The 144,179-nt window shown below is 33.7% G+C and overlaps 3 protein-coding genes and 1 pseudogene across 6 annotated transcripts; 2 read left to right on the top strand and 2 right to left on the bottom strand.

Moving 5' to 3' along the window:
• Positions 1–38,788: 38,788 nt before the first annotated feature.
• LOC8283478 lies at positions 38,789–52,031 on the top strand. 2 transcript variants are annotated; one of them, XM_015722841.3, is made up of 16 exons: positions 38,789–38,976; positions 39,740–40,226; positions 40,421–40,664; positions 41,606–41,883; positions 43,553–43,723; positions 43,907–44,689; positions 44,790–44,881; positions 46,142–46,204; positions 46,281–46,369; positions 46,499–46,564; positions 47,905–48,564; positions 49,253–49,327; positions 49,550–49,620; positions 49,726–49,783; positions 50,478–50,745; positions 51,108–52,031. In XM_015722841.3, the coding sequence occupies exons 2-16, from the start codon at positions 39,817–39,819 to the stop codon at positions 51,788–51,790; spliced, it is 4,011 nt and encodes a 1,336-aa protein (XP_015578327.1). In that variant the 5' UTR covers positions 38,789–38,976; positions 39,740–39,816; the 3' UTR covers positions 51,791–52,031. The 2 variants fall into 2 exon arrangements, with proteins under 2 accessions (XP_015578327.1, XP_015578326.1); XM_015722840.3 differs by having other exon boundaries at positions 38,790–38,976; positions 39,655–40,226.
• Positions 52,032–52,519: 488 nt separating this feature from the next.
• On the bottom strand, positions 52,520–57,743 carry LOC8264735 (L-aminoadipate-semialdehyde dehydrogenase-phosphopantetheinyl transferase). Of its 2 annotated transcripts, none has more exons than XM_048375235.1 (6): positions 57,291–57,743; positions 56,616–56,748; positions 55,515–55,759; positions 54,504–54,675; positions 53,934–54,044; positions 52,520–52,954 (listed from the first exon to the last, which is right to left on the bottom strand). In XM_048375235.1, the coding sequence occupies exons 1-6, from the start codon at positions 57,404–57,406 to the stop codon at positions 52,871–52,873; spliced, it is 861 nt and encodes a 286-aa protein (XP_048231192.1). In that variant the 5' UTR covers positions 57,407–57,743; the 3' UTR covers positions 52,520–52,870. The 2 variants fall into 2 exon arrangements, with proteins under 2 accessions (XP_048231192.1, XP_015578332.1); XM_015722846.3 differs by having other exon boundaries at positions 53,851–54,044; positions 57,291–57,730.
• Positions 57,744–71,307: 13,564 nt separating this feature from the next.
• On the top strand, positions 71,308–96,351 carry LOC125370339 (annotated as a pseudogene).
• A 14,919-nt stretch (positions 96,352–111,270) lies between these two features.
• LOC8285662 (probable sodium/metabolite cotransporter BASS4, chloroplastic) lies at positions 111,271–123,437 on the bottom strand. 2 transcript variants are annotated; one of them, XM_002524950.4, is made up of 14 exons: positions 123,137–123,432; positions 122,956–123,037; positions 122,763–122,870; positions 122,611–122,678; positions 121,479–121,557; positions 119,934–119,992; positions 119,757–119,825; positions 118,137–118,250; positions 115,747–115,768; positions 114,851–114,918; positions 112,912–112,997; positions 111,909–112,038; positions 111,621–111,722; positions 111,271–111,541 (listed from the first exon to the last, which is right to left on the bottom strand). In XM_002524950.4, the coding sequence occupies exons 1-14, from the start codon at positions 123,302–123,304 to the stop codon at positions 111,425–111,427; spliced, it is 1,272 nt and encodes a 423-aa protein (XP_002524996.1). In that variant the 5' UTR covers positions 123,305–123,432; the 3' UTR covers positions 111,271–111,424. The 2 variants fall into 2 exon arrangements, with proteins under 2 accessions (XP_002524996.1, XP_048231819.1); XM_048375862.1 differs by lacking the exons at positions 111,271–111,541; positions 111,621–111,722; positions 111,909–112,038 and adding exons at positions 116,315–116,469; positions 117,489–117,532 and having other exon boundaries at positions 112,859–112,997; positions 123,137–123,437.
• Positions 123,438–144,179: the final 20,742 nt, after the last annotated feature.

Below are 144,179 nucleotides of genomic sequence, written 5' to 3'. Positions count from 1 at the left end.
AACCCTGTAAGAGGGGTATATTTTTCAGTATTAGAAAATAATCCCGTAAGAGGGGTATATTTGTCATTATTAGAAAACAACCCCGTACGTAGGGTATATCTTTCAAAATGAGAAAACCACCCCAAAAAAGTGGTATATTTTTTAATATGAGAAAATAACCACGTAAGAGAGGTATATTGATCAATAAGAGAAAACAACCCCGTAACAAGGGTATATTTGTCAATATTAGAAAACAACCTTGTAAGAGGGATATATCTTTTAAAATTAGAAAACAAACACAAAAAATTGGTATATTTTTTAATACAAGAATAGAACCCCGTAAGACGGGTTTATTTGTCAATATGAGAAAACAACCCCGTAGGACGAGTTTATTTGTTAATATTAGAAAACAACTATGTAAAAGGGGTATATTTATCAACATCAGAAAACAACCCCGTAATACAGGTATATTTGTCAAAATTAGAAAACAACCACGTAAGAGGTGTATATCTTTCAAAATGAGAAAACAACCCCAAAAAAGTGGTATGTTTTTTATATATGAAAAAACAACCCCAAAAAAGTGGTATGTTTTTTATATATGAAAAAACAACCCCGTAACAGGGGTATATTTATCAATATTAGAAAACAACCACGTCAGAGGGGTATATTTATCAATATTAGAGAACAACCCCGTAAAAGTGGTATATTTCTCAATATTAGAAAACAACCCCGTAAATGGGGTATATCTTTCAAAAATGAGAAAACAACCCCGTAATAAGGGTATATTTGTCAATATTATAAAACAACCCCGTAAGAGGGGTGTATGTTTCAAATTAACAAAATAACCCCAAAAAAGTGATATATTTTTTAATATGAGAAAACAACCCCGTAAGAGGGGTAAATTTGTTAGTTTTAAGAAACAACCCCGTAAGAGTGGTATATTTGTCAATATTAGAAAACAACACTGTAAAAACGGTATATTTGTCAATATTACAAAACAATCCTGTAAGCGCGATATATTTGTAAATTTGAGAAGACAACCACGTAAGAGTGGTATATTTGTCAATTTTAGAAAATAACCCCGTAAGAGTAGTATATTTATCAATATAAGAATATAACCCCGTAAGAGGGGTATATTTGTCAATGTGAGAAAACAACCCCGTAAGAGGGGTATATTTTTCTATATTAGAAAACAACCCCGTAAGAGTGGTATATCTTTCAAACTAAAAAAGTAACCCCAAAAAAGTGGTATATTTTTTAATATAAGAAGACAACCCCGTAAAATGGGTATATTTGTCAATATTAGAAAATAACCCCGTACGATGGGTGTATTTCTCAAAATGAGAAAACAACCCCAAAAAAGTGGTATATTTCTTAACATCAGAAAACAACCCCGTAAGAGGGGTATATTTGTCAATATTAGAAAATATCCCCGTAAGAGGGATATATTTTTCAAAACGAGAACACAAACCCAAAAAAGTGGTATATTTTTTTATATGAAAAAATAACCCCGTAAGAGTGGTATATTTGTCAATATTAGAAAACAACCCCGTAAGAGGGTTATATTTGTCAATATTAAAATATAACCCCGTAACAGGGGTGTATTTATCACCATTAGAAAACAACCCCGTACGAGAGGTATATCATTCAAAATGAGAAAACAACCCCGTAAGAGACGTATATTTATCAATAAGAGAAAACAACCCCGTAACAGGGGTATATTTGTCAAAATTAGAAAACAACCCCGTAAGAAGGATATGTCGTTCGAAATTAGAAAACAACCACGTAAGAGGGGTATATTTGTTAGTACTAGAAAACAACCCCGTAAGAGGGGCATATTTGTCAATATTTGAAAATAACACCGTAAGAGCCTATAAGCGCGGTATATTTGTAAATTTGAGAAAACAACCCCGTAAGAAGGGCATATTTGTCAATATTAGAAAACAACCCCGTAAGAGGGGTTATTTATCAATATTAGAAAACAACCCCGTAGAAGGGGTATATTTGTCAATATTAGAAAACAACCCTGTAGGAGGGGTATATTTGTCAATGTGAGAAAATAACCCCGTAAGAGGGGTATATTTTTCAATATTAGGAAACAACTCCGTAAGAGGGGCATATCTTTTAAAATGAGGAAACAATCCCAAAAAAGTGGTATATTTTTTAATATGAGAAAATAACCCCGTAAGAGGGTTATATTTGTCAACATGAGAAAATAATCCCGTAAGAGGGGTATATTTGTCAGTATTAGAAAATAATCCTGCAAGAGGGGTATATTAGTCAATATTATAAAACAACCCCATAAGAGAGGTATATCTTTCAAAATGAGAAAACAACCACAAAATTGCGGTATATTTTTTAATATAATAAAACAAACCCGTTAGAGGGGTATATTTGTCAATATTAGAAACAACCCCGCAAAGGGGTATATTTATCAATACTAGAAAATAACCCCGTAAGAGGGGTATATCTTTCAAAATTAGAAAGCAACCCCAAAAAAATCTGTATATTTTTTAATATGAGAAAACAACCCCGTAAGAGGGGTATGTTTATCAATATGGGATAACAACCCCGAAAGAGGGGTATATTTATCAATATAAGAAAATAACCCCGTAAGAGGGGTATATATGTCATTAGAAGACAACCCCGTACGAGGGGTATATCTTTCAAAATGAGAAAATATTCCCAAAAAATGGTATATTTTTTAATATGAAAAACAACCCCGTAAGAGAGGTGTATTTATTAATTCGAGGAAACAACCCCGTAACAAGATTATACTTGTAAATATTTGAAAATAACCCCGTAAGAGGGGTATATTTGTCATTACTAGAAGACAACCCCGTACGAGGGGTATATCTTACAAAATGAGAAAATAACCCCAAAAAATGGTATATTTTTTAATATGTGAAAACAACCCCAAAAAGGGGTACATTTGTCAATATTAGAAAACAACCCCGTAACAAGGGTATATTTGTCAATATTAGAAAACAACCCCGTAAGAGGGGTATATTTGTCAATATTATAAAACAACCCCGTAAGTGGGGCATATGTTTCAAAATGAGAAAATAACCACAAAAAGTAGTATATTTTTTAATATGAGAAAACAACCCCTTAAGAGGGGTATATTTGTCAATATTAGAAAACAACCCCGTAGGAGGGGTATATTTGTCAATGTGAGAAAATAACCCCGTAAGAGGGGTGTATTTTTCAATACTAGGAAACAACCCCGTAAGAGGGGTATATCTTTCAAAATGAGGAAACAATCCCAAAAAATGGTATATTTTTTAATATGAGAAAATAACGCCGTAAGAGGGTTATATTTGTCAATATGAGAAAACAACCCCGTAAGAGGGGTATATTTGTCAGTATTAGAAAATAATCTCTTAAGAGGGGTATTTTTGTCAATATTATAAAATAACCACGTAAGAGGGGTATATCTTCCAAATGAGAAAACAACCATAAAATTGTGGTATATTTTTTAATATAATAAAATAAACCCGTTAGAGGGGTATATTTGTCAATATTAGAAACAACCCCAAGAAGGGTATATTTATCAATACTAGAAAACAACACCGTAAGAAGGGTATATCTTTCAAAATTTGAAAGCAACCCCAAAAAAATTTGTATATTTTTTAAAATGATAAAACAACCCCGTAAGAGGGGTATGTTTATCAATATGGGATAACAACCCCGTAAGAGGGGTATATTTATTAATATAAGAAAATAACCCCGTAAGAGGGGTATATTTGTTAATACTAGAAAACAACCCCATAAGACTGGTGTATTTGCCACTATTAGAAAACAATCCCGTACGAGGGGTATATCTTCCAAAATAAGAAAATAACCCCAAAAAAGTGGTATATTTTTCAATATGAGAAAATAACTCGTAGAGGGTATATTTATCAATAAGAGAAATAAACTCGTAAAGAATGTGTATTATTTGTCAATATTAGAGAAATAATATTATACCTTCGTAAGAGTGTGTATCAATATTAAAATAACATGTAAGAGGTGGTATATTTTTCAATATTAGAGACAACCCCGTAAAGAGGGGTAAGCATCTTTCAAAATGAGGAAACAATCTCAAAAAGTGGTATATTTTTTAATATGAGAAATACCAGAGGTTGCATATTTGTCAATGAAAACAACCTCTTCGTAAAGAAGGGTATATTTGTCAATTTATTAAAATAATCCCGTAAGATAGGTATATTATCATTATAAACAAACCCGTAGGAAGGAGGGGTATATCTTTCAAAATGAGAAAATCAACCACAAAATTGCGGTATATTTTTAATAATAATAAAACAACGTTTATATTTTTCAATAGAAACAACCAAGAGGGTATATTTATCAATACTAGAAAATAACCCCGTAAGAGGGGTATATCTTTCAAAATTAGAAAGCAACCCCAAAAAAATCTGTATATTTTTTAATATGAAAAAACAACCCCGTAAGAGGGGTATGTTTATCAATATGGGATAACAACCCCGTAAGAGGGGTATATTTATCAATATAAGAAAACAACCCCGTAAGAGGGGTATATTTGTCAATATTAGAAAACAACCCCGCAAGAGGGTTATATTTGTCAATATTAAAAAATAACCCCGTAACAGGGTTGTATTTATCACTACTAGAAAACAACCCCGTACGAGGGGTATATCATTCAAAATGAGAAAACAACTGTAAAAAAGTGGTATATTTTCTAATATGAGAAAACAACCCCGTAAGAGACGTATAACAATACGAGAAAACAACCCCGTAACAGGGGTATATTTGTCAATATTAGAAAATAACCCCGTAAGAAGGATATGTCATTCAAAGCTAGAAAACAACCACGTAAGAGGGGTATATTTGTTAGTACTAGAAAACAACCCCATAAGAGGGGTATATTTGTTAGTACTAGAAAATAACCCCGTAAGAGGGGCATATTTGTCAATATTAGAAAATAACACCGTAAGAGCGGTATATTTCTCGATATGACAAACAACGCTGTAAGCACGGTATATTTGTAAATTTGAGTAAACAACCCCGTAAGAGGGGCATATTTGTCAATATTAGAAAACAACCCCGTAAGAGGGGTTATTTATCAATATTAGAAAACAACCCCGTAGAAGGGGTATATTTGTCAATATTAGAAAACAACCCCGTAGGAGGGGTATATTTGTTAATGTGAGAAAATAACCCCGTAAGAGGGGTATATTTTCAATATTAGGAAACAACCCCGTAAAAGGGGAATATCTTTCAAAATGAGGAAACAATCCCAAAAAAGTGGTATAGTTTTTAATAGGAGAAAATAACCCCGTAAGAGGGTTATATTTGTCAATATGAGAAAGCAACCTCGTAAGAGGGGTATATTTGTCAGTATTAGAAAATAATCCTGTAAGAGGGGTATATTTGTCAATATTATAAAACAACCCCATAAGAGGGGTATATCTTTCAAAATGAGAAAACAACCACAAAATTGTGGTATATTTTTTAATATATTAAAACAAACCCATTAGAGGGGTATATTTGTCAATATTAGAAACAACCCCGCAAGAGGGGTATATTTATCAATACTAAAAAATAACCCCGTAAGAGGGGTATATCTTTCAAAATTAGAAAATAACGCCAAAAAAATTTGTATATTTTTTTATATGAAAAAACAACCCCGTAAGAGGGGTATGTTTATCAATATGGGATAACAACCCCGTAAGAGGGGTATATTTATCAATATAAGAAAAATAACCCCATAAGAGACGTATATTTATCAATAAGAGAAAACAACGCCGTAACAGGGGTATATTTGTCAATATTAGAAAACAACCCCGTAAGAAAGATATGTCATTCGAAATTAGAAAACAACCACGTAAGAGGGGTATATTTGTTAGTACTAGAAAACAACCCCGTAAGAGGGGCATATTTGTCAATATTAGAAAACAACACCGTAAGGGCGGTATATTTGGCGATCTGACAAAACAACGCTATAAGCGCAGTATATTTGTAAATTTGAGAAAACAACCCCGTAAGAGGGGTATATTTGTCAATATTAGAAAACAACCCCGTAAGAGGGGTTATTTATCAATATTAGAAAACAACCCCGTAGAAGGGGTATATTTGTCAATATTAGTAAACAACCCCGTAGGAGGCGTATATTTGTCAATGTGAGAAAATAACCCCGTAAGAGGGCTATATTTTTCAATATTAGGAAACAACCCCGTAAGAGGGGCATATCTTTCAAAATGAGGAAACAATCCAAAAAAAGTGGTATATTTTTTAATATGAGAAAATAACCTCGTAAGAGGGTTATATTTGTCAATATTAGAAAATAACCCCGTAAGAGGGGTATATTTGTCAATATTAGAAACAACCCCGCAAGAGGGGTATATTTATCAATACTAAAAACAACCCCGTAAGAGGGGTATATCTTTCAAAATTAGAAAATAACCCCAAAAAAATTTGTATATTTTTTAATATGAAAAAATAACCCCGTAAGAGGGGTATGTTTATCAATATGGGATAACAACCCCGTAAGAGGGGTATATTTATTAATACTAGAAAACAAACCCATAAGACTGGTGTATTTGCCACTATTAGAAAACAACCCTGTACGAGGGGTATATCTTTCAAAATGAGAAAATAACCCCAAAAAGTGGTATATTTTTTAATATGAGAAAACAACCCCGTAAGAGGGGTGTATTTATCCATAAGAGAAAACAACCCCATAACAGGGGTATATTTGTCAATATTATAAAACAACCCCGTAAGAGGGGTATATTTGTCAATATTATAAAACAACCCCATAAGAGGGGTATATGTTTCAAAATAACAAAATAACCCCAAAAAAGTGATATATTTTTTAATATGAGAAAACAAACCCGTAAGAGGTGTATATTTGTCAATATGAGAAAACAACCCCGTAAGAGTATTATATCTTTCAAAATGAACAGACAACCACAAAAAAGGTTTAGTTTTTAACATGAGAAAACAACCCTGTATGAGGGGTATATTTGTCAATATAAGAAAATAACCCCGTAATAGGGGGTATATTTGTCATTATTAGAAAACAACCACTTAAGAGGTGTATATCTTTTAAAATGAGAAAACAACCCCAAAAAAGTGGTATATTTTATAATATAAGAAAACAACCCCGTAAGAGGGGTATATTTGTCAATATTAGAAAAAAATCCAGTAAGAGCGGTATATTTATCAATATTAGAGAATAACCCTGTAAGATGGGTATATTTGTCAATATTAGAAAATAACCCCGTACGATGGGTGTATTTCTCAAAATGAGAAAACAACCCCAAAAAAGTGGTATATTTCTTAACATCAGAAAACAACCCCGTAAGAGGGGTATATTTGTCAATATTAGAAAATATCCCCGTAAGAGGGGTATATTTTTCAAAACGAGAACACAACCCCAAAAATGTGGTATATCTTTTTATATGAGAAAACAACCCCGTAAGAGTGGTATATTTGTCAATATTAGAAAACAACCCCGTAAGAGGGTTATAATTGTTAATATTATAACACAACCCCGTAACAGGGGTGTATTTATCACCATTAGAAAATAACCCCGTACGAGGGGTATATCATTCAAAATGAGAAAACAGCCCCAAAAATGTGGTATATTTTTTAATATGAGAAAACAACCACGTAAGAGATGTATATTTATCAATAAGAGAAAACAACCCCGTAACAGGGGTATATTTGTCAATATTAGAAAACAACCCCGTAAGAAGGATATGTCATTCGAAATTAGAAAACAACCACGTAAGAGGGATATATTTGTTAGTACTAGAAAACAACCCCGTAAGAGGAGCATATTTGTGAATATTAGAAAACAACACCGTAAGAGCGGTATATTTGTCGATCTAAAAAAACAACGCTATAAGCGCAGTATATTTGTAAATTTGAGAAAACAACCTCGTAAGAGGGGTATATTTGTCAATATTAGAAAATAACCCCATAAGAGGGGTTATTTATCAATATTAGAAAATAACCCCGTAGAAGGGGTATATTTGTCAATATTAGAAAATAACCCCGTAGGAGTGGTATATTTGTCAATGTGAGAATACAACCCCGTAAGAGGGGTATATTTTTCAATATTAGGAAACAACCCCGTAAGAGGGGCATATCTTTCAAAATGAGGAAACAATCCCAAAAATGTGGTATATTTTTTAATATGAGAAGATAACCCCGTAAGAGGGTTATATTTGTTAAAATGAGAAAACAACCCCGTAAGTGGGGTATATTTTTCAGTATTAGAAAATAATCCCGTAAGAAGGGTATATTTGTCAATATTATAAAACAACTCCATAAGAGGGGTATATCTTTCAAAATGAGAAAACAACCACAAAATTGTGGTATATTTTTTAATTTAATAAAATAAACCCGTAAGAGGGGTTTATTTATCAATACTAGAAAATAACCCCGTACTAGAAAACAACCCCGTAAGAGGGGTATATCTTTCAAAATTAGAAAGCAACCCCAAAAAAATTTGTATATTTTTTAATATGAAAGAAAACCCTGTAAGAGGGGTATGTTTATCAATATGGGATAACAACCCCGTAAGAGGGGTATATTTATCAATATAAGAAAATAACCCCGTAAGAGGGGTATATTTATCAATATAAGAAAATAACCCCGTAAGAGGGGTATATTTATCAGTATTAGAAAACAACACTGTAAGAGGGATATATTTATCAATATTATAAAATAACCCCTTAAGAGGGGTATATCTTTCAAAATGAGAAAACAACCCAAAGAAGTGGTATATCTTTTAACATGAGAAAACAACCCCGTAACAGGGGTATATCTTTCAAAATGAGAGAACTGCAAAAAAGTGGTATATTTTTTAATATGATAAAACAACCCTGCAAGAGGGGTATATTTGTCCATATTAGAGAACAACCCCGCAAGAGGGGTATATCTTACAAAATGAGAAAATAAGCCCAAAAAAGTGGTATATTTTTTAATATGAGAAAACAACACCGTAATAGGGGTATATTTGTTAATATTAGAAAACAAACCCGTAAGAGGGGTATATCTTTCAAAATGAGAAAACAACCTCAAAAAAGTGGAATATTTTTTAATATGAGAAAACAACACCGTAAGAGGGGTATATTTATTAATATTAGAAAACAACACTATAAGAGGGGTATATTTGTCGATACTAGAAGACCACCCCGTACGAGAGGTATATCTTTCAAAATGCGAAAACAACCACAAAAAAGTGATATATTTTTTAATATGAGAAAACAACCCTGTAAAAGGGGTATATTTGTTAGTATTAGAAAACAACCCCGTAAGAGGGGTATATTTATCAATATTAGAAAAAACACTGTAAGAGCGGTATATTTGTTAATATTACAAAACAACGCTGTAAGCGCGGTATATTTGTAAATTTGAGAAAACAACCTCGTAAAAGGGTATATTTGTCAATATTAGAAAACAACCATGTAACAGAGGTAAATTTATCAATAATAGAAAACAACCCCATAGAAAGGGTATATTTGTTAATATTCAAAAACAACCCCGTAAGAGGGGTATATTTGTCAATGTGAGAAAACAACCCCGTAAAAGGGGGTATATTTTTCAATATTAGGGAACAACCGCGTTAGAGGGGTATATCTTTCAAAATTAAAATAATCCCAAAAAAGTGGTATATTTTTTAATATAAGAAGACAACCCCGTAAGAAAACAACCCTGAAAGAGGGGTATATCTTTCAAAATGAGAAAACAACCTAAAAAAGTGGTATATTTTTCAATATGAGAAAACAACCCCATAAGAGAGGTATATTTTTCAATATGAGAAAACAACCCCGTAAGAGGGGTATATTTGTCAGTATTAGAAAAGAATCCCCTAAGAAGGGTATATTTGTCAATATTATAAAATAACTCCGGAAGAGGGGTATATCTTTCAAAATGAGAAAACAACCCCAAAATTGTGGTATATTTTTTAATATAAGAAAACAACCCCGTAAGAGGTGTATATTTGTCAATATTAGAAAATAACCCCGTAAGACGGGTATATTTGTCAATACTACAAAACAACCTCGTAAGAGCGGTATATCTTTCAAAATTAGAAAAAATCCCAAAGAAATTGGTATATTTTTAATATGAAAAAAGAATCCCGTAAGAGGGGTTTGTTTATCAATATGAGATAACAATCCCATAAGAGGGTTATATTTGTCAATAATAGAAAACGACCCGTAAAAGGGGTATATCTTTCAAAATGAGAAAACAACCTCAAAAAAGTGAAATATGATTTAAAATTAGAAAACATCCTCGTAAGAGGGGTATATTTGTCAATATTAGAAAACAACCCCATAAGAGGGTTATATCTTTCAATATGAGAAAACGACCCTAAAATTGTGGTATATTTTTTAATATTAGAAGAAAACCTCGTAAGAGGGGTATATTTGTCAATATTAGAAAATGACCCCGTAAGAGGGGTATATTTGTCAATATTAGAAAACAACCCCGTAAGAGGGGTTATTTATGAATATTAGAAAACAACCCCGTAGGAGGGGTATATTTGTCAATGTGAGAAAATAACCCTATAAGAGGGGTATATTTTTCAATATCAGGGAACAACCCCGTAAGAGGGGTATATCTTTCAAAATGAGAAAAGAATCCCAAAAAAGTGGTATATTTTTTAATATAAGAAGACAACCCCGTAAGAAAACAACCCTGTAAGAGGGGTATGTATTTCAAAATGAGAAAACAACCCAAAAAAGTGGAATATTTTTTAATATAAGAAAACAACCCTGTAAGAGAGGTATATTTTTCAATATGAGAAAACAACCCCGTAAGAGGGGTATATTTGTCAGTATTAGAAAAAAATCCCGTAAGAGGGGTATATTTGTCAATATTATAAAACAACCCCGGAAGAGGGGTATATCTTTCAAAATGAGAAAATAACCCCAAAATTGTGGTATATTTTTTAATATACGAAAACAACACCGTAAGAGGTGTATATTTGTCAATATTAGAAAATAACACCGTAAGACGGGTATATTTGTCAATACTAGAAAATAACCCCGTAAGAGCGGCATATCTTTCAAAATTAGAAAAAACCCCAAAAAAATTGGTATATTTTTTAATATGAAAAAACAATCCCGTAAGAGGGGTTTGTTTATCAATATGAGATAACAACCCCATAAGAGGGGTATATTTGTCAATAATAGAAAACGACCCGTAACAGGGGTATATCTTTCAAAATGAGAAAACAACCTCAAAAAAGTGGAATATGATTTAAAATGAGAAAACCGCCCCGTAACAGGGGTATATTTGTCAATATTAGAAAACAACCCCATCAGAGGGGTATATCTTTCAATATGAGAAAACGACCATAAAATTGTGGTATATTTTTTAATATTAGAAAAAAACCTCGTAAGAGGGGTATATCTTCCAAAACGAGAAAACAACCTCAAAATAGTGGAATATGATTTAAAATGAGAAAACAGCCTCGTAAGAGGGGTATATTTGTCAATATTAGAAAACAACCCCGTCAGAGGGGTATATCTTTCAATATGAGAAAACGACCCTAAAATTGTGGTATATTTGTTAATATTAGAAAAAAACCTCGTAAGAGGGGGTATATCTTTCAAAATGAGAAAAGAATCCCAAAAAAGTGGTATATTTTTTAATATAAGAAGACAACCCCGTAAGAAAACAACCCTGTAAGAGGGGTATATCTTTCAAAATGAGAAAACAACCCAAAAAAGTGGTATATTTTTTAATATGAGGAAACAACCCGTAAGAGAGGTATATTTTTCAATATGAGAAAACAACCCCGTAAGCGGGGTATATTTGTCGGTATTAGAAAAAAATCCCGTAAAAGGGGTATATTTGTCAATATTATAAAACAACCCCGGAAGAGGGGTATATCTTTCAAAATGAGAAAACAACCCCAAAATTGTGGTATATTTTTTAATATAAGAAAATAACCCCAGAAGAGGTGTATATTTGTCAATATTAGAAAATAACCCGTAAGACGGGTATATTTGTCAATACTAGAAAACAACCCCGTAAGAGCGGCATATCTTTCAAAATTAGAAAAAACTCCAAAAAATTGATATATTTTTTAATATGAAAAAATAATCCCGTAAGAGGGGTTTGTTTATAAATATGAGATAACAACCCCATAAGAGGGGTATATTTGTCAATAATAGAAAACGACCCGTAAGAGGGTTATATCTTTCAAAATGAGAAAACAACCTCAAAAAAGTGGAATATGATTTAAAATGAGAAAACAGCCCCGTAAGAGGGGTATATTTGTCAATATTAGAAAATAACCCCATCAGAGGGGTATATCTTTCAATATGAGAAAACGACCCTAAAATTGTGGTATATTTTTTAATATTAGAAAAAAACCTCGTAAGAGGGGTATATCTTTCAAAATGAGAAAACAACCTCAAAAAAGTGGAATATGATTTAAAATGAGAAAACAGCCCCGTAAGAGGGGTATATTTGTCAATATTAGAAAACAACCCCATAAGAGGGGTATATTTATCGATCCTAGAAGACAACCCCATAAGAAAATAACTCTATAAGAGGGGTACATCTTTCAAAATGAGAAAATAACCCAAAAAAGTGGTATATTTTCTAATATAAGAAAACAACCCCGTAAGAGGAATATATTTATCAACATGAGAAAATAACCCCACAAGAGGGGTATATTTGTCAGTATTACAAAAGAATCCCGTAAGAGGGGTATATTTGTCAATATTATAAAACAACATTATAAGAGGGGTATATCTTTCAATATGAGAAAACGACCCCAAAATTGTGGTATATTTTTTAATATTAGAAAAAAACCTCGTAAGAGGTGTATATTTGTCAATATTAGAAAACAACCCCGTAAGAGGGGTATATTTGTCAATACTAGAAAATAGCTCTCGTAAGATGGGTATATCTTTCAAAATTATCAAACAACCACAAAAAAATGGATATATTTTTTAATAAGAAAAAACAACCCCGTAAGAGGGGTATGTTTTTCAATATGAGATAACAACCCCGTAAGAGAGGTATATTTGTCAATATTTTAAAACAACCCCGTAAGAGGGGTATATCTTTCAAAATGGGAAAACAACCTCGAAAAAGTGTTGTATTTTTTAATATGAGAAAACAACCCCATAAGAGGGGTATATTTGTCAATATTAGAAAATGACCCCGTAAGTGTCGTATATTTGTGAATATTAAAAAACAACCCCGTAAAAGGGGTATATCTTTCAAAATGGGAAAACAACCTCGAAAAAGTGTTGTATTTTTTAATATGAGAAAACAACCCCATAAGAGGGGTATATTTGTCAATATTAGAAAATGACCCCGTAAGTGTCGTATATTTGTGAATATTAGAAAACAACCCCGTAAGAGGGGTATATCTTTCAAAATGAGAAAACAACCCTAAAAAACTGGTATATTTTTAAATATGAGAAAATAACCCCGTAAGTGAGGTATATTTGTCAAAATCAGAAGACAACCCCGTAAGAGCGGTATATTTGTCAATATTACAAAAGAACCACGTAAAAGGGATATAAGTGTCAATATTAGAAAACAATCCCGTAAGAGGGGTATATTTGTCAGTATTAAAAAACCAACCCGTAAGACTAGTATTTCTTTCAAAATGAAAAAATAATCCCAAAAAAGTGGTTTATTTTTTAATATGAGAAAACGACCCCGTAAGAGGGGTATATTTGTCAATATTAGAAAACAACCCCATAAGAGGGGTATATTTGTCGATCCTAGAAGACAACCCTGTAAGAAAATAGCCCTGTAAGAGGGGTATATCTTTCAAAATTAGAAAACAACCTAAAAAAGTGGTATGTTTCTTAATATGAGAAAACAACCCCGTAAGAGGGGTATATTTATCAATATGAGAAAATAACCCCGTAAGAGGGGTATATTTGTCCGTATTAGAAAACAATCCCGTAAGAGGGGTATATTTGTCAATATTATAAAACAACCCCACAAGAGGGGTATATCTTTCAAAATGAGAAGACGACCCCAAAATTGTGGTATATTTCTTAATATTAGAAAAGAACCCCGTAAGAGGGGTATATTTGTCAATATTAGAAAACAACCCCGTAAGAGGGGTGTATTTATCAATACTAGAAAACAACCCCGTAAGAGGGGTATATCTTTCAAAATTAGCAAACAACCACAAAAAAATTGGTATATTTTTTAATAAGAAAAAATAACCCTGTAAGAGGGGTATGTTTTTCAATATGAGATAACAACCCCGTAAGTGGGGTATATTTGTGAATATTAGGAAATAACCTCTTAAGAGTGGTATATCTTTCAAAATGGGAAAACAACCCCAAAAAAGTATTATATTTTTTAATATGAGAAAACAACCCCATAAGAGGGGTATATTTGTCAATATTAGAAAATGACCCCGTAAGTGGTATATTTGTCAATATTAGAAAAAACCCCGTAAGAGGCGTATATCTTTCAAAATGAGAAAACAACCCTAAAAAACTTGTATATTTTTTAATATGAGAAAACAACCCCATAAGTGAGGTATATTTGTCAATATCAGAAAACAACCCCGTAAGAGCGGTATATTTGTCAATATTACAAAGAACCATGTAAGAGGGATATATTTATCAATATTAGAAAACAACCCCGTAAGCGGGGTATATTTGTCAGTATTAGAGAACAACCCCGTAAGTGGGGTATATGTTTCAATATTATAAAACAATCCCGTAAGACTGCTATATCTTTCAAAATGAGAAAACAACCCCAAAAAAGTGGTTTATTTTTTAATATGAGAAAATAACCCCCTAAGAGGGTATATTTGTCAATATTAGAAAACAACCCCTTAAGAGGGGTATATCTTTCAAAATGAGAAAACATTCCCAAAAAAGTAGTATATTTTTTAATATAAGAAAACAACCCCGTAAGTGGGGTATATTTGTCAATATTAGAAAATAACCCCGTAAGAGCGGTATATTTGTCAATATTAGAAAACAACCCCATAAGGAGGATATATCTTTCAATATTAGAAAACAACCCCGTAAGAGGGGTATATTCGTCAATATGAGAAAACAACCCCGTAAGAGGGGTATATTTGTCGATATTAGAAAAAAAAACCCCGTAAAAGGTGTATATCTTTCAAAATGAGAAAACAACCCCAAAAAAGTGGTATATTTTTTAATTTGAGAAAATAACCCCATAAGAGGAGTATATTTATCAATAGTAGAAAAAATCCTGTAAGAGCGGTGTATTTGTCAATATTAGAAAACAACCCTGTAAGAGCGATATATTTGTCAATATTACAAAACAACCCCGTATGAGGGGGTACATTTGTCAATATTAGAAAACAACCCCGTAAGAGGGGTATATTTGTTAATATAAGAAAATAATCCCGTAAGAGGGGTATATTTGTCAATATAAGAAAACAACCCCGTAAGAGTGGTATATTTGTCAATATGAGAAAACAACCCCATAAAAGGGGTATATTTGTCAGTATTAGAAAACAATCCCGTAAGATGGCTATATTTGTCAATATTATAAAACAACCCCGTAACAGGATTATATTTTTCAAAATGAGAAAACAACCCCAAAATTGTGATATACCTTTTAATATAAGAAAACAACCCCGTAGAGGGGTATATTTGTCAATATTAGAAAACAACCCCGTAAGAGGGGTATATTTGTCAATACTAGAAAATAACTCCGTAAGAGGGGTATATCTTTCAAAATTAGAAAACAACCACACAAAAATTGGTATATTTTTTAATAAGTAAAAAAACCCCGTAAGAGGGGTATGTTTTTCAATATGAGATAACAACCCCGTAAGAGGGGTATATTTATCAATATTAGAAAACAACCCCGTAAGAGGGGTATATCTTTCAAAATGGAAAAACAACCCCAAAAAGGTGTTGTATTTTTTAATATGAGAAAACAACCCTATAAGAGGGGTATATTTGTCAATATTAGAAAATGACCCCGTAAGTGTGGTATATTTGTCAATATTAGAAAACAACGCCGTAAGAGGGGTATATCTTTCAAAATAAGAAAATAATCCCAAAAAACTGGTATATTTTTTAATATGAGAAAACAACCCCGTAAGAGAGTTATATTTGTCAATATCAGAAAACAACCCCGTAAGAGGAGTATATTTGTCAATATTACAAAATACCCCGTAAGAGCATTATATTTGTCAATATTACAAAATAACCCCGTAAGAGGAGTATATTTGTCAATATGAGAGAACAACCCCCTAAGATGGGTATATTTGTCAATATTAGAAAATAACCCCGTAAGAGGAGTATATTTGTCAACATTAGAAAACAACCCCGTAGGAGGGGTATATTTGTCAATATTAGAAAACAACCCAATACGATTGGTGTATTTGTCAATATGAGAAAATAACCCCGTAAGAGGGGTATATTTTTCAATATTAGAAAACAATCCCGTAAGAGAGGTATATCTTTCAAAATGAGAAAACAACCCCAAAAAAGTGGTATATTTTTTAATATAAGAAAACAACTCCGTAAGAGGGGTATATTTGTCAGTATTAGAAAACAACCCCGTGAGAGGGATATATGTTTTAATATTATAAAACAATCCCGCAAGACTGGTATATCTTTCAAAATGAGAAAACAACCCCAAAAAAGTGGTTTATTTTTTAATATGAGAAAACAACCCCGTAAGAGGGGTATATTTGTCAATATTAGAAGACAACCCCTTAAGGGGGGTATATCTTTCAAAATGAGAAAATAACTGCAAAAAAGTGGTATATTTTTTAATATAAGAAAACAATCCCGTAAGTGGGGTATATTTGTCAATATTAGAAAACAACCCCGTAAGAGCGGTATATTTGTCAATATTCAAAACAACCCCGTAAGGGTGGTATATATGTCAATAATAGAAAACAACCCCGTAATGAGGGTATATGTTTCAATATTAGAAAACAACCCCGTAAGAGGGATATATTTGTCAATATGAAAAAACAACCCCGTAGGAGGGGTATATTTATCAGTATTAGAAAACAACCCTGTAAGAGGTGTATATCTTTCAAAATGAGAAAACAACCCCAAAAAAGTGGTATATTTTTTAATTTGAGAAAACAACCTCGTAAGAGGGGTATATTTATCAATATTAGAAAAAACCCCGTAATAGGGGTATATTTGTCAATATTAGAAAACAACCCTGTAAGAGCGATATATTTGTCAATATTACAAAACAACCCCGTAAGAGGGGTACATTTGTCAATATTAGAAAATAACCCCGTAAGAGGGGTATATTTGTCAATATGAGAAAACAATCCCGTAAGAGGGGTATAATTGTCAATATGAGAAAATAACCCCATGAGATGTTAGAAGGCAAGGTAGATTCCTTGCCATTTCTACAAGTGATTAGTGCATATCAGCCTTAGAGGTTAAAGCATATAAGGTTGAGTTTTATGGTTTTAATAAGAATAAGAAAAGTTGTTGGTGTGTATCTTTCGAGTGCTTGGAATCTAGAGAAGCTTAAGCGAACATTGCTTATTTTTATAAATAAAATAGAAGTGTTTCAAAATACAATATTAATGCCCAGTCCTGCAAAGAAATTCATTATGGTATTTAACTATTGGACATACAAATGAAATACTGAGTCTAGTATACTATAAGCACCATAACTCATTTTTAGGACATGCATCATATACCATACATTTTATGTTAATGCATATTGCATGAAAATCATGCATTGCAACCCTTTGGTAATGATGGGTAACATCACCCTAGTGCGCTATATTGCAAGATTTGATGGACAGAAAATGACTAAAGATTTTATGATTTTTTAAAAGTGTTTTCTTAAAAAAATATATATTATTAATAATTATAAATGAATAAATAAATAAATAATTCTTTCAAGTAAGTTGTATTAGCTTGAGGCTCTCTGGATGACAAGCAAAGTTGCTATAGAGATGGATTTGTGGCTCAGTATGCACCGCTTTGGATTGTAGAGAAAAAGGAAGAGACTTTCAAGATTCCAATCGAGGTGGAGTTCTTTTTTAGAATGGCAGGATCTCAACACCCATATGAGCTTATATCAGTTATCACAACCAAACAGATGCTACGATGTGGATGTCAGGGCTATCTAGTACGTGTTAGGGGCACGTTAACAAAGAAGAGTATAGTGGAGAATGTTCATATTGTTTATGTACCTTATTCTCTTTCCAAAAGAATTTTCAATATTATCACCCGACCGGGAGATTAAGTTTTGATCAATACTGTACCCAGTACAATTCCCATTTCTCTACCATCTTGCAGGATGGCACTAATAGAGTTAAAGGAGCTTAAGGAGCAGTTGTTGGATCTTTTGGATAAGGGTCTCATCAGACCTAGTAAATCTCCTTGGGGCACTCAAGTTTTGTTTATGAAGAAGAATGATGGTTCCTTGCACCTTTGTATTGATTCTATGCAGGTAAATAAAGTGACTATTCGTATCAAGTGTTTGTTTCCCTACATAAATGATTTGTATAATTAGCTTCAAGGTGCGACGTGTTTCCCTTAAGATTGATTTTAGTCCAGGTATCAACAGTTAAAGATGCGTGGTGGGGATGTGCCCCAGGGTAGCGTTTAGGATTCAGTATACCGTTATGAGTCATTAATAATGTCATTTGGACTTATTAATGGGCCTTTAACCCTTATGGATTTGGTGAGCAGGGTGTTTAAGCCATTCTTGGACTGTTTTGTAATTATGTTTATTGATGTTATATTAATGCATTTTAGAAGTGAAGATAAGCATGCACGAGATTTGAGTTTAGTTTTGCAGACTTTGGGAGAGCATCAATATACGCTAAATTCTCCAAGTGCGTGTTTTGGTTGGAAACTGTAGCTTTTCTAAAACACATGGTGTCTAGAAAGGGTATTCAAGTGGATCCTAAGAAAGTGAAGGCAATAACTGATTGGCAGAGACCAACTACAGTGACAAGTTCATAACTTTCTAGGTTTGGCAGGCTACTATCGCCGATTCGTGCAAGACTTCTAAGGGCTAGCAGTGCCTTTAACTAGGCTGAATTAGAAGAACGTCAGATTTTAGTGGACTGACACATGTGAAAGAAGTTTTCAGAGGCTGAAAGACTATTTGACTTCAGCTTCAGTGTTGACTTGACCTTTTAGGACTGGTGGATTCACGCTGTATTGTGACGCTTCTAAAGTGGGTTTAGGTTGCATTCTGATTTAGCATGGTAAGGTAATGACATATGGATCCAGGCAATTAAAGAGGCATGAACAGAATTACCCTACTCATAATTTAGAGATGGCAGCAGTAATCTTTGCCCTTAAAATCTGGAGGTACTATCTCTATGGAGAGACGTGCGAGATATATACGGACCATAAGAGTTTGAAGTATATTTGTGAGTAGAAAGAATTGAATCTGAGGTAGAAGAGATGGTTGGAACTTCTTAAAGCTTATTATATTGTTCTTTACCATCCAGGTAAAGCGAATATCATTGCAAATGCCTCGAGTAGAAAGTCAGCAAGTAGTCTTGCTCATATCAGTGCGGAGAAGAGACCTCTGACCAAAGAGTTACACGAGTTGTACAACCAAGGGTTGTAGATGGAAGTATTAGAATCGGGAGCATTGTTGGCACATTTCAGGATTAGGTATGTGCTTGTTGACAGAATCAAGTTAGCTTAGCATCGGGACCCATAGTTAAGGAAAATCTTGGAAGAAATGTAGCAGGGTCAAGCTAATGATTTTGTTATAGATGATGACGGTACTCTCAGGATGGGCACTAAGCTATGTGTTTCTGATGTGGATAATCTCAAGAAGGTTTTTTTGCGCTAGGCTCACTATACAGCTTACAACGTACACCCAGGTTCTACCAAGATGTATCACGATTTGAAAGGTAATTATTGATAGAATGGAATGAAAAAGGATATGGCAGAGTTTGTCTCCAAGTGTCTGATGTGTCAACAGGTTAAATGGAGCATCAAAAGCCATCAGGGTTATTACAACCGCTTCCTATACTATAGTGGAAATGGAAAAGTATTACTATGGATTTTGTATTGGGTTTATCTAAGACTTCAGCTGATTATGACTCTATCTAGATAATTGTGGACCGATTGACTAAGTCAGTGCACTTTCTTCCCTTGAAGACTACTTATCTGTGGCTAAGTATCCATGAGTGTATCTGGAGAGAACTGTTAGTCTTCACAGCATTCCTATTTCTATAGTGTCTGATAGGGAACCGCAGTTCACTTTGAGGTTTTTGAGAAAGCTATGAGAGGAGCTCGATACTAGGTTGGACTTCAGCACAGCTTTTCACCCCAGACTGAAGGATGGACAGAGAGGATAATTCAGATCTTGGAAGATATGCTTCGGATGTGCGTGATAGACTTCGGTGGTCAGTGGGATTGGCACCTACCATTGATTGAGTTCTCTTATAACAACAGCTACCATGCAAGCATCAAGATGGCCCCTTATGAGGCATTGTATGGCCGGAAGTGCAGATCTCCTATGTGTTGGAAAGAAGTTGGTGAATGGAAGTTAGCAGGACCAAAGTTAGTTCAGATCACTTCAGAGAAGATTCCTATTATCCGCGAGTGATTGAAGACAGCTTTCAATAGGCAAAAGAGTTATGCAGACTCAAAATGAAAGCACGTGGAGTTCAGTATTGGGGAGTATGTGTTCTTGAAGGTGTCCCCTATGCATGGTGTGATGCGGTTTGGCAAGAAAAGCAAGTTGGCCTCTTGTTATGTGGGACCCTTTGAGATTATTGACAGGATTGGAGAGGTATCATACAAGTTGGACTTGCCATCGAATTTCTCGCATGTGTAGGTATTTCATATATCCATGTTGATGAAGTACATTTCGGATCCTTCGCACATATTATAACCTCAATATGTGCAAGTAAGCGATGACTTGACTTATGAAAAGCAGCCATTTATGATCGTGGATACTCAAGTTCGCCAACTACACTCTAAGTTTATACCGATGGTTAAGGTGTTGTGGCGGAACCATTCGACCGAGGAGTGTACCTGAGGAACCAAGCAGGAGATGAGAGACCTCTATCCTAATTTGTTTCAATCTTCAGGTAAGCCTTGCTTTTTTAAAAATTCGAGGATGAATTTTCTTAAAGGGGGGGGGGAGAATATAATACTCATAATTTTTTTAATTTTAATTTCATTAATTATCTGGGGTAATTTAGTAAATTAATATAAACTGATGATGTTTTTATAGCATAAATTAAAGTGAGAAACTGAAAGAAATTTTACAAAAAAAAAAGAGAGAAAAAAAGTCGGGACATATGCAGTCCCCCCTCTTCTTCTCCTTTCTCCGCTGCACACACTCTCCTACCACCAATTTCTCCCTTCACCACCATAGCCACCAGCTCTCCCCCTTTCCCTTCCTTTTCTTCCAACCTTAGCCACCATTCCTCCACCGGAAAATACTGGAACAGGAGGAGGAGGTGTCAATCTTCGACTGCCACCCCTAGAACAGCCTCTTGCCAAACTTATTTTGCAAATCTAACTTCTGAAACAGACTCTTCACTACCGGAAACCTTAAGAACAACCCTTCTCTCTATTTTTCTATCACCGGAAGCTTTTGTCTAAGACTCACCGGAGCCGAAGCTTTCCGGCAAAGATGTTTACATACATGGACTCCATAGATATTAATATTCGCGTAGGCACCTCCGGATTTGAATTCCGACACTGTTGACTGTACTAGATTTCGGACCTTGGTGTTTTTCAGAAGCGTAGAATTTTAGATTTTTAACTCGGTAAAATTCTTAAAACTTATTTAAAAATTATTAGAAATTAATAACTCCATTAATTGTTAATTATAAATAACTAATTAATTTAATTTAATTAATTGATAGTTTAATTATAAATATTATGAATTAATTAGTGTGATTAATTATTATTCGATTTTGTGATAATTGCAGTTGTGAATGGTTAATTAAATACCAGGAAATTATTTGTCGGTTGGTTATGGAATAAATATTAATGACAAACTGTCTATTATTAATTGTGATCTGTGGTGTGTTGCGGAGTTGAAAAAATAATGCAGTTATGGGTGACTCAACTCTTGATAAATATGTAGTAAATATTAAAGTGTTTTTAGCAAGTTTTGGACCTGTTTCTACGAGTGGTAAACATCCATATTTTAGGGGAGGTTATGCCAAATTTTCGGTAGAATTTCCGGGTCGAAATTTGTTAGGCAATCTAATCTAGGAGTCTAGGCCTAGGAAAAATAATAAGTATCTTATTGATTAAGTTATTTTTGTGAATAGATAATCCATCACTCCAGCCAGCTCCACCTGAGGCGTAAGAATAGATTGCGGAGCGCAGCAGAACTGTGAGTTAAAGTCATATAATCAACTGCACTTATGTTATGTTTAAATTCAGTGCAATATTAATTGATTAATAATTATTATGATTATTATTAGCATTATTATTATTAATTTTATTTGATTAATAATTATTATGAATATTATTAGCATCATCATTATTAATTTTATTTTTTTTATTATCGATATCATTATTATTATTATTATTTTTGCTATCATATTTATTGTTATTTATTATTATTATTATTCTTATTCTTATTATTATTATTATTTTATTATTATTATTACATATAATTTTCATGTTTGCTATACTCGAGTATTCAACTTTAATTCTTAATATGTTATTGAATAATTTATGTTTGCTTGTGATTTACGCTATTTTTAATTATTATTAATGCTAGATTGTAACTTCGGAATGAGGCTGCAGTAGAACATGCCAACTGATGGGTTGCATCAGGACCGTGTGCGTACGGTATCAGTCAGAGACAAGTAGTAAAATATTATTTTTACAATTTGCCCTTGGGCTGTGAGAATTTGACTGTCGGAGGAAAAGTCCCTGGTAGAACATTGCTCTCTGGGTGCCAGCTTTATTGCGAATTAAGTGACCAGGCTGGATTTAAGGATCCTAGTTGACCTTTGCTGTCTAGGCGTCAGTCCTATCGGAATAAGAGAGTCGAAAGGCTACTAATATTGGGGTTGGGATTCTGTTGAGGTACTTGTCCATAACGTTTAAATTGTATTTTTCTGAATCATAGCATGAGATGCATTTTAACATGATATAATATGTTCTTTTGGTTAAATAAATATTTTATTGAGATGGTTGTATTTATTTTTAGATTATATGATTTTTATTCACGAGACTGACAATCTCAAATTTTATTTTTCAGGTGTCTGTTAGGTTTCCCATAATTTTTCTCCTTTGGCAGCCCGACTTCCTTCATCTTCGGGTTTAATGTAGCTAATTTTATTTGTATGTTTGATTATTAGAATTTTAGTTTCTCTGCAGTAGTGATTCTAAAACTTATTACTTTGTTTTGGCATGTCAAACCAACCGAGGGGGTATTACCTAATTGTGCTGACAAACTAATTTAAATATGTAGTATTTGGGTGGTTGAAAATTAGTAATGAAATAGTGGTATAATGGATAAAATTATAATTTGATTGAGTTAGTGATTAATCAGGATTGCTACGGGTTTCGGTGGCCTTATGCCTACCCATTCCCTAGCTGCCGATCACAGGCTTACAGATCAGGTCGTGACATCACTAATGGTCATTGGCTCAATTTAAGAGATAAAAGCAAGATTTTTGTTTAAATATTTAAATTGAGATCTAGTACTTTAAATTTTTGAGAGTTCACCTATGATTAGCTCTTTGGGATGCTCTTTGGGTTCCCTTTATTCTTTTGGTAACTCTTGAGGTGCTTCCTCTTAAAGTGGTGAAGGGGGCTCAACGCTTTGGAGTATTTTGAGATATCTCTTCCACTTGGGGACCATCATTATTGATGTCAAGTTGTTCAAAATAGCCTACAAAATTGTCAAAAGAACCTTTCACAAGATCAAGTGTACTAGACTCATAAAAAAACAACATTTACAGACTCATTAACTACCATAGACCTTTTGTTAAACACTCTATAAGCTTTGCTAGAGGAGGAGTAACCTAGAAATATACCTTCATCCATTTTGAATGAGAATTTCCTAAGATTATTCCTTGGTGTTTAAAATATAACATTTATATATGAAATCTTATACTTTATTCTATTCCATAGCTCATAAAAGGTTTTACTAAAAATAAGTTTTTTAAAAACTCTATTTATTACATAGAGAGATGTATTGACAGCTTGGCTAAAAGTAAGTGGACAAATTATACTCATTGGGCATTGTTCTAGCCATCTCTATAAGACTTCTATTTTTTTCTCTATAACACCATTTTGTTGTGGTGTTCTAAGGGATAAAAAATTATGTGAAATGCAATTTTCATCATAATAAGATTCAAATAAAATATTTTTAAATTCTTTGCCATGACCACTTCTAATTTTGGAAATACAAAAATATTTTTTTCATTTTCAACTTTCTTTGTAAAACTTTTAAAAGCTTTAAAAGCGTCATTCTTATAAACTAAGAAACTCATCCAAGTAAATCTAAAGTAGTCATCAACTAGGATATATGCATAATATTTTTCTCCTAGACTAGCAACTCTAGTAGGGCCAAATAAATCCATATGAATTAGTTGGGCCTAAATGTACTTACTACATTTTTTGATTTGAAGAAGGCTTTATATTGCTTTTCCATTTGGCAAGGTCCACAAGTCTTGTCCTTTGTGAACTTTACCTTAGGTAGTCCAACCACTAACTCATCCTTATTTAGGCTATGAAGGAGTTTCATGCTTACATGTCCAAGCCTTGTATGTCATATCCAAGATTCCTCAACAATTGACATAAGACACTCAAATGAATCATTAGCAATTTTGTGTAAGTTAATTATGTAGGTATTGTCAAACCTTTCTCCCCTAAATATTTCTTTGTCATTTTATAAGAAAGTGTCTTGTCAACCCTTAGAGTCAAAGGTAACTCTGTTATCCTTGTTACACAATTGACTTACACTCATTAGGTTGTGCTTCAAACCATCAATAAGAACTTCATCAATAAGATGAGAGTCTTTCTTACCAATGGAGCCAATGTTTACAACCTACCCCTGGCATTATTCCTAAATGACCCCTTTCCTCTTTTAATTTTCTTCAAGTGAGAAAATAGGTTGGCGTTTCCGGTCATGTCCCTTAAGCTTTTTCCTTCCTTTTGGGAGGTGGAGCTTTCTTGTATGCCTTGGCCTTCTTGTCAATCCTCAATTGATGAGGCTTGTGGTGTTGAGGCCTTAACAAATATAGATAAGAAAGAAGATGATGTAGATGATGATGCACCATTGAAGCCTAATCCATGTTTGATTAAAGGAGGCCTTCGAGATACAACTAAGGTATCCAAAGCTTTCTTTCCCTTATGAAATCTTAAAAATGAGCTTCTCAACTTCTCAACCTCCACTTTTAAAGAATCATTTTCTTTTGAAAAAAATTTCAAGGAGGTGGTTTGAGATAAGAGCTCATTTAAAGTTTTCTTTAAATTGTCACTTGAAGTAGTTAACAAGGAAATTTGACTTTGAAGATCTTTTAAATCTTACTCAAACTTGGAGCATTTTTTATAAACCTTTATTTTCATATGATATTTTTTACTTTCAAATTCATGACTTTAAATAATTTATCATCATCCATGCAATGCAAGCCATTATCATAATCAAGATCATCATAAGAGTGAGATGTGGAACATACCTTATTTGGTTCATCCTCTTATGCCATGAAGTATAGATTGGCCACTTCTTCATCTTCATCTTCACTTGAAGAAGAGTCATCCCATGTGGTTTTGAAGGCCTTCCTTTTCTCCTTTTCCTTCTTAAATTTTTTCTTGTTTTTATTTTTGAAGCAATCAGCCTTAATATACCCTTGTTTCCCACATGCATAGTAAGTGAGATCATTTTTCTTCTCCTTGCTTTTCTTGAAGCTTGAATTGATGTCAAAGTTGGAAGATGACTTCTTGAAGGGCCTCTTCTCTTTTCTTCTATTCTTCATGATCTCCTTGACTCTCTTGAAGAGCGTTGTTAGCTCTTTATCCTCATTTTCACTAGATTCGAATCTATTAGAGCTTTTACTTTCTTGTTATCTAGTTGAGCTCTTAAGAGCCAAGGGCTTCCTTCTTGATTCTTTTCTTTTTCTTGCTCCTCTTCTTTTCTAAGAACCATCTTATAGGTAAGGAGCTTTCAATTAGCTCATCCGTTGAGACCTTCCCCAAGTCCGCATTGACTTTCTTTATACTTGCCACTCTTAAACCATAGTCTTTAAGTGGTAGAGCCTTGAGAATCTTATTATTGATGTCAACAAGCTCTTAATGCTTACCTAATTTCTGAAGGTTGTTGATGATGGTGAGAAGTCAGTTGGTCATATCAGTGATGCTCTCAATAGCTTCATTTTGAAGAGCTCGTACTCTATTACTAAGAGTTGGATCTTCTTGAATTTTACTTGCTTTGTACCCTCATAGTGGTTCTCCAAGGTTTTCCAAATCTTATAGGCGGTTGGAGGTGTTGAACTCTCTCATATTCCTATTTAGAGAGTTAACTAAAGAGGATGATCATTGCTCTTTTATTCTTCTCATTGGCTTTCAATGAGCAACTAGATATTCATCTCTATCGAATGGAAAGTCTACACCATCTTTTTGCTTGGTGGGCAATCTCCATTCCTTTCTCATATAATCCCATATGTCCACTGTGTCACTATCTAAATATATCTCTATCTTGTACTTCCAATGGGCATAATTAGACCCATCAAAGTAATACCTCCATTGGTCATCTTAAATCTTTAACTCACGCATTTAAGCTTGAATTATGAGTACAAAGCTCTGATACCACTTGTTTACCCTTATAAACTAAGAAGGAAGGTTGAATTGGTGAACTGAGAATGGTTGCCAATTAGAATTTTTGGTAAGAAGAGAAGGAAAGATAAGGTAATGAAAGAATCACAACATAAGAATCACAGTGGTTCAGGTGTTAACTAACCCTACATTCACTTTTCGACCTCCAATTGGGAATTTCACTATCACTATACGTAATTATAATAGAGTTTTCCAAGCTCGCTCCACTCCCAACTTAGTATTTAGAGCTTACAGCAAATCTTTACAACTTGTGTTCTGATGGCTAACACACAACCCTCACAAGTGTTTTACCTAAGCTAACTTTCAAACCTAATCCTAAGTGTTTAGGCTCACACTCAAACCTTCATAAGACCATACAAGCTCTTACAACAATCTTTACAAGGTTCATTACTCATAAAATTAGTAAGAAAAAGGTAAATGAAGAAGCAATGAATTTGGCACTTAGGAAGGTTGTTGATCAACCATAAACATTTTATAGAGGGGTAATTATACCCTATAACAACCAAAGAGACATTACATATAGGTTCATAGGCCTTTTCTTACTTTTAGCTTTAGATAGTGTGTTAAATGCATTGTCAAAGCACAGTCGCAGTCGCAACTAGCTTTGGCGGTCGAGATGCTTCTGTCACGGTCGCGAAACCTAAAATGGCAATGGTTGTAATCCACGTGGCACTTCGTGGTTTGTCATGTCAAAAGTAACCATTGGTGGTTTTCTTTGAGGTTTATGTACATCGCGTTCGCGAAACTTGTGGCACAGTTGCGATCCTTATTATCTTCTTAAAAAACTTAATTTCTTAGGCATGATCCATTTGCTCATTGTCGTGAAACCTACTGCCTTCTGAAATCTTAGTTTTGCGGGCGCTATCTCATGCTCGCGGTCAATGATCTGTCCATTTACTTTAAAGGTCAAGTTGAATATAAAGCTCGCGTTTACAACATGCTTGTGGTGATTGCAATTTACAAGGCAGTTTTAGAATCTTGACTTCATTGAACCATAATAAAGAACCTCTACAAAGAACACTTAAAGCCAAAGTTAAATATACTCAATTTAATTGTCAAGGTCAAAATTAAGGGTACCTAGTCATGAAAGGACTTAGGCTAACATTGGTATTTATCAAAAAGAGAGATTTTGTTATATTTAAATTTATTTATTTATTTGCATAAATACAAATTATATTTAATCTATCAAGTCATCCATTAAAATGGATTTAATCATACGCGTTACAAATAGTTGCATCTACATAAAAACTATCTTTTTTATTTTACTTTACTTTTTTATACGAGACCCATTAAAAAATTATTTATCAAGACAAATATAGATGTATCAGAAATTTCAATAAAATCATTATTTGATTATAAAAGTCATTATTTTACATTTATCTGTTTATTAATTTACTCTAAATATTTATTATTATTATTATTTTATTGCATGTTCTTGATCCATTTTGGGCTGATAATATGGCCCTTATCATATAATTAGTATATTTTTAGAGTTTTATTCTGGTGGGCCTGAGGTGATGCCTATTAAGAGAAAAGGATCAAACCTCCGAGTTAGACTTCCTCTTAACCTTTGCTCGATGTACATACAATATAGGCCCAAAATATAAATAAAATCCAAAGCCTGATCTGAAATTACCCCCTTTTATCCTTTGGGATCACATCATATGGTAACTCACAAATGACCTAGGAGCCTTTTATCTCCCCTATAAATAGGAGGCCAACCTTTCTTACCAAGGATTGGAAAGTTCATTTTCCAAAGTTACCTAAGTTGAGAGTCCATCTCTCTACTTTATCTCATTAGAAATTGGTCATTGAATCTTACATTTGAGGCAAGTCCTACCTTATCATTTGTTGTAAATCGTATCCCTACATTTGCCATAAATCCTAACCTTCTATTTACCATAAATCAATACCCTCTTTGATTACTGTAAATTGGGCCTATTGAAATCCATACACCAACACCTACGAGGATATACTCCATATCCTTCCTTAGTTGTTGAGCCTCCCTGATTCAAGGGTCGACGATTATATACATGTCATTGAGCATCGCTAATCTCTCATTCCACGTGTCGATTTTGTGTTATCCCTACCTTTTTGACTTGATTAGTTGAACTAGTGACGCTTGCCCTCACCCTTCTAAAGAAATTATGAAAAGAACTTTGCCCATCTACAGCCTTAAAAATATCAAGTTGTTAGGTGAGCTTGCAAAAACCCAAGGTTGTAATCAAGAACTGATTAAAGTAAATTCTAAAGTATGACCTTAAGGAGTGGATGTAAGGAGGATTGTTTCTGAACCACTATAAATCATATGTGTCATTCTCTTTATCCCTTCTACTTCCTACTTTTTTATTCTTTTTGAATCTTGTGTTTGTGATCCACTGTTATTTTTAGTAATTTGAAGTTAACAATTCAATCCTCTTTCTTGGTTCCAACAGACAACATCTTTTGTCCATTTTGCATTCACATTTGGCACATGATGGGCGATTATACATACTTTGTACCTTGAATGCAGTATGTTAATATTAATGATATTGTCTTCATTTTTCGATTTTGTGTTACTTTCTTTTCTTTTTTTTTATATCTTTAATTTATTACCTACCTCTCTTTTGCATATTAATAAAGGGGAGACAAAAGCAAAATGAAAACTCAATATCTCTAAGTTAAAGTTTGCTAAACATTGAAAATGAGTCGTATGTTGAGGAGGAGCTTATGCTTTTACCCTTATGGAGTTGAGTAACATTCAATTTCAAATTTTAGCACTTAATTTTCTTTCATTTTGTTAAACCACATAAGATTTGAACCTGCATCATGTCTAAGAAAGAGTATGTGATTGGCTTATAGCGATCGCAATCCTCAAATAGCGATTGCAATTTATGACTAAGTCAACAAACCAATAGATTACTTCGTATACTAATAACCCTAGAGCTAAAGCCATGTGTAACTAGTCGTTAAACCCAATCAAATTTCATGAATGTAAAAAGCTTATCTCAATTGCAATTTACCAATCTTGATTGTGATCTTGACTTCTCGATTACTACTAAGCTTTAATAGTGCATTTAATGCAGATTTTATAGTTGTTAGAAAAGATTTGGCCTAATCACCTTTTGTAATTCCCATAGGAGGGCAGACATTATAAATACCCCTCCAAAGGTCATTTCTAATAGATGAACAATCGCATTTAAGGCAAAAACTCTTGCAAATTCATTATTCGACTTTTTAATTCAACTTCGTTTTATATTTTGAGCTGTTATAAAGCATTAATTTCTATTTTAAGGTCTCAGTGCAAAAATAAACACTTGGTATTGATTTGAAAGTTAGCTTAGGTTTATCAAAACTCTTATATGGCTTTATTTAAGCTTTAAACACAATTGTAAATGATTTGGTGTAAGCCTAAAAATATTAAATTTGAGAGTAAACTTGAAAAAAAAAAATATTTATAAGTGAAATTGTATTAGTGAAGTCCCAATTGGATATTAGGAGTGGAAATAGGATTTGTTAATACCCAAACCACTATAAAAGTCATATGTGTGAGCTTTTGTATCTAGTCTTCATTTTCTTTAATCCCTTATAAAATAAAATTTTTATTTACCTACCAATTCAATCCCTCCCCCCTTTTTAGTCGTTAGGGACAACAAGCGAGAATATCTTGCATATACTCTTCTAGTATAAATCTTATAACTATTCCATTTGAACAATGATTATAAAGCAATGGTTCCTCCAAAATAATCACCAAATAATTAATAAAATTCAAGTTTGGGAGGAAGGATAATACTCACCAAATAATTAACAAAATTCTCATACAAAAATATAGTGTAGAATATTACCAATAATTATTCATCCGAAAAATTTATATTGCCAAGGTTGGTAAGAAGTTCAAGGCTAGAAACGTCTACTATTATTAACTAGTAAGCAACTTATGTTCTAGTATTTACCATGAGTTATATCTAAATTTCCATCGAAGTGTGTGAGAACATCAATTGGCTTTTGGAAAATTTTTAATGGGGATTGATTAATAATGAAAAAAAGGATGCACGAATTTCTTAGTTCAAAAACTTGTAGGTTTTAATTTGGCTCTTTAAGCTCAACAACTGTAGTGTATATTTACCCAACAAGATCCACTATTAGCTGAAGTTCTTAAGGGCAAAGATTTTGCTACTAGTTCTGTTCTTAATTTTATTAGGTCTAATCCTTCTTGGACTTATCGTAGTTTAATGGTTGGCAAGGTTTTACTCTCTCATTATCTCAAGTGGAAAGTTGGAAATGAGAAGAAGGTATCAGTTGTACATAATGCTTGGATTCCTACAGTTTATCCTTTTTTAGCTCAATTTTCCTTTTCTACATCGATAATTGATAATCTAGTAGTCCACTACATTAAGCCCTTGTTTAAATCCTAGAAGATTTCTCTAATGCAATATAACACCCCATCCCACATTGGAAAATGATTATAGGTTAGATGTGCTTATAAGAGTTTAAATGAGTTACTACTAATATGAATTACTAATTTACTAACCCAACAACCAAAGGCGAGATTGGGCCTATCCACATAGTCTAAAAGTTAACTACTACATGTTAATAGTAGCTCATTTAAATTGTTATAAGCACATCAAACCACAATCACTTTCCAACGTAGGATGGAGTGTTACAAACTCCCCTACTCAAAGCTCTGATGCCAACGTCATAGTTATACCATAATCCAAAAACCTAGAATCATAACCTACCAAGCAAGTCATGGATTTGAGTGGTGGCTCATAGAAATTCTAAAGGTGGCTCCCACCAAATTTCTATGATTTATTATTGATAACTAAGTAAAATATACATTGAGCATACAAGAATAGGCTGAACATACAAGAGTAGGCTGAACATGAAAGAATAGGCGAGCATATAAGAGTAAGTCGAGCATGAAAGAGTAGGCCGACCATGAGAGAATAGGTCAAGTAGACAAGAGTAGGCCGAGCCTAGCAAACAAGAGTAGGTCGAGCATCTAATGATGACCAAATATTATATGTCGACTTGTCATAGCCGAAATACACAAGGTTGACTAAGTCCAAATCCAAGTACAACAAGAAGTCTTGAAGACCAAGTCATAGTCGAACTCTAGTTGAGAAATCTGACCCAACCCAGGGTTTTGTTTATGACCAAAAAGACTAATCCTAATAAAATTGGAAGACTTTACATTCATAAAGTCCTACTCTTTGTAGAACTAGGAGACCTTCAGTTTATATATAAAAGACTGTGATACAACATGTCAAGTACATTGATTCTTCTACAATCAATATACACTTATCTTTATAATATTATTACTGAATTAGCCATCAGAGTGAGTGGCCAAAAACTCCATTTGGTGCTTTCTAACCATTAGTACAGGTACTTCGGAGCTCGAGTTAGATTTAAAGATACTTGTTAATAGCTGATCTTTTTTACCAGGTTATCAAATGGTGCCATTTATATGGAAAGAATTGAAAGTATTTTTCTATAAATCAAATCATAAGCTAATGATGACAAATATCGCAATATAATACAATAAAGAGGATCAAAATAAGGAAGATGAGCATGTGGGCACACGAGGCACCAATCTAAATAAGAAAAGAGAGGATCTAAAGATGATAATAACAATAAAAGAATTTTAAAGGTTGATTTTAAAAGCTCATGAGAGAGCACCAAGGCATAATGACAAAGTGTTGATCTCTAAAGCTTATAAGAGAGCACTAAAGCATATGACAAAGTGCTAGTCTCTAAAGCTTATGAGAGAGCACCAAGGCACATAACAAAGTATCAATCTCTAAAGCTCATGAGAGAACACTAAGTCACATGACAAAGTGTCAATCTCTAAAGTTCATGAGAGAGCACCAAGGTACATAACAAAAGTGTTGATCTCCAAAGCTCATAAGAGAGCAGTAAGGCAAATAACAAAATGTCGATCTCCAAAGTTCATGAGAAAGCACTAACACATATGATAAAGTATCAATCTCCAAAGCTTATGAGAAAGCACCAAAGCATATCACAAAGTGTCAATCTCCAAAGCTCATGAGAGAGCACCAAGAAATATAACAAAGTGTCAATCTTCAAAGCTCATGAGAGAGCACTAATGCACATGACAAAGTGTTGATCTCTAAAGCTCATGAAAGAGCACCAAGGCACATCATAAAGTGATGATCTTCAAAGCTCATAAGAGAGTAAGGCACATAACAAAATATCAATCTCCAAAGCTCATGATAGAGCACCAATGCACATGACAAAATATTGATCTTTAAAGCTCATGAGAGAGCACCAAGGCACATCTTACAGTGTTGATCTCCTAAGCTCATGAGAGCACCAAAGCACATAACAGAAGTATCAATCTTTAAAGCTCATGAGAGAGTATCAAGGCACATAATAAAGTGTGGATGTCCAAAGCTCATGAGATACAATCGATGCATATAAAAAGTGTTGGACTCAAGCTCATCATAAGTGTTGATCATAAAATAATCGATCTAAGCACACTGTGAGTATATGAGCTCATCGTGGAGTAAAAAAATACATTAGCTCAGTGGAGAATAATAAATAATAAACTCATAAGCTTATTAATGAGCAAAAGTACATGAGCTCATTAGAAGCAACAATACACGAGCTCATTAGAGAGTAGAAGGCTAGTTCATCCAAATATGTAAAAAAGCTCTAAGAACTGCATAGCACTAGTTCATCCAAAGTAATTAATGAATTCTAAGGAATGCATCTCGATGAACAACATCCTCTCGAGCTCATTGACCAATATCCTTAATATCAAGATCATTCAAGAAGTTATCAATTATCGAGTATAAATACTCTCTCATTAGAAGGTGAGGCTAATGATAACTGAACAAAATATAGATTGAGCATACAATAATAGGCCGAACATATAAGAGTAGGTCGAGCATGAAATAATAGACCGAACATGAAAGAATAGGCCGAGCATGAAAGAATAAGTCGAGTATTATCATAGAAATTTAAAAACTAAAGTTACATAAAGCCCGATTATAAGAAGGTTTAGTTGGCTATGAATCAAAAAATGAAAAGAAGTCGTGATCTAAAATAAACCTAGGGAAATTTCCCCAAAGCAAAAAAAAGAAAAGGAAAATACTAAAAGATATGAGTCTTAAGCTTAATTTCGAGCAGTTCCAAGCTAACCCCGCGCGCGTTCAACCTGAACTCGCGTGAGTTGACCTAGATACCGTATGATTTATAGCCTCGTGCGTGTCCCGAATGCGCTCGTGTGCATTCGATTTGAACCCGTGCGCTAGGAGAATCGTTGAACTAGAGAGAACCGCCCATGCACCTTTCCTCACGCATATTCAATCTAAGCCTGCGTGTCTAAGCTAAGCTTACGCGAGGAGCCCCTCTGACCTTGTGCGAGCTCCGTCTGAACAAATGACAGGCTAGAGGTGATGTCGATTATTCATTGGCTAAGAATTTAGGCAGGGTTTTTCCCTTCAATGGGGAAGAGACATAGATGCAGCCTCTATAAAAATCAACCTTTTTCACTTAGTCTAAGGTTGGTAGTTTGTGGGATTGAAGGGACAAAAATTAAATATTTTAAGCTAAGAAGAGAGAGTTTTTTAGAGAGAAAAAAAATAAAAGAGAACTTTTATGGGGCAATTATTCTAGTCTTTTTTAAATAAGGTCGTGCTACTTTTTATTTTTCAGGTTCATAAAAAAATTCTTCATTATTCTTTTGATTTTGAATCGTTAAGGTAGTTGTGTGAGGGCCAAAATTTATTTTTGATTTCATTTTCTTGCATCCATTTCTTCTATTATTATTGCATCCCCCATGATTTAATTTTGTTTATTCCCCTACTATATTTCTAGGTTTTATCTCACTTATTGTGAATTTTTTTTAAAATTATTTTTACATCCTTTTTTACTGTTTTGAATGTGTTGAACATCCCCAGGTTGGTTGACCTTATGCTAGTTGACCCTATACTCACGTGGGGTCAACCCGTTCCCTCATAAGCTTCTATTATTTTGAGCGCCAAATTTTGTGTTTCGCATTAAAATGGTGTCGGTCAAGCCACTAGGACCTAAGCCATTAAGCCCACGCAAGGTTAGCCTCTATGCACGCGAGGTTAGGGAGCCCAAGGCTAATCGATGTCATTTTGCTTAAAGCACCGCATTTGGCAAGTTCCATACCTTGAGACCCTAAGCTCGCGCGAGGTCACTCTCTCTATGCCCGGGTCTAGGCACCATATGAACCGAAATAGTGCCATTTTACACAAAACAACACCATGTGGTATCTGTAGCCCTCATTAGAGCTGAGATTCACGCAACTTACCTTTATGCTCGTGCGAGCTCAGTCTCTCTCCTCTAGTAGTTAGGGGTTAGTGTCCAAACAACACCATGAACCCTTTGCCCTGAGAGGAGTAACCTCCCGCAGGTTCACCTTGTGTTCGCACGAGGTTAGCCTCTGTGATGGTAAAAATCTTATTTGTTTTCTTTATCATTCCTTTTATACACTTTCTTACTTAAATCTGTAAGCATTTTTTTTACTTAATTTATTATGTTTGCATCATTATTTAATTTGTTATATTTACATCTACTATTATTTACTTCCTATCACGTGACTAATCCGAGGTGCAGAATGGGTAATTCCTAGAGATTCACCCTAAGGAAAAGCCAATGCAATTTTATTTTATTTTACTTTATTTCATTCATCAGATATTAATTTGTATTAAGGCCGCTAAGGTCATTCGCATGCATAGTTGTCCCTAATTGATCCCCAATTTCATTAATCCTATTGTGGGTTTATTCTTCTCCCTCTTTCTACATATGTTTAATTAAAGTTTAGGACATCATCTCACATGCTAAAATAGATAAAATTGGACTTAGCACTACTTTGATCACCTCACATGCAAAAATAACAAAATTAAATGCTTACCAAAGTAAGCTCCCATGCTTGGCATTTACTCACCTCAAATGTTAAAGGCTAAAGTAAATCCAACACCTAGGCTTGGGTAATAAAACTGGATTCTAATTTAATCACCTTTCACATGTGAAGATAATAAAACCTAAAGGACCAAAGTACCTCCTTCTTATGTTAGTCTTTTATTTTCTCAGCTCACATGCTAAGGAAGATAAAAAAGGCTGATGTGTAAAAAATGAGTATAAGATAATTGGGCTAAGACAATGTTATGAGGATAGGCAAAGGCTCATCTGTTCTAGTGGATGCTATGCTTCATCGCTTAAGCAGATAGGGGTGCTTTTGTAAATATTCCCTATCCATACCTAACTTTTCGAACCTAGAATCTCTGATTTTAGGAAGGGAGAAATTTAGGCTTTCCGTTAGGGATACAAAGCAATTATCCTCACTTCTAAAACTGTATTGGTCTCATCAGGTGGCGACTCCTTCTTTGATTAGTTTTAAGGCCACTTCGTAATCTCTTAGGGCCCTTAACCAAACCGCTCATTTTGAAATAGCCTAGCACGGAAAGTGGACCCCAAACCTGTAATGGATCTCGGTTGCTCATACCGAGCAGATAAGAGTAGACTAAGCATAAAAGAATAGGGCTAATAAACAAGAGTAAGTTGAGCATCTAATAATAAACGAACATTACATGTTGAGTTGTCATAACTGAGAAACATGGGTTATCTAAGTCCAAATCCAAGTACAAAAAGAAGTCTTGAAGACCAAGACATAGTCAGACTCTAATTGAGAAATTTGACTCGATCTAGGGTTTTATTGTATGACTAAGAAGACTAATCTTAATAAGACTGGGAGAATTTACATTCATAAAGTCCTATTCCTTATAGAACTGTGAGGCATTTACTCTCTATATAAAGGACTGTGACACAACATATTAGGTACATTAATTCTTCTATAATCAATATACACTTGTCTTCATAATACTATTACTGACTTAGCCATCAAAGTGAGTGGTCAGACAACTCCATTCGGTGCTTTCTAACCATTATTATAGGCACTCTAGAGCTAGGGTGAGATTTAAAGATACTTGTTGATAGCTGATCTTTTTGACCAAGTTATCAAGTACTTAGTTCCGCACTATACTTAGTTCCATACTCAAACTAGAAGGTTGTTTTGGTACCATTTACAATGCTTGAGCTTGTATGAACTATTGACTCAACAACTAAATGCAGGGTTGGGCATGTCCATATGGCCCAAAAGTTAACTCTTAGGTGTTAATAGTAACACATTTAGACTCTTATAAGCACATAAAACCTAAAACACTTTTCACTATGGGTTATAGTGTTACAAACTCTCCTACTCAAAGCTTTGACATTCTCGTAAGAGTTAGACTATAAACCAATACCATGGGACAGCCTGGCCTAGAGAAGTAGTCCAATAAGAGCGAGAAAAGGACATCAGGGACAAGGAAAGAATGTGTAGATAAGGAGCGACTTCTAGCAGATTTATAAGATGGCAATAAGGTACGAGGGTGCTGAATAAAGCAAATTTCATAAGGGAATAACCGATACTGTGTGTGTATATATATAAGTTGAAAGTAATCATATGAGACACCTTTTAGTTGTTTAACTATGGAGTTATAGGAACTCTAAAGTTAAATGAGCTAGATTCGAAGAAATTTTTAAGATAGGTGACCTCTTGGAAAGTTCTTAAATCCACCAAATATAAAAACCCACGAGGGGGCCAAAGCAATATGGTTATGGATCTTTACATGCAACGTTCATTTACAGTCAACAAGCTGAAGCCATTCTTCAAATGCCCATTCCTTTTTACGAACTAAACGCTTTTCTATAGAAGATTTTATCCAATACATTTCCTTTTAGATCAATTCTCTTCCATTGATTGGGAAAAGGTGCTTCTTGTCCAAAATGTGGGGCTTTCGAAATCCATATGTATTTTTTTTCTTCCACTCCTTTACTCAATAAACTTAGCATATTTCTCCTCTATGTCTTTTGTAGTGCAACTAGCTTTTGCTTATTTTTCGGATTATTGGAAGCGCCTTGTTTTGGATTTGGAAAGGCTGGATAGATTTTGTGCCTCACTTTGTGGTGCCTTTGCAAACTCCCTATGATCTTTTTTCTAACCAACAATGGTAGTCAGAAAAGAAAGTTATTTCTCAGGCCATCATGATTATAGCGAGGATTCTTGAGCATATACTAATAAATCCTTATATTTTTATGTTGCTCCTTTTGCTCCCTCTATTCAAGAGCATCCAGTTTCACCAGGATGGATTAAAATCAACTTTAATGTTGCTAGTGAATGCTTCTTCTTCCAATGGAGTGTGGTTTTTAGCTCGTAATAACAATAATATTAGTTTTGACTATCAGTATAAACTGTATGCAAGTATAAAGATTCCTTTCATCTTAGAAAAACTTAGCATTGTGAGATAGCGTGTTATGGGCATCTCAAATTGGTTCGGACAAAGTTCATTTTGAGACTAATGCTCTAGGTGTTATCTAATATGCATGGAGTTCAACTTTGATACACTCAGTTGCACCTGCTTTTTTTTTTTTGATATAGCTCATCTTCATTCCTTTTTAATTTGTTCTTAAAGCTCTAAATAGTTTTGCTCAAAATATTACTAGTTTTTTTTTTTTATTTCTCCTATGTAATTTTTATTATATCTGTAATAAAAACTAACCACAAGATATGTATTATCATAAATATATATATATTTGATCTAATTTTTTTAACATTTTTTTAAACAAATTCCTTTTAACGTTTCAAAAATATAAATATATGTAATTAGATAAGGTTAACTATTATTATTTTCCTTTTCATCACACAGGTATAATTAACTTTTGAAGAATCATATTCCTTACTAAAATGGTACCCCTCCGCATGGGGCATTTCTATAAAATCTATTAGTCAAACTAAGTCAAACTTTACATGAAAATCAAATACGTTAATCAATCACATAGCCTTTAACTCAAAAGAAAAGAAAAAACCATTTACCAAAACACTTTTAAGAAATTTAATTATTTGCTCATATTAAAACCTTACGCAGCTGAAAAAAATGCTAACAATATAGACATGGATAATATATTCCTCACGGTCAACTAAGTCCTGTACGACTACTTGACTATAAAAGTTCTTTTCCCTCTCTAAATCAGGGCGACCATCAAAATCAACAAAAACCTGATCGACGGCCCTGATTTCATTGCCACTCTCTCTCTCTCTTTCCCTAAATTTTATGCGGGACCCCCTTTTTCTGTCTTTCTTTTGTACTTCTCTTTCCTAAAAAAAAAAAGGCAAAAGAAAGAAAAGAAAACTCTTTTCACAATTCGATCTTCTACGTAATCCGATCCTTCAATGCCGGTACGTCTCAATTGCGTTTTGGTTGTCTGATGCTGTTTGATATTTGAATTTCGCTTTTTTTCTTTTGAAAATATTTCGGTTCCAATTACCTGGGTTTTGTTTTCTACTTTTCCATGCAAATATTTTTTAGAAAACCCTAACTTTTTTGCTCGAATTTGGGTTTTAAAGTGCTTGGAATTTGTATTGTAGTTTTCTTGAACTTAATGAGTAATTTACTTGAATTGGGTCATCGTGTAATTTGCCTTTGTAAGTGTGATTTTGATTTTGATTTTCCTTTTAAAGCTTTGAATTTTGATTGAATGTTTATCGTTTCTACTTGCCTAAATACTGTTTAGAAGTTGAATTGTTAGTTGGGTGTTGATTTTAGAGAAGTTATTGAGCTTAATTTTGGGTATAGTGGGTTGTTGTGGCAATGCCTTGACCTTTAAGGTTTGTTTGGTTGCTGAGAGAAATGGAGGAGAGCAAAAGAAGCTTCAAATTTGAATTCTAGGTTTGCTGGGTTGCTTTAAAAAATGGATAGTTATAGTTGAATCTATTATTCGCATTTTTGAAATTTAAAAGCGGGGCAGAATTGCTGCTTTAGTTCTAATTGTCTTCTCATATTGTTACTATGCTTCAAGAGAAGAATATTAGCGACCAAACAGGGATTAGACTTAATAAAGCTTTTGGGTATTGCAGATGTGATTATTGTGTTGAAATATTGGTAATTATTTATGAAATGGTTGAGTTGTCCTTTCAACGTTTGACACTGTATTCGGGATAGTTGCTGGACTCACTGCAACAACCACTGGAGGAAAGAAACTGTAGTGGATATGAGTCAATTCACTTCGGTTTGAGTGGATGGCTGGAAATATGAGATATGAATCAGCTAGTCCGGAGGAATTAGGTTTTACAGGAAGCTATCCAAATGGGCAGAGGGGGAATTATTCTACTGTCAGTATGGAGAGGTCTGGAAGCTTCCGTGAGGGCAGCGAGAGTAGGGCGTTTGGTTCTGGAGCTAGTACACCGAGGGCTAGTGCTTCATCAGATGCGGCTTCACTTACTCATTATCTGCTGTTGGATCCTATCACAATGGTGGATCCGAAATACACCAGGTCAGGTGAGTTTCGGAGGGTTTTAGGGATATCTTATGGGAATGCCACAGAAGATAATTCTTTTGGAGCTGCTCACTCGAAGCTTCCCCCTCCTGTGGCTACGGAGGAACTGAATCGCTTCAAGAAGAGTGTATCAGATGCCACTTTGAAGGCCAGGTAATGTGGAACGTTAACTGTCAGTTCAGCTTTCCTATTTGATCTTGTAGATCCTTTGTAATAGTGACATATATTTTTTATAGATGCAGTTGTTTGTATAATTTAAGATTATGCAAAAATTTTCTTTCTGTGAGTTAATGACATGCCATTGTAATGTTTATTCCTCTGCTGACAATGCCAAGTATTTTTATCAGGGTTAGAATAAAAAAGTTGAACGAATCCTTACTAAAATTGAACAAGTTCTGTGAAGCAATGAATTTAAAGAAGCAACACCGTAGTGAGATGTTGATGAGTGAGAGATCAGGTGTATCAAACCTTACAAAGATGGGAATTCAGATTCATCGCAATGCTTCTGATCCCGGAACCCAAAGATTAGAGGATCGGACTAAGAATATTGTTATGAATAAGCGGGTTCGCTCTTCAGTGGCAGAGTTACGGGTTTGTCTATGAACACTTCTCAAATATTGCTGTTTGCATTTGTTCAAATAATGCTGTATCTTCTATTTTCTAGTCAACATCTCTTGAGTGTTACATTATTCTGTGGAAGCAAAAAATGTTTGTCTAATAGTGTGGGAACATGTGTACATGCCCTTATTCTTTTACTATGCAACAAAGGCGGATGGTGTTTAAGAAAAAATGAGACATGCATACATATATTTTATATATATATATATTTATCCAATTTGGAACCTAATGCATTGCAAGAAGTATGAGTGAGCATAGATTTAGACTGGCTCAGGATTAAATAATGTCTTTCGAATTTAGGAGTATGGAATGGACCTTCCTAGTCTTCCTATCTTGCTAATTGATAAAGAATATAACTATTACATTAGAAGAAACTTCAGACACATTTGAAAACAAGGCTGGCACAGAACAGTATAGACACATTTGAAAAAGGGAAAAGAAATTGAAAAGAAAAAGTACCAATATATTAAAATTAGAAAACATACTAGGGTGGCACAGGACAATGTTCCTTTGAGAACTGCAATAAGTTTGAGCTCATTGAGAGACTTCTTGAGCTAAAAAAGGTCTACTCGTCTTTTTAAGATTGACCTGGTGGCATGCAGTAACTGCTAAATAGAAGGTTGCAGGGTACATACTTCTTCTCTATGGATCTTGATGTCTTTGTTCAATTTTCTTGAAACAGAAAGCTGCTGCCTTATTTCTTGAACTTTTTGTCATGCGCGCATCAGATTTTTCTTATACCAACCTATCAGTCAAATCTAATTGGTATATTAAATTTTCTTGAGCCACACTGGTGCTTCCATATTGCTTGAACCTTTGTATAGAAGAATTTTCGTGTTCAGAGAATGTATGACTTAACCTTGCAATGTTAATTTGGCATTCTCCTTTTTACGCTTGTTTTCTGAAATATTTAGGCTGACGGCCGTAGCAATACCCTACCAAGGCAGCCAGTGGTCATGGGGAAAGACAGAGACATGCACAGGGATGGCAGTGAAGGTTCTGATTTACCTGAAGAAAAGTTTCGAAGAGTGCCTGCTGGAGGGGAAGGGTGGGAGAGAAAGATGAAAAGGAAGCGTTCTGTAGGGTCTGTTTTTGCTAGATCCACAGAAAGTGATGGAGAGGTTAAACGAGTCATACATCATAAGTTCAGCAATGAACCCGGTCTGCAGTCCTATGATTGCCAGGGATTCAGGTAATTTTTGCGTAGGTTACATGGCTTTTTATTTAATTTTAGTTGCTGGTCTTTTTCAATTTAGTTATACAAATAAGTTATTCTATAGTATTAGAAATGATCCAAGTCTTATAATTATTTTGAATTTTGAAATAGTGGTTATTCCATAATTCCTGGTAAACAAAACTAACCGAGAGAACAACTGTTTTGAAAAGGAATGGAGCTCCTTTTAGCTAGGGAGAGAAAGAACTAGTTCCTTCTTGGTGTGAAAAATATGGATTAGAGGCTTCAGCATATCACTTGTATGCTAGTTGGAGAGATTGGATTTTCCAGTTATTGGGATTTTATCATAATATTTTCCTTCTATGCTTGGGAATTATACTGTGTTTAAAACCAAGACAGTCCTGTAAGTAATAACAATTGTTTTATTAATTCCTTTTTTTTTCTTAATGTAATATGCATATTAAAGTTAGAGTCAGGAAGACACTTTTGGAGAACAATATTTTGATTTTGGATATAAATTTGTGCTTCTTTTTTTTATTTTTCCTTTCTAGAGCTTAAGATCATATGAGCCAGAAGAGAGACAGTATGATAGCAATACAACTGAAATGGAGGATGCAAGTTTTGTTGTATAGTAGAATGGAAATTGAGGGAATGAAAATGTGGCAGTGTGCATCTCTGGCCTTCACTATTTTTATCCACCCACTGTAGAGAGTATTGATTACATGCATGGAGGGACGCGATGTATTGTTTTGTTTCAATTTGTACTACTATTTTATTTGACATGAAGCATGATACCACTTTTTGTTTCCTTTTCTTCTAGTTCTTCTTGCCAATATTATGGGCAGAAACGACCTTTTGTTTGGGGTTTAGAATCATGGTTTTTGCATTGTTGGCTAGAAATACCAAAAGCAAATTACTAGTCTGTGATAAGAAACTGTACTGGTAATTACCTTCATTGAGAGTATCCTCAGGGCCTAAAATTATTTGTTGCCTTATTTATGGCATCAGTGTGCCATTATGGGTTGTGGCTTGGGCAATTGGAACTGGGAGCTGATAGGAAAATATTTGGGAAGAATTGTAGCTATTGTTTGGGTGGAGAAGGAAGCAAATTACACATTGTCGAGACTTGCAATATGATTTTTGTAGTGATTGATGAAGAGATTTTAGAGTATAAAATGTCAGAAGAAAGTCCATAGTATCTTTAATGTGATTTCTATAATGCTCAAAAAGTACAATTTGTTGCTTCCAAGCATCTTACATCGAAGTTCTAGGGAACGCATGGGTGTATATGTACTTGGACCTTAAGAACCTTTATTTTTGTCAATATAATGGTAAAGTCAATGTTAGAAATTCAAATATTCTAATGGGCCCTTGCGATTGTTAACTGAAAGTATCTCCTCTTTGTGTTTTGCTGTATAATTTTTTTTGTATATATTAATACCTTGCTCTTTTTTATAAAATTTAAACATGAGGATGAGCTCGCATCTTGCACATTTGAAGTGTTATATTTGTTTAATTGTACCTGTTGCATGTAATTGACTTATTGCAGAGAAGTTCATTGCATTTATCATAGTTTTAACTGTGGTTGCTTTGCTTTTGTCATGCAAGAATCTAGCTGTTGTTTAGTTTTGTTTGTTTTACTCTAATAAATGATGCATAATGTGTTTCTGAGAGTTCTGTCTTGCAGCACAGGATCTTTTCATGGGACTGCTGGCGTTAACAAGTTAGATGGGAGTTTGTCACCAGCCAGTTCAAATCCACGTTTCATTCCCAAGAATGAACCTGATAAAGTTTCTTTGACAAGGGACTACACCGATGGCCTGAATAAGGAGAGACTACTAGCCAAAGCAAACAATAAGTATGTACTAATTGTAATCATTCCTGTAGGACAAGCACACTAGTATTCAGTGCCTAAGATACTTATTTTAGGACTTGCCGACTTGCTGTAAATGTGTTGCAAATCCTGCCAAATTTGTTCAGTATTGCATTACTTTACCACAAAATTCATCACCTAATGTTTATGCCTCTAACCATTTTTTAGGTTAAACATTAACAATGACAATAATGTAGCCGGTTCAAGTCCTATGACTAAGGGAAAAGCTTCAAGAGCTCCTCGAACTGGCTCAGTAATGGCAGCAAACTCTTCTCCTAATTTTTCTCGTACATCTGGACCCCCTGATGGCTGGGAACAAACTCCAAGCATAAATAAAGTCAATTCGTTTGGGGGAACTAATAATCGCAAGCGCTCGATGCCTGCAGGATCATCATCTCCTCCAATGGCTCAATGGGTTGGCCAAAGACCACAAAAATTTTCTCGTACTAGAAGAGTAAATGTAATGTCCCCTGTCTCAAACCATGATGAAGTGCAAATGTTTTCAGAAGGGGGACAACCTTCTGATTTTGCTGCTCGATTAACTTCTACTGGAAGTAATGGGTCACTTCTTGCCAAGGATGTGGCTAATGGGAATCAGCTAGTTAAAGTGAAATATGAAAATGTTTCATCTCCAGCCAGCAGATTATCTGAAAGTGAAGAATCCGGTGCTGGTGCAAATCATGAGGGTAGACCCAAGGAGAAGGGAACAAGTAGCGGTGGTGTAGAGGAAAGATCTCAAAACCAGAATGTTGGTCCTTCTGTAGTACTCATGAAAAAGAATAAAATGCTCAATAAGGAAGACACTGGTGATGGCTTGAGGAGACAAGGAAGGGCTGCTAGAGGTGCATCATCTTCTAGGACCAGCATCTCACCAGTTAGGGAGAAGTTAGAGAGTCCAGGTTCAGCTAAACCAGTTAGAAATACGAAGCCTGTTCCAGATAAAAGTGGAAGGTGATGAATTTTTTTATTCGACCAATAGGAACAAACTATATATTTTCCTTACTATTTAATCAAGTTACATTGTTGATTTTGATCCTTTCTCCTAGTTCAGTAAGTCAGGCCGTCCTCCTCTAAAGAAAATATCAGATCGCAAGTCCTTTACTCGTGGGAAAACAGCAGCTGGTGGTTCCCCAGATTGCACAGGTACATCTCAGAATAACTCAGAAGTATCATTTTGCAGTTTCAGAGTAAGCGTATTTAAAATATTAACAAGAATAGATTTTATAATTTCAATTAAAAAGGTATATAATTATCTTAGTAAATGATTAGTTGATCTCATATGTATCAAATATTCATGCAGAATTAGTTTTCATGGAACTATAACAGTGAGGCTGCAACTATGAGTATAAGTCTAAAAATCTATGGCTGGAATTTTTAGCTATTAGAGTATCCTCAGTAATGCTCTCTACATGTCTCTCTATGAAATTATAAACTATTAACTCTCTATTTTAACTTATCTTGAAATAGTGTATATTCCAACAACACTCTATTTATTTTTTTATGAACAAAGAAATAGGAGAGGGAGAATGTGTAAGGAGAGAGAATATGATTCTTAAAGAAAAAGGAGAAAAATCAGAGAGAGAAATAATAAAATTTTCATAAGAGCATTTTCTATGTTTTTAAATTTAAGGAGAGAGAATGTGACTATTAACAACTTTTAAGGAAGGAGGATGAATTAGGGAGTCTCTTGGAGTTCTAATTTTTGAGTACTCTGATTGAAGATATTGTTGGGGATGCTCTTAGTAGATTAGTGCAAAATGACTCTTGAACTTTATTTCTTGTTTTTGAACTTTATTTCTATTCTATAGGTATTATCTAGTCATGTCTCAATGAAACTAGCAGAACATGATAGTTAAACCTGTATTGTTATGAACTAGTTTGATAGCAAAGCTGAATGACTCAGCAATTGAATAATTATATAATTATGCTCTCATGCTCTGTTTTCAGATAAAGGTACTTAAAAGGTTCCGTTTTACTTCAGAGATATCATTTGGAATACAAATATAATCAAGTTTACTCGAGCCCTAATTTGGTTGCTCAGAAAAGTGAAGAAAATGAAAGTAGCATTTATATCTTGTCTTGCATTATTTGGAATCATGAAAGAATGTGTTTGTGCCTGCTTTATTTTGCACTGTCTGGATTCATGAAAGACTGACTCGGTTAAAATAGCTATGGAAAAAAAAAACTTAATGTAGCATTTAGTTTTTTTTCCTTGTTCTCTACATCTGCTACCTATCAGATTTTGGGGATGAATTGTTGTGCATGACTTAAAATTTTGTATGGAGTATGTTTTAATTTTTATTAGAATGAAGAGAAAAGTTTTATAAAGGAAAGGAGAAGTTGGAATGATATTCTCGTATGTTAAACAATGGTCATTGATTGCTTTTGTGTTTGATGTACCAGGTGAATCAGATGACGATCGAGAAGAACTCATAGCAGCTGCAAATTTTGCTTGCAATGCTAGCTGTATGCAACTGATATCAGTTTTTCTTTTGCTACATCCTTTCTGAATGGGTAGCTTATTAACTTCTTGATTCTACAGATCTTTCATGTTCCAGTTCATTTTGGAAGAAAATAGAGCCGGTTTTTGCTTCTGTATGCTTGGAGGATTTATCCTACTTGAAGCAACAGGTGGCTGCTATAATCTTCTTCTGGAAAGATGATATGAATCATCCTTTGATCTCGTATATCTTTTGTTTATTTGAAATGACAATTTTACATATACTATCCTCCCTTATCCTCATTTTTTTTTGTGATCAGTTAAGATCTGTGGAGGTGCTTCATAAAAGTTTGTTTGAATTGTCCGGTCATGGAAATAATACGCTGGTAATCTCTTTTTTCTTTGGTTCAGAATGTCAGTAATCTTTATTTTTTAAGAAATAAAAAAGAATTCCTTTTTATAATGTCACAAGACAAACAAAGAAGCAGAAAAAAATTGCTAAGTAATTAAATGGCTGATATATGATTGTTTATATGCATTTATATAATCTGGGCTACGTGCTTTGTCATCTTGCTTTTCTGTAACCTCGCTAAGTCTTGGACGAGCATCAGATGCCATTTGATTGAACTTGATCTTTTGTATCTCTATTCAACTGCATCATTCAACTTGGTGGTTAATGAGATTTGCCTGGAATTTTTGACTGCATGTGACATGTTTTAGAGTGCCTATTAGCATATTTTATCGCGAATGCATTCTTTAATTGAGTTTATTTCTTGAAGATGGTGCATTATTAGCAATTGTTTTCTAATATTTGATTCTATTTTTATTGAATCCTTCAGAGGCAAAAGCATGGTAATAGCTGCTTCCAGATAATTTAAGAGAAATTGCAGTTAAAATACAATAACCTGCTTGGGTATAATGATGTTGTAACTGTGCAAAGGTGTTGATGAGAATCATCTAAAGTATCAAACTAGTTTTGATATAAATTACAGGCCTAATGACAAAAGAGTTTTTGGCATTTTACAACTTATCTAGATCTTTTAATTTCTAACATAATTTCACCTTTTAATTGCAATTCTAGCAAGCTATCAATTATGCGTTCCCTACCTGATGTGGCAGCCACGTTAGATTAAATTAATACTATTTTATTCTGAATTGCAATTTTAATTTCAATTTCAAGAGGTTGTAGTGCTCATATTTTGGGCATTTTAAAAGAGTTATCTGTTTTTAACTTGAAGTTGTATTGATATTAAAAGAATAAAATTGTATTAGTTTGGTGCAATGTTAACTTCCCTATTGAGTAGAGCACTTGCAATTGAGGTCACTCGTATTGGGTTGTCTAAAATTGCAACTAAAAGTAACATCATGTCAGAATTGCAAAAATAAAAGAGTTTGGACAAAATTTCGAAAGTACAAAAAGATTTGGATTTTTGTGATCATTAGGCCTAACTTATATCATTTTTACTCTCTGCATGTGATACTGAACCCTCAGTTCTCACTGCCACAGTAACTTTATTCAACTAACGGGAGGCATAAGAGCCTAATTATGCCTTAGAGGCTACAGCCTTTGTATGTAAAAGTAAAAGATACAAATTGCGACCACTACATCAACCCTGCTTATAAGTTTTTAAATTTTCTCAACAACAATAAAAACTTCTAACCGATATTAAAAACTTTAAACTTCCTATTTTCCTCATGTGGTGCTAAAGCATTTTGTTTTTGTCAGGGTGATCTTGTGCATCATGAAGATTTTCAGTCTCAACCTTTTGAAGAAAGCGAGAAAAGCTTGCAGGACCATATTTGGCCGAAAAAGAAGACAAGTAGAGATTTGGCTGATCAAGGTCTGAATAATGGACCATCAGCTGGAATCATGGAAGCAAGAAATCAAGATACTCCATTGTACCAAAGAGTATTGTCTGCTCTGATTGTGGAAGATGAATCTGAAGAATTTGAAGAAAACATTGGAGGGAGAAATCTCTGTTTCCAAAATAGTAGATATATGTCACCTGGTGATACTTGCCTTCCTATTGATTATGAGCCTGCAGACAATCATGCGATTGAATTTGATTATGACTCTGTGTTGGATTTCCAAACTCAGAAGCAATCTTCTACTGATGGTTTTTCCTGTAATGGAAATGCTCCTACTGATGGTGTCACTGGTTGTCACAGTCAATTGTATAATGATGAATTGTTCCAAGGAGGTCAAGGATTTATGCCCTCAGAGATTGCTATGTTCCCTGTGCAGTCAGGAGATAATGATGGGAGGCTAGCAGTACAAATAAAAGCTTCTGGCATTTCTGCTTTGGACGGCCGATATCAGCAGTTGTGTTTGGAGGAGAAACTGCTGATGGAACTTCAGAGTATTGGCCTGTATCCAGAATCAGTGGTAACTTGTTTATCTAGTCATTTATTTTTGTGCTTTCTCTCTTACTCAATTATTATTGTATTTAGAAGGGGTCTGGAGGTGTTTATGCAGACTATACAATCCTATGGAAGTTATAAAAAAAGAAAAGCTCTATACCCTTAGTTAATACAAAAACTCTATACCCTTAGTTAATACATCTAGAAACCTATGGACTAAATTATCTTGGTAAAAAAACCGAAAATCAAAAGCTAAGGAAGTGCTTGTATAATATTATGGTGTTCCCCCTTCTGAGCGTTTCTTACTTTTTCTTCTTCCAAATGCTCTCATCGAATAGGATGGTTGCTCTGCTTGCCAAAGACTGCTAATGATTTTCAAAATAAGGCTGCCATTTGGGAAAACTACCTAATATGTTCCAGAAAATAAAAGTAAAAAAGCCCAACTTATTAAGAGCTAAAAGCATCTTACACGCACAAGTTACTGTTGGAAAGCCTTTTCCTCCCAATCTGATTTAGAACCTTGTCTATTGACTTAGGTTCATTTATTGTAATTAGACTTAATTTGTATGTGAGTTTGGGATATCTTTTTGAACTCCCTCTCACATACTGATTCATTCTCTCATTATTTATGTACATATAAAGAAATACTTGATAACATTTTTATTTTTAATTTCTTAACCTTTTGGATCCCTTGCATCTGTGCATTGTTCCAGCCTGATCTAGCTGATGGAGACGATGAAGCTATAAGTCAAGATGTCAATGAACTTCAGAAGGAGCTCCATCAGCAGGTTAAATGTCTTTAGTCTTTTGCCCTTATTATTCTCATCAAATTTCCGAAATGTATTTGCTTTCCGATGTGCTAATTCAAAGCGAGCATTTTGTGGACTTTTGGATTTAGTCTCTCTCTCTGTCTATCACACACGCATGCATAAACTAAGATTTTCAAGAAATGTTCTGCTTAAATGTACTGACTAGGATATTTATCATGATAAATTCTGTTGCTTCACTAGATTAATAAAAGGAAGGCCCACTTGAACAAGATATTTGAAGCAGTTCAAGAAGGCAAGAAACTGGAAGGAGGGTAAGATATTTAGTATTTTGAATATCTTCTGATGTTAAGACTCTGGCATTTCCAGAAGGTTTCTTTGTAAATTATTGAAATAGCAGTTATTTGGTTAATATGTAGGGCCCTTGAGCAGGTTGCAGTGGACAGACTAGTTGAGCTGGCTTACAAAAAGCTTCTGGTACTTTACTGATTTATTTTTCCTTCTTGTTCTTTTTCTCCTAAGTCGGTATGCAAATTATGTTGTGGATTCTTTATCCAGAAGTCATATAACTCTTAACAAATTGTGTGCTTGTAGAATCTCAGCTGCTTTTAGATTCTTTAAGGTCTACAACATCATGTGCTTAATGTCTTCTGAATGAACAATGATTTAGTTACTTGCATGTTTGTGAACTGTAATCTAGAAAGTTAATGGAGCCTATTTGGAGTGGGCTTCTCTAGAATTAACATCATATGAAGTTAATGGTCTCACTTTTATATTGGTTGGATTAGAAGTTAATGGTCTCACTTTTATATTTGTTGGATTAGAACATGAGGACCGCGCTATGGTGCTAAGACACCATGTCTTGGAATGCAAATTTTCTCATGCTAAGGATGTCTTGGAATTGGAATAATTTTCAGAAGTTACAATGACACCAAACCGGTGTTGGCTTAAAAAGAAAATGGATAGAATCATATACTTGCTGTAGTTACATCCCTTCTTGAAGGGAAGAGAAATTTTTCAGCAATAATATCACAATTAGTTTGAAATCTCTTTTGTTTTAAGCTGCTTAAATGTACCTTTTCCTTAATTATTGCAATCCTACTTTACTATTTTGAGAACACTTGATACATCAGCCTAGTCAGTTTTACATTGCCTTGACTAACAATAACAGGCTACTAGAGGAAGCTGTGCTTCGAAGTTTGGTGTTCCTAAGGTTTCAAAACAAGTTGCCCTGGCATTTATGAAGAGAACTCTAGCAAGATGTAGGAAATTTGAAGAAACAGCAAAAAGCTGCTATAGTGAGCCTCCACTTCGGGATATTATTTTGGCTGCACCTGCTCGTGGAAATCTCGCTGAATCCACGAGTTGCATTGGCTCAGCTGTTAAATTAAATGTGCACCATGGAACTCCTGACTCTCAATATGATCCTGGTGCCTCAGGTTTGCTTTTAGTCTCTATTAGTTATATATTGTAAGGAATGTAATTGTACCTTTTGATGCTTTATCCTTTAATTTGTGTGGAGAAAGAGGCACTATTTTGCTTAAGGGAGAAAGCTTTCTTATCCCTTTTGGGGTGGTGGAGGAAGAAAGGGGAGGGGGGGCATGGAGGGCGTGGCCTATGTGCAAGCTTGTTTCGAGCTCCTCTGAATATTCCAATTTCTGTCCAGCTTATTTCTTCCTTTAGGCTTTAAGAAATTAATTTTCTGTTTCTTGCTCGAATTTCTGTTCCTAACACCTCCAAGCAATTCAAGTTTTACTCCTATGAACTTCCTTTAACGGATTTTTGGTTCTTGCAAATGCAGGCGCTTTCCCTAGTGGAGCTGAAAGGTATGATCTTCTTAATGATAAATGCGGCAGGGTTGCAACTGCTGCAATTGGAACTCTGACGCATACACATGACCATGAATTTGCCAAAACTAGACCGTTAGTGAACAGAGGGAAGAAGAAAGAACTGCTGCTTGATGATGTTGGCAGCAAAGCTTCCTTCAGAACCGCCTCATCTCTTGGGAATACTCTGCCAGCTGGAACCAAGGGAAAGAGAAGCGAGAGAGAAAGGGACAATACATTAGTTAGAAATCCTGTTACGAAAGCTGGCCGTGCATCACAAGCTAATGTCAAGGGTGACCGCAAAACCAAGTCAAAACCGAAGCAGAAGACTGCCCAGCTTTCCACTTCAGATGGAATTAGTAACAAGTTCAAAGATACAAGTAGCAATAAGAAAAGAGAAGGTGGCCTCAATTCATATGGTTATACTTCTCAAGATTCATTTAAAGAAAGCAGGGGAACAGCAGATACTACAGACTTGCAGGATTTATCTTTAGAACTGGGTATGGCTAATGATATGGATAACCATCAGGATCTGAGTAATTTGTTTAACTTCGATGAGGATGGGCTACCAGAGAATGACTTAATGGGCCTTGATTTACCCATGGACGGCCTTGAGATACCTATGGATGACCTTTCAGATTTGAATATGCTCCTATGAAGATAGACGGTGTAGTGTATATTTCCATAGATTAAGTTGAGATTATAGTGCTTTTACATGGGACCAACATGCCAATATAATTTATGTCCCATCCAAATTTGCACTTGTAATTATGGTCATTCTTTTTCATACTTCTCTGCAGAAGTTAAAGAGAGAAGGAAAGAAATTTTGTATGTCATGTAGACATTTTCTGTTGTAACAAGTTACTTTCTTTTTTATAAATATAATTTTCTTTATAGAACCTTCTTTTCCTTATAGCTTCTCTTTTCTTTGTGAATTCCCTTACACCTTCATTGCAGCATACTCCTCAACTGTGCATCTGTTAGTAAAAAAAGATAGTTATGTACTGTTGCAGTGCTATTCAACTAATTTTCTTTTCCTTTCCATGGTATTGACTCTGGACATGATAGTCAACAGTTTTTCTGGAACTTATTTTTGTTTCCTGATCATATAATGATAGTTTGCCATATCAGATACATATTTATGATCAACTTACATTGATACAAGGGCAATTCTGGATTTCTGATGTCAAAGATTTATATGCATAGAACTGTGCTGCTATGCTATTTGTGGCTTCATTCTAAAAGGGCTTATATTTCCAGGTATCTTCAATCATGTATTTATTATTAAACTTGGTTGTTTATACTGGCATAGCTCCATTTGTTGAGAAAATGGCATGAGTTGGATGTTGCTTAATGAGTAGTCAGTAAACAAAGGAAGGAAGATAAATACATCGAAGGACCCTTCTTCATCTGTTGGTCTAAGTTTATTCTTGAATTCGTATGTATCTATGTAGCATTTAATTTGACTTGGAATCATCTGATTTGATTCGAATACACCACAGCTAAAAGCAGCTTATGTAGTTGATATGCCTATTCCCACAGTTCATTCCTGTCAACATTGCTAGAAAAGCAATGTTGAAATAAACAACTCCATGTTCTCTAATCTTTCTAGTTAAAGAGATACATTGATATCACACCATATATTGCACATTTGCAATCTGCTGCTGCAGTCTCAAAGTTAATGTTGCGAGGATTTCATAGCTCCACTGTAACATAAACACGAGTTTTTCGCCCATTACTATTGTGGGATCAACCGCTCGTTCTTGATATGGAACAGTATGATTATCCTGGGCCTCTGCGTCCTCCGTTCATCTGCAGCTAACTGAGAACATGGAGAAAAAGGATGCACGGACAAAAAAATTTGTTGTGATTGACCTTCAGCAATATGGAGTAAACTGATGATTTTCTTCAACTTTAGGCCAAATAAGTACATTAAGAAAACAGCAATTTGTATGCACTGTAATTTTATCTAACTTCTTTAGTTCTATCATTTTTAGCCTATAAATCTTAGGCAATTTAGCAACAAAAAATGACTACTAAGTAAATACCACCTACCTAATCAATTGGCCAAAGAGAAACTCTCTACTTATTTATGGTGCTAGTAATATTGGACTTCTTTTTCTTGATTAATGCAACATTAATATTTTACCAAGAAGAACAACACTGTTCATCCATTGATGAAGAAATGGAATAATATTCTTTTGCATATTATGGTCATCAGCATTAGACATATTTTTGTTCACACTAGATAGGTTGAAATAATTAATGTCATAGGTTAGGTTCAAATTGACAATGTTAAAAGAAGTGGATAAAATTGAAAAAAACAAGAAACACTTCTCCTGTTCAGGAGGAATTTGTCCTTCTAATAAGCTGCAACATATGCATCACAGGCAAAGCTGTTTAGCATATCTTATTCGAATTAATGGACCGCTAAATGGAACTTTCTTATGCATGGTATTCACTTGTATATTAATGATTCCTACATTCAATCTCTGCACAATAATTTAGGAATTCATTTTCTGTTCAAATATAGTTGTGGTTGAGCATATTAGTATGTCTATGAACTAAAGTACTTTTTCTTTTAGTCTATTTTAGGAAAGAATGCGAGCAAGTGTGCATGTTCTGTCATGCCACATTTTCCAAAGCATTTTCGCTATCTGGCATTGCAGAAAATTATGTTGACAGCTTTCCTCCAAATAGACATCTATTTTTGCATACCTTTTAATCTTTTGCTTGAGTATATTAACTGCACCATGTGAAAATTGGATGAGTTGTTCTATGGTTCGCTCAACAAATCTTACACTGGGAAGATAAAGACCCTTGTGGTACTCCACTTCATCAAAGTCCAATTGGCTTATGGTTCTCTTGTAACTATCAACAGCTTCTTTTGGATGACCCTTTGCAACAGACACCTGCAATTCCATGGAATAAAGCTACAACAACCATTCCATAAAAGGAGGAATGAATAATTAAAGCTACTATGGTTGGTAGACCTATATCCTTAAGAGTTCAAGCAGCCATGCTAGCCTTCAGTTTTCAACGCAAGTTTTTGAATATATAGATTATAACTGCATAAACATGATGTAGAAAACCAAAAAGAAAATTCGGATTAAGCCATGCAAATTCTACCTTGTTAAGAAGCCCTGATTAATTACAGAACTAGTAAATTGAATTACTTCTCTTTTGATATAGAATAAAAATCATTACATGATACCTTTCTCTTGTTGTTTGAGCTGTTTTGCATACCAATATTAGTTTTGTTGTACCACAGCAAAAAATTAATAGCAAGATCATACACGTTTCTATAATTTCAAGTGCGGGAAGTTCTAAAGAACATGATAAGCAAAGAAGACAGTCTAAAGAACAATTACCAAATGTCTATTTTGCAGCTCAAAAAGCCAAAACCTCCATTCTTTCACAGGCTTCCCATCAATTTTAACAAATATGTTTGTCCAGTTGGTGTGATGAAACTCTACTTTGTTCAATCCATTCACCAGTCCACTCCCTCTAGCTTTGACAAATGCTTCTTTGAGACACCAATATCTATAGGAAAGGTAAATAAATTTATATCTAATCATCCTTGAACCCTATTGATAAAGTTTAACATTTAGCATGTAAAAAGAAAATATAGAATTATCAATAATAATTAGAAGTAACAGTTCTAATGGGCTACCCAATTCATAAGAGATCCACACTTGTGATAAGTTGGAAGATCTGATATAAAGTGACAAAAGATCAAGAGGATTGACCTAATGAGCATTAGATAGGGACATATTCATGTACTAAGAATGAAAACTTATCCATCATACCCTATCTCCAATGCCAGATCAATCAAGATTTCTAGTATAATCTGAAATGGATGATAAGCTTATGACACAATTATGAAGGCTGAACTGATACAGAAGCTGCAAAGAGCTAAAACTGACCAATTAACCAAACTACTTATGATTCTTAAAAATGTAGTCTTTTATGTATAGTTATCAATTTTGTGAACAAGAAATTGTAAGTGCTAGAATGAAACTAATTATGGCCTAAATGTTGCAAGATTGTTATCTTATTACTCTAATCCCGCACTTCAACCAACTGTCCAAACCAAAGCACAAGGGGATTAAAGGAAGAAATCAACTCTTGCAAGATCGTCCAACACCAAATATACTAGTTGAAAAACCCAACTCAACACATTAGAGATTTTTGGGAAACAAAATCTCAATATTTTAGTCTAGAAATTAGCAAGACTCTTGTCATTATGAAATTTAATCATCAAAAGGAAAAACTGAAGTTGATGGATCAAATGCTGTATTAATTAATTGAACAGCAACCAACACTCAAGTTCATAGATGTTTTTTTCTTTTGACGTAAGTATGTATAATGTACCATCATACCTGTAAAACTCGACCAAAATTTCATCAGAGGTGCCAGAATTGATTATAGTATTCCATTCCAAACTTGAAAAGTAAGAATTAAAACTGTGAATGAATTCTGTAATAGTCTCATTCTGGGGTTCGACACAACAAACAACGTCCACTCCCACAATGCATACAGGCTCAGATGCAATTGCCACAAAATCGCCATGATGAGATACGTTGAAATTAAAGTTTGGAAATTCTGAGTAAACTTTAGCACATTCCTGAAAACAACATGGAAAAGTTTGCAACTTGTAGAAAACATTACCATAAATTAGAAGTAATAGAAAGAAGTGATATACACTGAAAACTATTATACCAAGTGGCCATCATCGTATTCACACTAAAGAAGATAGAAGCTGTCACTGTCAATTCAAAAACGGAAGAAAATAATATAAATCACAAAAAGGAATGAAGAAAGAAAGAGAGAAGATGATATTAATTTCCTTAACTATTGGAACTTCAACATTTTGTTAGAATCATGAGCAACACAACAAATAACCTCCTATTTGACATTCCAATAAATAATGAGTCCAAAACATAAATGAAAAACAAAAAAAGAAAACATATGAATGTTTGAAGCAAGCATCACAACATCAGCTAACTAGAAACCATCTCCATCCATGACTCTTCATATCCCTACAAAGTACACATAAGAATGGGAAAACTTCACATACACACCTTGTCAAGTTCCCAGGAAATCAAAAGTATAGTTTAAATTTCAATCTACGCTAGTGAAGACAGAGGAAAGGGGATAGGTCACTAAAAATTTCTAAATTAAGCAGGCATGGAAGGAAAACTACTTTTATTGATAGCCAAGTTATGCTAGTTGGATTTGACACTTCTCTTGTAGCTCTACAGTGACCATGATTTGCACAGACAACTAACCAAAGTTCGAATGAAATTTCTACCTTTGGAAAGCAAAGTTTTTTCTATCCAATATAAAACTTGATACCAACCTTAGATATGATTTATGAATGTAGTCAAGCATCTTCTTACAAATATAACCATAAAAGGGGAAAAAAAAAAACAACAATTGGGATTTAGAAACAAGAATGGTATTGCCATCATCGCTCTTACTAGGTATGGTTTCCCCTCCAGTGTACGCTTTATGACAATTTCATCATATGGAATTCCCAATACTTCAAGTATGAGAGCATATTGAAGCAACCGGCTCACAAGTGCCCGTTTTCTATCTTCCATCTTCACAAATCTACCAATGTATAAGATGCATTGTGTTATACAATCTCAATACAGGCAACTAATATTCCTAATTCATCCATACATACTCCCCATAAAATTCCAGGGATAATTATCCTATAGACAATCTCTAGTAAGACAAACTTATAAACAACTTCCGGATTTCTAAAGTAACTAAACATCTAAACTAAAAGACAATTTCTTTCTAGTCAAAACTTATAACCATTTTCAGTCTTAACTCTTGACTTAATATTGAACACTATAATCTATTTTCTTGATAAAAGTTTCTGAGAAAACAAACACATAATGAATCCCAGAAGTAAATAATGTCAATAGGCAGAGACGATGATATCAGGTTCAGTACTAGATTCTAAGGATAAAATGTTATTTTCCAGCATTATTCAAAGAATGGAAATACATGGAGAAGGAAACCAAACTCCAGAAAAACTGTAACTTCTCTTTAATGATTATTATCTTCCTAATATGCACAGACTGGAAAGAATAGGGAATGAGAGAAAAAGGGAAGAGAGGGGAAAAATAAATAAATAAATAAACCTGGTGATGGAGGAGTGGTGATGTTGAGGAAGAAGAAAAAGTGCAAGAGAGAACTCATGGGGAGATGGGTCCCACTTTGATATGTCAACTATCCATCTTTGTACCCCTTTCTCCATTTCTTCTTCCTCTTCTTCTTCCTTCTTACTGTTATTACAAGACAGGAACTTGAGAGCTTGGCTCAATTTTATTCTCTCATTGTTTCTTTTTTCAGCAGCGACTAAAGACTGGAGAGAGGCCGGCAAATTCTTGGGGCCTATATGCTCTTGGATTTGCACATCAAAAGTATACTTTTTACCTTCTTTTTTTTTTTTTTTTGAGAAAAGTACAGAAAAACAATACTTCTTCTAGTTTAATTTTTTAGGACTCTGTTTGAATTGCTGTGGATTATTGAAAAACAGCAGATTTATAATTTTATTACTCATTTGATTAATTTTTTATATTCTTATAAACTGATTTTGTTAGACCTATTTCCAAAAGTAATATTTACTTATTTATTTTCTTAAGAATAAATTTTAAAATTTATAAAAAGTAAATAATAACTATTTTAAAAGTGTTTTTACCAAACACAACACATGCTGACAATTTCCATATGAATGTTAAATAAAGTAACTTGTTTTATTTCATTAAAATTTAAAATAATTTAAATTTTTAATTTTAATTATTTAATTAATTTAATATTTTAAATTTTTACGTAATGTAATAGACATTTTAATTTATTTTTTATAATATTTTAATATTTCTTAATATATATTTTTCGTTAATATATCCACATATATCATGAGAAGATATTTAAATATTATAAAATAAAGTCCATATATATGTTAAGTTAAATTAAAAAATTAAAATTTATATTTATTAAGTTAAATAAAAATTAATGTGTTAAACAAACTCATTTATATAGAAAGCAAGATTTGAAGCTGATTCAAAAAAAAGATTAACTTGGTCGAGGTCAAAATCCAAAGAAAATCAGGTTTGAAGATATCACATAAACTTATCTTTTCAATTCCTTTTCCTATTCTACTTTTCTTTAATTATTTCCTATTCGATTTCTTATATTCCTCTTTATCATTCTGTTATTCTATATTTCTTTTACTTCCATCATTATTCTTAGTTCGTTATTTTATTCTCCTTTTCCTCTAATTCATCTTTAGCTTAATTAATTTTTGTTCTAGCTTGTTAATTGTGTTTTATTAAGTTGGTTGTGATTTTAACTTTTACAATTTGAGTTAATTTTGAAGAGCACAAAGAAAAACTCTTTCTTTGATTGAGTGCAAACACGTGAGGGAGAAACCAATCTTCTTGAAACCATGTCTAATCAATCTTCTTCCAAAGATTCCAATCACGAAATTCCAGATATGAGAGCATTCATGGAGGCATAAACTCCAAACTTGAGCGATAAAGGCTTGATAGCGAAAATAGGTATGCTGAAATGATGGATGAACTAATAAAAATCAAATCTGAATCGAGAGGTAGGAGCTTTCGAGATGAGGAAAGTATGTCTAGAGCGAGGAGAGGAACATGGAGAGATGAAGAAGAATGGGGAGATAGAACCGAAACTCACCATGGGAGAAATAAGGTAGATTCATACTTGGGTAGTATTAAACTTACAATTCCTTCCTTCCAAGGTAAGAGTGATCCTGAGTTGTATCTAGAGTGGGAAAAGAAGGTTGAGAGAGTATTTGAATGCCATAACTATATGAGGAGAAGAAAGTAAAATTGGCTGTAGTTGAATTCACCCATTATGCCACAATTTGGTGGGACCAACTAGTGAGTAATAGGCGTAGGAATGGTGAGGAGGAGATCCAAACATGGGCTGAAGTGAAACGAATAATGAGGAAACGCTTTGTTCCTTCTCATTACTATAGAGAGTTGTACAATAAGCTACAAAGTTTGATACAAGGGGGAAAGAGCGTAGAGGAGTATTATCAAGAGATGGAGATTGCTTTGATTAGGACCAATATAGAAGAGGATAGGGAGGCTACTATGGTTCGATTTTTGCATGGTCTTAATAAAGATATTGCTAATCTTGTTGAATTGCAGCATTATGTAGAGATGGAGGACATGCTACACATGGCAATCAAGATAGAGCGACAATTGAAGCAAAAGAGCAAGAACTCATCTTTAACAAATTCTAATTGGAAATCCAATTGGAAAGGTCCAAATTCTACCCAAAACAAAGGAAAGGAAGTGTCTAAAGATAATAAAGCCGAAACAAAGAGGGATTAAAGTAATAAAGGCCGAACTCAAGAAGGCAAGCCCAAAAAGATCCAATGCTTCAAATGCTTAGGCTATAGATATATCTCTTCTCAATGTCCAAACAAGCGCACTTTAGAATTAAAAGGAGGCAAATTGGTGTATGCTAGTGAAGAAGATAGTGGAGCTGAAAGTGATGAAGATTCAATGCCCGAATTGGAAGATTGCTATTCCGATGATGGAGCTAAGCAAGAGGGGCATTCAGGAGAGCTATGTGGAGTCACCATTAGATCCTTGAACGTGCAATAAGGGGTTGATGATGAAAGCCAAAGAGAGAACATCTTCCATACACGCTGTTTAGTAAGAAAAAATCCTTGTGTTTTAATTATTGATAGTGGTAGTTGCACTAACATTGCTAGCATAATGATGGTGGATCGATTGAAACTTTCAACAACTAAACATCCAAACTTTATACTCTTACACCTTTAAGTCCAAAGATTGTTAATAAAGACCAACGTACAATGAAACTTAAAGTTGCTGCCTATGAAAAAGAAAAAGAAAGAGAGAGAGAGTACACGTGAAAAAGAAAAGGTGCACAAGCAAAAGGAGAGCTGTGTGAAAAACCATGAGGGGTGTGAGAAAAGAGAGGACAAATGAGAGAAAGAGAGTTTGTGCAAAAAGAAAACATTGAGTTGTGAGGCGCAAGAAGAAGGTGAGTTGAGTGCAAAAGAGAGAAAAGTGAGCTTTGTGGCAAGAGAGAGAGATGTGAGAAAAGCTTTAATGTCACAAAAAAAAATACTTGTGCTTGTTTACAAAGAAAGTTTTCTAACCACTAACGATCTTAATGTTTCTTTGCCTTCAAGTTTCAAGTCTCTTTTGCAGGAGTTTGAGGACGTGTTTCCCGATGAAATTCCAAGTAGGTTACCACCCATTCGTAATATTGAGCACCAAATTAACTTTGTACCCGGTTCTACCATACCTAATAGGCCGGCATATAGAGCAAATCCTGAAGAAACCAAAGAACTACAATGCCAAGTGGAAGAACTTCTTAATAAAGGTTATGTTAGGGAAAGTTTAAGTCCATGTGCTGTTCCTGTTATACTTGTCCCTAAGAAAGATGGTTCTTGGCGTATGTGTGTGGATTGCCGTGCAATTAATAAAATAACTATTAAATATCGTCATCCTATACCTAGATTAGATGACATGCTTGATGAGTTGCATGGGGCTGTTGTGTTCACTAAGATTGATCTAAAAAGTGGTTATCATCAAATTAGAATGAAAGAGAGTGATGAATGAAAAATAGCATCAAAACTAAATTTGGTTTATATAAGTGGTTAGTCATGCCGTTTGGTTTAACTAATGCACCTAGTACATTCATGAGATTAATGAATCATGTTTTGCGTGCTTATATAGGCAGGTTTGTGGTTGTCTATTTTGATGATATACTTATTTATAGCAGATCTTATGATGAACATGTAAAGCACGTGCGTTTAGTTCTTAAAACTTTATGCAAAGAAGTTTTGTTTACTAACCTCAAGAAGTGAGATTTTTGCATAAACAAACTTGTTTTTCTTGGTTTTGTTGTTAGTGCAAAATGAATTGAGGTTGATGAAGAAAAGGTGAAGGCAATCAAAGAGTGGCCGATTCCCACAAATGCAAGTGAAGTTTGAAGTTTTCATGGACTAGCAAGCTTCTATAGGCGTTTTATGAAAGATTTCAGTACCACTGCCGTATCATTGAATGAATTAGTGAAGAAAGATGTGAAGTTTAATTAGGAAGAAGCACAACAATCGGTGTTTGACTTGTTCAAACAAAAACTTACTTCTTCTTCTATTCTATCTCTTCCTAATTTTGATAAAACTTTTGAGATTGTCTATGGGTTTGTACCTTTGAGTCCATTAGATTTTATTGCTTTACCTTTAAAGGAACAAACTAACCTTGATGGCAAGAAAAAAGCCGAATATATGCTTAAATTGCATAAACAGGTTTGAGCTAATCTAGAGCGCAAGAATGAAGCAAATGCTAAACACGCCAACAAAGGAAGAAAAGAGGTGATCTTTGAACCCGGAGATTGGGTGTGGATATACATGCACAAAGAAAGATTCCCAAACCAAAGAAAAAGCAAGTTGATGCCAAGGGGAGATGGACCTTTTCAAGTGTTGGAATGCATCAACAATAATGCTTACAAGATTGACTTGCTCGATGAGTATGGAGTTAGTGCTACATTCAATGTTGCTGATTTATCTCCATTTTCTTTTGATTAAGGTCTTGATTCAAGGACGAATCCTTTCGAGGAGGGAGGGGATGATAAAATCAAGGCTGATCCTTCACCACCAAGCAAGCCACGAATGGATCCATTGAAGTATGAGGGTCCAATCATACTAGCTAAAAGCAAGAGATTCAAGGCTGCCTTATGTTCTTTCATGGTCCACGTGATAGATAAGATGCATTTAAGAAGCAAGGTTAGCGAGTTGAACTTAGAAGATCAAGATTCAACTTTGATTAATTATATTTCATTAATGGATTAAACCCCAACGTGAAGACATGAAGATCAGATCTTATTTATGTTGAATTCAAGCCCAAACGTAAAGCCCAAGTCCAAGGTTGAATATTCAAAGTCAAAATCCAAATCAAAATAGGAGTCTTCTTTTAACAAGTCCAAGTCAAAGTAGGAGTTTGCTACTCTTTTACTTCAAGTTTTGTTTATTTAGGAGTCTTGGCCACATATCCTAGTCATTCTAGGATTATGATTATTTAAACTCTATAAATAGAGCTATGTAATTCTGCAAAAGCATATATCTTTGATTGAATAGAAAATCTTGTTTTTATTTAAAGAGTTTCTTTGAGTGTTCTTGAGATTAAAGCTTATTGTTTAGGTTTTGATTTCACTTCTACCTTAATTTTATTCTATTAACTTGTTAGTTTCTAGGATTAATTAAGTTCATCTCATTATAGCTATTGATCTTATTTCTTTATAAATAAGGGTGATAGTTCCGCAAATAACTTTTGGCAAACCTTATAAGTATCGATCTTGGCATGTAATCTTCTCTTCCATAGAAGGTTTACATCACCTGGACTCCGACCGTGCTGAATTGCCAACTAGCTGCCCTCTAAGAGTGCCTTTTGGCACGGTTTCCGTAGCTACCAAGGCCTCCACCACGGCCCGTGGTGGCTCTACACCGGCTTGGGCACGACCTGGAAAAGGTTAACACAATGGAATCCTTAGGTTCAGCACGGCCTGGACTCTGCCCGTGCTGACCAGCACAGGCTTGACCACGGCCATGCTGAAGAGACTATATAGGCAAAATTTGATTTGGTGAATGGTGGCTCGATTTTTCTAACCTAATTCCAATATACACACTCAATTCACTTGTTTTCTAGACCTTAATTATCGACTTTGGGAGATCAAATTCATTAATTGAAGGAAGGATTACACTTGTTTCAACATCGATTTAAAGATCAAAAATAAGATTTGAAGATCAAAAAAGGAAGGATTACACTTGTTAGTTTTTGTTATTTCGTTATTTTCTTTAGACTTCATTCATTTTAGTTGCTTGATAGTAGTTAGAACACTTACTTAGTAATTTAACATAGTTGTATGAATTTAGGTTTTTTTTTTTAACTTAAGTCGGACTTTTGCAATAGGTGAGGGCGGACTTTTCCGTTTGATCATATTTACTTAATTTACGGCCTAAACATGTGCGTATATGTGTCAATTACAGGTAGGGAGTTCGGCGACCCGAGATGGCAAAGGAAAGCCCAGAAACCTCCCCTTTCACCACGGTTTTTGTGGCCATCACGGGCTACAACACTAGGTCGTGCCCATCAGTACGGCCTGAGTGAAGCCCGTGATGAAAGACACATGAAGACTTGAGGGATTTCAGCCGTTCATCACGGCTTCCGAAGGCATTACGGGTGGCAACACCAGGCCGTGCTGGTCAGCACGGCCATGCCCCCACCCGTGCCAATTGGTGCACCATTGAAGCATAAAGGCTCAGCACGGGCCGAGTCCTGGCCATGCTGATCAGCACGGCCTTTTCCTCACCCGTGCTGACCCCCGTGCCTATAAAAAGGGAGGCTTCCAAAAAATTTTGCTACCCCTTTTTCTACGCTCCAAGGTGTTGTCTTCTTCCATTTTTCTCATCTTTCTTACCTTTCTCGGTAATTTCCAAGTAAGTCTCTTCACTTTTTGCTTTTATTTATTTTTAATTTAGTTTTTCTTTTATGCATATACTTTATTTAGGACGTGCTAGTATGTTTTGGTAGTTTTACGTTGTTACACTGCTTCAATATGACCTCAATTAGATTAATTTACATTAGTTGTTATGTTTGATGTAAAGTCGATTATGAATTTTGATAAGTGTGGGGTTTGGCAGAAATAAAGTTTGTCTATGGCACTCTTTTATGAATAATTGCTAGAATAAAGTTGCGGTAGTTGGTGCACGATAAAGTAGGTTGGAATGTATCAGTTAATTAGTTTATTCAGGAGTTTGAGGCTTTAGTCTTTTGTTAAGTCTAAATTTTCGGTAGGATTTCTGATTAACTTGATTTCTTGTACGAATAACTAATGATTCATTGCATCAGGTAAAATGACGGATCGCGATCAATCCTGTAGGAAGCAACCAAAATGCGTCACTACTAGTAAGTGATCGCGTGGCGAAGGAACATCTTCCTCTACAGCACCAGAACCAGCAGCAGCCCCAGCACCAACTGTGAACCCACTTGCACCTGGTCATCATCCATTATGGACATTCCCTAATGCAGATAATGAGAGTCGATTCCAAGTCATGAGATGGAAGCAAGTGATGGCGGTCGTTGCATCGATTTCGTATCCCTAGAAAGAGTGGGATTGGTACAAGACGTGCGCACTCTGTTTGAGATTCTGCCGTATGCGTGACTCTTTGACATCATTGAGCCAACCTACCTTGAGCTTACAATTGAGTTCCTCAGCACCTTCTTCCTGCAGTAACAGATCATAAACTGGCCTCAGCCTGATGCAGTTTATTTCAGACTTAGGGGAAAGGAGTTCTTAATGTCAGTCCCACAATTCGGCATGCATTTGGGATTATGGACTGAACAGGAGATCTCGGGGGAGGAGTATCAGGGATGCCTCTACATCAACCCAATATCCTGAGACACCATGTGGGACTCATTGGTACTTAGGCCGGAAACGTACTACCCAAGCAGGTCTAAGGCGTCTAGCCTTCCGGATCATCTCTACTATCTCCATACCCTATTAGCTTACACCATTACAGGCAGAGGAGATAGTTTTAGAGCGGTAACACAGACCGATATCTTCATCCTCTAGGCTATGCAACATCAGAAGAAGTTGGACTTGGGATATTTGTTGGCTCGTCAAGTCCGATCATTTATAGTAGACGCCCAGAAGAAGATGCATTATTGTTTTGACCCGTACGTGACTAGGTTAGCCAAGAGACTGGATGTATTGGACGATTGTCTGTCAGAGCTTTCAAATATTGGTGACATGACCCCACTAGGGATCAGACAGATGATCAACATGCAGATGATCACGGCTACTAGACATTCACATGGTATAGAGTACAGGCTTGTGAACATAATAGTTAGGGAGGCTAGAGAGGCAGCGACTAGAGGAGCCCAAGATCCGTCGGCTGGGATCCCGGATGTTAGGATTCCCAACCCAGCTAGAGTATTTATGCCTCCATCTGGAGCCTCATCCTCTTATTTTGTAGGGACATCGAGTGCTCAGATTAGTGCTTTGGCTGACCGACTAGATTGAGTCTACGATCTACAGCAGCAACACCATACTCAATTTGCGCAGTTTCAAGAGGAGACTAGGGCACAACTTGGCAGAATGAACATCATGCTTCAGTAGCTTATGAACGGGTTGGAGAGGCAGGCCACCCAGACAGACTTCTTAGTGGAGCAAATGAAAAAGTTAATGGACACTAGAGCACAAAATCAGCGGCTCATTGATGATATGAAGTTCGATCTGGCAGGATGCTTCACGGACCCTGATCTACCACAGCCCCCTCCTTTAATGACTTTCCCTGCTCCTCGTCTTCCAGCAGATCCAAGCAGTGAGGATACACCATCAGCAGACTCCTAGCAGTGAAAAAAATAATTTGTGCAACTTTTCTTTTTATTTTCTTTCATTTATTTTATTTTATTTTATTTTCTTGCCTTTTGCATGCTTAATTTTATGTTATTTCCTTTCATTTTTCTTTTTTATGTTAAGTTATTTTAGTAGAACACTATGCTTTCCCAATTTGAAAACTAAGCATGATCTTCAATAACTATGATGTGCGAGTCATATGCTTACCCAGTTTTAATCTTTCTAACACTGTGGATAGTGTTATAATCAAGTGTGGGGTAGGTACCTTAGTTTTGTGCAGGTACCGATTTTGTTATTTTCTTGAGTTTTGTTTCAATCGAGTAGTTGATGATTTTTCTCTTTTGAATAAATACCCTTATAACTTTTATCGAATCTTGTTAGAAGAAGGAAATGAACGAATCTCTTAATTTTAATCAAGCCAGGTAAAACTGGTGTTTTTCTCTAATTTTTCCATTTTACTTTATCTTGAAAATAGAACACTATAAATATTGCTGTTTATTATTATGATTGATTGTTTTTAAACTTTGGTTTGAGAATTCATGCAATTTTAACCCACTCAAATGGTGAGGTTTTGAACTAAATTGGGCATCATTATTTTTTTATGCTCCTTTTGTTATTGTTTAGTGAGCATTGTACATAATCTTTGTTTTTAGAACTTGCTTTGTGATTCTTTTTGAGATTACATGAATTTTTGATAGTCATGAGATGATTTGGGCACTTAGGATTTACACAATTTGACCAAAAGCCTAACCCTATTTTTTCCTTAGTGAACCAATTTTGAGCCTTAGCCTTTTCTTTCGTTGTAATTCACCTTTAACACTCATTTTATCACTTCTATTCATTTTACCATTCTTTCTACCATTGTTGCTGGAAATTATGTAAGTTTATGCTATATTTCATTTTGGATCAATTTGCATTCTTTTTATATATATTCACTAAGTTGCTAGATTTTTCGTAGATGCTCCCTTCAATCCAAAATTGGATATTCATTCTTATTGTTTATGTCAATAACCACAACAGCTTCTACATAAGCTGCTGTAATATATATACATAGTATATATCAAAAAAAAGAAGAAGAGAATTTAGTATTCTTTTAGTTCATTTTGAGCATCATCTTATTGTTGGAGCAACTTAGTGTTCATTTTTGGTACAGCATTTGATCCTTGGCTATTTTCTTGCATTACCTGCATAATTTTCTAGCAACTTTTAGCCTACTTTCCATATTTCTCCATACCCTACCTTAACCCCATTACAATCTGGCTTAAGACCCTTTGATCATGATTATTGATTATTTCACAATAGTGGAGATTGGATCTATAAGCAAGCTTATGGTAAGTACTTTGTCTGTATTTTTGTGTTGAGAGCTTGGCGATCTTCTTTCACCTATATACACTTGTGTGTTTTGAGTGACATCTTGTGAGGCATGGTTTTCAAATTCTCAGTTTGGATGGTTTATCATTTTAATTTTAGCAGCTTTATTAACTTTGTTCTCTCTCTTAAAGATTTAGTGATTTGGGGATTTTGGAGAAATTCATTAAGGAGTTTTGAGATTTGTTTTGAGCTAACTTCCTGCAAAGTATATGATTGAGTTATTTGGTATCTGTTTGAGGAGTGAGTTATTGATTGCTTGAGGACAAAGCTTAAGTGTGGGGTGATTTGATAGGCATCATACTACACTTGTTTACATTCTTGTGCATGATTATCTTGTTTTATGCTAGAATCACTTGTCTTTTATTTCCTTTCACGTTTCAGGTCATTTTCGAAGGACACTATCAATAATCGAGGGAAATACGCGTGATTACGGACCAGAATCCATCAAATTGGACGAGGACTAGCACCCCGAGGGTTAAGCACGGCCTTGACTCCGGCCGTGCTGAATTGCCAAGTAGCTGCCCTCCAAGAGTGCCTTTTGGCACGGTTTCCGTAGCCACCACGGCCTCCACCAAGGCCCGTGGTGGCTCCGAAGAGGTCAACACAAGAATCCTTAGGTTCGACGGCCAGACTCATTGACCCGGCCTGAGCTTGACCTTGGTCGCGCTGAAGAGACTATATAGGCAAAATTCGATTTGGTGAATGGTGGCTCGATTTTTCTGACCTAATTCCAATATACACACTCAATTCACTTGTTTTCTAGACCTCAATTGTCGACTTTGAGAGATCAAATTCATCAATTGAAGGAAGGATTACACTTGTTTCAATATCGATTTGAAGATCAAAAATAAGATTTGGGAGTATTCAAGAGGCAGATTAGGGTTTGATAGTTTGAATTGGCAAAATAGGGTTTCTCATCCAATTTGAAAGAGAAGGGTGTACATGCCTTCAATTTTCTTTTCCTTATTTGTTCCTTACTTTGCTTTAACTATGAACATGAGTAGCTAGATCTTTTGAACCCATTAGGGTATTTATTGTTTATGGATTGTGCTTAGTTGTTAGATTTATATTAGCCATTCTTGTAATCTTCTTGCTATTCAGCAATAAAGTTTGATTCAGTTAATTTGAGACGTTGAATTAATTGTCTTTTGCGTTATTTCTTGACATTGAGAAATGCTTGTTACAACTAGAATTTGAATAGTAAGAACTGGTAGTTAACACTTAGAGATAAGGTTAATTTACTCGCCGGATTAAGAATTAACAACTCTTAATAGATCTAAATCATGCTTAATGCTAATCTATAATAATCTGATAGGAAGAGATTCCATTAGGTTAGTGTAGGTTTAGGAAGTCGGTGAGCTCGAGAGAGGAACCGAGTTGGATTCAGGATTTAGGCACAGGTAAGCAAGATTAGTAATTTATAAAACCAACCCTTAGAATTCCATCACTTAGGTCCCCTTTGGGTTTGTTTCTCTTGCTGCGGTTGTCTTTCGATTGTCAGTTGCTGTTCATTTATTTATTTGCATTCATAATCATTAGTTAGTTAATTTAGACTTCTCACACTCTATTTCAGACTAGATAACATAGTGAACAGTAATAACTCTAGGTTCACCTGATCTCCAGGGATACAACCTTGATACTCACTAGTGCTAGGCCGCATTGATAGGTTCATTGCCTTAGGTGTAGGTTGCATAAGTAGCCCATCATTAAGCAACCATTAATGGAATCTAGAGAATACCAGTAGATATTGAAGAGGGCTTTTTCATTCCAAGTCGAGTCTGGATCTTGGTGCCCAAATAGCAGCAACATAGGTTTGATGATGATGATAATGGACTGTTGCAACCGAGCTTCTTTATTATTTCATCATTTCTCCCCCAAAAAGATAGTACACCTTTATTTCAAACATAAATTAACTTGTTGTTTAGTTTAAATCTATAAAACTTATGGAATTTATTTGCAATCTTAAAACTTATATGTTTTAAATAAAGTGAGAGTTAATTTAGAATTTATATAATCAAATTTGTGTTGAATTAGTTATAGCTAAATTAAAATTTAACGAAATAGATAGAATTTTCAAATAAATTTCATATTAGTTTGTTCATATATTTTACAACATCAAAATATCTCTTTTAACTTTATTATTTATATCATTTAAAAAGAAAACCTTTATTATTTCTATTTTACTTTCTTTTTCATATCTTTTTCTTAAATGAAATGAATTCCTTAATAGATTTCAACCAAACATAGCATAAAAGAATTTATTTATAGTTGATACTATTAACTTCTTTTTTTTTTAAAAGAACCAATAAGAGAAAAAGGAGCTGAATTTGCAATTCGCTTGTCTTGGGTAAAGACCTTTGATCTCTTTTAGGCAATGATTTTGATCTCAGTAGCTATAAGTAGTTGAATCGACCTGGTATTTTGCCTTTTCCTCCGTGGGTATTTTTCTTCTATAGCTAAGTTATTACTTGTCTCCATACTAAGACTCCTCTTCCCCTTGCTTGGTCTCCTTCTTCTCCTTGCCTCATTATTAAGATTCCTTCCCTTATCTCTTTTCTTCCATTATTTCTATTTTATTTTCGGCCATTTAATGGCAAAGCTTCCTAAAAAATTTCACAGTCCTTTCGACTCGCCCTCAATGGTCAACCTTAGTACTACTAATGCAGCTTTTTTCCTCTTATTCTTGCATCCCTCTCTACTCTCCTTTTTATTCTCATTAAAAGTCAAGTTCAAAGCTCTTTTTCCCTCCCAAGCCCTTTGCTACTCATCTATTATGGAATTGATCTTTAGCTTTCTCATTTGAAAATATTATTGGAATGACAGAACATCTCAAATGTGAGGATCTTGTGTAGGATCTTGACTTTGTTCCCTAAGAGTTTAAGGACCTTATGAAATTAAGCCTTGCTGGTAAGCTTATTTCCATTAAGAGTTTAAACTCTCATCTCATTAGAGAAGCCCTAAAAGTCTCTTTGAGATTATAAAAGAGGTCTGCATTGAAAGAGATGGTAAGGATATTTTCATCTTTTATTTTGACAATAAGGCATATTACATAGTGGTCTTGAATGAAAGGCCATGCAACATGCAAAATCAACTTATCAATATCCAAGAGTGGCTGGCTAGTAAGATTGTTAAAAGCATGGACTTCACTAGATCCCCCTATAGGTCCAAGTGCATGATCTTCCTCCAAACCAAATAAACTCCTCAAATGCAAACAAGAAAGTTAAACTCCTGGGAGAAGTGTTGGAAGTGGATTTAGGTATTAACTATTTTAGTGGTTGGTGCTGTAAACTACGAATCAAATTAAATCTGGATGTTAAGGAACCTCTTCTTTGGGGTTTCAAAAATAGGCTCGAGGATGGTAGCTTCTCTTGGTTCCCCTTCAAATATGTTAAAATTCCAGACACCTATTATTTTTGCAATAGGATAGGGCATATATCCAAGTTATGTGTTGTTAAGCAAGAGGATGACAAGGAGTCCTTTGGTCATATTCAATCCAATAATGATTATGAGAATGGTATAAAGCTTGGAAGCATAAAAGCAACTGAAGTAACACCATGCATGGTTGAGAATAGTGTCAAAAGCTCCTTTTTCTCATTCACTCAGAATCAGAAATCCTAGATTAGGGAAGGTTTAGAATGCTACTGATCTTCATGCATTGGTGATTAAAGGGAAAGCATATAGAAGCCAATTATGCCTCAACCACCAAATGAAGATTCTTCAGCCACCATTAATCATGCTCTTGATAAAATGAGTGGCCCAATACTTGTCTCTCCAGTTAAGACTCAACTTCTGTAGGCTTCTTCTAGCGCTGTTAGTTCCGAAAAGAACATCATGATAAGTAAGAACTCAAGTCAAAATCTGCCACCCTTATTGAGTAGTGCTGATATTCAATCCTTCCTCCTTCCTGGCCTAGACCCCGAAAATATCTTCTCAAGGCTTCCTCTTTTTAAAGCTGGCCCTTTTCCTATCCCACAAAAAAGGACTCTTCTTTTGGTCATCTGGACTTTAAAACTTCTAGTCTTGATCTCAACCTACCCATAGACCCCATTAAATAATCTTCTCCAAGCCCTTTGAATGGGAAAAATAAAAATCCACCTATCTTTATGGACCTTCTTAGCCTTGAACTTCACCCGAAATATAGCCACTTAGATCAAATGATATATTCTCTCTTGATTAATAGATTGAGAAAGCAATTAACTTTCTATTCAACTCAAAAATGGTGATTCCTTATGGCTTAACCATGTCTTGGATGATGATGTTTAGAAGGGAGGAAGGACCTCTAGTATTATCTTGGAGGAAATCTTGGAGGATGACAACCTCACTAAGTACCAACTTATTCCTTTTCCATTAAGGAACTTGATGAGTTTGTACAAGGTAGGAAATGGAAAAAAAGAATTAGCTAAGGCTGCTAGTAACAAGGTTGATAGAATAAATGATAAAAGGGAGGATTTGTCAAGGGAAGTCAAAAGGAATAGGGATGAAGCTTTAGGCTCCAATGAAGATCCCATTAAGCAGCTTAAAGTCTATAAGAACTCTAAGGTGGAGGTAACCAACTTGAAATGGCCCTAACCTCATAAAATGAGAATTTTAAGTTGGAATGTTCAAGGTTTAGGGAAACCCTTGACGTTCCACTCCCTTCAAGGGATCTGCAAATCCTATTCTCCTGATGTCATCTTTACCATTGAATCTAAGAACAAAAAGAAAAGGGTAGATTATTTACTGAAGAAAATGTAAATTTGACAATGTGACCACTATAGAGCTTCTCACCAGCACTGGGGCTTAGCCTTATTCTGGAAGATTCTACCCCGATGAGCATCATTTTTGCTTCAACTTTTTTCTTCCATTGTAATGTGTTTATCTCTCTTAATACCAACTAGAGCTTTATTGCATGTTTTTTTAGTTGTGTTAAGACAACAAGGAGTCAGTAGCTTGTGTCCCTAAAAAATTATTGCAACCAGCTTAAGGACCCCTTCATGCTCATTGGTGACTTTAACTCTCTATTATCCCAAGATGAAAAGCTTGGTGATAGACCCTTTGATCCATATAATCATAGGACCTTTATGAAGTTTGTTAACAACCCTGAGACTTGTTACATTGAATAATAGACATTGCTGGAATAACAAAATCCAAGAACATTTAGATAGAGTCCTATTGCATCATGTATAAAGGAATGTTTTTGCCCAAGCATGTCTTCTACACTTAGAGAAATATGGGCTCTGATTATAGGCCCATTCTTTTATATTTATTTAGGGGAACTTTTAATGTTAAGAAATCCTTCCAATATGATAAGAGATAGAACCATGAACCGGAGGCCTGGGATATTGTTAACAAGACTTGGTCTCAAGATGTCGAGGGCTCGATCATCTTTCAAGTTTTCTCCAAACTAAAACTTTACAAGCAAGAGTTATTGTGTTGGAGGAAAAACAACAGCTTAAACTATAGAATCAACATTGAAAATTTAAAAAAGATATTACCCGTGTTAAGAACTCTTCCTTGGGAAACACCAAATAGAGAGGAATACCATATAGTAGCGGCAGGAAATTCTTTGGCGCTAAATTGAGGTGTTCAAGAAGAACAGGTTGCCCTAACTCGACATCGTCAAGAATTCTTGACTATTACATGGGAATAAGTGCATCTTCAAAGTATTTTTCCCTTCCAATATTTTTCTATCGGAGCTTTCCTCATTGCTTTTATCTAGCTAGCTGGTTGGTCTTGATTGGCCTTTGATGTATTACTTGGCATGCAATCCAGTCCAAAAGTAGGTATTTTTCCTTAATTTCTTCCATTGAATACTCTTCCGGCTAGTTATTTTTCTTTAAGTATTCTATGAGCTTTTCCCTGAGAGTCCTCTTTTTTTTCTTTCAAAACACATAGGTCTTCAAATACATTTCTAATGTTGTTATGCCCGCACATTAGTCTATTTTTGAGGTTATCTTGCTCGTAGACTTCATACCAGTCGTTGCACTTATGTAGCCCCGTGGGTAGTGTATTTATGCAGCTTCAGACAGGAGCAGCTATCTCCATTATTTGGTCTACTTTCATCTTACCAAATCCCTTTTTAACATGATGTAGGTAGAGTGGCACCCTTAGGAGGATTCCTTCCATTGGTATAAAAATTCCTTAGTCTCGGCCATAGAGTATTGGCAGCGACGATATTTTTTCTAGACCGGGGATACACCTAGGAGAGAAGAGAGATGCTAGCACCAGACCTCGTATGAGGCCATATAATATAAAAAAGCAATACCGATTAAAATAAGCAATACCGATCAAAGAGATCAAAGAAATAGAATAGGATGCTGGATCATATTATTTTCATCTTGATAAGAAGTTATTGACATATGATAAAATATGTATCATAAAATACAAGAGCTATAGCTCAATTAGGTAGAGCACCTCATTTACACGTGCGCCAATGCTTTCCTTTTCAAGGGAGTCCATCATGTAATTAAAAGACTTATTGAGAAGTCGATGTCTTTCTGCATGACTTTCAGGGAATATGAGAACAATAGCCTGACACAACGGGTTTGGTCTAATTTAAGTGCATTTATAGACACCCAATAGAATCCATCATTGATTTAAGACCTTAATAAGATGAATACCCAGTCTATTCAATGCCAGGCATAATGAGTATAAGGACCTCCAAAAATTCTCTTTTCGTCCTATCCTATAAACTTTAAGGTGTATGAAGTTTCATATTTGATTCTTTAAGGAGAAGCGGGGCGATGGAGATTCCATTTAACTTAGGTTAATCTAAGCCAAAAGCGAACCTACGTCAGGATAACCCTTTTTTGAAACACTTTGGTAGTGCTCTTGAATTGGAACCCATAAATCAGAGCACGTGGAGCCATCCTCTTATCTTTCTGCCAAGAGAATTATGGTAGACTAACCGATTATTTATATCAGCTAATGAATGAGCCCAATGCAAATAATGCATGTTGGGTCTTTGAAAAAGTTTGAATCATTTTGATAATAATTAGTTTGATCTGTTTTACTGAGAAGGTCTACGGTTCGAGTCCGTATAGCCCTAAACAAAAAAAAAAAAAAAAATTAAAACTAAAATAAATAAAAATGAAAAATTTTAAATAAAATAAAATTAAAAATTAAAAATTTCTAATAGAATTTAGAAATTCTAAACAAAAAAACAAAAAATTGAGAATTCCCTTTTGAATCTCCCTTTTTTAGAGCGAATCAAAAGTGAAGTGAAAAGAAAAGACGAGAGGAAAGAAGTAAACATAATGTAAAAATTATAGTCAATGAATCTTGAAATGAAACATGTACCAAAGAAAAAAAAGAAAAGTGGGTGATTGAATCAAAATGAATCGTTGTTTCAATTAACCGATTATGGATAAGTTTGAAATTCATTCCAATTCGACTTGACTAATCTAATATATTTTCCGTAGTTATAGGAGTGCGCCTATGTTTCTAATTTACGAATATGACATATTCTTGGCATTTCTAATAATATCAAGTGTTATTCCTATTTTAGCATTTCTAATTTCTAGATTTTTATCCCCAATTAGCAAAGGACCGGAGAAACTCTCTAGTTATGAATCGGGGATGGAACCAATGGGCGATGCTTGGTTACAATTTCAAATATGTTATTATATGTTCGCTCTAGTTTTTGTTGTTTTTGATGTTGAAATGGTTTTTCTTTATCCATGGGCAATGAGTTTCAATATATTGGGGTTATCCGTATTTATAGAAGCTTTAATTTTCGTGCTTATCCTAATAGTTGGTTCAGTTTATGCATGGAGAAAAGGAGCATTAGAGTGGTCTTAGCTCTTGAATATTCTGCAAAAATAATGAATAAAAATAACATTGAGATAGTTATAAATTCCATTGAGTTTCACTCACTTGATCAAACAACTCAAATTTTAGTTATTTCAACTACATCAAATGATCTTTCAAATTGATCAAGACTCTATAGTTTATGGCCACTTCTCTATGGTACCAGTTGTTGCTTCATTGAATTTGCTTCATTAATAGGCTCATGATTCGACTTTGATCATTATGTGTTAGTAATAAGATCTAGTCCTAGACAAGCGGATATAATTTTAACAACCGGCACAATAACCATGAAAATGGCTCCTTCTTTAGTAAGATTATATGAACAAATGCCTGAACCAAAATATGTTATTGCTATGGGGGCATGTACAATTATGGGGGGGTGTTCAGTATTGACTCTTATAGTACTGTTCGGGGAGTCGATAAGCTAATTCCTGTAGATGTCTATTTGTCGAGCTATCCACCTAAACCGGAGGCGGTTATAGATACTATAACAAAACTTTATAAAAAACTATATCGAGAAATTTATGAAGATCGAACTAGGTCTCAACCCGGGAATCGGTGTTTTACTACCAATCATAAGTTTAATATTGAACGCGCTACTTATACTGGAAATTATGGTCAAGGATTACTATATCAACCACTGTCTACTTCAAAGATCCCTCCTGAAACATTTTATACTTAAAATTATGATCAAGGATTACTATATCAACCAGCGTCTACTTCAAAGATCCCTCCTGAAACATTTTTCAAATATAAAAAAGGTGAGTCTCATCCCACAAATTAGTAAATTAGAGGAAGAGCTCATTTGTACAAAATAACAAGAAAAGGCAAACCAATCTTCATAAATTTCATCATGAATATGAAATACTTAAATTATATAAAAAATTATTATTAAAATTATTATACAAATAAAAATGCGGAAAGGGAGAAAAAAAGATGCAGGGTAGTTTTTCTGCTTGGCTAGTCAAACACGGACTAATCCATAGATTTTTGGGTTTTGATTACCAAGGAATAGAGACTTTACAAATAAACCTTGCAGATTGGCATTTCATTGCTGTCATTTTGTATGTATATGGTTACAATTATCTGCGGTTGTAATGTGCCTATGATGTAGCGTCGGGCGGGCTGTTAGCTAGCATATCTCATCTTATGAAAATAGAGTATAGAATAGATCAATCAAAAGAAGTATGTATAAAGGTATTTGCCCCAAGGAAGAATCCTAGAATTCCGGCTGTTTTCTAGGTTTGGAAAAGTGCGGAATTTCAAGAAAGGGAATCTTATTATATGTTGGGAATCCTTTATGATAATCGTCCGCGTATGAAATGTATCTTAATGCTAGAAAGTTAGATAGGGTGGCCCTTATGTAAACATTATTATATTACTCCTAATTTTTATGAAATACAAGATGCTCATTGAATAATAAGAAACTAATCTTCAGTTTTCTAACTTCAAATATTCAAGGACTATATGTACGCTCTCTTATAGATCAGCGGAGTTATTGAAGTTTCATTGATATTATTATGAATATAGATAGACTAAATCAAAAAAAAATTATACAATTAGGGATTCGTTGAATTCTCAAATTTTGGAGGTTTTGATTTTTGACATGTCGAGTTAATAGGATGAGCTAAATGAATTCTGCATCATGAACTTTGTACCGCGCGCATCCCTTAGATAGCTCCAAAAAGTCACATAATATAGGATGGAATCAAGAAACAGAAAAAGCACATGAAATAGAATACAAAGAAATGAAAGAGGATCAGATTCTATTTATATTATATTTGAGACAAATCTTGGGTATTTCCACCCCTCAACTCCTATCGACTAGAATTTTTTGTCTTTTAACTAACTAAAGTGACTTTAACTTTTCGAGTCTATATGAAGTATTAACATTTGTTTTATCTAGGGGAGACACATTATGAACAAATCAAATAAAAAAGAAGAGGAAACATAATCTAATCTTTTTACATACTTTTTTATAACATAAACTCTTTACTCATCTAAAAAGGTTATATCTCTAGACATCTAGATGGATAAGTATATATCATGATCTATACTATTAATGTGTCTATCCATATTCATTATAGTATGTCGATCTATGTCATTTAATTTGATATAGTTGTAGAATAGATACTCATACATAAATTAATCATGTGCCAAGAACCATATTTGAACTGGTGACACGGGGATTTTCAGTCCTCTGCTCTACCAGCTGAGCTATCCTGACCATTTTCGATGCATCGTCTTCCTCATTTTACTAAACGACTTTTGTCTATGTCAATTAAAAAAAAAGATGAAAAAGTATTCTAAAGTCTTATACAGACCCGGAATGTTTTGTATCTTTAAAAAAAACAAATAAAAAGATGACTTCATAAAGTAAATTTCAGCTCGAATAATGATTTGGATTGTTAATCATTCCATTTTCCACTGGAATGGGGGTTTCTTGTTTTGCTCAAAGATATTCATTTTTATATATATCATATCTATCCCAAGACTTATGAAAAGAAATCTAGCCCGGATATGTTTGTTAAAGAATAAAATAAATGAAAGATAACAAGATTTGAACCGTTAATAAAAAGAGAGAATATGATAAACGTAATTAGGGAGTCGAGCGGACCTGTTTTAGGGATAAAAGGACTTGAACCCTCACGATTTCTAAAGTCGACAGATTTTCCTCTTACTATAATGTCCTTGTTGTTGATATTGACATGTAGAATGGGACTCTATCTTCATCCAATTAATCAGTTATCTATCAGACTATAGAGTGAATGATGTGATCAATTAATATTCAATCTTTTCTTCAACTTGGAATCAATTCAAATCAAAACAATTCTTTCTTTTTCATATAAAGATAAAAAATATCGATTCGGCCCCCTATTAATCTTCTGAGATATTATTTCAGTATGTACCTGCATGTATATATGGTTATCCTTTACTTTATCCTTTCTGGAATCTGGAATTTTGATGGAAGGACTTCTTTACTTTACTAATGCAACGCATTCAATTCGTTAGTTAGAACAGCTTCCATTGAGTCTCTGCACCAATCCTTTTTTTATTCTGTCTTTATGAACCTTTGTTTGTTTTTAAAAAATAGGATTTGGCTCAGGATTGCCCATTTTTAATTCCAGGTTTTCTTTGAATTTGAAAGTTATCACTTAGTAGGTTTCCATACCAAGGCTCAATCCAATTAAGTCTGTAGCGTCTACCAATTTCGCCATATCCCCTCTTTTGTTTTGAGATTAAAATCTTATTATTACTCGCCTTTCATTTATATTCTATTAAAACTGTTGAAGTTATTAGATATCGATTCCTATAAAAATTACTATAACTATAAAAAGTGTTTCCTCTTCTTTTTTTTTCTTGTCTATCTTCTTTCATCTCTATCAGAAATCCTTCTTTAGTCTAATATAGATGTACATATACCACATTTATTATATATACTTCTCTAAACTTTATTCTTTCTTATGCAATTTGAATACTCGAACAATTGATTCTTTTTCTTTTTTCTATATTCATATTAAGTATGAATATCTAATAATGAAAAGAATAAAAAGTTAAAATTCTACTAGTTTACTAAATTCCTATGCATGTACAATTTCTATTGTGTGAGCCCGCTTAGCTCAGAGGTTAGAGCATTGCATTTGTAATGCGATGATCATCGGTTCGACTCCCATAGTTGGTTTTTCTTTATTTGTTTGATTTCTTACATAATTGATAATGCCTTTTTGAAATCAAAGAATATTGAAAAAGCTTCATTCCCTTTTGCCAAGGGGGACCCATTATTATGTGGTAGGAACTTCAATTTATAAATAAAAGTTCAAAGTTAGAGTAGTTAAATCTCTACAGAATAAATCAAGAACAAGAAAAGGACATTTTTTTCTATTCACAGTATTGGTATATATACAAAAAGGTCCGAATATTGATACAATCCATCTCATTATTCTTTGTAGTATACTACTTTAGTAGATTTTGTTTCATTTGTCATATTTATTTAATACAGTAGTTTAGTTTTAATTTAAGTTTTTGAAAATTCAATAAAAATAAAATAAGTAAATAAGGAGTTTTTATGTCACGTTACCGAGGCCTCATTTCAAAAAAAATACGTTGTCTGGGGGCTTTACAGAGACTCACTAGTAAAAGGCCTAGGGCTGGGAGCGATCTTAGAAATCAATCACGCTCCGGGAAAAATCTACATATCATATTCGTTTAGAAAAACAAATTACATTTTCATTATGGTCTTACGACAATTACTTGAATACGTTCGTATCGTCGCAAAAGCCAAAAGGTAAACAGGTCAGGTTTTACTAAAATTACTTGCAATGCATTTAGATAACATCCTTTTTCGATTAGGTATAGCGTCAACTATTTCTGAGTCCGCCAATTAGTTAATCATAGACATATTTTAGTTAATGGTCGTATAGTAGACATACCAAGTTATCGCTGCAAACCCCGAGAACAAAAATCCAGAGCTATGATTCAAAATTATCTTAAGTCATCCCCCGAAGAGGAATTGCTAAAACATTTGACTCTTGACCCATTTCAATATAAAGGATTGGTCAATCAAAGAATACATAATAAATGGATCAACTTGAAAATAAATGAATTGCTAGTGGTAGAATATTATTCTCGTCAGACTTAACTCTAACTAAAATAACAAAGGTTTGGATAATTTTGCACCCTATCGCCTCAGTAAAGAAACAAAAAGAAAGTAGGGGTTTGGTTTGATTGGGGGTTTTCTCCCATTCATATATCATAGATATATAGGGATATTTTCATTCCTTTCCTATTTTCCAGTATTTTTTGTACCACGGAAATTAGGAATAGAGAATCTATATCAAGGAAAGGTCTAACTGTTAGAATAAAGGTATCCATTGTTATGGGATTTGATACATTGCGGTTAGTAACATTGATAAATTAGGTGAAGGTACGGAAAGAGAAGGATTCGAACCCTCCGTAAACAAAAGCCTAAATAGCAATTCCAATGCTACGCCTTGAACCACTCAGCCATCTCTCCTACATAATGATTATGGCCTCAAACCCGAGTGAATCTCGAGTCATTGATATTAGATTGTTGAATAGGTATGGTACGTGCAATCATTTCTAACTAATAAAAATAGAAAATTTTTAATCAAATAAAGAACTTTCTTTTGAAATTAGGGATTAAAGATAATTTTTTATGTTTTTATGCAAAACTCTTTCTTGAAAGCAATAAAGATATGTATCTATTCGTGTTTGTGAAGTTTGTAAAGATGGCCCTTCCGTCTTTTTTTTATATCTATACCGGCTTAAATCATTAGATTGGAACGATATATTTTTATGTTATTTTATAACCGTACAACTACTTTTTTGTGGGATCGTTTTCTCATGAGAGGTAATTAAAAGAAAGTATAAAATGGATTGCTACTTATGCCTAGATCCCGAATAACTAGAAATTTTATTGATAAGACCTTTATTTATCACGAATAATTTCGACAATATTTATTACGAATAATTTCAACAACTTCGGGAGAAAAAGCGGCATTTACTTATTACAAAGATGGTGTGATTTGATTTCTTTTATTTACAGCTTCAAGTCTTAGGAGATAAAAATATTAGTCGGGATAAAAAGATTTGAAATAACTCTATGCTTGTTGACGGTGAAGTTTATAAGTTTATAAATAAAATAATTACTTATATCAGGTATCCCCAATTAATGCAGCCTTAGATGTTTCAATTGTGAATTCTAGCATTGAACGTAAGGTTATACCTATGACTATGGGTTCTGTATTGTAGTGCAGGTTAACCCTACCCTACTAGTATCTATAGGCGGTATAGAGGAAAAAGCACTACGCCTAGGAGTCAACAACATAAAAACTTTATTAGAAATCATCTCTTTTCTTTATTGGGATTGGGACTAAGAAGAATGGTTGGGACAACAAACATCCATCTCGTTCATACTTTGGATACCCGTGTAACCATCGAAGACTGTTGAAGTGACTAATTCCTAGAAATTAAGGAAGATTGAGGACAAATAAATTATTGGAGTTAGCATAATATTATATTTTTATCTAGTATCAATATGCTTGATGTTAAGAAGAGATCTTTTACATGAAGGTTGGCTAGAGATATCATGTAAAAACACTAGCCCCGCACAGTTCATAATGAGAATATTTCACTCCCCTTTTTATTCTACATTTTATTCTCATTATGTACATAAAGGAGGAGCCGTATGAGATGAAAATCTCATGTACGGTTCTAGAACGGAGATTCTTTAAATCAAATGACGACAGTAACGGATGCCTGCTCAATCCGAAGGAAATTATGCAAAAGCTTTATAGAATTATTATGAAGCTATGCGGCTAGAAATTGATCCTTATGATTGAAGTTATATACTCTATAATATAGACCTTATTCACATAAATAATGGAGAACATACAAAAGCTTTGGAATATTATTTTCAGGTACTAGAACAAAACCCCCTTCTTACCACAAGCTTTAAATAATATAGCCGTGATATGTCATTACATGCGACTATCTCCACTATAGAAAGAAAAAAAAAAGAAAAAAATAGGCTTTTTACACATGCATTGTCAAAAACAACAATTTTTTTATCAACTATAGAAAATAAAGCAACTTTATAAAAGTCAAAATATGAAGAAAAGAATATGCTTAGATACTTTATTCTATGGATAAAGGATCTAATTAATAGAGGATGATAAAGATCAATTAACAAGATTTTTGCACGATAGACGATACAATAATAACCTGCTTACTTATGTCATAATATGAGACAAAAGTTAGGAATCAACTTCTATAACACAATAGATCCCCTAAAGAATTGAGCAGTGGTGTAGCATCAGATCACAAAGATAGTAAGTCTTTTTTATAAAGGAAGGTCTATTTTAAAGTTCTATATAAATTTCTACATAAAAAACTCGAGATAGTTACCTTTCAGAAAATTCTGACGATAGTAGAAGGTCTGCGCTTTGTTCTTCTGAAGGTGGGAGAAAAGATAAAACTGATTTTTAATCTAAATTCTAGTTTGAAGCTCATGTAATGTAATTAACCCCTTCTAGTTAACTTGAGAAAATATATAGGACACCAAAAGAATTGACTGCCAAGCCGTATGAGGTCGAAAACTCTCAAGTACTATTCTAGTGGAAGGAATTTTCTTGCCTATTATAGCTGAGGAGAACAGGCCATCCGACAAGGAGATTCTGAAATTATGGAGGCTTGGTTCGATCAAGCCGCAAAGTATTGGAAACAAGTTATAGCGCTTACTCTTGGAAATTAAATTGAAGCGTAGAATTAGTTGAAGATCACAAGGCATTTTGATTAAGATAAGAGCATTCCCTTTGTATTTTTGTATTTATTATTTAATTTAGTATTCTTTTTTAGTATTTGGTATATTATTTTATTTCTTATAAAAAATTTGTTATAATTATTTGTTTGTTATCCCTATCAGTCAAATAAAATAAAAGGATTGTTTCTCTAGGAAGAACCAATCAAAAAATTTCATGAATTTCATTATACCCCTTCTAAGATCGTCCCTTTTCGTCTAGTATTTCATAGGAATAAACACTACACATATATAAACATAAGAAAATATATATTTTCTATATTTTTTCTGTTATTAAAACAAATAAAAGATAGCCTAAATATAGAATAGATCCTGGAATGTCTCTTACTAATGACTAATGGCCTCTCACCCGATTTGGAATAAAGTAATAGTAATATGTTCTATGTAAAAATATAAAAAAACATAAGTAAAAGATAAAGTAGTCTCAGCTAGAAACTTTTAATTAAGATAGGAATACACTAGGTTGCACAAAAAATTGTTTTTGCGTTAATTCAAAGCCTAGAAAGGTCTATTGAGCGCCTTGTGGCTATGTCATAATAGATCCGAACTCTTGCCCTAGATCGACTTCCAGATCATAATTGTTGTAGTGAATAACTAAAGAAACTAGATAAGATAAATGTGAGAAAGAAGAGAAAGAAACTAATTATAAGTATCTCTCATAGGTTCACTAATTGCTTGACTCAATTGTTGGCGGGTCTATTTATATGCGTTGTCTGGAAAGAGAAGGACTCAATGATTGTTTATTCGTCGGAACTAGAAGTAAAAATTTTGGTAGATAGGGATTCCGTCAAAACTTCTTTTGAGGAATGGGCTAGACCGGGTCATTTCTCAAGAACAATAACTAAAGGACCAGATACTACCACTTGGATCTGGAACCTACATGCTGATGCTCACGATTTCGATAGCCATGCTAGTGATTTAGAGGACATTTCTCGAAAAGTATTTAGTGCTCATTTCGGCCAACTTTCAATCATCTTTCTTTGGCTGAGTGGCATGTATTTCCACGATGCTCATTTTTTCCAATTATAAAGCATGATTAAGTGATCCTACTCACATTTGACCTAGCGCCCAAGTGGTTTGGCAAATAGTGGGCCAAGAAAAATTAAATGGTAATATGGGGAGGGGGGTTCCGTGGAATACAAATAACCGCCAATTCTTTTCAGGTTTGGAGAGCATTTGGAATAACTAGTGAATTACAACTATATTGTACCACAATTGGTGCATTGGTCTTTACAGCCTTTATGCTTTTTGCTGGTTGGTTCCATTATCATAAGGCTGCTCCAAAATTGGCTTGGTTCTAAGATGTAGAATCTATGTTGAATCACCATTTAGTGGGGCTACTAGGACTTAGGTCTCTTTCTTGGGCAGGGCATCAAGTACATGTCTCTTTACCAATTAACCGACTTTTAAACGCTGGATTAGATCCTAAAGAAATCCCACTTCCTCATGAATTTTTCTTGAATCGAGATCTTTTGCCTCAACTTTATCCCAGTTTTGCTGAGGGAGCAACCCCATTTTTCATCTTGAATTGGTCAAAATATTTGAAATTTCTTACTTTTCATGGAGGATTAAATCTAGTGATTAGGGGTCTATGGCTGATCGATATTGCATACCATCATTTAGCTATTGCAATTCTTTTCTTGGTAGCTGGTCACATGTATAGGACTAACTAGGGTATTAGTCATGGTATAAAAGATATTTTAGAGGCTTAAAAAGGCCCATTTATAGGTCAGGGCCATAAAGGCCTATATGAGATCCTAACAACGTCGTGCCATGCTCAATTATCTTTTAACCTAGCTATGTTATGTTCTTTAACCATTGTTATAGCTCATCATATGTATTCCATGCCTCCTTATCCATATCTAGCTACTGACTATGGTACATAACTATCATTGTTCACACATCATATGTGGATTGGTGGATTTCTCATAGTTGGTGCTGCTGCACATGCAACCATTTTTATGGTAAGAGACTATGATCCAACTACTCGATACAACAATCTATTAGATCGTGTCCTGAGGCATCACGATGCAATCATATCACATCTCAATTGGGTATGTATACTTTTAGGCTTTCATAGTTTTAGTTTATATATTCATAATGATACCATGAGTGCATTAGGGCGTCTTCAAGATATGTTTTCAGATACTACTATACAATTACAACCCATCTCTGATCAATGGATATAAAACACCCATGCTATTGCATCGAGTGCAACGGCTCCTGGTGCAATAGCAAGCACCAGTTTGACTTGGGGGGTGGCGATTTAGTGCCAGTGGGTGGCAAGGTTGCTTTGTTACCGATTCCATTAGGAATTATGAATTTTATGGTACATCATATTCATGCATTTACGATTCATGTGACAGTATTGATACTTCTGAAAGGAGTTTTATTTTCCCGTAGCTCTCGTTTGATACTAGATAAAGCAATTCTTGATTTTCATTTCCCTTGTGATGGACCTGGAAGAGGGGGAACAAGTCAAGTATTTGCTTCGGATCATGTCTTCTTAGGGCTGTTTTGGATGTACAATTGAATTTCGGCAGTAATATTTCATTTCAATTGAAAAATGCACTCACATGTTTGGGGTAGTATAAGTGATCAAGGGGTGGTAACTCATATCACAAAAGGAAATTTTGCACAGAGTTCCATTACTGTTAATGGGTGGCTCCACAATTTCGTATGGGCACAGGCATTCTAGGTAATTCAGTCTCATGGTTCTTCACTATCTGCATATAGTCTTTTTTCCTAGGCACTCATTTTGTATGGGCTTTTAGTTTAATGTTTCCATTGGTGGTCGTGGTTATTGGCAAGAACCTATTGAATCAATCGTGTGGGCTCATAATAAATTTAAAGTTGCTCCTGCTACTTAGCTTCAAGCCTTGAGCATTATAACGTGTTGTAGGAGTAACACATTATGATAGATCACAAGTAGTTATATTTATTATGTTTAATTCCCTTGCGATTTGGTTGAATAATGTACTTAATTATGGAAATTCTGTTTATTCTGACTTAGGTGATGAAATATCAAGGATGGAGCAAAATCCAGCCTAAAGACATGTTTTAAGTCATCATTTGTCAAAAAACCAAGTCTTTTAGAGGAGGTGCAGAAATCTGCACAGAAGATCACTATCGACAAGGCGTGACCATGCCTTACAGCCCATGAGCTCCGCAGAAATCTGTACAAAAGACTACTGTCAACAAGGCATGACCATGCCTTGCGTCCTATGAGCTGCTAAAAGATGCGAAAGAGATCTTCAAAATTTTCAGAGATTAATTTGTGGTGGACCTATCCCTAGTTAATTTCCTTTATTTTTGGAAGTGTTAGATTAATAGAACTTTCTTCCATGTATTTAGGGTTTTAATTTATTTAGATCACTCTTAATCTTATCCTTCCTTATAGGAATAAGATTAAATAGGAAGCATATTTCTTTTTTATAAGGATTCTACTATTACGGTTTAGGGTTTTACTTCCTATATAAGGACGGCTAGATACTTTGAGCATATAATTCAGATTCTTATTCTTCTTCTACTCTCTACAATTCTTGTGAATTCTTACTCCACCATGAGTGGCTAAGTTTTTAGTTTCTAATTCAAGAGTGAATAAATTCCAATTGTGATTTTGTGAGGCTTTGTGCTTAATAGAATTCTTCTTTAATTCAAGTATTCTTTATTTCTTGTTTTTATTATTTATGAATTTTTGATATTGATTTTTCTATTGTTAAACTTTGAGTTTGTGATCCATAATTGTCATGAACGATTGACACAAGTAGCAAGGAGTTGGCTCATGTGTGTGTGATTACGGCTTATTCGAATTACATAGCTTGCATGATAGGCTCTAGAGAAATAAAGGAACAAGGTTAATTCAATTGCAGTTATCTCAATTAATTAATGTTGGTTTAGTCATTCTCATTGTTCTTAATGCTATCATTAAGTTGATATGGAACACTATCGTGTGCCCAGTTGACTAATGGTAAGTTTTTATTTGGATGTTAGGTTTGAGTCAATTGTATTAGGAGAATTACACTTATTGCGGCTTTTTCGAATAAGTAGACTAAGTACTTGAATAAAAGAGTTGATATTTTAGCCTATGATCATGATTATAATTGGATGGAATTAGCACTCTTGAATTGAAAATTTGTTAAGATTGATTTTTATTTACTTTAATATTCAGCCTTCAATATTTTCTACTTATTTATAATTTTGATTCAAACATTCAAAACCCCCCCCCCCCCCTTTTTATTTTAGTTTGAGAAGCTATCCACATTATTTCCCTTGGGATTCGACCTAGTTTCACTATTTCTACAAGTTAGTTTAGGAAAATCAGTAATTTATTTTGAAGGACTTCGACAACCCTTTCACATTACCTTCTGGGTGGAATTACCACAACATTTTTAGCAAGAATTATTGCAGTAGGATAATGGCTAGGAGGATTTGAAAGGCATTGTGACCTTAAGATTTCCAAGGTTTAGTCAAGGCTTAGCTCAAGACCCCACTATTCGTCGTATTTGGTTTGGTATTGCTACCGTGCATGACTTTGAGAGTCATGATGATATTACGGAGGAACGTCTTTATCAGAATATTTTGTGTCTCACTTCAGACAATTAGCAATAATTTTTCCATGACTTCCAGAAATCTCTTTAATGTAGCTTGGAAGGGAAATTTTGAAGCATGGGTACAAGACCCTTTACATGTAAGACCTATTGCTCATGTAATTTGGGATCCTCATTTTAGTCAACTGGCCATGGAAGCTTTTACTTAGTAGGGTGCGCCTCGCTCAGTGAATATAGCTTATTCTAGTATTTATTAATTGGTGATATACAATTAGTTTATGTACTAATAAAGATCTTTATATCGGAGCTCTTTCTCTATTATTTCTTTCTGCCCTAGCCTTACTAGCGGGTTCGTTACACCTATAACTGAAATGGAAACTGAGTGTTTCGTGGTTCAAAAGTGTTGAATCTCGTTTCAATCATCATTTGTCAGGACTACTTGGAGTAAGCTTTTTAGCTTGGACAAGACATTTAGTCCATGTCGCTATTCTTGGTGCTAAGGGAGAATACGTTTAATGGAATAATTTCTTAGATGTATTACCATATCCCCAAGGATTAGGCCCACTTCTTACAGGTCAGTAGAATCTTTATGCTCAAAATACCAATTCTAGTAATCATTTATTTAGTACAATCTGGAATCGAGATTTTGGCAAGAATGAGAATAATGTATTAGCAAGATTGTTAGACCATAAAGAAGCTATCATATCCCATTTAAGTTGGGCCAGTTTCTTTTTGAGATTCCATACTTTGGGACTTTATGTTCATAATGACTTCATGCTTGCTTTTGGTACTCTGAAAAAATAAATATTGATCGAACCCATATTTGCCCAATGGGTACAATCTTCTCACGTAAAACTTCATATGGGTTTGATGTACTTTTATCTTCAATGAACAGTCCAGCCTTCAATGTAGGTCGAAGCATATGGTTGCCCAGCTGGTTAAATGTTATTAATGAAAATAGTATTTCATTATTCTTAACAATAGGGCCCGAAGACTTCTTGGTTCGTCATACTATTGCTCTAGGATTACATACAACCAAATTGATCTTAGTAAAAGGTACTTTAGAAGCACGTGGTTCAAAGTTAATGCCAGATAAAAAGGATTTTGGTTATAGTTTTCCTTGTTATAGTCCAGGATGTGACGGTACTTATGATATTTTGGCTTGGGACACATTTTATTTGGCGGTTGTCTACATCGTAAATACCATTGGCTGGGTTACTTTTTATTGGCATTGGAAGCACGTCACATTATAGTAGGGTAATGTTTCATAGTTTAATGAATCTTCCACTTATTTGATGGGATGATTAAGAGATTATCTATGGTTAAACTCTTCGCAACTTATCAATGGATATAGCCTTCTTGGTATGAATAGCTTATCGATCTACACGTGGATCTTCTTATTTGGACATCTTGTTTGGGCTATTGAATTTATGTTTTTAATTTCTTGGCATGGATATTGGCAGGAATTGATTGAAACTTTCATGGGCCCATGAATGTACACCTTTGGCTAATTTGATTCGATGGAGATATAAACCAGTAGCTCTTTCCATTGTGCAAGCAAGATTGGTTGGATTAGCCCACTTTTCTGTAGGTTATCTTCACTTTTTCGGCTTTCTTGATTGCCTCTACATCAAGTAAATTTGGTTAATTATTTTTGTGTTGTATCCACGAAAATCTCTTTTTTTTTCTGATGGATAAGGCAACTTTTTCTATTTCTATATCTAGGATTCGACTTGTATCAACGACACTGCTAAGAAGTGAAATATTATGGCAAGAAAAATTTTGATTCAACAGGAAAAGAAGAGGCAAAAATTGGAACAAAAATATCATTTAATTTGTTGATCCTCAAAAAAAGATATAAGCAAAGTTCCGTCGTTGAGTGATAAATGGGAAATTCATGGAAAGTTACATTCCCCACCGCGAAATAGTGCAATGACACGTCTTCATCGACATTGTTTTTCGACTAGAAGACCGAGAGCTAACTATCGAGACTTTGGACTATCTGAACACATACTTCGTGAAATGGTTCATGCATGTTTGTTACCGGGGGCAACAAGATTGAGTTTGTAAGGATTGAAAATTTTCCTTTATTTTTCTAATTATTTTTATGATTATCGATAGTTGAGGGGTCCCTTTACCATTTTGTATAAATGTGCTATCTATTTGTACATATATGGTAGAAGGGCACATTCAATGTTTGTTTGTCCATTAGATTAGTTTCCAGTTCTTCACTTTATTACGCGGGGTAGAGCAGCTTGGTGGCTTGCAAGGCTTATAACCTTGAAGTCACGGGTTCCAATCTTGTCTCCGCAACATTTTTTTTAAGAATTTTGATTGTTCCTCTTAACTAGTAATTAATTAATTACTAACCAGGTTTTTTTTTTTTTGGGAGTAGGGGGGAAAGAAAAGAGAGAAGATAAGGGATAGAATTACTATACTATCATGGTTAACTATACTAAATCCTTTATCCTATTTAAAAAATTACCTTACCTTGGGCTTGGGCAGATAGCGGGAATCAAACCTGCGTCTTCTTCTTGGCAAAGAAAAATTTTATCATTCGACTAAATGCGCATTTTTTTGTTCTTGATACACAATATCTGGACTATATTTGTGAACAACTATGCTCGATATTTCAGGGCGATTATTATTATAATTATTATTAATTAATTATTATTATTATTATAATTCTTGCTATAATAATAATATTATTATTTTTATAATATTACAATAATACCATTATTTATTATAATTCTTATTATAATATTATAATAATATTATTATATAGTAGTATTAGATTATTATATAATAGTATTAGTAGTATTAGATTATTATAAGATTATTATAAATTAATATAACTATAATAATATAATTATTTATAATTATTATAATAAATATAATTATTATATTATTAATTATTTATTTTATTTTATTAATTTATTTAATTTTAATATTAATTTTAATATCGGTTATTTATATTTAATAATTATTTATATTATTTATTAATTTATTATACTATATATATTAGATATTAATTTATTATACTATATATATTATATATTAATATATATTAATTTAATTTCATATTTAATATTATTATATATATATATAAATTATATTATATAAGTATTATATATAAATAATATATGTAATAAATATATATATATATATATATATAAATTAACCACCCTTTCCCATTTTATAGGGTCAAAAGTCATTTTTTACTTCACAAATGGTCATGCTAGATCCTGCATCTATCTCTATATTACAGATAGATAAATAGACTTATCGACTTACACCAAATATCTTTCTCTAAATATTTTTTTTATAGTATAGTGATAGTATCAACTCCTATGGTTATGTTATATTCTATTCGGCAGAATAAAAATAAAATAGTAAAATAGAAATTATCTTTAAGAGAGATGGGTGAGTGGTTGATAGCTCTAGTCTTGAAAACTGGTATAGTTTGCAAAGAATTATCGAGGGTTCGAATCCCTCTCTTCTTTTCTCGATGAATAGATTTATGTCTTTATTGGTTTTGATCGGTCCAGTATCATAAATGTAAATGGCTCGTCTAGATGGGATAGCCGAGCTAAAAAAAATAGATTAGATCTAAATGAGTTGAAAATAAAGGAAAAAGGAATACTTTTTACGATCGATTTAACTATTGGATCTCTTGTCTGAGTTAGTTAAGAGGAGTCATGGAAAGAACGGGTCAAAATCACAATCAATTCCTTTTTCAAATTCTGCTGCAGCTGCACAGCCCTTCCCGCATGCCATAAATGACCTACGAATAGGAAGAACCCTAAAACAAAATGAGAGGTAGCTAACCTACTTCTAGGAGAGACATGATTGACTGCAATAAGTTCGGCAGCTACGCCACCTACAGAATTTAACAAACCTAAAGGCGTGTGGGTCATATATTCTGTAGAAAGACGTTCTTGCCAAGGTTATACATCTTTTTTCAACCTACTCAAGTCCAAACCATTTGGACCTTTTAAAGGTTCTAACCAAGGAGCACATGGATCCTAAAAAATGTATAGTTTCGCCTCCAAAAATAACTTCTTCGGTAGGCGAATGCATTAATTATTTATCTAACCCGATAGGTCCTTAAGCAGATCCCACGTTAGCCTCAAGACGTTGATCTCGAACTATAAAAGTAAAAGCTTGAGCTTGAGAAGCTTCTGGTCTAGTAGTCCCATAAAACTCAATAGGGTAAGAAGTATTATTGAACCAGACAAAGCAACAAGCAATGAAACCAAAAACAGATAAAGCACTTAAACTATAAGACATGTAAGCCTCTTCCAACCGTACAAGGGCACGGTGATCCCATGCAAAGGGTTTGGTTAAGATATACTAGATTCCACCCAGTATATAAATGGAACCTAACCATACATACCCTCCAATTATATCTTCCAAATTGTCCATACTAATAATCCATCCTTTTCCTCCAAAAGGGATTTTAGTAAATAACCGAAAATAATAATTAGGCTAAGGGTTAAGTTAGTAATTGGTAATTGGATCTTTTCTGTAAATCTATTATTCTTGTTCCATATATTTGGTTTTTTCTTTATTCAAGTGATGGTTTTTTATATTTTCTGTAATATAAACGTTTTGTTTGATTGAAAAAAATGTTATAAATTATAAAATAAAAGAATATTTTTAATTTTTTTATGTAGAATTGATCAAATTTTTTTTATTTAATTTCTTGCTAGTTTAATGTTTCGATTGTGTCATGTGCTTCAATTACTTTATTTATTTTGATTCCGAATGTATTTATGGAATTTCATTTTTTTTTGGGGGGGGGGGTGGGTGTTGCTAACTCAATGGTAGAGTATTCGCCTTTTAAGTGCAACTAATATCTTATACGCATTTGTATGAAGGACGGGATTCGTCCATACCATCAGTATAGTTTGAAAGGCCACGACTGATCCTGAAAGGAATGAATGGAAAAACAACATGTTGTATCAATGGAGATTTCTGAGAATATTTCATTTTTTTTCGGATCGGGCCAAACCTTATTTGAATTCTTAGCTATTTGGATTCTTGGCGTAGAACATAATAAATGAATTCAAGATTAGGTTAAGTGAATAAGTGGATAGAGTCATATGGTTCCAATTATAGGGAAACAAAAAAGCAACGAGCTACGTTCTTAATTTGAACTATTATCTAGTCTAATTAGACGTTAAAAAAAATTAGTGCCTAATACAGGAAAGGCCTTTAGCAAATTTTTGATTTTCTTTTAATGAGTCCTAACTATTAGCTATTCCCTATTATAAGCGGGAGATGAATATGTAGAAGAAAGAGTATATTGATAAAGATATTATTTTCCAAAATCAAAAGAGATATTGGCTTGAAAAAATAAAGGATTTCTAATCATTTTTTATATCTATTTATCTTATAATAAACATAAACCAATTAGATGGAAAAAAGAAAGGATGGGAGTCCGCTAATGAGTTTACCTATTTCCAAGGTATCTATTCTTTCTTATCATACTACTTTGTTTTTACTGTATCGCACTATGTAGCATTTAATAACCCAATAAAAAAAATCCTCTATCATTGCTTCAATCCAATTTAATTTTAAATAAAAAAATGGAGGAATATCAATGATATTTAGAACTAGATAGATCTCGAAAAGATAACTTCCTATACCCATTTAGCTTTCGGGAGTATTTTTATACATTTGTTCATGATCACAGTTTAAATAGATCTATGTTGTTGGAAAATTTATGTTATGCAAATAAATCTAGTCTATCAATTGTAAAACGTTTAATTACTCGAATGTATCAATAGAATCATTTGATTATTTCTGCTAATAATTCTAATCAAAATCCATTTTTTAAGTACAACAAGAATTTATATTATCAAATGATATCAGAGGGCTTTACAGTTATTGTGGAAATTCCATTTTCCCTATGATTAGTATCTTCTTTAGAAAGGTTAGAAATAGTAAAATCTCATAAATTACAATCAATTCATTCAATATTTCCTTTTTTAAAGGCTAAACTTCCACATTTAAATTATATTTCAGATGTATTAATACCTTACCTCATCCATCTAGAAAAATTGGTCAAAATCCTTCGCTATGGGTGAAAGATTCCTCTTCTTTGCATTTATTACAACTCTTTCTTCATGAGTATTGGAATTGGAATAGTTTTATTATTCCAAAGAAATCAATTTCTATTTTTATAAAAAGTAATCCAAGATTTTTCGTGTCCCTATATAATTCTCATGTATATGAATATGAATCCATCTTCTTTTTTCTCCATAACCAATCCTTTCATTTACGATCAACATTTTCTCGAGTACTTCTTGAATGAATCTTTTTCTATGGAAAAATAAAATATTTTATGGAAGTCTTTGCTAATGATTTTCAGGCCATCCTATGGTTGTCCAAGGACCCTTTCATGAATTATGGTAAATATCAAAGAAAATATGTTTTGGCTTCAAAAGATAGGCCTCTTCTGATGAAAAAATGGAAATATTACCTTGTCTATTTATGTCAATTTCATTTTTATGTGTGGTTTCAACCAGAAAAGATCTATATAAATTCATTATCTAAGCATTCTCTCAACTTTTTGGGCTATCTTTCAAATGTACAATTTAATCCTTCGTTGGTACGAAGTCAAACGATAGAAAATTCGTCTATAATAGATAAAGATAATACTATGAAGAAACTCGATACAATAGTTCCAATTATTTCTTTAATTAGCTCATTGGCAAAAATGAAATTTTGTAATACAACAGGACATCCCATTAGTAAACCGACCTGGGTGGATTTGATGGATTTTGAGATTATTGACTGATTTGTGCGTATATACAGAAATCTTTTTCATTATTATAGCAGATCCTCAAGAAAACGAATTTGTATCGAATAAAACATATACTTCGACTTTCCTGCATTAAAACTTTGGCTCATAAATACAAAATTAGGGTACGCGCTTTTTTGAAAAGATTAGGTTCGGAAATTTTTGAATAATTTTTTACGGAGGAAGAACGGATTCTTTTTTTTTATCTTCCCAAGAGTTTCTTCTATTTCATATAGGTTATATAGAGGACAGATTTAGTATTTATATATTATTTCTATCAATAATTTGGCCAATCATAATAGTTGGTTATGAAAACATGTAAATCAAAATTTCTCCTAAATGATGAAGGGATAACAAAAAACTTATTTATTTCTCTTATGAAATCTCTTATAAAATAAATGCTCATGCAGTATACGAGTAAGGATTGTATGAAGTCTTTTATAAAATGCTCATACAGTATACGAGTAAGGATTGTATGAAATCTCTTATGAAATGCTCATATAGTATACGAGTAAGGATTGAGCGGTTAGTATTTAACTTCTTTAGAGGCTTCGTCTAGGAAGGGAACTGAAGTTTTGATGTATACATAGAGAAAGCCGTGTGCAATGAAAAATGCAAGCACAGCTTGGAGAGGATTCTTTTTACTTATTTTTTGACAAACAAGGAAAATCTCTACCCTATCCGACTAGTTCCGGATTTGAGTCCCGGGCAACCCATTATGATTATCGTATTGAATGATTATCATATTGAAATCATATGAAATGCTTTATCATAACTATAGAAATATAAATTCTATTTTAAATTCTATATTCTATAATAAATTATATATTCTATATAAATATTATATATTTTATTCTATATAAATGTATAGAAATATAAATTTTAACATCTAATATATAAATTCTATATTCTATATAGATATATAATATATCTATATAATATATAATTAGAACTCGAATTTTATTTTTAAGTTCACTTCAAATTTAGTGAAAATAGTACGAATGAATGATGAATCTAGATTATACTTGTTCATGGGCCCGCCCAGCCCACCCTCTTTGGGTCGGGCTTGGACACATTATTTTTAGTACAAGCCTAGCCCGGCCCGAGCCCGACAAGAAGCCCGAATTATTATGGGCGGGCCTGGGTTTTATATTGAAACCCAAGCCCGGCCCGGTCCGGCCCGATGTCTAGTATAGTTAAACATGTCATAGTCAGCACTCGAACCTGTGACCTTCTTATAATTAAGTGCCTTATACCACTTAGTTAGCTATTATTTCTGCTTCTAGTTTTGTTATTATTAATAATATATAAATAAAAACAGAAAACCCTAAATTTAACTAAAAATTGGGAGAGTGAACGCATATGAGAAATTCTCTAGGTCCGCCTCCTTCTCCATCTCCATTTCCATCTCCATCTCCGTCTAACAAAATCGCTTTCTCTGTGTGTGCAATAGGAAAAAGAAAAAACAACTTCGTTTATCACAACTCTTTCTGTAAAATAACTTTGGTAACGTTTCCTTCTTTTTTTTTTCAGAATTCTTTTTTCTATAATTTTGAGGCTGGGACCGGGCTGGGCTTTTTAAAAAATTTAGGGCTCGGGCTTGGGTAGAGGTATTAAAAATCTTTGGGCTTGGGCTTGTTCAAAAAAAAGTCAGGCCCGGCCCATGAACATGTCTAATCTAGATAGATAAGATCATAAAAATATATCCATCAATGTTGATATTGGTTGACACGGGAATATAAGTTATGTTACACTGTTGAATAACAAGCCCTCAATTATCTATTTCAATTTATTTTCTTTTATAGAGAATTTGTGTGCTTGACACGAAAGCAAAAGCCTATAGGGTCGTTTCTGTAACTGGATAACCTGCACTAAAAACCTTCTTTACATTTGATGGTTTGGTTTCTTGATGATCCCAACTTTATTGACTGCAACTTCTGTATTTATTATTGCTTACATTGTTGCCCTTCCAGTAGATATTGATGGTATTCGTGAACCTGTTTCTGTATTTTTACTTTATAGAAACAATATTATTTCTGGTGCCTTTATTCCTACTTTTGCGGCTATAGGTTTGCATTTTTACCCAATATGGGAAGCGGCATCTGTTGATGAATGGTTATGCAATAGAGGTCCTTATGAGCTAATTGTTATACACTTCTTACTTAGTGTAGCTTGTTACATGGGCTGCGAGTAGGAGCTTAGTTTTCGTCTAGGTATGCGCCCTTGGATTGCTGTTGCATATTCAGCTCCTGTTGTAGTTGCTACTGTTGTTTTCTTGATCTATCCAATCGGTCAAGGAAGCTTTTCTGATGGTATGCCTCTAGAAATTTTTGGTACTTTCAACTTTAAGATTGTATTCCAGGTGAACACAACATCCTTATGCACCCATTTCATATGTTAGGCGTAGCTGGTGTATTCGGCGGCTCCCTATTCAGTGCTATGCATGGTTTCTTGGTAACCTCTAATTTAATCAGGGAAACCACATAAAGTGAATTTGCTAATGAAGGCTATAGATTCGGTCAAGAGGAAGAAACTTATAATATCGTAGCTGCTCATGGTTATTTTGGTCGATTGATCTTTCAATATGCTAGTTTTAACAACTTTCGTTCTTTATACTTCTTCCTAACTGCTTGGCCTGTAGTAAGTATTTGGTTCACTGCCTTAGGTATTAGCACTATGGCTTTCAACCTAAATGATTTCAATTTCAACCAATCCATAGTTGATAGTCAAGGTCATGTAATTAATACCTAGGCTGATATTATCAACCGTGCTAACCTTGGTATAGAAAGTTATGCATGAAAGTAATGCCTATAACTTCCATCTAGACCTAGCTGCTGTCAAAGCTCCATCTACAAATGGATAAGACTTTGGTCTTAATATGCGTGAGTTCTTGAAAATAAAATTTAAAAAAAAGGAGCAATAGCCAATTTCTTATTCTATCGAGAGGGTTGGTATTGCTTCTTTTTTTAGTAATTTTTTCTTAGTAATATATATATATATATATATATATATATATATATATATATATATATATATATATATATATATATATATTAGGATTATGGGTAAAGGCTGCAATTCTCAATAATAATATTGCTTTAAAAAATATTTTTATTCTTACAAAAAATATCTTGGGAACTCCTTTCATCAATTTAATTACTCCTTTTAAAGTAACTACTGCTGGTATTATTTTTAAAGCTAAAGATTCAAAGATTGTTTTTCCTTTTATAGAAAAGTCAAGAAGAGAAATCTCAATCTTATAAAAGCCCACTGAATTTATAATTTTGAGATAAATGCTTTGATTAAAGGAAAACAAACCCAGCTTTTCCACTTGAAACAAGATATGGGTTTGAAAAGGATCCAAAGTCAAATGCAAAATAATTTTGTCCAAAGAAAAATCTATGATTTGCAAAAGAAGATTGAAAATGAAGTTTGTTTTGATCTTTCTAATGCCTTTTGGAGACGAAAACAACATATGGTAGATTTACCATATGAAAAAGATTTTTCTAATAAACAAATTCCTACCAAAGCAAGACCTAGAACCTTGTTAGTCTAGACTGTTAGTTGCCTTATTAGTCTAGAGTCTAGACTGTTAGTTGGTATCAGAGCCTATTAGGTTCTAGGAGAGAAGCATCAGCTGCACAGAAAAGAATTTTAAAATCATTTTAATCTGCATCAACCACTGATAAACAAACTTGTTCATTTATGCACAGTAGTAAGTCCCGTCTGGTGTAAGGGCAGTAAAACTGGTGGCTTGGTTCATGTTTGTTTAGAAAGTTATCTTGGTCTATTTTAAAATGAATTTAGAACCTTTTTTCTGTAGGTCTTCTTCTTTCTCAAACTCTTCTACCTCTGAGTCTTCAAGGTATAAAGGTTTATTAAATAGTGAAGAAATCACTATTGAAAATTTTTCAAAGCATATTGATGATTAGGAAATACCCAAGGTTCAAAAGAAACAAATTTATGAGTTTTCAAAGTTTTCTCTCTTCAAAACTGATTTTACTATTAAAACTAAAGAAAGAGATATCCAGATTTCAAAGCCTTTTGAAGAAATTTATCTTTTAAATCCAAAGACCCTCCAGAAGCATAAAGAAAAAGACTATAAATATATCCATATAGGCCTTGTCCGGGTAGGAATAAAGCCCCTTGCCAGAGAAGGTTTAGATACTTCAATCTTAGCAGTCCTTAAAGATGCTAGGTTTACAAATTTTTATGATTCTTTGTTAGGTACTGTTGAGTCAAGCCTCAATAAAGGACCAATTTTAGTGATAATTTTTCTTGGTGGTTAAATTTATCCCACCATTTGACTTTGAATCTTCGGGCAAGGATGATTTCTCCATCTGCTGCTTGATTGAAATGGAAATACCATACACATACCCAAGGGAGAAAAAGGTTTGAACAAAATAGAAGTAAAGGGGGAAAACGTCTTTCTATTTTATTTGGTTTATAATAGGCTTTGAATAAGTTAAACAGAGGTAGAACTTCTGGAATTATGGTCTCAGGAACATTGCCATAAAAATTCCACCATTGTTTAAACCAATATGGGATCTTTGAAGTTTGGATTGAGCTTGTATCGAAGTAGAAAAGCCAGGAATGGCTTTGTCCTACGTTTTGAAGAAGAAAGGTATTAAACCAAGCTTGTTGGTAATCCCAATAGTTGAAAGAAGTGTTTAGGCTTGATGGGTAGGTTCTTTGGAGGGAAGTTGGAAAAGATCTTGATGAGTGTAAATCCATCCCCCAATCTGAAGGGTGAAGGATTCTTTGTATGGTGCATATGGAATATGCAGGGTCTTTATGGTCTTTGTGCTTTTTGAAGTGTTTGAAATTTGCAGAACCAGTTACCTCAAGGATAGACTGGTAGTAGGATTGAGGTTTTGAAATATTCCAGGGCTTGAAATACCATCTTGGAGGGAAAATCTTTGAAATCAATTCTGAGGGGCTTTTTGTACAGATTCCTTCCTCAATAGTCAAAATGCTTTGAAAATTTTGCTTTTCTATATACTCATTGGATTTGAAAAGTTTCGTTTGTGACAAAACTATTTCTTGAGAGTTGGGCTTTGAAATACTTTGAGAGCTCTGAGATAGGTTTTGAGGGAAAATTTCTATCTCAGGTTTTGGAAAAGGGATAGAAAGTACACCTTTACCCTTGTTGGAAAAGGATGATGTCTTTGGAGAGGATGTCTTTGGAGAAACTTCGGGGTGAAGTTGTATCATTTGCTTTGAATATTCTTCGACCCTTTTTAGAAATTCAGGATCTTGCTGTGCAAGCCACTCCTGAATTTGTAATTGTTGTTGTTGTTGGGCCGGATCTACCTTGCTTTTGTCAATTTCCTCCTGGATGATTTCAGTCCAGGTTCGGATAGGCTTTGAAGAGGACGGTAAAATCTCCTTCTTTGGACTTTGAACAGGCTTTGAACTTGCTGTCGACTTTTCTTCTTTTGCTTTTGATTTTCTTGGCATTTTCACTCCTTTTTTTGAATGAACTCTCTGGTTAGAAAGTCTGGGATTGAATTCGAATCTCCTCTTATGTATTCGATTTCAAAATCAAAAACAGAAATAATGGCTTGCTATCTGGCAAAAATCTATTTTAAAGCTATGTTTTGAACATCTTTTTGTAAAACCTCTTTAGCAAATTTACAATCAATCCTTAAAAGAAATTTTTGGTTTAAAAGGTCGCTTTGGAATTTTGAAATGCACAAAACTATCGAAAGAATTTCTTTTTTGATAGTTGAATAATTTTTTTGTGTATCATTCCAGTGTGCAGAAGTAAACTGGACAATACATTCTTTGTTGTTTTGGACTTGTTTAAGAATCCCACCATATCCTAGATTTGATGCATCAGTTTCAACTATTTTGAATGCAGATGGGTCAGCTAGGTGCAAACATGGTATTTCAAAAACTTGCTTTTTTATGCTTTGGACAATCTTTGTATGCTCATCGGTCCATGCAGGGGGTTTTTCCTTAACCTATCATGGAGGGGCTTTGCTAGAAAATTCAAATTCGGATAAAAATCCATCACATAATTTAAACTACCAAGGAATCTTTGTAATTGAGTTTTTTCCAAAATTTTGTCTGGAAATTTTGAAGTAAAAGCTAGAGACCTTTCAATTGGGGTGATAGTTCCTCGAGAGATATAGTGACCAAGAAATCTGATTTTTGTTTGGAATAAAGATATCTTGGATTTTGAAACCATTAAACCATTTTTCTTAACAATATAGAAAAATGTCCCCAAGTGTTTGAAATGTTGCTCTAGAGAATTTGAAAATATCAACACATCATCGATATAGACAATGCAAAACTTTGAATGAGGATTGAAAATGTCATTCATGATTTTTTGAAATTCAGAAGGAGCATTCTTTAATCCGAAGGGCATTACATTCCATTCGTACTGGCCAAATGGAACGGTAAAAGTAGTTTTGTACCTGTCTTTTGGATGAATCTGGATTTGCCAAAATCCTGATTTCATATCAAACTTTGAAAAAATAAAAGCATAATGAAGCTTTTGAAGAAGATCCTTTTTGTTTGGAATTGGGTATCTAATCCACTTTAAGGCTTTATTTAAAGGTTTGTAATTAATCACCAACCTAGGTGTTCCTCTTTCTATCTCACTATTTTTGTTGACATAGAAAGTTGCACATGACCAGGGGAATCTGGATTTGGTAATCAAACCCTTTTGCTCTAAATCTTTTATTTCTATTCTACAATGGCTTTCTAGGGTTTCATTCATTTGGATGGGTCTTGCTTTGGTAGGAATTTGTTTATCAGAAAAATCTTTTTCATATGGTAAATCTACCATATGTTGTTTTCGTCTCCAAAAGGCATTAGGAAGATCATAACAAACTTCATTTTCAATCTTCTTTTGCAAATCAGAGATTTTTCTTTGGACAAAATTATTTTGCATTTGACTTTGGATCCTTTTCAAACCCATATCTTGTTTCAAGTGGAAAAGCTGGGTTTGTTTTCCTTTAATCAAAGCATTTATCTCAAAATTATAAATTGAGTGGCCTTTTATAAGATTGAGATTTCTCTTCTTGGGCTTTTCTATAAAAGGAAAAACAATCTTGGAATCTTTAGCTTTAAAAATAATACCAGCTGTCACGACCCCACCCGTGGGCCCGTGACCGGCACTAGGGAATGGGTAGGCGTAAGGCCACCGAAACCCGTAGTAAGCCTGACACTCACTAACTTAAACAAATCTCATCTCAAATTAATATTATTAAAACCACAAATTATCTTAATAGCTACATTCTACATAAATACTTCGGTCTGCCAGAAAAACTAGGCGAGACCTGAAACTCAGAAAATTTACAACTGATACATCTACTATTACTACTGCGGAGGATCTAAGATTTACCAATTTACATACCAAATCAAATACATCACCCGATGATGAAGGAGTCGGGTTACTGAATAAGAGTCGCGAGAGGACTAACAGTCACGAATCTGAAAAACAGTAAAAATGAGACTGTCAGTCTCGAGAGTGAGTTAAAATCAAATAATCTAGAGACTATTGCTTCTTCTCAAAAAAAACATAGATTATTCAAATCAGTATATCAAACCATACTATAATCATACCCTACTATTTCCTTCACATAAAATATTAATCATTCGAATCAAAATATCAACCATGCACGTAAATACAATCCATATTATAATCATACCATAATAAATTAATAAATAAATAAATAAAAATATATTTTTACTTTTACGGGACGAGTGGCTCGGTAGAACCCTAAACCCCAAAATCTAGTAGCCATTCGGCTCTCTTAATCCAATAAGACTGGCGCCCCGAGAGCAATGCTCGACCAGGGACCTTACCTCACGGTCACTTAAGTATCCAAATAAGAAATCTAGTAGCCATTCGGCTCTCTTAATCCAATAAGACTGGCGCCCCGAGAGCAATGCTCGACCAGGGACCTTACCTCCAGTCTGGTCACTTAAGTATCCAAATAAGTCGGCGCCCCGAGAGCAATGCTCGACCAGGGACCTTACCTCCGGCAATCAACTGAACTCAGCCCAGAGAGCAATGTTCGATCAGGGCAAACAAATCCATAATAACCTTATGTCCATAATCATTACCGGTGCGCACGCGGTCCTGATGCAACCCACCAGGTGGCATGTTCTACAAAAGCCACATTTCCCAAAACGCAATCATCACATTTAATAAATATCATTGTTTAATGAAATCATTCAACACATATCGAAATAAAGATTAATAATTTAGGATAAGGCTACGTGCAATTCATGTCGATAGAATAATAATATCTGTATTATTATAACGTTACTAATAATAATATTTATATTATTTTCAATAATTAATAGTCCAGTGAAATTATTTACATTGCGATACTAATAACCATATTATGCATAAACTTTCAAAATAGCATATTAAATCAGACTTAGCAATAGTGCAATGATTAAATGACTTTAACTCACGAGGATTGGGCGACCTCCTAGCTCTCGGTTGGGCGAGCCGACAATCTAGTCACGGAAAATAATTTATCAAAACGATGAAACAATTACAATAGATCCTAGGTCTAGATTCCTAGGTCTGACTGTCTAAGAATCTCGACTCAGGAACTACCGAAAATTCGGCAGAACCTCCCCTACAACACGAACATTACCCCCCGTAAAAACGGGTCCAGGACTGCCAGGAAAAATACTCTAAATATCCAACAATTTAAACAACGGAGTCGGGTCCCCAAACTTCACTACTTCCCGACTCCGCCACACAAAGACAAAACACAAGGCGGACAATTATTTTGACTCACAATATCATCAAATACTCAATATAATCCAATAGACACAATTAAACCAAGAATTTCTAAAATTAACGGGCCAAAGAAAATTACCGAGACGCTCGATCGCCGGCCGAGTCCGATCGACGATCCGAACACACCATCGAACTCACAACGACGCTGACGATCCCGCCCGATTTTTCGATCCGACACCCGATCATCCGGAGAAATTTACGGACGATCACGGTAGTCAATTTGCAAACGAAGCCCGATCGCCACGAAACCAGTGCCATCGCGAAAGCTTGAGGAGAGTCGGGATACGTCCTCCGATCGTCCATCCTCCGGGATCTAGCCGGAAAAACCCAAAACGCTGGCTGCCACCATTTTCTCTCTCCACCGGATCTTCCGTCTCCCGGCCACCACAGCGCGCCAAAAGCTCTCGCCGAGAGGAGCCGATCGCCACCGACTCGAACAACGCAAAGGCCGCGCTTGCGCCCCCTTTTATTGCCGCGCCCGCGCCGCCCGCGACCCTGATCTCTCTCTCTTCCCTCTCTCTCCCGATTTACTTTCTCTCTCCCCGATTTTCTTTCCTTTCAATATCGAGTATTAGGCCCCTGAACTTTTCCTTATTACAACTTGGTCCATCAACTTTCTTAATTACTTACAATTTCATCCCGCAGAATTCCAATTTGACCCCCAAACTTCTTTTTAGCCTTTCAATTAAGCCCCTAACTATTTAATTTGGGCCAAATCCGAATTATTGAAAATACACAATTACAAAAATACCCCCACGACATATATTTATTTCACGAAAATACCAAACTCACAAATTTCCATTAAACCCTCACAAAAATAAAATTATACTTTTAATCCTTATTCCAAAATAAATTTCCAATTTAAAATTTAATACTACTAATCAATTATAATACCAATTTTCCCAAAATTCTTTTATAAAAACATCCTTTATAATTTCTACCATAATTTTCCAATATATAATTTTACTTATATAAATATGCATTTGGGAAAAATTTTGAATAACCAAAATATAATCATTTCTCAAATAATTTACTTGAATAATTTCTTAAAATTTCAAACTAATTGGGTATAGAAAATAACTCATTTATTTGATTAATATTAAATTTTTCATTAAATCATTTCAAATTAAACCCAATAATAATGAAGCTAAAATTAACTTAAATAAAAACTCATTATTAAATATATAAAAATTCCGGGTGTTATACCAGCAGTTGTTACTTTGAAAGGAGTAATTAAATTGATGAAAGGAGTTTCCAAGATAACTGTTTGTTATAAATCCTTTGTAAGAATAAAAATATTTTTTAAAGCAATATTATTATTTAGAATTGCAGCTTCAGTTTTACCCGCAATCCTAATCTTTGAACTATTGGCTGAAGTAAGCCTTTCTTTTATTTCTTGATGATACCTTTTAGGAACCAGCTCATAATTGATACAGTTGAGGTCTGCTCCTGTATCAAATAAAGCGATAGTTTCTATTTGAAAATCACCAGGGAAAATGAGTTTTATTTGAATCAAATATTTTCTTAAAGTAATTTCTTTTAAAACGTTAATGAAGTTTTCTGGAAAATTTTCAGAAACCTCAAGATTTTGAAAATCATTTTCTTCTTCAGAATCAGAATCACTATTCTGTTTGAGAATCAAGCTTTGGAGTAAAACAGAATCATTTTGTTGTTTTTCTTTCAAATCTTTGAGCTCTGTTTTGATGGCTTTGATTTCTTTCTGAAGTTCTTGAATGGTAGGAAGAGGGTTTTTTAGCTTTTTCCCTTTATCCAAGATCATAGTAAAATCATAAGTGTTCTTACTAGAAGAGGGGACAAGGGTTTCAGTTTTTAAGATTTCTTTCAAAACTTGTTTTTGGATTTGGGGGTCATTAATATGCTTGACAATTTCAAGAAGAGCTTCTTATTGCCTAGTGAGCATATTAATATTTTTTGAAATATCTTCAGAATCTGATTCAGAATCATCGGATGAGGTTTTGATTTCATCAATTTGAAACTATGAATTCGCCAATTATGAGTTGGGCGCTTTAACCATTCAACCATGGATGCTTAGCTGGAATCCTCGTACATGGTAAATAACCAAATTCCAGTTGAAATGAAATCTTTAGGATAAACCAATGCAATTTAGGAGGAATCAATGAAAGGACATCAATTCAAATCCTGGATTTTCGGATTGAAAGAGATCAAGAACTCTCACTATTTCTTAGATTCATGGACCCAATTCAATTCCATGGGATCTTTTATTCACATTTTTTATAAAACTCTTGGACTCCCGAATTTGGAGTATCTTACTTTCACACAATTCACAGGCTTCAACAAGCAATCGATATTTCACGATCAATGGTATAGTACTGTTTATAGTAGTGGCCCTTATATATCATATTAACAATCGAAAGATGGTCAAAAGAAAAAACCTCTATTTGACAGGGCTTCTTCCTATACCCATGAATTCCATTGGACCTAGAAATGATACATTGGAAGAATCTTTTTGGTCTTCTAATATCAATAGGTTGATTATTTCGCTCTTATATCTTCCAAAAGAAAAAAAGATCTCTGAGAGCTCTTTCCTGGATCCGAAAGAGAGTACTTGGGTTCTTCCAATAACTAAAAAGTGTATCATGTCTGAATCTAACTGGGGTTCGCGGTGGTGGAGGTACTAGATTAGAATAAAAAGGGATTCTAGTTGTAAGATATCTAATGAAGTCGTTGCTAGAGTTGAGATCTCATTCAAAGAAAAAAATATCAAATATCTAGAGTTTCTTTTTGTATATTATATGATGATCTGATCCGCAAGGACTATGATTGGGAATTGTTTGATCGTCTTTCTCCGAGGAAGGGGCGGAAAATAATCCACTTGAATTCGAGACAACTATTCGAAATCTTTATGAAAGACTGGATTTTGTTATCTCATGTTTGCTTTTTGTGAAAAAAATATCAATTAAAGTGGAGGATTTCTTCAAACAACAAGGAACTCAGTCAACTATTCAATCAAATAATATTGAGCATGTTTCCTATCTCTTCTTAAGAAAGAAGTGGGCTATTTCTTTGCAAAATTATGCTCAATTTGATATGTGGCAATTCCGCCAAGATCTCTTCGTTAGTTGGGGGAATAATTCGCACGAATCAGATTTTTTGAGGCGGGGTTACCTTAGGCAATCAATCCGCTTTCAAGCTTGTATCAATAGATCTTTTTCCATCTGGTAGGAGTGCTGAGGTAATTTATCTAGTGCGAAAACTAGTTCCTGCTAGCCAATTTATTGGGTTTGTGTAATACCTTTTTTCTTTTTAAGGTAGAGGCAGTCTCAAGTACTTTACCATCTTTGGCTGGCTCTAATGTTGAACCAGTAAGTATCCCTTTTTTGAATCTTTTATTACAGCCATTCCTAATCTCTTCTCCTTCTCGACAGTTTGACATCTAGTGGTAAAGTGCGCATATCTAGTTAGAAAATTTAGTTGATGGCTACCTTGCGATGTTGGTCCATGCGAACCGAGCTAGTTAAAAGAAAGTTATCTGAGTAATGCCCTCCTAACCCCAGTCCAGCAGTGCTTGTCTCTTTTCTTTCTCCCGTTTGAACTATTAGACAGTGGGCTAGTGCAAATAGGATTGACAGAAAGATAATAATAAAACATAGGATTTCCAGCAATTTACTTTCCTTTCTTCGCCTTGCCAATTAAAGTTAAGGTTAAGCGAATGAGCAAACAAGTCAAGTGGGCAAGCTGTTCTAGAATCAGCAGCAGTGCTTAGGCCTTATCTCATGTCTAATAGCAATTCCTGGCTTTATCAAACTAGTCACTTCATTCCAGCCTTTCCACCTGTCCCTTTTTCAGTAGTAAAAAAGTATTCCCCATAAGCCCATATGTATTTCCTTAGAAGGGCTAATCCCCCCTTCATGCCTTCCGCTTTCGAGGGAGTTCGAGCAAGTGAGTTTGAAAGAAGTATTTTCACATCAATTCCTTTTAGTGGTCTTCTCAATAGTAGCAAGTAGGAATAGGAGATTTTAGTGCGAGCGAGTAAGATAACAAACCTTTTTCTTTGAAAGCCGAAATAAAGCCAATTGTTAGAGTTGTAGATTTATTTTCTGTCAGTTAATTTAGTTCCCTGCCAGCCTAGGAGTTATGTTTTGTTACATTCTGTTCAATTGCTTCTCCTAGCCCCAGGGCTATCAACTCCTCCTACAGCAAGAATAAGCACTACTACTGCGGATGAAAACAAGAACTCAATAGCTCACTGAAGCAATTTTTACAAGATGAGGTTATCAAAGAAGAAAGCTTCTAGGTCTAGAAGGCAAGAAAAGACTGGCTAAAATTGGGAGATAACAACATAACATTTTTTTCATGTTAAGAAAATTCAAAGGAGATCGGGAAATAGAATCTGGGGCCTAGAGGATGAAAATGAAACTTGGCGCTCTGATCCTATGGTCATTTCTGAGGTGGCTATTTCATACTTTCAATGCTTGTTTAAAACTTCTCAACTAGGTAACTTTAAGTCTATTACAGAAGGCTTAGTCCTAAGGGTCACGATATATATAATTATTATTATAACTAAGGGTGTTACACTAAGAGTAACAAATGATATGAATAAAGAGTTAATCAAGGATGTCTTGATAAAGGAGGTTAAAGAGGCAGTTTTTTCTATGACACTTGATAAAGCACCTAGGTGGGATGGTTTTACAACAGGCTTCTTTTAGTAATATTGGGAACAACTTCAAACCTCAATTTTCAAAGATGTGGTGGATTCTTTCAGAAAGGGTAAGCTCCTCAGAAGTGCAAACCATACTATAATATCCTTAATTCCCAAAGTAAAGAGCCGTACAAATATGAATCAATTGAGGTTTATTAGTTTTTGTACTATTATCGATAAAATCATATCTAGAATCTTAATGAGAAGGCTTCAGTCTTGCATGCCTCTTATTAATAGTGATACTCAAAATGCCTTCATCAAACGATGATTGATTGCAGATAAAATCTTAGTGAGTCATAAAATTATGCATCATCTCAATCTAGAGTTGGTCAGGGTAAAAAATGAGAGAAGGTCCACTGGTCCTTATAGAAGAACCCATGCCAAAGTTAATCCCATGATGGGATAGGTTTTAAAGATTTATATGTTTTCAATATGGCCCTCCTAGCTAAATAGTTATGGTGCATCTTGTCTAACCTTAGGTCTTTCCTTACTAAAGTATTGAAAGGTAAATATTTCTGATATGGATCGGTGAAGCTTGAAGATGTTGATTTGGATGGGCTTGATGAAGAGGGCAACAAGAAAAAATCAAGAAAGAATCCTTTAAGTTTGCTACAAGGTCCAATTACAAGGTCGAGGGCCAAAAAGCTTTAAGGGTCCTTAAATGGCTATATGCAAGAGTGGGCTAACAATGAAAGTCCAATAGAATTCAGCCCAAATGAAAATCATAAATAATGGGTTTTGTTTAATATTTTTAAAGTCCAAGTTTATAAAGGTAGAATTCTCTAAATTTGGTTAGTTGTTAGAATTCTCTAAATTTGTAAGGAAACTCATATTAGATCATATTAGTTAAGTAACAATTCTATTTCTTTTAGGACTTTAGATATGTCTTTAAAACATGTCAAATTCATATGTTATTTTCAAATTATGATTAATTAAATTTTATACTTTCTTTCAAGTCGAGTTACTTGTATCTTGTGTTCTTGTTTTGAATGCAAAACTTACTTATCAAGTAATTGATCTATACTTGTGGTGTACTTGAAATTAGATTCTAAGGGATTTAGTTTTCATTAGGCTCTAATTCTCGATCATCTTACAATCTAATAAGATAATTCTAGATTTTAATTTTAAGTTGTTCATTGGATTTTCAAGTTAGTGATTCACGAGTTCATAAGAATTAGAGTTTGAATTAGAGTTTGTGGGTTCTATTCTTGGAGATTCTTTAACAATTTCCCTACTTCTGATGTTCTTAATGTCTATATAAAACCAAATGTTTCATGGGCTTGGAGGAGTATCCTTGCAGCCAAAGATATTATTCTCAAAGGGGCTAGATTGCAGGTCAAGAATGAGAGATCAATGGTTGTCAGCACGGATCCTTGGATTCCTAATGCTGCCCCTTTTAAATCAGTCTTGAATAATGGTTGGAATGGTCAAGATTATTTTTAGACTTCATCAATCAAGATTATAAGCTCTGGAATGTCACTAAAATAAGAGCTACCTTTATCAAATCTCAAGCGGATTCCATTCTTAGGATTCCTCTATCATCTATTGATCTGCCGATGAGTTTATTTGGAGTCTCCCCAAGTCAGGTTCTTATATAGTTAAAAAAGGGTACCAAGTGTTGCTCTCTCTTAATGCACAAATTTCCCTTTCTTCGCCTTCAGATCATATCCATTCGGATGCTTCTATTCTTTGGAAACATCTCTGGAAGTTAAAACTCCCAAATAAGCTAAAGGTTTTTATCTGGAAACTCCAATTAGGTATTCTTTCCGTTGGAACCCTCATGGTTGCTAGACTAAACAAGCCTTTCGGATGTCCAAGATGTGACTCTAATGAATCCCTAAAGCATGTCTTTCTTGATCATCAGTTTGCAAGTTATGTGTAGAGGTCTTCTCTATTAGATCTCAACCCCAACGATCTGAGAGGCTCTACCTTTAAGGATTATTGGTCCTCTATTTATAAAAACTTGTCCTCATTGGATATCACTAGGAAGAGTTTTCTTATAGTTATTTTTATAATGTGGGGTCTCTAGAATAGTTGAAATGATTTGGTTTTCAATAGTAAGCTTTAGACTCTTCAGGAAGTTACCAGAAAGCTCTTAGTGATTCCCATGAATTTGATGTCTTATATAATTATCCTCTTACCTACTCCATGTTGGATCTCAGGTCAAATTTTAGACCCCTAGACTTCGGTCAGATGACGTCAAAATAAATATTGACGCTGCTTTAGATACCAAGAATAATAGGGAGAGCTTTGGTCTGCTAGCGTCCACAATTAGCCAGACTTCCTTTGCTTCTTACAGTTCTCGCATTTATTTGTTGTGTTCTCCTTTCCTTATGGAAGCTATGGCGTTAAAATGTGTTTTCCAATGGGCTACTCGGAAGAATTGGAAAAAAGTGATCTCTGAAGGGGATGCTCTTACTGTCATTCAAACAATAAATGGAGTGTGCTCTCCCCCAACTGAGACTGCAGCAATTTTTGTGGATATAGCCAACTTAATCTCTTTCTTTGATAATAACTTTTTTTTGTTTTCTTGTAGGACCTTTAATTTGGAAGCACATTCGATTACTCGTCATGTCCTGACCTTGGGCTAAAATCCTCATTAATATATCCTTATTGCCTTGCGTTAAAAAAAGAAGAAGATATTATTAACTTTTTACCCTGTATTAACTTTTACTAAAGTATCTTTATTAGATATTTTAGAAATCAACCATCTATATTAATTTTATTAGACTTATTGATTTATTTATTATCACTATATAACTTGTAATCATTTAGATTCAAATAAAAAATCAAATTTTACATTAGATATTCAAAGATGTAGTCTTTTGAACTTATAATTTCAAAGTAAGAAAGTTGAAATTTAATTGTTAAGTGATGATATTTATTTAATAAATGAAAAATATATTTTACCATTAGTTATTCAACTAACAACTAAAAGAAAAGTAAACTATCAAATAAAAACAAATGAGAAAAAGAAAAAAAAATCAATCTTTTTGAGACAAAGAGAATATTATTATTTAGTTGATGAGTTACGATTTAAGATTTTAAATTATGAATTAAAATAAAAAAAATAAGATTTTTTATTATGAAAGGAAGTTGTATTTAATTAAGACGTTTAAAATTTTTTTTTAAAATAAATTACTTTTAAAGGATGATTGAATTTTCAATGACTTTTATAGAATTCGTGATTTTATTAATGATTTTCGTAGATTTTACGTAGATATATTTTTATAGATATTGATAGACTTTTTATTAATTTTTATAGACTATTATTTAATTATTTAAAAATAAATTTAATTATTTTTTAAATTATTTTCTTCACTTTTTTAAATTTACTTTAACCATTATTCCATATAATGTTATATGTTAACTCCATACACAAGTAACGAACTTTATTTTATTATTGTATTAAATTCAATTATTTTTAAATTTTTTATCTCACAATATGAACACTATTTTTTTAAAAGAATAATTCTTCTTAAAAAAATTATCATATTACTATTTATCTCCAATTAAACCACCAAATTCATATCATATTTATTATATTGTATTTATTACTTATTTGATAAATACTTAATCAATAATAATTACGCTTACTAATTATTTAATAAATATTAAACTAACAATTACACTTACCGATAGAAAAAAATTATCCAAATAATCTTTCTAATAAAACTTAAAAGTCTATATATACTAGAATTGTTTACTTAAAACAATTCATTAAATGTTTCATTTAAAATTTATATTTTTTATGAGAGCCCTTTTAAAATTAAATTAAAATTTTTTAATAATTTTTTATATGTGAATGTAAAAAATATATATATTATTAGTAAATAATTTTTAATTTCTAAAATTTCATCTAATTTCTTATATCTTTTACAACGATGAATATAGTAAAGAAAATAAAGACGATAATACAAAAAACTTCTAAAAAAAATAAAAAAATAAATTTAAAAAAAATCTATTGAAATCTTAAAGAAAAATATAAAAAAAAATCTTAAAAATTTTTATTTATAATAATACATAAAAAATCATTAAAACATATAAAAATTATATCTATAAAAATCAATAACTTTTGAATACTAACTTACTTTTAAAAATAAATTTTATAAAAATTATAATTAAATACTTGTGAATTTTATAAACTTTTTAAAATCTTTAACTTTAAAAATTTATATTAAATACCCAACGACTTATATAAAATTTTTCAAAATTATTATTAATACACCTGACTTTTAAATTCAGTCAAAATCTGTTAATTGAATACACCGTGTGCAAGTGAATAAGAAATTGCGCATTGCATTTCATGCCATCTTGTCCCTCCCAAAAGAAGGTTAAATAAGCCAAAATGGAGAGCTTTTAGTGCTAAAATGATCCAAAAAGTGAAAAGGGATGATTTGGCCATTTATGCTGCATAAGAATGTAAGGTGTCAGTTGACAGAATCAAGATGAAGAGCGACAAATGTACAGAAGAAGAGTAGCTTCCAGTGCATTTCTTTTTTAATCTACATCTTAAAAGACAATAACTTCAAATTCATTAAAAGGCTTCCTTATGTCTAGCAATTATGGTCCTATTACTCAGGCTGCCTTCCCCATTTTCTGATGCAGTATCCTTTCTGAGCCAGAAATTGACAAGAAACGAGTCCATGATGATCTACAGAATTTATATATATATTTTATGTTAGATCATTGCAGAGGGCAAACAAAAGAATATAATCATGGATATAAAGAACCTGATTCAGATGCGCAGCAACACAAGGAAGGACCAGCAAGCCAGATTCACCAAAAGCACCACCAAGCTGCTCCACTACCGCTGCCAGTACTGGAAGAGTTTTCTGCACATGATGTGGATACACCGTCCTCAACAATCAATTCAATCCAAAAGATTTTCTATAATTGGATGCTGGTAAGAACTTGTATCCACTGTTGTAATTAGAAATTTGAACATTTTCTACGGGTGGAAAACATGTACATATTGGGATTGTAAACTGTATTGTGAAAAGGGTATGGCGATATTTCACCTGGCTTGTAACAAGGACAAAAGCATCAGCATTTTCTTTCTTGGCAAAAACTGACCAGTTGCCCCCGGATACAGTTGCAAGGCCTTGTATAGCAAGAGCATTAAAAGAAAATAGGATGATATGTAGAAATCTGCACTCCATGGAGATTTTCCTTGCATTAGTTGATGCTAGTGTATTGCAAAAAATCCATTTAGCAAAAAAACACATAAAGAAGGCACCATAGATATATATTCTCGATCAATGATTTAGACATGAGATCCATCTAATAGCTGACAGGAGCTTGTAAATTGAATTTGGAAATTCAAAAAAATTTAAATCCTCTCCTGCCCCTCTTCTCGCTCAAACTCCACAATATTCCCTGCCTCTTTTACCTCACAATAACAGTGCCGCTAGTGTAACAAAAGGCTGTTGCCAGTTCACATTCACCAAGTCAGATGTTGGGACTGGTATTTACGGATGGGTCCTAACCTCAAAATTTTTGATAGTCAAATCCATGCGCTTGCAATTGTCAGTTAGAAACTTCTACAATGACATCATATGTTGGCCCCCAATGCCCAGGTCTCCAATATAATGTGCATTTCAACCAATGCAAGCTGGACCAGAGATTGAACCACCATAATCGCCAATTCCTGGTTCAAGCTCTAAAGCTAGTCAGAAAATGGCTATGGAGCATACTGGACAGCTAGCTGGTTCCCAGTTCAACCATTACTACTGGTCTGTCCAAGCAGTTATCAAAACACTGAAGTCAAAATGGCTGCCGAAATTCCATCATAATTTCCAACCACCCTAAAGGTTCCCAAAAGGATAATGGGTTTGAACTTCTCAAAATTCAACACAAAGGACCAGGTATTGGAGCAACTGAGCTACTGGCACAATGACTAGATGGACTTATTCTCACAGCAAATTGATGGTACTATTCAGAATTGACCTAAGGAAAAAAATACTAGAACCTTTGAGACTAATGACACACAAGTATGAAGAAGTTAAGAACTGGAAAACATACACTCCCATCCCAACAGCTACAAGGAAAACTTCAGGCTTAACCATCAAGAGCAGTGACCTCGACCTGCTTACTTGGATCCATGGAACCTGATCAAACATAGCAGCTTTGTAATTCAATTTGGCATCTTTTTACAAGAAAAACAAGAAGGAAAGATGATTTTTCCAAGCTAACACGTAATTACCACTTAGATTCACTTCAACAATATTAAGTAAGAAAAAGATCAATAGTCTAAGTGAAATATTGAAACTCAAGTTTTATCCGGTGCAAAATTAAGAAAAGAATAGCAGAGAGTAGTATTTTGTCTAATATTATATATTTTTTGGCAAACAAAGAACTTATCAGATAGCAGAAGGAAGAGAGCAATCATGGATAACTCATCCTCATGAAAAAAATGTACATGGTCAGTAAATCTCTCTAATAAGGTAGAATGTTCATTATTAATGTAGCGACCTTGAGGCCAGGAAAATATCTTATTGGCATGATAAAACACTGTTGAGGATCATAATAAAAAATCAGTGCAGTAAGAATGACAAAACTCTGGACAAAGGATACCACCTCAGCGATGTATATATTTCTTAGTCAGTCTGAGAATTTCTTATATTGTTCAAAACTAAAGTTAGTTATATGACTAAATTTAAAAGATTTCTTATATACCTAGTAAATGAAGCAAAAATAGGGCTTATTGTCCTACCTAACAGTTAGAAAAAGCCATTTCCAGAGATTCAAAAATACTCAAATTCATGCTCATTGTTAAAATATATACTTGCTAATCTGGAAATTAATTCTTTCTCAAGTATTAGCTCCTTCATAATTTTGTTCCTCAACCATTGCACAGAAAGTCTAAGCAGGAGGCAAGTCAGATACATTGATAAAAGTCCACAAGCGTCCACTGAAAAATGCAAAATGATGCTGAAAGCTATCCCGCAATTAGGTCACCATGGGCAACAGGTTATTTAATTCCTTAAGCCTTTCAACTGAGAGAAGAGGACAAGGGCTAACAGGAGTCGGTAAATATAATTGATTAAATATTTTTATGAACCTTTAAGAATCTATGTTTCTTTCTTACTCTGCCTTGAAAAAATAGGAAAAAAGAAGAAATAAATTCCGTGTACTTCCTCTTAAAACCCGTGTAACCTGTCAAAATTTCCTTGCATAAATGGGCATAACATGAAAGACAATTGATGAATTCTTCCAAATTTGGACATGGAAGCTTGGTAATGCAACATTCTTACTCCACAAACATGAATTGTGTTTTATATACAGCTTCCCATTTCAACCATATGATGTAAGATTTTAGAGAAAGTCCGTATCATGCTTAGAGGGACTGCTATAGCATTTATTTTCAATCAAAAGATTTTGAGTGAAGCTAAGGAATTCCAAGATCTATCTGATGTAAATTGAATGTCTAAACTTAGTAAACAACTGAAGTCGTTTTACAGGATCACTGGCCAATTGAAACATGTACAGGATTAAGCACTGGTAGTAAGTTTATTATGGAGGCACCAAAACACACCAAGGCATTTACAAAATCTGCATGGTCAACCCAAATCCAAAGGGCTTTAGAAATATAATCTGTAGATAACTTGTTAAGCAATTATTTAGAAACAGCATCTACATGTTGTACTGGTCAGTGATCACCATTTGCAATACTTTATGGTTGAGACCAAATTTAAGGAAAAACCATATTCTAAAACAGGTAATAAATTAAGACAGCAGATATCTTTTCTGGTAGCTAAATTTCTGAATCTTGAAGTTAAATAAACCTTCAGCCCAAACATTCTAAAACCTCAAGCTAGTTATTATGTCTGCCATTCATTTAGCATATGTCTAGTAGAGACTATTTCACGTAACCATAAAAAAGACATTGCCGAAGAAAGACATCTGATTAAATAGATATTATAGAATTCAAAAAGCAATTCAATTAAGGCGTGAAACTTACTAAACTGAGGCAAATTGCGCTCATCTTTGAGAAAAGCTTACGATTTTGATCAACAAAGTTTTCCAGACCTGGATTGCACAGTTTAATCAGAATAAATACAATATCTTTAAAAGTTGTTTTCAACAGTCAATATTTCCAGTAACTGTTCTACTAACAGCAAGCATTTTATGAAAAAGAATACTGAACAATGGGACAATCCTTCCGGGTACAGCTTTGGAGGATAATTACTAAAAAGTGGACATTTCTGTATCCTGTTTTCCCTCCCTATACAGGTGCAACTTTAAGACAAATTTCCTATCCTTCCTTTTTGTTTTCTTTTTAATTTTTCCTGCTCTTTCTTTCTTCTTTTTGTTTTTCTTTTTTGGAATAACAAAAATTTTGAGAAAGAAAAGAGGATAGCGACTATAATAGAGGATTAATGAAATCCTCCTCTAAAAAGAAAAGAAAACAAAACTAAATTCTCAATAAGGAATACTCTGCAGTAAATCTCAATAGAAGCAAGAGCCACCCTCTAAAAAATCCCAAAAGCAAACACCTATATTGACACCACAAGGTAGAATTTTACCTATTCCACGATAACTGCAAAGGTAAATACTTTTATAAAAGAAATTATAGCATTATTCCTTAACCAAACATATTAAGTCCCTCATCACTATGACCACAGCATATGCCATAATCTTTGTGCCCCTTTTGCTTTCCAAATCTTCTAAACCAAAAGAAATAGAATAATAAAAAACCCAATAGACCTGCATTGCTCTTTAAAAGCACAAATTAATTTGCTCCTGTAACGGAGCTTCTTCTGTTCATAAGCAAATGCTGAGAACCACATGTTTGATTTATTAAATGCATAAAGACCAAAAAGTTTAATGAAAGAATAGAAACAGTGAAACACTCACCTTTGGAGGATTCTCGAAAAACCTGCAGATGTAAAGCCATGAATTATTACAAGATATGATAAAAGCACCAGAGGTGATGATAATATATATCATGCATGTATTGGAAATGCATGAGAATGGTCTCAAATATGACAGAGTAACGTTGAGGGTTGCTCAGCAATTACTGATAAGAAAGAGTTCAGTATTAAATCCCCACGCTTTCGAATAATGCTCTATTGGAAAATGATTTTTAAAATTTATGACAAAACAGACCATCTCTAAGATGGATTAGTAGTGCTAAGAGGGGTGCTCAAGGCCTGGCTGCAATCACCACCTAAATTGAGTGGCATAATCCCTTACAAACCAAAATTCATAGCTCATAATATGAAAGTTCATTTGGGTAGATATTTTATTGAAACAAAGAGTTGGTTCAGTTGCAGAATGCAATATCTAGAATCCATGAAAAAGGCCCCAAGCCCCAACTGACATTTCCATTTTAGATACTTTATATGCCTTATGAATCTTCATCATTGCTATTTCAAGATTATCATTTTGCTCTACCAGTGTTCTACACCAAATTATTGCTCACCAAATTCTACTCCTTCCAGATATCGTTCCATTGCTGGAATGATAAGAGTGAGTGGATGACTTCCAGTAAAAATGGAGGTGATGGCTCTAAAGAGGAAAGGCAAGTGAAGCTCACTCATTTCTTCCTTGTGTGCCTCCAGATTATGGTACTTGCACCTATTACAGATAGTTTTTCATTAGTGCCAGATCTGAGAATTAGTTATGGCGTTATTCAACTAAAAATCAAAGGATAACAAGGGCTCATTCAAGAGAGGACTCTTCGATCTCTTGGTAAGGGCTTGTTAGAGAAAACCATTCAATCTCTTGGTAAAGGCTAGTTACAGAGAACCATTCAACCTCTTGGTAAGGGGGCTTTAAGAATATATTGTTGGAGAATCTCCCTCCCTGTGGACCCAGATGAAAATATATTGTTGGAGAAACATATGTAAAAAAAGGGGCTTTCAGGGACAGAATATGTTCTTTACTACTTGCTGGTTTAGGATGCTTAAAATTTGGTAGTCTTTCTGAGAGTATTTTTTTAAAATTACAGGTTTTATTAATTCCACTTTATCTAAATGATTCCATTTTGTACCCAGGTGGCACCACCTTGGTGCCTTTGCTTTTTCTTCTTTTTCTTTTTACTCGTGAATAAAAGTACAAATGATTAGACTATTTTTTGGTACATGCTTCACAAGTAAATCAAATAAGGAATTCAATCTTGTCACTTTGCTTTTATAAGCATTTCTATAGCAGGCTGCCAATATAGATATGAGGTGCATGCAGGAAAATTTTCCACAAGATACTCTACCAATGAAAAACCAAATTTGCAAATTCAAGTTAAAAAAAGGGGAGGGAGAAATGCCTTATACTGTAATGAATAGTATCAACTTTGGAAGACAACTGGAGAAGGACAAGATTCTTTATCCCTGCATCACAGTTATGAGGCAAGAGAAAGCATGAAAGTCAGGTTTGGAGAGGATCTTAGGTAGTAAGTCTCTTAATCATGTGGCGGAGATAAAAAGTCTATAGTAGTGCGGGTTATGTCTCTGTCATAGAGCGAACCTAAGCTTGCAATCCAATTTTCATTAGGAAATTGCATAAGGAAGATGGCCTCCCTCGATCCCCTCTTTTTCAGTATATTCTGTTTGTACTTGACAGTAGATATTAAGGTTGAAATTGCCTTAACAAAAAATCACCTATTAAATGTTTCTCCAGGAGATTGTCTGAACTGCTTTTTTACCTACTTAAGAATTTCAAAGAATAAACCAAATCAAAATCTACCTTATGTACAATTTTTAATTGCTTATAATGAGATGTTCAAGATGTTTTTCCAAGAGCAATGGCAAAGAACCCAAAATCTTTTGCATGAAACTCAAAGAGGTAAGACAGGGAATTTCATTAGAAAGACGTCCAGAAGACAAGCTTAATTGGAGGTGGCAGAGTAGCTCGACAAAGCATGAGGTTTGAAGGATGTTTCATCGTGTCTTTTAGGAGATCTTGTATTCATGTGAATATCTTCTTGAAGATCTAGAGGAGTTGGCAAACAGGCAGAAACATAGCAAAATGATATTGTTTCATTATGTGCTTTTCTTGTTAATAATAAGTAACAAATTTACCATTTAGGGGTTGCATAAAGTAGGTTCTACACCAGTAAATGATAATTTACTAAATATTCGCAATTTAATTGTTTCTATGATAATCAATGTAGCAAGTCTCTTAAGGTTGCTATAGAATGCACTTTTCACATTTACTTCAAGAGACATTTCTATAAATGAAATAAATCTGTTGAACCACATATCACAAAATTTCTTGTAGCAGGCCCCACAAAATAGTCAGAATATTACCTTTCCCAGGATAAGAGGGACTAAAAGTGTAAGAACAAGACTTCTCAATAATTGCTTAGTTGGAACAGATACACCAACGCCAGCACCTATGAATCTGGAGATAGAAAAAGGAATCTGAAAAGCGACAAAACAAAATTTGACTTTAGCAAGACAAAATGAAGGCAATGTATTGGGTATAAAAACAAACTGATATCAAACATATAAATTTAATAGATGTATCCATGAGAGATTAGATTTTAGAGGCATGGAGAGGAAGGGTACATGGAAACCAATTTGCCTATGGAGTAACAAAACTTTATTTGCAGATTACAACTTTCAAACCTTGTGGAAAATTAAATGATAGCAAGATTCTAACCCTCCTCAAGATTACCACTCCAATGTAATGATTTGAGAACATTCTTGCATAGACAGAATTTTAATGTACCTCTAATACATTATTATACTAGTATGCCACTGATGGAAGGCTCGGATCATTTAGAGCCAAAAACTAGTTGGAGTGATACAGTAGAAACTATAGTTAACCCGCTTGCTTTCCTTGATTTTGCTACATTTCACTAAACGGTTGAACAGAGTTAATTAATTAATTGGATTAAACCTATAATCTCTAGGTCAAAACTCATAGTGGAGCAACCTTACTATTCAACTAATTTCATTACGAAATCCAAAAAAATATAAAAAATCCCAAAACATTTCTCCCTAATCAAAATATGCAAGACATAGAAGTAAAGCATTGTGATGATTACAAAGACAATAAAAGGAAAAAGCTATCTATAAAAATGAATACATACAACGCATACAAGTCTTCCCAAAAAGCAACTAAGAAAACCATTGCTTATATATAATTAATGTAAAAGATAGTGGAACATACTCACTAGTTCCTACATCCTACCAATTTTCCACAAGGCATAGTGCCATACCTACTTCTAAACAGCTAATGTGAACACGAATTTGGTTTAAGAAATACAACCATTATAGATTAGCTACCATCATGGTTTTGAAAAGCCAAGTTTCCAAGATTTGAAACATACTATACATAGATCATGGACTGAAATTATGAATGGAATTCAAGAAGGTATTACCAAAACAACTGATAGCCCAAATTCATTGAGCAAGAAGTATGAGATGTGGTAAAAAGAGGAATTCGGAAAAAAAAAAATATAAACGAATATAAGAATACTGAAAGGCAAATCTAATCCTAAAATGCGTAAAGCACGAGAACAATTCCCAATTGTAGCAGATGTATGATCAGTTTCCAATTAGCTTTGTCCCGGTATCTTCATTGAAAAGACACCATATCTCAAACATCAAGGTTCACACAGACCAACATATAGTTTTACATTACCATTTTACTATACAATCTGCCATTACTTTTAAGCTTACAAAACTCAGGGACTCAATTTAGTGGTCAAAGTGCCAAAGCAACTAAATTAACTCCTCATAGAGCAAAAAATAAATCAACCTCTCATGCGTAATTATGCTTACAACTGCCAGTGAAAATGTAGATCCTAGAGCCACAAAATAAAAACTGAAAGGCAAATATTGCAAAAGCTGCAACTCATTTGAATTTGAAGAGCTAAAGTTTAACAGATACCAAGCGTGGCTCTTTTCCATATAACTTACAATCAAAATTCCTAAAAGATTTGATATCACTGTCATTGCTAGAGCAAGTGCAGAATTTCCTCCAGCAAGCTGCATATTTGAGAATGAAAGCTACTACTCAGCACAAAAAGGAAATAAATATAAATATAAATATAAAAAATAAAAGAGGGTCGGGGTGTAAAAAAGCAACTAGTGGACCTGAGTTAGTGCCACTCCACTAGATAAGGTAGTAGGCATGCAGCAAAATAAAGCCAACCCTGCAGGAAACATAGATAAAGTTTAACAGTTTGCTATAAAGCCAAAAGGTAACTAATTGCTTTTTGACATGATGCAACATTCCAAGAAGCAAAACAAAGGCATTATAATTAACATCTGAAAAGCTGAAGTTTAAATTTCAACTCATGCACATATATATGCGCCTGCACAACGAAACAAGAAAGCAAATACACAATTGTATATTCACACAAAGGCATGTCTCTATCTGGGTCAGCAACATGTTATAAGACCATTGAACTTTTAAAACTAATGAACACAGACTGAAACTTTGGCATCAAAGATGCGAAATGTCATCTCAAACACCAGATGAAGCAATCCAGAAATTGAATAGGCAAAAACTCTTTTGCATCACCATCTCAAATTTAAAAAGCCTGATAGGTGATTATATCCACAGGTGATTAAAGGATCAGAACCATTTTACTTGTAAATATAATGGAGGATGCTGGAAGCAACTATCAAAGATGACTACTTAAAGTGCCCAAGCCTTAATTAGGCATATTTCCAATGATAAGAACCTTTGAGCCTGTCTGTTGTCATTTCTGTTTTCTGTTTTTGTTTCTCAAGTTCAAAATACTTATTTATGGAAAACAAGCTAAGAAAACTAGATAAAACATTTTCATTTTTATTTTCGAGTTGTGAAAACTTGTTTTTATGTCTTCAGAAATAAAATATAAAGAATAAATTTTCCATGATATATTTTGTTTTCGAAATTGAACAAGAACCAAAACCAAACACCGGGAAGGGCTCGTGCAGCTGCAGCAGGATTTGAAAAAGGAATTGATCATGATTTTGAACCCATTCTTTCCATGACTCCTCTTAACTAAAAAATTGATATAAACAGACTGTTGTCAGCACAAATAGATCTAAGTAGTTAACAAGGAGTCTCAATTTTATGTCTTTTTAAAGTTAAAACTGATAGCCCAATTAAGCAAGTAAACTTAAAAAATTTCAAAACATAATTTCTTAAGCATGGTGGATGCCATTATGATTTTGTGGACTTAATCTATTGTTGTGACGATAAATTTTATTTATTATTATCGACTAGCACCATACCAGCCATCTTTGGTTGAGATGAAAAACTGGCAGCTTGTATCAAGTAGGCAACCTCTTTGTGACTCTTGAGGCAAAAGGAATACTGATAAATCCAGTTAAAGAATTTAGAAAAGCTAGTCTACAGACACTATAAAACCCAATATTTATGCAAACATCATATAGTTAGGGTTTTTAAACACTCTAAAGATAAGAGTCATGGAATCCATTTGCTTCAATTATAAATGAGTCGTTCGTTCAATGTTGTTTATAAATCTTTAATGCTGAATGTAACACTACCCAAATTGTCTTTTAATGAACATTGCCAAGTTAATTTCAAGAAATAAATTCATGAAAACCAAATCCTAATAACCAAGAAAATGGAAATTACACATGCATGTGTGCACAAGCACCACAAACAGAGTCCAACTCCCAAACCTGTTACAAATTCCTGAGGCTGGAGCTGAATTTGCAAAATAATCCTTGAAAAGTACGGTGTTATAAATAGAATGGAGCACTGCATTAGAAGAGGATCATCAGATCAACAATCTATGCTACCATCAATATAACAACACTCTGAGTGATTGCCATGAATTGTAGAATGTCTGGAACAATACTTCCAAAGCAATTGATAGCCATGAATTGCAAAATGATTAGAGTTGACAGATGAATGAAAGACACAAGAAACATGCCCTCTTTCTGTTGTAATGGTTCAATAGCTAGTTCTTAGTCTAAAAATCCCACCATTTCCTAGTTAAACCATTCATTCTTAGTTGAGGATAAGTCACATATCACAACTTTTATATTTTAAATATATTTTCGTGCATCTTCTGTTTCTCTCGGGAACTTCATTATGTCAAGTGCTCTTTGTAAACTTTTAGAAACATAAATCTTCCATTGTGCATTTTTAATATGACTTTTGTGATTACTTTTGTTCATGGTGTAATGGGCTCATAAATGCACACTTTCATGCAGTGGTGTTTTTTCCATTTCAAGTTCAGAATAATTCCTAATATTTAAGCTTTAGCCTAGAGTTAAAGTTTTCCTATAAAACAAGTTTTGGTTTTGTTCTATAATTTTGTTATAGTAATGCAACACTAAAGCCACAGTAACTGAAAGAAAATAAATAAATAAAGAAGAATAATTTTCAATTTTAGTTCGGATACCTCAAAAATATTTTAATGGGTTAAGAGAACATAAATTGGGTTGCATTCCTCATCACCTCATTACTTTCCCTGACACAGACTAGCAACAGGAATATTTTTTGGACGTCTGTAAATATTTTGTGTACTTAAACATATGTTTAAAATCTAACCTTCAAAAAGTAGTATTTAGACATGAAACTTATTTCAGAACTAACTTCAACATTTCCCTACTATTCAAAATTAATTGTTTTCTCTTAGCTTCAGTACTAATAGCAATTGAAACATCAAAAAAGCAATGTATCTGTCAACCTGAAATAAAATATACGGAAGCCAATATATATTACTTGGAAGGAAAAAAGGGGTATATAAAATAGAGGCTGAACCTACAACATGAATAATGGCACAAAGAAATTCAAGTGTCATACAAGCCCAAAAACTCCCACGAGCCAAGCTTCTAAAGCAGCACCAATTTCCCCATTTCGCAATGTTAAACCTGTATTACAACAGGACATAAAAGTTATTTATATTGCAATGGTTAATTATTGCATAGAAAACATGTTGATTTTCATTTTCTGACCTGAGATGAAAAATATTCCAAATGTGCTAACTTTTGAGAGATAACATTTATCAGCAAGACAACCAAGACTAGGGTTTGCAAGTCCTACTACTACTCCACCAATAAGAGCTGCAAATATATAACATTACAAAATCACAAATCAAAAATTGAATTTCTAAACAAAAGACTTCTAGAAATTTATAAAAACCATTACCCATTGGAAGAAAATTATTCTCCACAAAACTAAACAATGGTTGACTCCAAACATTGGCCAAACCGGAAACTTTACTATCTCCCTGCAATAAACATAAATTACGAGATTGAAACTTTACAACGTAAACAAAAATAAAATTTATATATTAGAAGTAAAAAATTAGGGAAATTGAAGAGTCAACCTGATCAGGTTGTTGGCAAGCTTTGATTTTGATGGGACTTGGAACGCAACGGGTACGTTTCAAAGAGTAAGGATTGCAAATTGACCGGAAATTAGGGTGACGTTGTTGAATCGACGGCGGTTGAAGTGATCGGGGTGAGAGAATTAAGGATTGAACGATTCCCGCCATTTAGTAATTGAGAGCAGAAAAATAGTTTGTTTTCTTTTCTAAAATGTGGTCGACAAAAACAAGAACAGGAATACTGACTACAATTTACAAGCTTTGTTTTTTCTGGTATTCACGTTTTAACCGGTTCATTTATCATATCCTAGCATATATAAAAATGGAAAGACAGAAATTCATAAAAAGATTTTATGATTAATATCGTTTTGATTGATTCATTTAATCTTTTATTAATTTAATTATTTTTTTATTTATATGAGTTATGAGAATACAATAATTATTTGATTTAGTATTACTTAAAAAAATATATATTTATTTTGTTTTATTAAATTTTTTATAACTAATAATAATAAATTTAACATATTATTTTTATAGCTATAAATAATTTTTTATATTATAAGAAAATATTAATTTAATAAAAATATTTCACACTAATAATATAATTTTATTTTGATAAAATATAACTTAGTAAACACATTTTAATATAAATTATTTTTTTATTTTTTACTAAAAATAATTTAAATTTTATTTAGATTTAGATATTTAATTATTAATATTATGAAAAGTATAATTCAATAAAAATTTAATATTTTACTTTTCAATAATTTTTAAAGCATGAAAAAGTATTATTTTATAAAAAATTTATATTTAAATCACGTCAATTATATTAAATTCTTTTTAATAACCTAATAATAAAGCCATTACATTGAAAATTGTGCATATTATGTATAACTTATATTATACACTGATAAAAACATATTAATCAATAAAACTCTTATAAGCAATGTTATTGATTTTGTTCCGTTCTGATCAAAATGGTCGAAATATCTCATTTTATTAAGAAAACGGAACAAAACACATTTTGTTCCATATCGGCTAAAATCTCGATCATCTCGTATCAGAACGATCGAGATTAGACCGAAATGGTCATTCCAGTAGAGATTAATTAGATGGACCGAAATTAAGCAACTTTATAAAGAAATTATATCATTTAATTGACTTAAGTAGTTTGGTAATATTTAACCCTAACTTAATAAAATGTATTTTCTTTCTATCAACAAAAACAAATTGAAACCTAAAATTTTAAAACTAAAAATTTAAACCCCACATATTATTTTTTTTATCTTTATCTATTACGTCATTTTATGCACTACAGTTTAAGCATGTATATTTTTCACTAATTTTTTAAAGAACTTTTTATGATTTAATCTATATTAATTAGTAATAACAACTCAAGACTTATATAATTTGATTTTTATACTTTAGTTAGTTGTGTTATAGAAAGAGATTTATTTATTCTAATTCTATAACCATGAAAAGTTGAGTATTTGTTTGCTTGTTGCTTGCTAATATGTTATTTAATTAGATTATAGGTAATGATTTTATAATGTTGTATTTTGATGATTTATAATTAAACTACATACATATATAATTCGGAGTAGTCTAAAACGGGACATCGAAATACTCGAATACTAAAATATTTTGTTTCAATGACAAATCCAGAATGATAGATGAAATAGAATTCATAACTTTGCTTATAAGACACATATTTATTTCAAGTGTGAATAAATATATTTATATCATATTAAACAATAATTTAATATTTCATGCAAATATACATACCACTACCATTTTTTCTTTTATTTTTTAATATGATAAAAAAATTAGTAATAATATTATAAGATAATAAAATTAAAACATAAAAATAATATAAAGTAATATATTTAAAAAAATGTTTACGTTAGCATCAACAGAAATTAAATTTTTAATTAATAATTTTTTAAAATTTTAATCAAGCACATTAAGAACATCATAACTTTAACATTAAATTATATTGTCTTTTTCGAATGCAATCAATAATAGAATTCTTAACTTTATTTTTCTATTTAGTATTATTACATAAATCAATAGTAGAATTCTTAATTTTATTTTTCTATTATGGCTAAGGATTTCCTTGTTAAAGCGTATTAATAATCATTAAGATAAGATCACATGACATATTACTTTGGAAAAATGAATTCTTTAATCATAGCTTATTATCTTTATATGACTCTTAGTATACTGAATCACTATTTCTTGAGTGCTCCATGGATAAGAGAATATAAGATAGCATCAAAGTATAGTAATCCTAATATAAGATAACATATTGTTATCTCAAGTCTAAGGATCACGTCTTACATGATTATGACAAGAGTATTTTCCATAGACACTTGGAGTAAATTCCATATGGACTACTCCGTATGGGTTATATTTAATGAAGTTGTTCTTGTAACAAGCACCCATATGCTTATCTCTGAACCCTTATTCCTCAACCTTATAAGACATATCGGTTACTTCACAAGTAAGTGATAATACATTATGGCAGTCTCAAGCGTTTGATCAATATTCAACGATCAATTTTTTATCAAAGTTTAGGAACGTATGTAATGAGAACCTCGTCACTATAAACTCACTTTATAATTTCTCTTACATTTGTGTTTACATTCCATGATGTTCATCTCTAACAGCTTGGATTATTTCTTAATAATACCTGGGTACTCGTACTATTAGAGTCAAACAATGGCTTTAGTATAATTGTATGACATCAATTGTAATGTATAGATTAACACGGATCATCCCGACAACTTATTCCTCAACCTTATAAGACATATCGGTTACTTCACAAGTAAGTGATAATACATTATGGCAGTCTCAAGCGTTTGATCAATATTCAACGATCAATTTTTTATCAAAGTTTAGGAACGTATGTAATGAGAACCTCGTCACTATAAACTCACTTTATAATTTCTCTTACATTTGTGTTTACATTCCATGATGTTCATCTCTATGACTTGGATTATTTCTTAATAATACACCGGGTACTCGTACTATTAGAGTCAAACAATGGCTTTAGTATAATTGTATGACATCAATTGTAATGTATAGATTAACACAGATCATCCGACAACTTATTCCTCGACCTTATAAGACATATCGGTTACTTCACAAGTAAGTGATAATACATTATGGCAGTCTCAAGCGTTTGATCAATATTCAACGATCAATTTTTTATCAAAGTTTAGGAACGTATGTAATGAGAACCTCGTCACTATAAACTCACTTTATAATTTCTCTTACATTTGTGTTTACATTCCATGATGTTCATCTCTAACAGCTTGGATTATTTCTTAATAATACCTGGGTACTCGTACTATTAGAGTCAAACAATGGCTTTAGTATAATTGTATGACATCAATTGTAATGTATAGATTAACACAGATCATCTGACAACTTATTCCTCAACCTTATAAGACATATCGGTTACTTCACAAGTAAGTGATAATACATTATGGCAGTCTCAAGCGTTTGATCAATATTCAACGATCAATTTTTTATCAAAGTTTAGGAACGTATGTAATGAGAACCTCGTCACTATAAACTCACTTTATAATTTCTCTTACATTTGTGTTTACATTCCATGATGTTCATCTCTAACAGCTTGGATTATTTCTTAATAATACCTGGGTACTCGTACTATTAGAGTCAAACAATGGCTTTAGTATAATTGTATGACATCAATTGTAATGTATAGATTAACACAGATCATCTGACAACTTATTCCTCAACCTTATAAGACATATCGGTTACTTCACAAGTAAGTGATAATACATTATGGCAGTCTCAAGCGTTTGATCAATATTCAACGATCAATTTTTTATCAAAGTTTAGGAACGTATGTAATGAGAACCTCGTCACTATAAACTCACTTTATAATTTCTCTTACATTTGTGTTTACATTCCATGATGTTCATCTCTAACAGCTTGGATTATTTCTTAATAATACCTGGGTACTCGTACTATTAGAGTCAAACAATGGCTTTAGTATAATTGTATGACATCAATTGTAATGTATAGATTAACACAGATCATCTGACAACTCCTTATCTTTAGGGCATATACTCTAACATTCTAAGCTAAGAACAATATCTTAGCACAATATCTTTAGTCTGAATATCAGCCGAAGGAGGTCTCAAATAACAGACCTTGAGTCAAACTTGCCTGAAGGCTACCTTAACAGATCATCACACCCATCCTGATGAAATGGCTTTACTTGCCAATCCCCACAGTCTATCAGATCCTGAATCTCGTGCCTCAAACGATTGCATTGACCTATCATATGCCTGAAAGTCTAATGATATTCACAATACTAGCCATTGTAAGAATTTGGACTGCTTTTTAGTGTTAGAAGTTCGAGTTTCATCCTCTTTACTAGGTGAAGGAACACCATCGATAATGTTGCCCCCAGCTCGATGAAGGTTCTTTGTGGGCTTTTTGGTTCTTGCTCTGGCTTAAGTTTGGGTAAGGGTACGTCTTGGAAGGAATTCATTACCTCTTCTTCACTAAAGTTTGGGGTGATCATGGAGTACCTAGTTTAGAGGTGGTGTGTTATTGTAGTTAGGCAGTAGGTTTCTTTTGGTGCTAAGCTAGTTAAGGTCGATTAGTTTTCCGGCGTCGTAAGATCTTAAATTTCGTGTTTCAAGTGGATGTAATTATTGGTGTGTTGTCCGGGTACTTGGTGGAATTTCTAATAGGTGTTTTGTTTATATCCATGTGCGTTGGGGTTCGATGGGTTTTTAAGGAAGTGCATTGGAGCAGAATGTTTTGCACTAGCCTTCCGAAGATTTTTGAAAGAGGCTGCTTGAAATTGGAAAACCTCCTAAGTTATTGAAAAACATTCACATCAAGAATTATGCTCCCTATAGCCTAATAATTCATCCTTCCACCAGTTCAAACATTCTTCCCCTTGTTGTTTTCAATCTCTTCAACCTGAAGCCCATCGTCATATAGGTTCATGAAAGTTTTTAGATTCATCATCTGAAGCCTTTCAACCCAACCTGAAAGAATATTTCGGACCACTATACAGACTTATTCTTTCTTAGGAGGTTTGTTTTTCATTAACCCATCCTTATTCCTCCACCTAGTCAAGAAATTACAGAAGGACTCATTCGACTTTTGCTTAGTAGACTCAAGATCTCTTATTGAAACTTTGAGATGAGTGTTGTAATCATATTACTTAGTAAAAGAATTATACAAATCTCATCATTCAGCTTTGACAAAACTTTCTAAGCCATGATACCAGTTTATAATAGGTCCTTCCATGGAAAATATAAATAGCTTAACAACTTGGGTTTTGCTCAGTTGAGTTGTCCCCGTGATAGCAGCATACTCCTTCAGGTGGACCTTTGGATCATCAGTCTCGTTCAACTTGTTCATCTCGAGCATTCTGAACTTCGCAAGCAGCTTGTCCTTATTTGTTAGGACCAACTCATCAAAGTCATAAGTAAGGTCCAAACCCTTGATTTTCAGCTTCCATTACATCTTTTCAAGCCTTGCACTCAAGCCACTTATAATCTCATTAGTCGCAAGGGAAGTCTCCTTCCTATCCTAGTCTAGCATAAACTCGTCGAAATCCGAAAAGTTCTAAGGCACTCCCCTCCTAGCAGGATCTTCGACGTTAGCTGCAGCAATAGTGGTAGCTGCGGCATTAGTGGCACTTTCAGCAACAATAGTAACTGGGTCAATAACAATTGAGGCATTAGCTATTGCAAGGGCAGTTGGTGGAATCAGAGCAACCGGTAGGGCTTGGTTTGCAACCGTTCTAGCCAAAAGTTGTCGGAGCTCTTCTTGGATCACACCCTTCAAGTCATCGATGACACCATTCTTGAGGATCTTGACATCTTGCTCATTAGCTCTCTCATTAGCCATTTCAAGTATAGTTTATCTCGGTCATAGAAGATAGATGCCTTGATCTTTCGAGGTACTCTAACACGAACTAGATCTTCAGTAAGGTACCCTCTCCAAACTACCGCTCTTTTATCTTTTTCAACTCAAAGGAGAATCTATATGGCTTCAAAACAATGAGTTAGAATGATGCATGAGATGCATGGTAAGTATGATGCACGTGAGAGCACAGGATTAGGGGTTAGTAATTACAAATAAGTTTACAAGATACTATACAATTATCCTTCCGACCTTATTACTCTCCCACATGGTTCGAGGTAAGTCTTTCTTTTCTAGAATTTTGAGCCTCGGTTTATTATCAATAAGGGATAATAGTTCCGACATGCATGCCAAAATCACTTAAACCATATTAAAACAAATAAGGTGATATTTTCTAGTATAAGTGTAAAGCCTATATATTTTTTAGCCTAAGGCCTGATATCACATATCTTGGGCCAAGGCCTTCCAAGATGTGGGCTCAAAGACTTATAAGGCAAAATATCTCACATAGGAAGTAATTGGGTACCCAGGGGAGATTTATACTATCGTTACTATGTGATGATTCTTGGATAAGAATAAAAAGCCCCCACAAGTAAAAATATCCTTCCTATGCTCGTCTCCCCACGCAAGGGTCCATACAATGAAAAAAACTTACTTATTACTTATGAGTGATGGTTAGCCAATGTTGTAATTCTCAGGTTTGAATGGAACCAAAGAACTACTAACCAATGCCATTGGGGCTATAGGGACCAAAGTACTCAATGTGTGAAAATGGTGTAGTAATGCAAGAATAAACTATTAAATAATAAAATTAAAAAGAAGGATACATTGAAATTAACTTCGCTTATCCCTAGCTTAGTCGCCCTTATGGGCGATTTAAGGCTTTTAGCCTAATCGAAAACAAGCTAACTAATCATAAAGACTAACGCGAAGAAAGAGTCGCCCCCCTAGTATTCTCCAAGACACTTTTACTAATTGAGTGGTGTTTCTATATTCCATAAGGAAGCTTCACCACATCTAGAGATGGATTTGGAAGCTAACTTCCTTATTTATGTATCCCTATTTTTAATTTTATTGTCTAATGGGTTATACCCTATAAACACAACATTTATAATTTTACAATTAATCACTACAGCATGTGAGGTCCACTTAAGTCTAGTCCATTTTAATTAGGCCCAATCCCCAATTGTATTGTTAGCCTAGGTTTACTATCCACTTATGCATAAGGAAAACCACCTATCTGGCCTAATTACACGTTATGCTTTTATTACCAGATTTTTAACCTAAATGGACTATTTGCATGCCAAGGCCCAATTCAGTTATCGTATTCGAAGTGAATTGGTTAATTACTTTTAAATAGGAAAAAGCCCACTAAACCTATATGGGCTTTAAGTTAGACCCAAATTACTAATATTTAACCTAATGGACTATAATTTATATGCAAAATCTAATTTTAGCTATATCTAGATTATCAGTTTTAATTTACAATCAAGTATCAATTATTTGCCATGCATTCACCAAAATAAAGCAAAAATAAGAAAAGCAACCCTTCCTATAACTAATAAACTTTGAAAAAATGACTAATCTAAGTCCAAAAAGGGGGAAAATGATAATAGGGCTTGAAAATTAGGAAACATGACAAATTTGAAAAACTGACGATGTGTGACATCACAGAGCCGGTCAGCTTAATGCACAGTCGATCAACTCTACACTTCTATAATGGCCAATTTTGGTTTACTTTGATGCTCCACCGCCCAAAAGTCGATATACATGCATAAAACACATCAAACAAGATTAATATATGTACAAGGCACAAAAATAGCATGTAAAGTAACCAAACTTTGAGACAGGAATGCATCAAAATAGATAAAAGGCAGTTTACAGTAATCAAATACTTAAACATGGTAACTTTATAGAAATTTAACTAATCATGCAAATCATACAAAACTTAATATAATCATATGCCAATATTTATGAATTAACATCAAAGGGAAGTAAACCTAGCATATTAAACTATTCATATGGTCATTAAATTTCAAAACCAAGGAACATGATGTTATCATATTCAAAATCCAAGAAACATGCATGAGGCATAAACATATTCATTCATTAAAACAACCTCATTCAAAGCATTGAGAAACACGAAAAGAAAATCAGAAAAATGGTAGAGATATGATGATGATGTGATTTGAAATTCTCAGATAGTCACTGTATTATGTAGATCCTCGAATCTTAGGTGATGAAGAGGAGGTTGAATCAAATATTAGGTAGGAATCCACAGTGTTTAGAGTTTTTATTTTTTGAAAGTTAATATATAACCTAATACTTGACGTCGTTCTATGTTAGTTGCTAAAAGAAATGTTATTAGTTGCTAATCCTAAACTCAAGGCTTCCTTTCAATTTATAGAAAAAATTTAGGAAACCCTAGAGAGCCATTTTTATTACATTCTCAACTTTTGATAAATAGCCATAATTAAAATAAGAACTTATCAGAGAGTTTTATGGATAAATACTAAATAAATCTTTAAAAATCATTTAAAATTTGAATATTTATCAATAAAAAGTTCTAAAAGGCGTAATTTCACTAATTTTGGCATTTTAAATCGAAGAATTATGCAAAACGATGTCAAATTTCAGGTTCGGGACCAATCGATACTCTGTAGAGCCGATTAGCTCTACAATAGAGCCGACCGACTCTATGCTAGGTCGATTAACTCTGTGTATAGCCGATTCGGCTGTACAAGAGTCGATTGGCTCACGAGGCAAAAGAATAAAAAAAGTTTCACGCTTTACTCCCAGAACTTCTAAAATTTACAATTTCATCCCTCGAACTTAATTTTTTCTATCAATTTAATCCAAATTGATTTTAAAAAATAATTTTTGGTTCAACTATTCACAATCTAAATTGGGATTCGACCGTCCTCAACCTCTCGAGACTCGAGAAAAGCAGTAAGTTTCATCATTGGTGTTTCCATAATTCTCTCGATGTTTAGATTCGAAAAACGGGTGCTGACAAGTTTCTTCACCTACTACTTTTTTTCCACCATGCACTACACTAGTGCCACCACTTGAGGAGACCTCACTGGTCAGATCTTCTTCAGAGAGTTCGAAGCCCCAAATCTAGATTGAGAATGAGAGGTAATAAATTTTATTCTTATATAAAGTAACAGAACCTTATTCTTATATAAACTAACAGAATTTTATTCTTATAAATAGGCTGCTACCATCTCATTTGTGCTTGATAAGGATATCAAGGATCTTTAAGAACACTATAGAATATGAGGGGTATGCATTGAGATTTGTGCCCAAGGCGGTGAAGGACTTGTAATTCATCGAGTGGAAGATAATAAATATTATGATTATAAATTTCTTTAATAATTAAAATTAATTAAAGTTAACATTTTATTTTTTTTTATTTGCAGAAATTTTTAAGCTGGTAGCCCAAGTACGAGGACTAGCTCCAACCTGCTTAGGATAGGCAGGCAGTTGAGAGATACCGCAACATGGTATCCGGTTGGAAGAGGAGCGAGAAGAGGCCTACCCGGAGGACACTTGGGCCCACTACACAAACTATTGGAAGAGGCCCAAGGTGAAAGCAACCTCTGAGATGCATAATAAGAATTCTCTTAATGAGGTTGCTGACCCTAATATAGGCCCCGCTCGTCACACTGCTGGATTGAGATTGGCCATCGACCATAGACGAGCACTGGTAAGAATTAAAAAATTTTAATTATTTCATCAGAAGTATTAATTCTATTTATAACCTACAATTATTTTAATTGGTCCATTTTCTTTTGTTCAAGCCAGGGAGTTGGGTCTCGAGTCGACTGCGTATGAGCTGTTCCATTGGTTGCACAATAAGACCATAAGCAGTTCATCGACAACAAGTTCTAACAGATTGTTGTAAGTTACTTAAACTTATAAATAACTAATAATTATTCCTATCACTTTCATTTGATATTGTACTTAATTAATTTTAGTTTGTAACTTATAGGATAATATTGAGGCACGGGCAGCTGCTACATCTCAGTCCGGCAAGGGTTCTTCTAATCCTCTATTGGTTAACGTGTCGCAGCTGTTGGTCGACGTCATCGGTGGGGAGAAGAAGTAGCACATCTATGGGCTTGGTTACTTTTGAATGGTCGATCAATAACCTTCTTGAGCCAATACTTATAGTGTTTTAATTTCTACACTTCTTGCAATTAATTTCTTGTAAGTTAAGTGATTTTGATTGTTATAAGAGCTTTTATTGCTCTTGTGAGTATCAGTAAAAACACTTGGATTAAGTTTAAGAGTTAGCTTAGGTAAAACTCTTGTGAGGATTATGTGTTATAAAAAAAAGCACAAGTTATAAGATTTGATATGAGTCAAAACACTAAATTGGGAGTGAGCTTGGGAAAACTCCATTATATTTATGAAAATGAGTAGTGGAATACCCAATTGGAAATTAGGGAGTGGATGTAGGGTTTGTTAACACCTGAACCATTATAAATCTTGTGTGATATCTCTTCTCCCCTATCCTTAATTTTTTTTATAAAATTTTAATTTACCTTTCTTTCTACTTCACTAATTCAACCCCCTTCTTGGCTTATATATAGAAAACAAGTGGTATCAGAGCTTAGTACTCTTCATCAAACTTAGTGTAAAGAGTTAAAAGTCGAGATGGCCAACGAATGAGTTCATCATCTTAGATTATTTTTTGATGGGTCTGATTATGCCCATTGAAAATACAAGCTAGAAATCTACTTGGATAGTAACACGTTAGTTGTATGAGATTGTGTAAGAAAGGAGTGGAAGCCTCCAATGAAACAACAAGATGGTATTAATATCTCTTTCGATAGAGATGAATGGGTGGAAGCTCATAGAAGAGAAAATGGTAAAATTAAGACAGCAATTATCATTCTTCTTAACTCGTTGTCAAGAAAAGAATGTGAAATAGTTCAACATCTTCCTACCGCCTAAAAGTTTGGAAAGTCTTAGAGAACTACCATGAGGATGCAAAACAAGTGAATTCCAAGAAATTAGAACTCTTAGTGATAGAGTATGAGCTCTTCAAGATGAAGCTAAATAAAAGCATCACCGACATGACCAATCGGCTTCTCACCATCATCAACAACTTGAGAAAGTTGGGTAAGCATTATGAACTTGTTGACGGTCACAACAAGATCCTCAAAGCTCTACCACTCAAGGACTATAACCCAAAGGTGGCAAGTATTAAATAAGCAAATGAGGACTTGGAGAACGTGTCGATAGATGAGCTCATTAGTAAATTGTTCACCCATGAGATGGCTCTCAAGAAAGAGGAAGAGCGAGAAAACGAAAGAGAAGTCAAGAAGAAGCCATTAGCTCTTAAGAGCTCCACAAGGTAACACTAAGAAAGTTATAGCTCAAGTGCATTCGAATCAAGTATATGAGGATGAAGAATTGGCTATGCTCTCTAGGGAGTCAAGGAGATCATGAATAATAGAGAGAGAGATAAAAACACCTTCAAATGTCATTATCCAACTCCAACTCAGGCTTCAATAATGGCAAAGAGAAAAAGATTGATCTCACTTACTATGGTTGTGGAAAGCAAGGGCACATCAAGGCCGACTGCTTTTAAGAGCAAAAATAATAAAAAGTTTAAGAATGAGAAGGAAAAGAGGAAAGCCTTCAAGCTACATGGGATAATTCTTCATCGAGTGAAGAAGAAGAAGAGAAAATGACTAATCTATGCTTCATGGCTCTAGAAGATTATTCAAATGAGATATGCTACACATATCATTCTTGTGATGATAATGATTATGAAAATTGTAATTCCAGTAGCAACCAAGAGGGGGTGAATTGGTTAAAATCAAAAACTAAAAATAAATTAAACCAGAAATAGGAAATCAAGCATAACATACAACATCAAGAATTTATAATGATTTAGCCAACACTTACCCATATCCACTCCTCAAGAATTCTCTTGCGATATCCACTATTAAATAGAATTACAAACCTAACTCTATTTGTGCTCTTTTACAAGGCTAAGGATAAATCCAAGTATTTTTCCTAAGGCCCACACTCTAACCCAAGTATCTTTCTAGGCTCACACGATAACCCATTCTATGATTTTCAATCTTAGTTACAAGAGCTTTTAATCCCTTACCCAAACACTCAATCTACCCTTTTTGAGATTTGAATACAATAATTTAATATCCAACTACCCAAAGATTCAATCACAAGCTTGAATCTTTAATATAAGATGAAAAAGATGAAGATTTGAAGGTTATTGAGAGTAAATAAACAATGGGGGCTTCAAATAAATGCTCTTGCTTGACCTAGGACAATTAGAAATAAAGTTTAAATAGTCCTAAGTGAAGCATAGAATTTATGGAATCATTAAATGCAAATATAATCATTTTAACAACCTTCATAAATGCAGCTTCATGGTGGAAAGAATTCTTCACGACCGTAAAGCCTCAGCACAAAAAACTAGAACCCGTTATGGTCGTCAATAATTCTTCACAGCTGGGAAGGTCCTCTTCCATGGCTGGGAATTTTCTTTCACTGCAAGAAACTTTGGCCGTGAACTTTACTTTGATTTCTTAAAGAATTGGAGAGTTAGTATCTTTCATGAGTATGAATTTTTCTTCATGGCTAGGAAGCCTCTCCTTTACGGCTGGAAAGATTTATTAATGGCTATGAGTTTCCATCTTCATGATTGGGAACGCTGGCCATGACTTCTTCTATGATTTTTTCAAATTTTAGGAAGAAGGCATTTTTCACAGACGTGAACAATTCTTCATGGTCATGAATCCTTGTTTTCACAGCTATAAAGGAAGTCGTGAACACTACTACCCTTTTGTTGTTTAAGTTGATTCATGGCCGAGAACTTTTCTTCATAGTTGGAAAACTAATGTTTCATGGTTGTGAATAAAAGTTCACGGACATGAATTTTGCTTTATTTTAGAAGAACCAATTTTTCTTGTACATAAACACTCAAATATAAAATTATAAATTCTTAATTCTTTATAACCATCAAAATAGGATTAGTAACCCTCAAAGTTCAATAAAAATAATATGCATTATATGGATGATGATGAGCTTCTTACCTAAAATTTAAGAAATATCATGAAGTTTTACAAAGAATAATGCTTAAAGTTTGAGCAAAATTTAAAAGATTTTCAAAAAGTTTGCATCTTCTAATGATGATTAAAGAAATCTTTAAGTGAGCTTTCGTCTCAAACCTTATCTTTCAAACTTCTTTCAAAAGAAAATGATGCTTCAGAAATGGAGGTTGAAGAGTTAAAAGGCTCAATCTCTAAGTTCTATAAAGGAAAGGAAGCCTTGGATACAATAATTTTATCTCAAAGGTCTCCCTTGGTTAGACATGGTTAGACATGGTTTAGGCTTCAATGATACATCATTATCTTCCACTTCATCCCCTTCTATATCCAAATTCATTAAGGCCTCAACATCACAAACCTTTACAATTGATGGTGTTAACAAAAAGGCCAAGACACACACCAAATCTCTCAATCCTAAAAGAAAAATAGAAGCTCCACAAGTTCCAAAGGCTAAGCCTAAAAGAACTAATCATGTGTTCATATACAAGAGGCATGCTCTTAAACACACAGATGCACCTAAAACATGTTCTTGTATGCATGATAAAGAAAAGAATATGTTGGGACCCAAATCCTAAGCAATGAGGCAAATGAATAAAAGAAACTTTAAATCTAAATAAATTTTGTTATATTTGGAAGGCACACCTTCAACTAGGAGACCTTCCATGGGTAACCCCTAAGGACCCAAAATGGTTTAGGTACCTAAAAGGAAAGATAATTTTATTTTTGAAGATATACTTCAAGTCAAGTTTAAAAAAGAATGATTGGCACATTGATAGTGGATGCTCAAAGCATATGACCGAATATCAACCTCTTCTCAAACTTGAAAAAAAATTAATGGAGAAAAGATAACTTTTGAAAATAATACCAAAGGTAAGATTGTAGGCATTGGATCCATTAGTAAGAAAACTCTTCTTTGATTGCTATTAGTAGATAGTTTTGAAGTATAACCTAATGAGTATAAGTCAATTATGTAACAAAGGTAACAAAGGCACCTTTAATTCTAAAGGTTACTAAGTCACATCCTTAGGGTGTGATAAGAAAATTTTTAGAGGAGAAAGGTTTGGCAATACCTACACAATTAACTTACACAAAAATGCTAATAAATCTTTTTGAGTGTCTTGTCTCCATAGTAAAGAGTCTTGGTTGTGGCATAGAAGGTTGGGGAATCCAAGCATGGAACCCATTCATAGTCTTAAGAAGAATGACATAGTGGTTGGCTTACTAAAGTTCAAGTTCTCTAAAGACAAGACTTGTAGACCTTGTCAAATGGGGAAGCAACACAAAACATCTTTCAAGCCTAAGAATGTGGTAAGTACTTGTAGATCGCTTCAGTTAATTCATATAGAACTCTTTGGACCTACTAGGGTTGCTATCTTAGGTGAAAAATACTATGCATACGTACTTATTGATGATTATATTCACTTGGGTTAGTTTCTCAACTCATTAGAATGATGCTTTTGATGCGTGTAAAAGCTTTGCTAAAAACTATAAAATGAAAAAGATTTATGTATATCTAAAATTAGAAATGATCATGGAAAAGAGTTTGAAAATATTTTATTTTAAACCTTTTATGATAAAAATGGAATTTCTCATGATTTTTATTCCTTAGAACACTAGAATAAAATGGTGTTATAAAAAGAAGAAATAGCTCTTATTAAGATGACTAGAACTATGCTTATGAGTATAATTTGCCTACATACTTTTAGGCAGAGGCCATCAGTACTTCTTGTTATATAACAAATAAAGTTTTCAAAGATCAATTTTGAACAAAACTTCTTATGAGCTATGGAATGGTAAAAAATTCAAAATTTCATATCTTAGAGTATTTGGATACAAATGCTATATTTTAAATACCAAGGATAATCTTGAATTTTTTTTTATCGAAAATGGATAAAGGCTTTTTCCTTGGATATTCCTCCTCTAGCAAAGACTATAGAGTATTTAATAAGAAATCCATGGTTGTTGAGGAATCTATTAATGTTGTTTTTTTATGAATCTAGCAAGCTTGATCTTGGAAAAAGTGCTTTTGGTCGTTTTATAGGTGATTTTGGGAAGCTAGATATCAATGAAGAAGAAAGCCAAAATGAAGAAACTTCTCAAGATCAACCTTATAATATTGAGCCCTCACCAGCACCTCAAAATGAAGTGCCTAAAAAATATACAAAGGAGTGGAAGGAGCCCAAAGGACATCCTAAATAGCTAATAATATGTGATCCTTCAAGGGGTCTAAGTACCAGAGCTCATTTTAAGCATTTACATAATAATCTTTGTTTTGTCTCTCAGTTGAGCTAAGGACAATTAGTGAGGCTCTAGATGATGAGTGTTAGGGGATTTCTATGCAAGAGGAACTCAATCAATTTGAGAAAAATAAATTTTGGGAACTTCTTCCTAGACCTAAGGGCCATTAAGTTATGGGATGTAAATGGGTCTATAGGAATAAGCTAGATGAGCAAGGTTCCATCACTAGAAACAAGGCTCGATTAATAGCCAAAGACTATAACCAAAAGGAATATATTGAGTATGATGAACCATTTACTCCTATGGCAAAGATAATAAGCAATTAGAATTTTACTTGCTTATGCATGCCATATGAATGTGAAAAGTGCATTCTTGAATAGCTTTATTAAAGAAGAATTGTATGTGGAACAACCTCTCAGTTTTGAACATTTTAATTTTTCAACTTATATTTTTAAACTCACTAAAGCCTTATAGGGTTTAAAGCAAGCTCTTAGAGCTTGGTATGAAAGGCTTAGTATTTTTATTTTACAAAAATTATTTTTCATAAGAGAAGGTAGGTATACCTCTTTTTATGAAAACACATTAGCATGATATTTTGACTGTCCAAATTTAATTTGATGATATTGTATTTGGTACTACCAATGAGTCTTTGTGTAAGGAATTTTCTAAGTGCATGACTAGAAAATTCAAAATGAGCAATGATGGCAGAGCTCAAGTTTTTCCTAGGATTGCAAATCAAGCAATGCAAAGAGAATATCTTCATTCACCAATCCAAATACACCAAAGAGCTTCTCAAGAAGTTTGGTATGGAAGGATACAAGGTTGCCAAGACTTCAATAAGCACTTAAACAAAAATGGACTATGAGAAAAAGGGTAAGTCTATAGATGAGAAGTATAGAGATATGATCATATCACTACTCTATCTTACGGCTTCTAGACTCGATATTATGTATAGTATTTGCGTGTGTACACATTTTCAATCTAGTCCTAAAAAGTCACATTTGCATGTTGTTGAAAGAATCTTGAAATATTTGCATTTAAGTCTTTGGTATCCAAAGGATACATCTTTTAACATAATTGGTTTCTTTGATGCCAATTATGTGGATAGTCTTTGGTATAGAAAGAACATTACCAAAACTTGCCACTTTTTAGGCGAATATGCAGTTTCATGATTTAGTAAAAAGAAAGTCTCGGTTGCTTTGTCCACTGCCGAAGCAGAATATGTGGCGGCTGGTTATTGTTGTACTCAAATTCTATGGATTAAAAAACAACTATTAATCACATCCCTATCAAGTGTTATTATACAAGTGCAATATATCTATCTAAAACCCCATTCAACATTCTAAGAGTAACCATATAGATATAAGACATCATTTATTGAGAGATCATGTCCAATATGGTGATGTTGTGTTAGAATTTATGACTCAACAAATCTATTAGCTAATATCTTTACAAAGCCTCTCAATGAGGAAAGATTAAACTTTATCAAAAGAGAGCTTAGTATGCTTGATGGAATTTCACTTGAATCACTTTTGCTTAATTTATTGTATGCATTCTTGATTGAGTGGTAGTGTGTTGCACATCACATTGATGCATTCAATAACCTTCATCCCCTTGCAAATTAAAGAGGATCATATCTGCAAAGTGCTATAAATATGTTCTTAATAAATTTTAAGTTACTCTGCATTTTTAGAAAAATTACGGTCGCTATTCCTAGGAGCAGTCTCAAATGTACTAAAAAATCAGTATAGTTTCTGCCATGTTTTCATTAATGTATAAGGAGTTATGCCTTTTTAATGCAATGTTATTATTTTTCTAATATATTTTTGGCTATGAATACCTCATTTCAAGGCACTCACATACATCTTAATTCTTTAAACCTCTCTGCATCTCTATTTTGTAATTTCTCTCTATAAACTTCTTTTCAAGCACATCTTCTTCAGACCATTCATCCCCCAAATCTAGAATGGGCCCTAAGCAAAAGGGAACCACTTAAGGCTCCAAAGGAAATAGAAAAGCACAAGAGCAAGAAACTTTGGCTTGTTCTCTTGATGTTCTAACCAAAATGAAAGGAACCTCTTAAGAAGTAAGAACCAAATATAAGGCTCTAGCAAAGAAGAAGCTGGAAGCATCTAGAGTCCCCTTGATATAGATTTTCGAAAGCTAGGTCTTTATGAAGATGTCCTTAAGCATCTTGACAACATTCAAATGGATAAACTTATTTACCCCAACATTGATGGGTACAAAGAACTCACATTGGAGTTTTTAAATTCTTTAGAAGTAAGAGGAATAGTGGAGACTTAGGGTACTATGGGATCTCCTTCAACACGTTTCGCCAAAAATTCTCTTTTACAAGGGTTGATTTTAGAAATATCTTCAACTTTCAATCTCATGGCATCATGGCCCTTGGTGACTTAGAGGCAAGTCTTGTTCAATTTTGGAAGTCTATCTCCATTAAAATCAAACTTGATAAGAACTCAAATGCCAAACACTTTAAATCCCTTCTTCATTGGACCATTTATAGGATCATTACTTTCACTCTTCATGGAAGATGTGATGGCAATAAGAAAATAACCCAAAAAGATCTATGCATTCTTCATTGCATGATCAACAACAAACCCATTCAATTTTCTTATTTCTCATTGATCACTTCATCCATCTAGCCAAATTCTCTCATGGATGCATTTTAGTCTCATCTTATGTGTCCATGATTACCAACTACTTCAAAGTTCTTACCCCTTCCAACCTAGTCCATTTAAAACGCCCTCTACCCATGGTAGATAAAATAATATAATTATTCAAAGACAATGCAAATGCTAAGTTCTTGATTTTGAATGGACTGCTTAATTTTGATATCAAGATTTTGTTGTTATATTCCATATTTAATTCAATTACTATAATCAATGAAGCTTTCAACAAATGCTTTGATAAGTTAGGCTATTTTGTTTGGAATGCATTGAAATGGAACAGATTTATTTTGCTAAAAGTCTATATTTCTTATATAGTTAAACAAATTAAATTACAGTAATGAGAATATGAAGTAGTGCATATTATACTATATATTATTACATTAAAATTGTATAAAGAAAAAAGGTAATGCGAGATTGCTTGAATTGAAAAATATATAATCATATGTTTAATATAACTGAAACAACCATAAAGAACAATAATCATAAATAACCTATAGCTTATTGCATATTTACCATATAACTAAAATATCCTAAAGAACAAGAATCACTAACTTATCTAAACACCATCACTAAGCCAGCATAATTACTCGAAAAATTATATTTATCTAAAACATGACAACAAGTTGTCAGGGACCTATGGCTTTAACCAAAATTTTGCAGGAAAACATTAGAATTAGAATAAGAACTAAGAGAAGAGTATATAAAAAGAAGATAGAAAAATAGGAATGAAGCAACAGAATAAAACTTGTGCAAAGTGAAAGATAGATTATATAGGATCATAATTCTTCAATGATTACAGCAAGATATTATTCTTTTTTTTTATAGCCTAATGCTTGCTAATACTAATAAAAAATACAGCTATTAGAGTTGGATTTAACTAACCAACAATGGAGATAAACAAAATACTAACAAAATATTAAAATATCTTAATCACAATAATTTTCTCAAATGGGCCTCCTAATATTCTTTTATGGCCTTCCTAAAAATATAACTATTTGTAACCATTATCAAAGTACCTAACATTACTCCAGGCTTCGAAAGTTTAGTCCTCAAGGAGCATTTCAGAAGATACTATTGTTATATGGACAAAATATTCTCTCCATTGACAAAGAACTTGCTTTATTTCAAGTACTTGCTTTGATTCTTTATCAATGTGCCCCTGTATCTATTACAAATGAATTCAAAGTGTTGCTTTGTTTCTTTATCAATATGCCCTCTTGAGTTTCATTGGCCTCCTTTATAGCCATTTCAAAATGAATTTTATATTCTATGAAAATTGAACTACAATAAATAATCTTGATAATGTCTAAATATCAACCAATTGGTATGAAACATTAGATATTGTTATGAGTATACAATCAAAATTTTAACGAACTACAATTGAGTAAAAATAGAGGAGTCTAATGATTAAAATATTCTACCTAATTTGTTATTTTACATGAATTGTCAAAGTTCTTAAGATTTTGGCATTGTTAAAAATTCATTAAGAGTTTAGAATCTCTTATCAAGTTAATCATGAATTCTCGTAATTATATCCAATCATGGCCTCCTTATTATGATAGAATTTGTCTATCACCAAAACCCACATAACTTTGATGAGGACAACATCCATCAAATTTCAAGTTAGAATTTTTAATCAACGAAGTATATGTGAATTCTTATCAGTAATTCCATGGTTGTCTAAGAAAGTTTTCATTAAGCTTAAGCTTCTTTAGAACTATATTCTACTTATGATAGAATTATGTAATAAAAATAGATAAAATTTTCAAGACATGCCTACAGAGATCTAATTCAATCTTCATAATTGATTATTTGTTCCTTAATATTCTCACGTCATTTCTACCCAATACAAGAAAACCTAGAACGAGATAATAAAAAGACAAAAAATAAAAACTACAACAAATTTCAATATTTAGATCCAATAAAGCAAAAAAAATATATAATAAAAATAAATAAGGGTTTCAAAAAATGCCCACTAGAAATCTAATTTAATCTCCATAGTCGATTCGTTGTTCCTTAATATTATCGTGCCATTTCTACCCAAAACAAGAAAAACTAGAGTGAGAAAATAAGGCAAAAAATAAAAATTACAAAAATTTTCAATCTCTAGATCCAATAGAGCAAAAAATGTATAATAAAAATAAATAAGGGTTTCAAGAAAAGCCTACTAGAAATCTAATTCAATCTCCATAATCGATTCTTTGTTCCTTAATATTGTTGCACCATATCTACCCTATACAAACAAACATAGAATGAGAAAAGGTAGATAGAGTTTTTAGCTTCTTTTGTATTGAGCTGCTCTTATTTATATAATAGTAGTTCTGCCAGTCATGATAGATGAGAATGATGTTCGCTGCTTGGTAGCCTGGAAAGCCAAAGAAATTGAAAGAAAAAATAATCTAACTCTAAAGAAAAAGTTACATAGGTGACATGTTTATCAGGTAATATGTTAATTTATATAATATAATAAACTAGTTTAATATTTTTACTATAAATACATTTAGGGGCCAAAATTAAAAGTGTTTGATCTAATAGTTAAAAACACCATGGCTGAATCTAATCTCTTAATTTTTTTATTATAGTATTCGTTGTTAATAATCTTTATTTGTCTTTACACTCTATTAATCTACTAATATCTATTATTTTTTGTAATAAATTTTTTAAAATTAGTAAAATACCAAATAGATCAATCTTAATAACACTAATCATAAGGTCATTTCAGTAAGTTTGTGTCACAACCCCATCTGTGGGCTAGTGACCGGCACTATGGAATAGATAGGCGTAAGGCCACCGAATCCCGTATTAAGTCTGACACTCACTGACTTAAATAAATCTCATCTAATATTATTGATGCCACAATTTATCTTAACCGTTAAATTTTACATAATTAATTCTGTCTGCCAGAAGAATTAGGCGAGACCCGAAACTACAGAAAACTACAACTGATATATCTACTATTTCTACTGATATATTTTACTATTTCTACTGCGGAGAATCTACTATTCCGATTCCACCCCTGATCATCCAGAGGGATTTTCGGACGATTTTGGCCGTTAATTTGCAAACGGAGTCTGATTGCCACGAAACCGGTGCCATTGAGAA

The sequence above is a fragment of the Ricinus communis genome, chromosome 6 (assembly GCF_019578655.1).
Source record: "Ricinus communis isolate WT05 ecotype wild-type chromosome 6, ASM1957865v1, whole genome shotgun sequence".
Taxonomy (NCBI): domain Eukaryota; kingdom Viridiplantae; phylum Streptophyta; class Magnoliopsida; order Malpighiales; family Euphorbiaceae; genus Ricinus; species Ricinus communis.
Note: the sequence above shows the minus strand (reverse complement) of the source record. Positions and strands in the feature narration are given on the sequence as shown.

Coding starts and splice junctions, on each gene's coding strand:
- LOC8283478 (XM_015722841.3), top strand. CDS start 39,817: ATGGCTGGAAATATGAGATATGAATCAGCTAGTCCGGAGGAATTAGGT. Junction 44,690..44,789: donor GTTCCAGATAAAAGTGGAAG/GTGATGAATTTT, acceptor CTCCTAGTTCAG/TAAGTCAGGCCGTCCTCCTC. Junction 46,565..47,904: donor GTCATGGAAATAATACGCTG/GTAATCTCTTTT, acceptor TGTTTTTGTCAG/GGTGATCTTGTGCATCATGA.
- LOC8264735 (XM_015722846.3), bottom strand. CDS start 57,406: ATGGAGAAAGGGGTACAAAGATGGATAGTTGACATATCAAAGTGGGAC. Junction 55,760..56,615: donor TGGAGGGGAAACCATACCTA/GTAAGAGCGATG, acceptor TGTTGTTTTCAG/GAATGTGCTAAAGTTTACTC. Junction 54,045..54,503: donor AGCTGCAAAATAGACATTTG/GTAATTGTTCTT, acceptor ATGGAATTGCAG/GTGTCTGTTGCAAAGGGTCA.
- LOC8285662 (XM_002524950.4), bottom strand. CDS start 123,304: ATGGCGGGAATCGTTCAATCCTTAATTCTCTCACCCCGATCACTTCAA. Junction 122,679..122,762: donor TGGAATATTTTTCATCTCAG/GTCAGAAAATGA, acceptor GTTGTAATACAG/GTTTAACATTGCGAAATGGG. Junction 115,769..118,136: donor TCCCTCTTATCCTGGGAAAG/GTAATATTCTGA, acceptor TTACATCTGCAG/GTTTTTCGAGAATCCTCCAA.